The 142,500-nt window shown below is 39.8% G+C and overlaps 8 protein-coding genes across 9 annotated transcripts in view; 5 read left to right on the top strand and 3 right to left on the bottom strand.

The window, feature by feature from the left end:
- The window catches only part of LOC129102211 (A-kinase anchor protein 2), a 68,721-nt gene extending 44,806 nt beyond the window's left edge, over positions 1-23,915 (top strand). The window contains 8 exon segments of the mRNA XM_054612248.1: positions 14,261-14,482; positions 15,309-15,671; positions 16,693-16,791; positions 16,883-16,984; positions 17,125-18,580; positions 19,301-19,476; positions 20,132-20,158; positions 21,309-23,915. Coding sequence (XP_054468223.1) covers positions 14,261-14,482; positions 15,309-15,671; positions 16,693-16,791; positions 16,883-16,984; positions 17,125-18,580; positions 19,301-19,476; positions 20,132-20,158; positions 21,309-21,446 — 2,583 coding nt within the window. The 3' untranslated portion in view covers positions 21,447-23,915.
- A 1,813-nt stretch (positions 23,916-25,728) lies between these two features.
- Positions 25,729-35,581, top strand: LOC129102625 (thymic stromal cotransporter homolog). Its single transcript, XM_054612852.1, has 7 exons — positions 25,729-26,226; positions 27,333-27,503; positions 27,846-28,061; positions 28,337-28,508; positions 32,219-32,302; positions 33,592-33,748; positions 34,482-35,581. The coding sequence occupies exons 1-7, from the start codon at positions 25,780-25,782 to the stop codon at positions 34,531-34,533; spliced, it is 1,299 nt and encodes a 432-aa protein (XP_054468827.1). The 5' UTR covers positions 25,729-25,779; the 3' UTR covers positions 34,534-35,581.
- Positions 35,582-39,167: 3,586 nt separating this feature from the next.
- On the bottom strand, positions 39,168-53,258 carry snx30 (sorting nexin family member 30). Its single transcript, XM_054612873.1, has 9 exons — positions 53,003-53,258; positions 48,610-48,828; positions 47,202-47,312; positions 46,929-47,087; positions 46,066-46,255; positions 44,556-44,755; positions 43,429-43,518; positions 42,792-42,944; positions 39,168-40,466 (listed from the first exon to the last, which is right to left on the bottom strand). Exons 1-9 carry the CDS (start codon positions 53,123-53,125, stop codon positions 40,389-40,391), a joined length of 1,323 nt encoding a protein of 440 aa, XP_054468848.1. The 5' UTR covers positions 53,126-53,258; the 3' UTR covers positions 39,168-40,388.
- A 1,462-nt stretch (positions 53,259-54,720) lies between these two features.
- inip (ints3 and nabp interacting protein) lies at positions 54,721-57,379 on the top strand. The gene is made up of 4 exons (XM_054612916.1): positions 54,721-55,030; positions 55,360-55,441; positions 55,610-55,697; positions 56,284-57,379. The coding sequence occupies exons 1-4, from the start codon at positions 55,006-55,008 to the stop codon at positions 56,380-56,382; spliced, it is 294 nt and encodes a 97-aa protein (XP_054468891.1). The 5' UTR covers positions 54,721-55,005; the 3' UTR covers positions 56,383-57,379.
- Positions 57,380-65,388: 8,009 nt separating this feature from the next.
- LOC129102331 (sorting nexin-18-like) lies at positions 65,389-74,211 on the top strand. The gene is made up of 4 exons (XM_054612431.1): positions 65,389-66,614; positions 67,130-67,423; positions 68,332-68,714; positions 72,169-74,211. Exons 1-4 carry the CDS (start codon positions 65,845-65,847, stop codon positions 72,393-72,395), a joined length of 1,674 nt encoding a protein of 557 aa, XP_054468406.1. The 5' UTR covers positions 65,389-65,844; the 3' UTR covers positions 72,396-74,211.
- Positions 74,212-75,930: 1,719 nt separating this feature from the next.
- On the bottom strand, positions 75,931-104,954 carry LOC129102819 (chondroitin sulfate proteoglycan 4-like). Its single transcript, XM_054613090.1, is given in 23 exon segments — positions 75,931-77,004; positions 77,155-77,733; positions 78,109-78,261; positions 78,696-78,833; positions 78,948-79,089; positions 79,313-79,484; positions 79,590-79,785; positions 80,187-80,362; positions 81,057-81,188; positions 81,328-81,529; positions 81,917-82,093; positions 82,461-82,643; positions 82,773-82,976; positions 83,131-83,211; positions 83,494-83,985; positions 84,360-84,452; positions 84,861-86,186; positions 86,839-86,947; positions 87,363-87,484; positions 89,841-90,251; positions 90,407-91,525; positions 92,220-92,383; positions 104,759-104,954. Coding segments are annotated over 23 exon segments (7,641 nt in total).
- A 10,450-nt stretch (positions 104,955-115,404) lies between these two features.
- Positions 115,405-129,418, top strand: LOC129102226 (ras-GEF domain-containing family member 1B-B-like). 2 transcript variants are annotated; one of them, XM_054612271.1, is made up of 15 exons: positions 115,405-115,570; positions 118,535-118,594; positions 121,714-122,289; positions 122,428-122,550; positions 122,919-123,056; positions 123,754-123,969; positions 124,436-124,510; positions 125,844-125,936; positions 126,078-126,180; positions 126,453-126,532; positions 126,711-126,806; positions 126,906-127,001; positions 127,395-127,518; positions 127,636-127,708; positions 127,818-129,418. In XM_054612271.1, the coding sequence occupies exons 3-15, from the start codon at positions 121,720-121,722 to the stop codon at positions 127,849-127,851; spliced, it is 1,821 nt and encodes a 606-aa protein (XP_054468246.1). In that variant the 5' UTR covers positions 115,405-115,570; positions 118,535-118,594; positions 121,714-121,719; the 3' UTR covers positions 127,852-129,418. The 2 variants fall into 2 exon arrangements, with proteins under 2 accessions (XP_054468246.1, XP_054468245.1); XM_054612270.1 differs by lacking the exon at positions 118,535-118,594.
- Positions 129,419-129,504: 86 nt separating this feature from the next.
- On the bottom strand, positions 129,505-140,553 carry LOC129102068 (anthrax toxin receptor 2-like). The gene is made up of 17 exons (XM_054612009.1): positions 140,381-140,553; positions 139,743-139,814; positions 138,652-138,723; positions 138,379-138,460; positions 137,959-138,063; positions 137,431-137,499; positions 136,136-136,216; positions 135,967-136,027; positions 134,675-134,770; positions 133,804-133,873; positions 132,348-132,426; positions 131,964-132,059; positions 131,747-131,797; positions 131,064-131,159; positions 130,687-130,860; positions 130,349-130,429; positions 129,505-129,669 (listed from the first exon to the last, which is right to left on the bottom strand). Exons 1-17 carry the CDS (start codon positions 140,503-140,505, stop codon positions 129,631-129,633), a joined length of 1,449 nt encoding a protein of 482 aa, XP_054467984.1. The 5' UTR covers positions 140,506-140,553; the 3' UTR covers positions 129,505-129,630.
- Between the last annotated feature and the right edge of the window lie 1,947 nt (positions 140,554-142,500).

Below are 142,500 nucleotides of genomic sequence, written 5' to 3'. Positions count from 1 at the left end.
GGAGCGGTGGATGTTAGGCGAGTGAGGCTGGGAGGTGGAGGAGGGTGCTAGTAGGAAGTCTGTTCAGTGTAGCACAGCTCCAAGTGTTGACATTAACTGGCCGATGGCCGATCTGTTGTTGAGCCTGCACTGGCTGTCTTCCAGGAAACGGAGTGATACTCCGCCTTGTGTTATTGGATGAAGTCCCAAACATTTCAGTTAAATCAGCGCTGTTCAGATGGACACTAATGTCACGGATACCCAATTGTATTGGTTTCAGTTGTATTGCACTGTGGATACGCAGTAACCTCTCAGTTCACAGATGTGATGAGTGCATAACATGAATAGGAAAGAAAACTTGTGGCTTGGGGGTTTGTCGTTGGAAATCATGTGAGTGCCCCTCAGGCCAGCTATTTTTCACAAACAAAGCCTCCTCATGTGTTTGCATGTATGAAGTAGCTGATATTTATGAGAAGTTCTTTGGGCTGTGAATGACACATTGTTGTCTATTTTAGTTTTTTCTCGTGGGAATGGATGGCAGCTAATAAAGATAAAGGGACACAGCAGTGTCTGTGTGTGTGTCTGCCTTAGTTCTTCCGGTTTATTTCTGGTAACTTCTTTGATAATGCAGCAAAAAGACGTCACCCTGACACATCCAGGGAAGAGAAGAGCGCATTTGAAGAGATGAATAGGCACTTTTCAATAAGTTCCCAAAATGCCTTGATCACAATCTTAAACTGTTAAAAGTTTGGATTCTTGAAAATGAAACCAATCATCATGTCATAGGGAAAGGGAAAGCACAATAATGGATTTCACCAGAGTCTGTGGCACGAGTGCTGTGATTTGGTATCCAATTAGGAATGGTTGTGGTAATGTCTGATTGCCAAACTGAATTCTCGCTTCATTATTCAGTCTAATTTTGTGTACAGAAGTTACTGTAAAGCGGCTAATTCATCATTAGTTATGTCAGTCAAAGAAATATCAACGTATAGCTGCGTTGATATCCTCCATTTGTTAGGAATATATTCTGGTTCTGGCAAAGGAAGCTAACTTCCTCATTCATTCTGCTTACAACACCCTGATTTGCCCAAAAGGGAACATGTTTTTTTTTTTTTTATTCCTGCCATATTATTTTGAGACTTGAGTCACTTTGAAAGAAAATTAAAAAAAAATCCTGAATTAAGCGCCTAACAAGGTCACATTCCATCTTCTATCAAAGTATTTTGTCCAGTGTTTTGGTATTTGTGTTCCAGAGAGGAAGAGAACTGAAGGGATGCAGGAAACGCAACAATACGACCCGTCCATGTGATGGCCACCATTACACAACCCCCACCCATCCACCCACCCACCCACTATTGTCTGCAACATCCACCGGCTATTGTTGTTCTGTGCAACAGAAGTCATTCATTTAACACAGAGCAAAGCACAAACCACCTGCTAGCACGAATACTGTGTTTACAACAAAGACACACACACACACACACACTACAAAGTAAATGTCTGCAAAAACAGGACATCATTAAGAAAACTGCCTTTGAACGAAACATTCCTAACTGTTAAAACTAGAAAAATGTGATTATACTACGAGAGATTCGAATTGCTTTCATTTTTTTTTTTGATCAAACGCTGAAGCAGATACTTTATCTGTAGTTCCGGGAAGTCAGGAGGGAGGTTAACTTCTGTTAACTTCTGATGTGTTTTTTGGTGGTGAAAAGCTGCAGAAGTGTCTTTATCACATTCCAGCTTCACACTGGAATGTCAGAATGCTTCTTGGACTTTAGGTGTTACTGAGTGCGTGAGGGGGGCTCGGGGGGCCGACGCTTGTGTGGGTGTCGTCATTTCTTATTCCAATATTATCCTCGTGAGAGCCCAGCCGAGCCGTGGACCCTCAAAGTCCGGGGCATTTTTAGAAAGTGAGGTCACGTTGGCCAACTGTTACTGCAGCGAAGGTTCCAGATTTCAAGACTTGTGATTTGTGGTTGAAGTTCAGCCATCTATGGGAAATTATCCACAACATCTTTATCCACTTCTAGTTCCCTTATCCCTCAAGAAAAGTCTACATTTGGAATGCCGGCAGTAGAGCAGGATATAGAAGACAGTCCTGCAGACCTCTAGGGTGCAGCTCACATATATTTTTCAACCATAAAAATTCACTCTATGCAGTTTTGCCGCTGTCACAATTGCTATCCTGGCTTGCTGAAATCAATTCAATGATTTTCCCGCTCGTTGTTGGAAGCTTGTCCAATACAATAAATCAGAATAAGATTATGTAGCTGGAGTGAAAGAGGGGAAAACCAAGCAATAGATTGCAACACTTCATCACAAAATTATTCTTGGAATGTGCTCGATGTCACAGGCTGTGGCGGCTGTGGCGTAGTGGAGAGCAAGGTAGTTCTCCAATCAGAGGATCGGTGGTTCGATACCCGGCTTCGGCAGTCGATGTGTCCTTGGGCAAGACACTTAACCCCAAGTTGCTCCTGAAGGCTTGCCATCGGTGTGGACTGGATGATGAATGTTAGTTAGAGTCTGATGGTGGCACCTTGCATGGTAGCCTGTCATCAGTGTGTGAATGGGTGAATGATATGTAATATACTACTGACTGTAAGTCGCTTTGGATAAAAGCGTCTGCTAAATGACTGTAATGTAATGTAATGTAATGTAACAGAATCTGAGAGGAGTTTTCCTAAAAGGTTAAGCTGAAGGTTAGCACTAGGAGTCTGGTTAAAGATCATAACTAGGTCAATTGAGGTTAACTAGAGGTGAAGTGGTAAGGGTCAAGTGCTGGAGCTGAACCGAGTCAATGCATGTTTCTTCTCAAGCTTGGCAAGATTATTATTATTATTATTATCATGTTATTTGATTTGCAATCATTTTGATGATGTGCACTTTGGGAATTTACTGGGAGTTAATCAGGAAGGACATTCTGATTATACAGTTGTAACAAGCAGAGACAGGAATAAATTGAATTTAAAGCTCATCAGGAGGTCTTACTTCAGGTCATGTCGTCCTAACTCTCTCTGGTCACATGTTTGCTCTCTTAAGCAAACATGTGACCAGAGAGAGTTGTTCTCACTCAGAATGGTCAACATTCCACTGAATCCATGATATGTCTTTGAAACCACAGGAAGGAGCACTGATGGGAGCAGAGCATTATCCATATACATTGGTAGCACTGTAATTGGCAGGCTCAGACATGTTCACCAGGCTGTTTGTTTCTTTGTGTCGAAGCCTCCATCCGCCGGCTGTCTAATGAGCTAGTTTCCGTAAATAGACGGGTGATTAACCCACTGCTCCTCTCGGTGAGAGGCAGAGCAGTGAGCTAGTAAATGCTATACGCTAACACTGGGAGGAGGTTCAGCCTCTTTGGACAACAGTGTTAATATGCCTTCTAGTCTTTTACTGGCTGCTCAGGCTGGGTCAGCTATGACCATGCAGCATCAAAACATACAGCCGTGTGCAGTTATTTCTTGAGAAATTGCAACTGTTTTCTATTTAATTTCCATTTAGGTCTGTTGTTATAAAGCCTGTTAGGGTTGGCATGTAATCTAAATGTGCTGCGTTCGACAAATGATGTTGTCCAGTCAGCAGCATGTAGGGATAACAAGTCAGCTCATTACTGTAGCTGGCTTGCGCGGGTGTGTTTTGGGAGGTAGGTGCCTCAAGCTTTTCTAAACACAGCTAGCTGACATGAGTGTGATTGAGTATTATGAGCCGTAATGTAAGTCACCGATCTCATCTCTCGACACTCTCAAAACTGTGCATTTAAGGCCACGCTAACTTTAAACTGTTTTTAGGTAACTGTTGGCAGCATAATATCATCATTTATGGGTGCAGCGTGTGATTGGCTGATGGTGTTAATGATGCCGATTGACCACCGTGGTCAGCGAATTCTGTGCAAACAAAAGAGCCAGAATGCATTTGTGATATTTCTGTTCTTGGAAAGGAAATCCAGCAACCAGTCCAGCAACTTCTGTGTGAAAGTGCAACAAAAAAAAATCCACTTTGCATTTATTTACCATTTTCTAATTTTTGTGTGACACTAATGGCCTCTTTTCACTTCAGATAAAATCCAGATAAAATGCATGATTAATCTTCCCTGCCCTCGGATCTGAATCTTGTTCAGAACCTTTGGCCCATTGGCCGGTGAGCCTCACTGTGTGGTCCTGTGGGACAAAATACTAAAATGGGCCGCTTCATGCTGGGAAAGGATTACAATTATATGCTCTGTGGCGTTTTCTTCACTCACAGGCTCACATACACACAGAAACAGCCCAAGACCACATCCTCAAAAACCCTCAAAGTCAGCCGTCTACGTGTCCCCTCCTCCTCTGGAGAAGATTTGTTCCTTCAAGTCTGTCCTCAGCCTATTTCCTGCAGGTTCATCCTGTTATCTTCCATGATGATTGTCTGTCTGATTCCATAGAGGTTCATCTTTTTTCTTTTAACTTTCAGTTCTGAGATTTGCTTGTTAGAGACAGACTTCTTTAGGAGTTAAAGTGTATGAAGACTAGCAGTAGATGAACCACAGAAGGGCTGTTTTTTGCTGGAACCATCTGTCACTATAGGGTGCATTGAAATGGTTGTGGTCATTGAATTGTCATATTCACTTTGTCCATTCGTGTGTTTGTGTGTGTGACATGATATGAAACAAAAAAGGAATGTTAAGTACTGTGTCATGCTGAATTAACAGCAGGAGAGAGCTGTTGCGTAACAAAGGGAGGCTGAGGGAAGGAAGGAAAGGGAACAGTTTCGTTATTTGGTCATTATTTTTTTTTCTCTTCTACCATATGTGGACATCGCACTCAACTTTCTTTTTTTTTTTTAAATGCCATTTTAAATTGAATGCCTTTTGATTCTTAAAATAACAACATGATAAAAATGTACCCCTAGCCCCTTCTAATATACATACATACGGGCAAGTTGTCATACAAGAAACTGTATTATACAGTTTATACTCGGCTGTGTTTAATACAGAGTCACAGTTTCGCAGGCCTACTCCTCATTTATTATGTCCATTTAGTTGATTGGATGCTAATCAAATGAACTAATTCAATATCATGGCTTTATAGATGATTCTTGGTTCCTGCTGGCACAAGTCAGTAAAAACTTAAATATGACGTCTTTGACTCTCGGCAGTTAACTCTCCTCTCATCCACAGCCGCCACATTGGATGGATAAGCCGGCTAAGCTGCATTTGTTTTGACTGGGCCTGAACGCTCTGCCGTGTAGCTATAGCGCTAATCGGGACTCAGTTTACCATCCAGAGTCGGGCTGTACAGCTCTTTGGGCTGTTTAGCCACATTGGCAGAAATAACAACAATATACATCCACAGATTTCTGTCAAATAAGGTAACACATTGCCTTTACAGTACGATGATCATCATACTTTATGTTGTGCGTACTGCACATCCATTTTGAGCCAGAAATAACCATAAATATGACCTCTACATAGGGGTGTGCGTAAGGGTCTTTAACAGAACTTGATTTTGGAAACAATGGCTGGCTCACTGCACATTAACTGTCACATAATACACACACAGTGCACCTTTTCACCGGGCAACCAGCCCAGCAGAGTACAGTTTATTCTACTGTCACAGTATCACCGGGCAACCAGCCCAGCAGAGTACAGTTTATTCTACTGTCACAGTATGAAATATTGTTATACACACACACAGATCTGAGATCCGGTTAAAGAAAGCAATACAGTTTGTGCTTGGACTCAGTTCAGGACATAAGGAATAATGGATCGCTGTTCAGTGTCACTGCTAGACTGTGTTTGGTTCCTGTCAGACTGTTGATCTGGCTCTGCGTCCTGTACTTGGAGAGTGGTCACACTATAGACTATAGACCTTTCTTGTTAAGAAGAACCCTGTGTGTGTGTGTGTGTGTGTGTGTGTGTGTGTGTGTGTGTGTGTGTGTGTGTGTGTGTGTGTGTGTGTGTGTGTGTGTGTGTGTGTGTGTGTGTGTGGAGCGAAGCATTAGTATTCAGCCTCGAGAGTCTCACTGAAGCGCCTGTCCGGCCCTTTTGTTGTTGTTTGGTGAAGGGGTCTTAGGGGGTCTGTGAGTGATGTCATGAGAGGCTTGAAAAGGGACTTAAATAGCTTCCATGAGTCCAGACATGCAGTGCATTCCTCTGAAACACTCATTAGGCTTCTTAACATGATTTCGGTCCGGGTGTTGTTTTGAGCTCTTTTGTCATCAGGCAGGTGAAAGTCCATCGTTATTCGTGTTGCAGTGCTGCAACATGCCGTCATTGTGTGTGGGATCCTCGCTGCACCAGCCCTTCTTAAACATGGACGGACATTACTTTATTTATTTATTTGCTGTGCTGCTTGGCTGTGACCCATTTCCTCAGAAAACCCTTGCGTGGGTTTGCTAACAGCTAAACCATCTTTTATATTTCAGTTTAAAATGTATACAATTGTGAAATAAATTCGAAATCAAGCCAATTTTCCAAACACATTAAAGAGAAAATAGAGTGCCTCGTTGCTCTGTCTTTAATTAATACGCCTATTTTGTGTTGACTCGGCTGATCTGGGTGTTGTCTCCCAGACTGTTTATTTTGCCAAATGGTGACCCCAGTGAACTTTCAGTCCGTGATTGTGTGTGTGTGTGTGTGTTCTTCTGCAGGTGGCTTCAAGTTTTGGGTGTATTTCCTGTGTTGAGAGCCATTTCCATGGATACAAGTCAGCGCAGCTTCCTGGTTTCCTGTTTAGATAACCCGTGAGCTGTGATAGGCTTTTATCCAATCAGTCACTTCCTTTACTTTGCAGCATCATTTGTTTTAAAGTGTCCACCACCCTTCTCTAAATACACTGTGACTATCTTCACCATCCAGCAAGCCTTGGGTGTTTAAATAACTGTGAGGGACTGGAGGATCTGAGAGGGCATTACCCTTCACTGCAGTCACTGCTGGACTAAGTAACTGGCCGCTTTTAATGTGAAAAGGGTTCCATTTTTATAGGATATTACATTGTGGAAAAACCCTTACTATTTGTTTGTAGCTGAACTCGCTTGAGACAGACATTGTATCACTTAGGCTGTACAATAGATGATTGAACTCAGACATCATAATGAACCCTTTCCTCCTCTTCTAGAAATGTCTCTTAAATATTTACAAATATCAGTTTCTTAATAGTTGAGACATAATGCACCATGCTGTATTTTAAAACTCGCAACACTTGTAAATACTGCATTAAGAGATTCTATTTTATCACATTAGAAAAAGTCCAACGTTTCAAAACCACAATGCAACATCATTGTTCCAAAGTGTTCACCACCTTACTCTTTATCAGTTTTACAACACCTAGTTTTTAAGGCTTAAGAAGGCTAATAATAACTGGTTGTTTGCAGACTTAAAGGAATATTTAAAAAAAACTTTCATTTGAATATCAAACACTCTTCGTCTTTATGCTTTAAAGGGGAGGCTGACACTTGTATTGAAGGCAGTCATAATGTCTTCTCTTCTCTTTATGTGGAATTTGTGAAATTCAAGATCACACGCAAAACCTATTTTGAATAATTGAAGATTTAATAACCATCCACACCCATATGATGCTCAACTTAATGTCCTGTTTCAGTCCCAAATTTGGCACGTGGACATTTTATGTGTTTGTTCTGTACAGTGTGCATGAATGGACATTTGGTTCTTTCTGGCAGGCTGCGATGGTCATTTGTGTCATTCATTTTGTTCCCGATCAATCGTGATCAACTTCCATGATATAAGACTGCTCTGGGCACTACACTTTATTGACTAGTGTTGACCCAGATGCATGCAATCAAATGTGGACACACGCACATGAATAAACCGTCACATATACTCCTGCTGTCCTCCTCTGTCTCTTTTTCCTCTGTCTCTTTTTATTTTCAAACAATGTCTCTTTTCATCTTTCACAGCTTGTCTGTTACTGGACCTTATAGTCGTTAAATATAACCCTTTGTGACTCTCCAGCGCTGGCATAATGACCATCACGAGTCTCTGTGTGTTACAACCCATCCAGGAATTGAACTCCCCAGTTCATATACAATAATTGGGTTACTGTCCCAATTTCCTGCGACCTATTTGTCTTCATTGTAGGACTCGTACGAGTTATTTCTACCCTGGGAACTCAGGGAAAATCACTAGAAGTTATGATGTGTCATTTTAAACAGCGACACTTAAAAGGGACCTGGTTTTAGGAATTTGCTTCAGTGGCATAACTCACAATTAATGACAGGACGCACAGCTGTTAATGGGCACACGCTGGTTTTTGCTGGCCTTTCTTTGCAAATAAAGAGTAGGATAACCTCTGTGACCTCTGGACCACCCTGTTGTTTCCAACATGCTTCAGTTAAAAGACTTAAAAGTATCAAGAAAAGTCCTACAAAACTATTTTTTTATTTTTTTAACTTTTATTTCATTGCACAATTTTGGAAAAACCTGATATTTTAGCCCTAGTATTTCAATAAGACATTGATATATAGTGCTTGTGCTTTTTGGGTCCATAGTCTTGTCGTTGACAAAAGGTACATTTCTCACAGTAGTAACTAACTAGCTAATTACAACAAAAGAAAAGCCCAGGGAATAGGAAATATATCATTATGTCAAATAATTCAGTAAAACTGCATTGTCATTTGCTTATATGGCTTTTAAAAAATGAATATTTTCAGCACCAATTGCTGATATGCATTCTGCTGAAATCGGTACCTCTCTCACAGCAGCGTCCTCCATCATTTAGCAGCCACTAACACAATCGTGCCATTTGCTCTTGTAAATTCGAGGAAAGTGTTTCCAGTGCGTCTTTGATGTAGTGCTCGTGAGAAGAGAAAGTGAACCTGGACTTGGGTCAGCTCTAGTTTCCACTGGCCTGATCCTGTGACCCATCAGGTACACGCTCACACACAACACCAATACAGACGAGTAGCATCAGATTGAGCCTACGATGTCAGCATTTGTTTCTTTTAGTGGGTTTAATTCTCCATTTTGGCATTGAAGATACCAGTAATTATAGTTTCAGGCCAAATAATGACAAAGACTTGGTTTTCTTTTTAGAAAGTTTTATTTGTTACGATGGAGAAGCCTCTGAAACGGCATTAAGACCATTCTGTTACGTGTCAAGTCTCCACTAAAAGCACTAATAATAAAAAAACTTAACGAGGCAGCAGGTTTTATGTATTTCAATTTTTATTAAAAGGTGAATAAAACCTGTACGTGACTCTAACCCTCAGACTGAGTCAACAGTCCCATGCTGACAGAAGCAAACACCATTACCCCCCTTATCACCCCATCTCCTCCCCCCCTCAGTCATCATCTCTTCATCATCTCCTCCGTTCCTGCCTCTGTGACTCCGTCTCCTCAGAGCTTTGAAAGGAGCAGTAGGTTAAAGGGAAAGTGGACGAGCGACATACGTGTGGTGTGGGGAAAGAGAGGGCTCGGTCTTACACAGGAAAGGAGGAGCGGAGAGCCACAGGGTGGATGTTTTTGGTGTGTGTGTGTGTGCACAAGGGCCTGCACAGAAGGGGTCTTTGTGGGTGAGGGCATCTGGAGAAACCTACACACTCACACACATACACATACACACACGTTTAGCCCATGACATCACAGCTTACTGAGCAGCCGGCAGGAATGTTACTGAGAAAGGAGAGGCTTTGTGGACGAGAGGAAAGAGACGGGAGGGGAGGAAAAGGAGGAGAAGAAGAGGAGGAAAAGGCTTGGCCAGGGGAAAAAGTCCGGCACTCCCACTATCTGGAACCGGACTGACCAAGGCTGGACTGAAGTGAACAGAGCTAAATAGGAAAAAAGATAAAGCTTTTTGAGAGAAGTCACATACACGGATGATAGAAATTATTAATAGAAATATAAAGCGGAAGGAAGCTTGCCTTTTTAAAAATGACATCATGGATTTACAGATTTAACTGAAATATACTACTTGTAAGAGCAGCAGGTGAGTAATAAGCCTATTTAACTTTTTTTTTTTTCATTTTAAGAACACCAAATTTATTTTGCAAACTGACATCATAGGAAATGTGAGCTACAGACGGCAAACAGGAACTGAAATGCTCACAAGGAAAATAATAGGAAGTATAGGAATAGTAACGGCCAGTTTCCCCACTCTGTGACAATCTAGCCACGTTTAGTTTGTCAATGACATACCACCACTCTAGTTCAACACCTCCAAACTGTCTTAAGCGGAGAATGACATCATGAATAAGAAGTACATAGCACTGTTTGGCTTGAGTTCACAATCCAGGCTGTTTGAATCTGAGTACGCCATGCTAGACCAGCAGCAGGTTCCAGTTACCATACAAGATCATATTTAGCCAGGAAACAGAGCTGGGATCGGCACCCGGTTACACAGTAACCTCAGCTCAGTGTGTGTGTGTGTGCGCTTGTGTCTTTGAGGACGTACATCATAAGGCTTTCATTTTTTTATTGACTTTTTTTTTTTTACATTTGCCATGAGTTCTGGCTACAGTTTGTGCTAGAATAAGCCAATGGTGTTATATTAAAGAAATGGAAACAAATGTTTTGTGAGAGACGCCAAGGTTGTGTGTATCACAGGAATTCATAATCTGGTAAACCCCCCAGCCTCTCAGGCATGCAGCTGGATGTGTATGTTATAATGGTGTATCTTGGTGTGTGTGTGTGTGTGTTTTTTTGTGCATCCCAGTCAGAGGTCAAGAATTTCCAGATGTGATGGGAATGGCAACAGGCGGGGAATGAGACAGCATTTAGGCGGATAGACTCATGATTGTGTCATTTTACTTGTCATGACTTTCCACTGAATTCCTTAATTCCCACCCTTTATAATATTAAACCTCCAGACTCCCAGTTACATTAACCTAACTCCTGGTTTAATATATTTTAACAACCTGATCTTATTCTGAAGAATTTATCGAAGCCATAATACAATATCTTAATCTTAAACTGTGATCTAAAGCCAAAACCTAAAATCACCCTCAACATAACTAATCTGACCTTGGCTTGTCACCCAAACTTAGACCTACTTAATACTAATTCAAATCTCTCACCCTAAAATAGATCCGTTCATTAGGCGAGGTTGGTGAAAATGTCTTCCCTTTGTAGGATTTTCCTGAACTTTCCATCCTTTTTTGGAGTAAGCCGAAACAACAACACAGCTGACACTTCATGGCGGAAAAGGCTGTGGGACTATTTACACTATATTTCAAATTCATGCGACTGTAACATAGACATTTAGGTGTGCTGGAAACTCCTGGTCCAAGAGTAACTGGGGTTCTGGGGTTTTCAGACATTCAAACACACCACAGAGAATTTTAGCTTCTTGGCAAAAGTGATATTGATTTTTTCGCACACTCAAAAATGCAATCTTACACACACACACACACACACACTTTGCTCCTTGCAGGGTGTACAATGTCCCTCATCACAAGTATTTGAGTCGGAGCCTTGAGGACAGCTAGTTATGCCTGGAATGTCCACCTCAAGGAGAGTCAGAAACACACGCGAATACACACCTCTGATACAAAAAGACACACTTGAAAGACCACAATCACACTGTCATGCACTGCTGCACAACTACAGTCACACACACACACACACTTATTTTACTGTGTGTTGGTGTGTAGCAGAATAGCATTGCATATGAGACATTCCTGTACTATAGTACTGCTTTCCTGAGGCAGTAACGGGATATCCTCCCCCTCTGTACTGTCCTGCCTGCTAGACACACACTCCTAGACACATACACACACACACACACACACACACACACATTCCTGCTGTACACGCGCGCACATACACATGCAGTATGCAATGGGTCAAATGTAACAAGAATGAAGACCTCGTCTGTGTGAGTGTGTAAATAGAAGTGACATCTGGACCTCACATGGTCGCTAATATCATTAACTGGGTGAAAAATGTGAGTGAAGAAAACAAAGAAACTTGAGATGAAAGGGGAAAAGATTAGTGAAGTTTATGCGTGTAATATTGTTCAGTGTCAATCATAGTGTGGTTAAACAAAGAATTACTTTTGATCAAGTTAAAGTTGATGAAGTAGCTTGTGGCCAACAATACAGTTATCTGTTCAGTTCAAATCTCAACTGTCCATATATATATAAATATCTGCATCAATGGGTTTTTCCCTTCTTTTTTTATCTTACGATGCAAAAAGTAGTGGCACAATAGATTTTGATTTGCATTCAAAGTTCATCCATAGTATCATCGTTAGACTTGGAAATGTGTGAGGTGTTCCTTTAAGAGATTGTGTTTATTCTGTCTTATATATAATCACACACTTCATGAGACAGTATAAGCACGACTGAGCCAGGAGGGTCAACAAAATGCTGTCAGAGATATTTTTTTCCCTCGCAGTAGAAACAGGAGACATGCGGATAGGAGGGCGGGGGAGAGAGGACTGAAGAAAGAAAAGAGAGGAGAGGGTTCCTTCAGTTTAGACAAGACATGGCTTTTTTTTAATAATCCACCATGTGACTGTAAATGTGAATGTCATCATTCACTGTTTCTTCTTTTTCTCTTAACAATCCCAGAGAGGACCGAGAAGAGAAAGAGAATAAAAAGAGGGGTAGATAGAGAAAAGATAATGATCCAGCTTTAAGGCTGGGTCACCCTCTTTATATTGATACTAAGTCTGAAAAAAAATCTGCCTCTGATTTCTGCAGAGAGGCCTCACGTAGAGGGTTCACATCAGTAGAAATGTCAACAAATATCATTAAATGGCAGTCGGGTAGCATGTCTGAGTCTTTAGGTCTAAGAGTGGGTACAAAGCAAATACTTCCTCCTTATGGCTGAGTGTGCTTTAACTGAACAGTGGACCAGTTCACTGAAGTGGCCCTCATTAAACCCTAACACACACTCTCACATGTTACAAAGACGGGGGGGTCAACAACCCCTTGTGGAAGTAAACACACCTTCAGAATGGAGGTGTGCTTGGCACAAGGCAGTAAAACAGGAAGCCACTAGAGTATTTGTTACTGACCCCTCTGTAGAAACAGAGGAGTCAGTAAAGATAGGAGTGTGTAAATGTAGCTCCTCGTTAACTGTTGATGTGGAATGTGTCGGATGGATGGTTCACAAAAACAGAAGGTCACAGGTTTGATCCCAGAATGCCCATGTGTCCACCATCGTGTCCTTTAACCAGACAGTCGACCCCTGTTTTTACACGTCTTCCCTGGATAAATCGGTGACATATCTACCACAGTCGAAATGTAATTTTATTTGGCGGGAATTTGGATGAATGTACTTTATAAAATCTGAGTTTGTTTCTTAAAATGGAGGGGGAAAAGTAGATAAAAGTCCCCAAATTATTGCTTCATAAGGTTGTAACATACTTTTCAGTGATATAATAATTGTGTTGAGTATCTGTGTTAACTGTTATTCGGCAATATTATAATCACATCACTGGATAAAAGTGTTCCACTTGATATGAACTTACATGTTTGTTCATAATGTATGCATTTTATTATGGTAGGTTTAATTTCATTTGGAGGGACATTTTTCATCTAGCATTTATACAGCTGTGTGACCAATTACGCAGGGGGAATTTTGTTTTTTGGAAGATATATCCTTCCTCATAACAACTACAGATGATGTGGCCTTGAGTCAGGCACCTAACCTCAAAAACACACCAGTGACGCGGTCCTGTGAACAGCTGAGGTCTTGGAGATCCAGGGAGTGGATGTGTGTAATAGAGCAAATGTGACGCTGTTAAAATGGAAATATCTTTAAAGCTGCAGAACCTGGAGTATCTGACAACTCCCTTACCAGTGATACACCTCAGACAAACTTAAAGCAGAAGAAGTACAACTTTAAAGTGTCAAGTGATGGATTTAGATCCTTATATAACCAGAGATTAAAACTGTTTATAATGACACCTCCCATCCCTTTTTCTTCTTCTTCAAACATACATATGTCAGGTATTCAGCTCACTGGTTCAATCTCAGAACTTGGAAGTTATTTGAACAAAGATACAATAGTTTTCAGTACTATGGAAGATTGTGTTGTTTCTGTTGTGACCTGATGCAGCTGAATGGGAGTTGGTGCCCTCTAGTGGTGGGAACCAGTCAGAGCACACTCAAGCTGCTGCACAGGTTTTACTTAACACACTTATTATACTGCAATGCAGACAGAAAGGCTTATGGTTGTGTCATGTGCTTTTTGGGGTGGGGGGGAGATGAGGAAAGAGGAAATATTTTAATTCCTACTTCAAGCAAATATTGCTTTTATCAAAGTGATCGAACATTGTACTGCCTCTCCGAACAGTATCTCTGACCCTTGTGGCTTTGGTTTGTTTTGTCGACACAGAAATTGTGGCGGGCAGCCGAGGATGTCAGTGACCCAATACCAAGAGAGCGGGCCTTGAAGAGCGTCAGTTTCCAGGAATCGGTCAGCGTTATCACTGACAGGCCTGCAAACATGGAACTGGAGAGCCAGCAGATCCAGCATGGCTGTCTCAGCAGCCCCAGCAACCGAGCTCACAGTGCACTTGGTGTGAAGGCAGAGACTCCTGACAGCGAGGTGGTGCAGGTAAGCAGGTTTTCTGGGCAAGACCATGCTCAAATTCAGTTTCTTGTTTTATTTATTTTTTATTTATCAATACCAAAAACTTGGGACAGTGCCAGTTTATTTTGGGCTGAGTGGAAATTGTACTGGTTATGTCACAGTCTGAGGTGATAGTTTTAATTTTGTGATTTTTTTAAGTCCCTTTTTTTCTTTTTCTTTTCAGTAATATGAGGAATATTAGCCTAAAGAGCTCTCCAAGTTAATCAAATGAAATGGTGCTGCATGTGTGTGTTACAGTATACTGTAGCAATTTTAAAACATTTGCACACTGTTTATCCAATACATTTAAAAAAAAAAAAAAAAAAAAAGGTTTGTCTTGTGACATTACTTTTATTTATTGTCTTTATGAGACCAATGCCAAAAACTTAAAACCATAATTCCAGGTCAGCTATGCCTAGGTTTGTGCTGATATCAGAGTTTCACAGGATGATGGCTAAATTGACGTGATCTCTGTAATTATTTAAATAAGATGAACATTTAGGGTGGTTTTTAGATTATGTTTTAGTTTACAGAAGAAAAAAAATGTGAACACGGCTTTTGTTGTCTGGTTTTGTGCCATTAAAACATTAACCTCTCCACTTTCTGCCATTATAAATGTGCATTTAATGTAATGTCCAGTAATGTATGTTTATTCTCATTTGCTATGATAAAAGTATTATGATATGCTGTATAGTTTTTATAGCTAATCACCTCATCTGCATCGTTCCCCATAATCTGATAGCAGGAGGAGTTTGATGAACATCATTAACATTTACATTAACAGCAATTTCATCATCTGCTGTGTCTACAGGAGATCCGCTACTTGGACCAGGTTTTAGACGCCGCCTCAGAAACACCCACCAACGGAAACTCTTCTCCATCAGATCACACCAAACCAATCAGCATCGATGGGAACTCTCCTTTTGTCTGCGTGTCGGCCTCCTCTCCTGTCAATCACCAATCAATCGTTGTGGAGGGGCTGAGACAAACCACGTTCCTCCACCAGGAGGACTCCGCTGTGAGGACCAACGGCCACGGGCAGGGAGAGGAGATGGGGAGCGGCAGGGCCAAGTTTGAGCTGAGAGCATTTCAGGAGGAGAGGCGGCCCGCGAAACTCTTCACCCCTGGAGAGGAGCAGCAGGTCAGGGTGACGAGGAGACGACCCTCAGGGGAGGTAAACGGCTGTTAGATTATGTACCAGCTTTAACAGACACACAGTAGCTAAAACAACAGTTATGTTGTTGGGAATCAAAAGTGTAAGAAATTAGAGTTCTGAGGAAAGCTCCTAAATGCGTTACCATAAAGTATTCCTGAGTAATTCTTACCAAATTAACATAATGTGAGCAAGTGTAAATTAACGCTTACTTTTTAAATTAAAATTCAACATTTTAAGTCATATTTCCTTTCATAAACAAGTCTGAACTGCTTGCTTTGTTACATGAGACAGGATAAAATGGCAGCCAAATTATGAGTAAGTAAGCGTCAAATGAATGATTAATAGTATTAAGTCTCCATGCTTATCTACCATGAGTCCTCCTTTTTTATTAGAACAATTTTATCTTGGAAGAAAAAAAAACATATAGCTTAACTTTTTGTACATTTTTATCTTGGCAAGCAAAATAAGGCTTAAGAGTGTTAAAAAATGCACAAAAAAGTTATAGCATAAGATATATCTATGTATTTTCTTTATTGACAGTGTTATACAGGTGATGGCCAAAACGTTTAACATCAAATGAAAAAATCAAGAAATGGCAGCCCAAAAGGAAGGAATTTTGAAATACAGTTGTGTCGTAAATTAACACTGAGTAACGTAAGCACTTGTGAGCAATATCCAAAGGGGGTTAGTAGTAGTTTCTTTTTCAACAAAGAGGAAGAAAAGAGTGATGACCAGTGGAAACTGTTTTAAAATCATTTTCAGTCGAGTCACACTGAGCAATCGCTGTAATGGGGGGTTACATGGATTGCTCAAGGGGCAATACAACTGATTGGAGAGGCAATGGAGAACATGTATGACTGCTAGCAGGCCTCAAACAGGCCTCATTGGACTGTACTGACAGTCTAGACTCTAAATATACACGTTTTCTTCTATCTTTATCAGCATACGTGTAATTAAAAGCTTATGTTAATGCTAAATGATTCGTCTGCTCTTTGTAAATGTTCACACTCTCTTGTCCTCCTCTCTCCCCCTCTCTCAGGTTCAGGAGCTGGAGCGTGAGCGTATGGAGCTGATCAAAGACCAGGCAGTGAAGAAGAACCCTGGGATCGCCCAGCGCTGGTGGAACCCTCCTCAAGAGGTAGCCGCCCCTTTTTAATCTTTGGTTTGTATTTTGACTTCCTGACAACCTGACTGATTGTTTATTTGGTTGGTTTAATCATTCATTCAAGGTTCCTTTGGAAGAACAGCTGGATGCAGATCAGCTTGAGTCTCTAAAGAAATACCAGGAGAGGAAACAGCAGAAACAGGGTCACATCTATACATACACACAGGTAACACACGCACACACACACACACACACACATAGGACTGGTGATGTAGGAAATGTTGATGATTAATTAGATCGATTATGTCTGTCTCACCTTTCTTTATTTTTCTCCTTTGTTTTCTCGCCTCCCATCTCCATTTGCAGCCCCAGGTTTCAGGTCCTCCCACAATGGTTACCTTTGACCCCGAGCTAAACAGGAAGGACGACGTTTTGGAGGAGCAGATCAACTTCTCGTCTGCCAGAAAGCAGTTTCTGCAAGGGGGGGCCACCAAGAGGGACGTAGCTCCTCACATATATTCCGCCAAACCCTTTTCCAAATCCATAACCAGGGGCAGCCACGGGGGCGGTGACATTGTTGCAGAAACCGGGGAGGGTCACGTGACCTGGTCCGATGAAGGAATTGCATCAGAATTTACTTGCGCACGAGCTGTTATGACAATCCTGCCTGATGAGGAGGAGAGGAAGAGCAATTTCTATCCAAGTTTTCACCCAGAGGAGTCCGACTCGGGATTGGACGAGTTATCCGTCCGTTCTCAGGACACCACTGTCTTCAGCTTGGACAATATTTCTGACAGCGGGGCTTCGCTACCGCCAACCCCGTTGCCACTGACCCCGGTGTCACCGCCCACCCCTCAGCCCACCACGCCAGTCAACGGGCAGACCAATGGCAGTCCAACAGAAGACGACCTGGAGTACCACGCAGGGGTACTCGTCCAAAATGCCATCCAAAATGCCCTGGCAGCTCGGGATGGAGAGGAGTGGCAGCGCTCTGAGTTGAATTCTTCACAACTGAGCACCCCTGTATCTCCATCCTCCACTTCAACAAGTAGCCCGGTGCCAGTTTCTTCCTCCCCTGTGTCTTCTGGTGGAGCTCCCAGTCTCCAATCATCTGTGTGCTACAGTCCGGCTCCATCCAACATGTCCCCTCAGCCAGACAGAGGGCCAGAAGTAAGGGTCTTACTCCAAGAGGAGCCTTCAGAATCAGATCACGCTCCGCAGCAGCAGCCCTCCAGTCCAGTCCAGCAACCGCAGCTCCGGACGCCTTCCCCGCCTCCTTCTCAGCCCATCTCTCCACCACAGAGGCCCAAAGACGGAGGTCCCAGGATCAAAATCCAGTCCTCTTACGCCAGAGCACTCGCCTCCTCGGCCCCGTCTCCAGCTCAGGCGCCTGCCTCTTCCTCGGCAGCTCCAGTTCCCAGGCCGACCCCGGTCTACCGTCCCCCTTCTCCCCCAAGCCCGGAGAAAGCAGAGTTCAGCTACTTCAGTAAATACTCGGAGGCGGCTGAGCTGCGCAGCACAGCGACAGCGGCACGAGGGCCCGAGGCGGAGGCAGCCAGCGGCCCATTCCGCCTGCGCTCCAAGAAGCAGCGGACTTTGTCCATGATCGAAGAGGAGATCCGAGCAGCTCAGCAGAGGGAGGAGGAGCTGAAGAAACAGAGGGAGGAGAAGCCGGTTGTTGTCGTCCGCCCCAGCATCTCCTCCAGCAACAGCCTCGGTCCCGTGAGGTCGGGGATGCGCCAAACCAAGATTTCCCCAGCAGATAAGATGAAGAGCAACAGCCTGCCAGCCAGACTCACACTGACAGCGAGGACAGCACCAGGTTAGTCACTGCTCTGTTGCTTCACTACGGTGTTTGTCATTGGTCCCTGTATGAGACCGTGTATGAGGTTGTTGTTGTTGCACTAAAACAAAAAAAAATCTAAATTATTTTCTTGTGTAGATTGCTTAAGTACCACTCATGCTTGGTGTCTTTGTGTCTTTATGTGTTTGTTGCACTGGTGTGTACTTTGTTATACAGTATATTAAGTTTAAAGGTTATTTAAGAATATGAATTTTAGCCCTACTTCACCAGACAGTGCCTTTTGTTACTGAAAACAATAACCTTATTCATAGGTTTGCACTTTTAACCTAGGCATATATGATGTTGTATGATTTAAGACCAATGTAAAGACAAACACAAATTTAGATTTGCCTTTAATGCATTTCAATCATTTGTTTTTGAGCAAGTTTGAATAATTAATCTTTTAAATTACTGTAATACCTCAGTATCATCTACAAACCACACCAAAGAATGTCCTTTCCCTGTGTGGATTAATTCCCAACATGTGCCAATCTGTAATAATTGTAATCAATTATGTGTCATTGGTCCCTGTATGAAACAGTGTAGGAGGTTGTTGTTGTTGTTGCAGCAATAGAACAAACATAACTTAGTTTCTCATGTACAAACCAGTTAGATTGCTTCCCTACCACTCATGCTTGGCGTGATCATGTTTATTTAACAAACCTGTCTCAACTCCATGTGTTTTTCTGTGATGTGCAGGAAAGATTGAGAAGGTTCGACCTGTACCGCCTGTCTCACCCTCACCCTCAGAGGGAGCCCTGTCTGACGCCGGCAGCGAGGACTCTGGAGGACGACCCAAAAACTTCATGGAGACGCTTATGGAAGACTATGAAACACACAAAGTGAAGAGGAGGGAGAAAGTAGAGGACAACAGTGTGAGTATTTGAACCTGGAGAAACCACATTAGTTTGGTTATGTTTAAATGGTTGAAGGCTTCAATCCCTGCCATTTTGGCAAGAGCTAATACTGTAAACATCAAAGGGAATTTCCAAGCCTGAAACAGGAAATTAAATTGAAAGTAAGTCACAGACGCTAGGGGGGTTTCTGTTTTGTCTCCATCTTTTTTAATGTCTTAATACGTCCTTTTGTGCCAAACACATCTGCCAGTGTGTCATTAGAATTAATGATGTCTCTTTTGAGAAGAGGTATTGGATTTTGGCAGACTAAACTGTGAAAATGAAAGTCTTCAAAGAATCATTCTCTTACATTGTGGGGAAAAAAAATGAATAACCAGAAAATGTCACAGACAACAGTTCCACTTTCTTTTTTAAGCACCATACACTTCATTTTAAATTCACACACACAATAAAAAATACATCTCAAGGCTATAACATCACACTGCTTACAGATCATTTATTGAAAAAAGTATGACATTGCATGCATAGTCGTCATGCAGTTTTATCTTGGACATCTTGAACATACAGCAGGTTGGTTGTTGTTGATGTTGCTGATCTTCTTATTGTTTATCCATGATGACATCACATGTTTCTGACTATTTGTACTGTTGCTTCTCTCCTGCTGGTCGGTCAGTATGCCCATTTGTTGCTGGTTAACGAGGTAACCACTGAGGTACCTGTCTCACCTCTAACCTTTACTGACAGACCTGGGACAGACTAAATTGAAAGACTTTAGGAAGAAATAATACATTCCAGTGTGTATTTGGACTATTTCTGTACCGGCTGAAGATTGCTATGACTCCCGGATATGAAAGTGGTCCAGAAACATGAGATAGAGATGTATTATTTAAGTTTTAAACGCTAGACAGGAGGAATTCTGAGAACGAAACCAAAACAAGTTTTATATCTGATCCCAGGTCTGCTTGCGGTCTCACTGCATTTCTGTTCTGCTCTGTGGTGTTGGTGCTGCATGTGCTTGCCTCCCCCCATGCACATGTTCCCTCTGTGTACCTAGTAAATAGTGAACCTCAGATAATGATATAGTTCCACCAAATTGATGGAAAACAATTTAACATATCTAATATATTTTCTTCTAAATACACATCAAGCTTAATTTAAAGAAAAATACTACTGTTAAAAAAATGTGAGAATATGCTTTTCTGAGTTGTAATATGCGGTGGATGTCTTTGTTGTGGTCGTCATCAACTGTAGGTCATACATAAACAGCGCGCAACAACACTTCTACTTACTACTCAAGTAAAAGCTTAAGTTGGGCTCAGTGATTTCAAAAATCATTAAGCCATCATTTTCTACACACAATCTCCTTCACCTTCACCCTGGATTCCTGCTCACAGAGAAATGTGTCCTGTGTGTGAAGATGCGTTTATGTGTTTGTAACTGTGTGTGTGTGCATTTGTATCTTGGCATGAGTGTGTGAGAGGGACGATGAAGGGGGAGCACAACAAATGTAACAAATCTAGCGTTGAAGCTTGAAACTTTTCCCTGAAATGGACTTTTTTTTTTTTTTATTGTCAAATACTGCAGGTGCGCTTCATATTAGTGGTTTATTTTGATGGATACAACTCAAGGACTCCTTTACTGCCAGGATGGTTTAACCAAGCGCTCCCTCAGTTTTTGATACACAATGCATGCCACATTAAAGTCACTGTGACGTGTTTTCTTTTTGTGATTGTGTGGTTATTATATCCCTTTTGAGGCTGGTAATAAAGCATGTGTTTTATTAGTGAACAGTTGGCTCATGCAAACTATTTTGTTGCTCTGACGGCGTTGGATTGTTTTGTAATTGACAGGTTCTGGAGGCCACTCGCGTCACCAGGAGGAAAAGCGACATGGCTAGGAAGTGGGAAGCCGGTATCTACGCCAATGAGGACGGAGAGGAGGAGGAGGAAGAAGAAGAGGAGGAGGAAGAGGAGGAAGAGGAGGAGTAAACAGCTCCTCTCAGAGACATATAAGGGACTGAGTAGAAAGGTGGAGGAAGAAGAGGATGAGGAGACTGATGGAAAAAATGCAGCGAGGATAGGGAAAGGAAACAGTATTTATTTTACTAATAGTATTCAGATGATCACATGACCCCCTGGCTCGACCAATGGGACTAATCCAAGAGATGCATCAGGTTGTGTTTTTTGCACCTGAAGACTGAAGGCCAACAGTATGTTAAATGAACGAGTATGTGAGAGACATTTGAGGTGACTTTGGAGAAGAAAGGTCAGTGATGAGAGAGACACTTTGAAAGGGTTTTATGGTGGCTAAAGAGCGCTGTCCAGAGGTATATATGGTATTAAAGGTATTTACTAGTTGGTAGACGCTGAATGACTTAAATATTCATAGGATTTTCATTTGCCTGTAATTTTTTTTTTTTATTGAAATATGGACTGAGATCCAAAGATTTTCTTTTGTCTGGTTGCCCGAGACTTGTTGATAATGGTTTGAGCAACGGGTGCTTGATAATGACCCCAATTATCTTCAAAATGTGTGGAAAGACAAGCAGGTGTGTGTGTGCATTGTGACTTTCGAGAAGCGTCGGACGAAAGGAGAAAAAGCGAGGCCTGATTTCTGTAATTGCAGAATTATTTCTTAACCCGGATTTTTACGATGCTGCAGGAAGGCTGAGACGGTTTCCAGACACTGAACCAAATGGGACCCGAAGCATCGCTTTCAGAGCACGTAAAGTTTTATCTTCTGCGTCTTGCAGTGCCACAGAACACCACAGTACAGATTTAACAATCATATGACACGTTGGTGGGATCTTTCGCAATCCTTTTAAGCATCTATATTAAATCTTAAGTGCCGACTTGAGGGTCCTTGAACTGCAGAATGCTAGCGAGGAAATTAAAAAAAAACTAGCATCAAGGTTCAACTTTGCCTTAGACCGTCTGTTATTGTTTGATGCACGATATGTATGATGTATTTTATCTTTTTCATATTCTGTATTACTACAGTTTACAGTAGAAGAAAAAAAACACAATCACATTAGATAGAAAGTCTGTAAATGAAAAAAAGTGTCTTCAGTGACTTCTTATCTATTAAGTGACGGACAGACAGGGAGGAGGGAAGCTAACTGCGGGTCACGTTTGCGTCACTTCACAGTCAGTGTGAGTATTAATTAAAGGGCTCGGTCGGGGGTTTTATATTCTACAAATCACTTATTTTAAATTTGCTGGCTACGTCGCTTCGTTGACCTGTGATTTCTGATGTAAGCAGTTGTTTCATGTATTATACTGAGGTAGGACTGTGTATTTGATATAAGAACATGTATGTTAAGATTCGAGTCGGGCAATGGCCGTATATCTACTAAACATTGCGAGCTGAGGATAAAGTTTGATGAAAATAATTGAAAAAGCTTTTTTTATAAAATGTTGTTGTACCAAAACAGAATGTTTTTTATGTTACTTAGAGAACAGTCAGCTTATGCTTTTAAATCTATTTAACAAGTACTGATTGTGTGCATGAAATGACACTCCTTTCCTAACCTGAAACAAGCACACAACAAGAAGAAGAAGAAAATTGACCACCAGTAGAAAGGGTCATAAACAGGCCGCAAACTATATGCAGAACGTGTGTTCATTTTGTATGGTAATGACATAACAGCGAGATGTGCTGTGGTTGGCAATTTTTTTTTACTGAATATATGGTGAGCTTTGATTTTGCAGGACGATGTGACTTCCTGTTTTGTTGGATGAACAAAGAATAGCTGCAACACAGGCCTCTATGAGTGTGGTGATGCTGTGGATTGTGTAGAAAGCAATGTTCAGCTTTCGAAAGTTAAACGGTAGCCACATTGAAACAGGAACCTTCCCTGAAGCCTACAGAATTAATAGAAATGTGTCAACGTGGCTGTAGAATCAGTACTTTTAAACCACTTTAACTGAAAAGTAGCAAAATGTTTCAACTCTCCAGTCTCTGTTAGCTTGTTTATTGAAGCCTTTGAGATTTGTTCAGCATGTAGCTGGGGTATGGTGAGAAAGATTTCCCTGTGAACTGCTGGTCACAGTTTTTGATCACCGCATCTGTTCGCATGTCCTCTTCAAGTGTCCTTCACCAAGGAACTGACCTTTCGGTTTGCTTCACAAAACTCACTGAATAAAATCGATATAATTAAAACTGAGGTAAACTTGCACAAAAGATAAAGAAGTGTGGGACACATGCTAACCCCTTGGCAATAATGTTATATAATAATATTATATTTATGGTGACGGTCCCATCCTGAGTGCAACTTATCTGACTCTATTTAATTATCTATTTTAATATGTTCTCTGAGAAAAACGTAGTACCAGCAACCACCAACCAGAAGTGTGTGATGTGCCCATTTCCCCTTGAAACAAAAACCCACATTGGTTCCAGAGAATCGTCCTCGTTCTTGTTTTTCTACACGTACGATATTCTTGTATATAAAATGGGGGAAAAAAAAGTATTTAAAGGACTACTGTCCCATTTAATGAGATGGAGATGTTATTGTGGTGCAGCAGACGTTTGCAACGGAGGTAGGGCTGATGCTGATTGAGATTAATTTTATCACATGAGTTCAAGGACGAACAAAATGCTTTTTTGATGCATTACCATGTGACAGATATTAGATTTTAGAGAAGGTTGAACAGATTCTTTTTTTTTTAAGGATGAATGACAGACACAGATCCTTTGTGATGGATGATATTTTTACAGTGGTCTATTCTGGATTCCAGCTGAGCTCCTCCTGTATCTAAGCTTTATTTACAGCATGATTTGAGTTTTAAATGGCTTCATCCCTAGTTTACTGTAACTGCTGCAACACAATGTTAAACTGTATTATTGTACACACACACACACACACACACACACACACACACACACACACACACACACACTGTCCTTCAAAGGACACAATCAAACCCCTAACTCATTTTAATGAGTTTGCATTAGATACACTATAAGGCTTTGGAAATGGTTATGACATCATGCACATGCAGAGGAGTTCTAATTGTGTGATTTATTATTATTATGACTATGCTTTTGTTGTTTGAATGAGATGATTTATTTATCATTTTAAATGCTGGTAGCTTGTTTTGGCCTGCAGAAGCACCTGAGGTGTGTGTGTGTGTGTGTGTGTGTGTGTGTGTGTGTGTGTGTGTGTGTGTGTGTGTGTGTGTGTGTGTGTGTGTGTGTGTGTGTGTGTGTGTGTGTGTGTGTGTGTGTGTGTGTGTGTGTGTGTGTGTGTGTGTGTGTGTGTGTGTGTGTGTGTGTGTGTGATAAAGCAATCCTATTATACAGTATAACCTCTGTTCCTATGTTAACCACTTGTATGCTCATACTCTGCTTTGTTATTTTATAGCACATGTAAGGCTCACGGTTATACACCCACGATACATATTATGGATATTTTCTCATTAAAAACAAAACCTGTAAATGTTGGATTTCTGACTGGTTCATTCGTGTTTGTAAAGCCATAGTTGTGGGTTTGCATGTTCATCCAATTAACTAAAAACTTATATACACTGTCGAAACTATTAACACATTTTTCAAACATGCTGTAACTAAATGTACACTGTCATTTATTGACCAGTCTTTATATTGTCTGGTTCCAGCTTCTCCAACCTGATGATTTGCAGTTTGTTTCATGTTTTCATGTCATCATTGCAAACTGATTCTTTTTTTTTGGCTTTTTGGATTGTTGGATGGTCATAACAAGCAAGATGGGCTCCAGGAACATGTGATGGCCATTTATTTAAATTATTTTTTTACCATGTTTTCACCTTTTACACACCAAACAACCAATTGGTTAATTGAAAAAGTAACCAACAAGGACATTAATTGCTGACTAAGATAAATTACTGTAGCTATTTCCTGGTTTTCATTGTGTCCTGTCATGCATTTTCTGAATAACACAACCAGGGGGGCAGTATCATTTTACTTTCACTTTTATTTATTTATTTATTTATTTATTACAGTTCAGTAAGATATTAGTTCTAAACTAACACAGCAGAAACACATGGTTGTAGTTCTCTCACTGTTAAAACTAACACAGCAGAAACGCCTGGTTGTATGTATCGAGTTAAAAGAGTGAAGCACTAACACCATAGTGACTCAGAGGTGGAGGACAAGGGTGGTTTCCAAAATATCTCACCCTGTAGCAGACACACTTCCCCTTTCAGCACGCCTGTTTTGTGAGCACATTAAGAGGAGGAGGAAGGGGAGTGTTTTTAGATTCCTCAGTTTAAAACTCTTCACAATGGTTTAAGTTTAACAAAGGAAAGACTTCAGACAAGGCTGTCGTTCAAAGTCTTCATCATGGCCTTGCTGAACCTGTGTCAAAGGTTAGAGCCGACCATCGTGCTGGAGCAGCTGGGCAGCTCTCTGTTCTCCACCGCCCTGCAGATGGTGGTTAAAGACCGCTGTGCCAACACCACCCACCTGTCCGGGGAGGCCAGCCAGCAGAGAGCCATGACGGACTTCTACATGACCTATAACCTCACCACCCTGCTGGTTCCGATCTTACCTGCGCTGCTCCTGTCCAGGTTAGGCGACCGCGGCTGGAGGAGGCTCCCCATCGCGGTGCCCCTGGTCGGGTACCTGCTGCTGAGTCTCTCCCTGGTCCTGGTGGTCGTTCTCCGGCTCCCGGTGGAGGTGATGTTCGGCGCGGCGGCTGTGTACGGTCTGTGCGGCGGCTTCGGAGCCTACTGGCCCGGGGTGATGACTCTGGCCGCGGTCTCCTCCACGGCCACTGACCGGTCCAAGGTCAGTTTATACTCCCAGATTCATAACATAGTGCAGGAAGCAGGCCTACTTACAGAAAGCCTATGTTAAGGGTAGTGTTATGTGTATTATTATTCTTAGATTTCATTATTATTATTCTTAGATTTCATTATGATTAAATTCATTAATTAATGTACATTTTTATTTTATTTTTTGTTTTTAGTGTTTTATTATTATATTTGATTATTGTGATTGTTCTACCCTGTGCAGCACCTTGAGATTTCTTTGTATTTTAAAGTGTGCTATATAAATAAAATCCATTATTATTATTATTATTAAACAACAAAATTGCCGAGACATACAGTACAAGTCAAAAGTTTGGACACACTTTCTCATTCAACTACTTTGAAGAATGTAAAATATAAAACATATTCTGCATTTGTTTGTTTACCACATAATTCCATATGTGTTCCTTCATAGTTTGGATGTCTTCAATATTAATCTACAATCATTGAATGAGAAGGTGTGTCCAAAACTGTACTGTTCAAAATATATATATATATAAATAAAAAAATGCAGCAGATAAAAAAATATAAAATATATACATAAGTACCAGTCAAAAGTTTGGACACACCTTCTCATTCAACTACTTTTAAGAATCTAAAATATAAAACATATTCTGGTTTGTTGAGCATTTGTTTGTTTACCACATAATTCCATATGTGTTCCTTCATAGTTTGGATGTCTTCAATATTAATCTACAATGTAGAAAAAAAAAAATAAAAATAAAGAAAAACCATTGAATGAGAAGGTGTCCAAACTTTTGACTGGTAATGTATTTGTTCATTGCAAATCTGTATTTGACGTCACATATTAGAAAATGTGACCAAAATATACCCTCTTTCGACCTCTGTTATGTTAGAGACTCAACGCCTGATCATATCAGTCATAGCCCTTAATGCATAATAATGATTTGCATATGAATGCTTTAACCTAACCAGGAATGGCAGAAAAATAACCACAAATAACAAGCATTTATCTGCGTAGAACAAAAACAACAACCTTATCAAACAAATGGTCTTCAAGTTGTAGTCAGACCATGAGGTCGACTTTTTAAAAGGATTAACGTGTGTCCATGTCCCACGCAGGTGATGATGACAGTGGAGCTGGTGTATGGAACAGCAGGTCTGATTGGCAGCCTAGCTTCGGGTCATATGTTCTTGCTGTACAGCTCCAGTTTGGGAAATGGAACCATCCTGATCGCTGTGGGTGCACTGCTGCAACTGCTCAGCCTCATACATTCCTCTGTTCTGCTGCAGGTTTGTTTTGTCTGTCCTGTATGTTTAGAGTTTTGTGTCCCCGGAGCTTTTCATTTCTAGCTCGGCCCCTGCCTGGCACCTTTCCTTATATATCTCATGAGGAATGAAACCCTACAAGTTTTACGTGCCAAGATTGAAATTGTTTACGCATGAGCTGTTCACCTCCAGGGATCAAGCTAAAATCTACTACTCTCTAATTTAATAAAGTATGCAGACACTGGAATTAACTCACTCCAGTAAACACTGTGCATTTTAAGAAAAGATAAATAGTTAAATCATTTAGAGCAATATACAGCAGTATACAGCTCATGCAGATGTTAAATGTGTCGATCTTAATTTAAGGTGAAACCCGAATCCAACACAGAGCCAGAGGACAACACCCTCCTCCTTCCTCATTCCTCAGATGAAGTTCCTGTAGAGGCTCCTGCTGAGAGAAGCAGGGTGAATGTAGTTCTGCTGGTTGCAACAGCCGTCCTGTACGTGTCTGCAGTGGGTGGAGGAGTAGAAATAATGGAAGTCTTTGTGCTAAAGGAGCCACTCAACTGGGATGCCACTCAGGTAACATTATGCTCTTTTTGTATGTTTGAATTAAGTCTTGTATTTGGAATTTAAAAGTGATTTTCTTGATATGCTATTATATACTAGCTATATATTGATCTACAGTAGATTCATATATACATGGTGTTTTTTTGTGCCCAGTATAGTGTACATTGGTTTTTATCTTATCTCACTTTTAATTTGACTTTCTCCTCTTTTTCTCTTTCTGTTGCACTTTCTGGTTTGCTGTCCAATTACTTAATTTGCATCGTTTCATTTTGACTCTTTTCCTCCAGGTGGGTTATGGGCATGCAGCAGGCTCTATGATTTTCATCACTAGTTTCTTTGGCGTCATTGTGTTTCGTCGATGCGCCAGCGACGTAACGCTCATCCTGATCGGAATGCTGTCTTTCGCCTCGGGAATTTACTTCATGTCCTTCGTCACGACTACCTACATGTTCTACCTCGGTAAGCATCTTAGATTGCACATTTTAACTCTATCAAAATAAAAAGCAACGTTTTTCTTCCTGCAGTTTAATGTCTTACCCCCTGATGAAAGCCAAAACTTTCAGTTAACAATATAGTAATAAGTAGTATAGTAATAACTATGTTTAATATAAATTATTCTGCCAATATAAATAGAAAAAGCAACCTACCACACTTTCTCAGAGCTCGAGATGGTGTCTTTAGATTGGTTGTTTTTGTCTGACTAACAGTCCGAGAAAAAAAAAAAAGTTATATGACGAAAAATGAAGAATACTAAGGCATAAGAAGTATAATATGCCAAATAAGTCATGAATATTCATAGTATTGTATGCCCAAAAAAGTCATACTGCATTGTATTTTGAAAAAAGCCATAGTAAGTAATTGTAAAGTTATAGTATTAGTTTTAAAAAGTATATAATGTCGCAAGAATCATGAAAAGTCATAGTTTAGTATCTAAAATAGGACTTAAATGACTAAAGTCACAGTATAGTATGTTGTAAAAAGATGTTAGAAGTCATAATATTTTATATCGCAAAAAGTCATAGTATAGTTCATCTAAAAAAGAATCAAATGGCTTCATTGTAATTTCACATAAAAAGCAAATGTATAGTATGTCGAAAAAGTCATAAAAAAGTCATAGTATAGTATGTCGAATAAAAACATTAAAAAGTCACAGTAAAGTATGTTGAATAAAGTCATGATATAGTACGATGAAAAAAGGCATTAAAAAGTCATAGTTTAATACGTTGAAAAAAGTCATAAAATAGTCATCGTAAAGTATGTTGTTAAAAATCATAGTATTGTATGTCAAAAAGATCTTAAGATAGTGTGTCAAGAAAAAGTCCCAAAAAAGTCATAGTAGGTCTCAAAAGGTAATATAAAAGTAAAACTACAGTAAGTCAAAACATGTCATAGTATCTTTTGTCAAAAAACGTTTTAAAAAGTAATTGTATAGTATGTAGAAAAAAGTCTTAAAAAGTCAAGGTATTATGTCAAACAAAGTCTTTTAAGAGTGTAGTATGCTTTAAAAAAGTAATATAAAAGTCATAGTATGTATGTCGGAAGAAAAAGTCATAATATAGTATGTCAAAAATAGTTTCCATATTGTATGTAGAAAAAAAGTCATAGTATATTATGTCTAAAAAGGCATAAGAAAGTCATAGTTTATCGTAAAAAGTCATAACAGGTCATAGGATATTATGTTGAAAGAAGCCTTGAATAAATCATTTAAAAAATATGTCAAATAAAAAATAAAAAGTAATGAATAAGTCATAGTATAGTATGTAGAAATTATTCATATTATAATATTAAATCCTAATTCAACTTCTGCAACAAAAATTGGAGACCGATTCAAAGAATAACCATAACCAACCAACACACACATTGAAAGTCAGTAATCAGCAATATAAGGAAGTTTTCATGTGGTTAACTTTTACCAGCTTGAACTACATCCTGTTCAGTAGTGGCTCATCAGCTGACCAGAGTCCTGTAAGAGAAAGAGCAGCTCGGATTAGTAAAGTAAAACCCAAGTGTATATGAGTGGTCTTCCCGATGTTTAATGTTTGACATTAAAAAATCCTCATCATTTGATTGTATGATATGTTGAAAAATGTATTAATAAGTAATTGTATAGCATGTCAAAAAAAGTAAAAAAAATAAAAAAGACATAGTAAAGTATGTACAAAAAAAGCCTTTAAAAGTCATAGTAAAGTGAGTCAAAGATCGTCAAAAAAAGTCATAGTATAGTATGTCGCAAAAAGTCATAGCAAGGTATATTTATAAAAGTTACGAAAAATTCAGTGTATTAGATGTCGAAAAAAGCAAAATAAGTCACAGTGTAGTATTTAGAAAAAAAGTCACAAAAGTCATAGTCTAGTATGTCAAAAATGATCAGGAAAAAGTGATGGCATGGGATGTCGTAAAAAGTCATAAATTCATATTATAGTATGTCCTAAAACGTCTTTAAAAAGTTATAGTATAGTATGTTGAAAAGGAGTCATATCAATGTATGTCACAAAAAATCTTTAAAAAGTCAAAGTATAGTAACTCGAAAAAGCCTTAAAAAGTTGTAGTAAAGTTTGTCGAAAAAAGTCCTATAACAGTTATAGTTCAGTAAGTCGAAAATCGTCCAAAAAAAGCCATAGCACAGTATAGCGAAAAAAGTCACAGAATACCATGTATAGTAGAGTATGGCGAAAAAAGTCATATAAAAGTCATAGTACAGTATGTCGAAAAAAAGTCATGAAAAAGTAATAGTATAGTACGTACAAAAAGTAATGGTATATTCTGTCAAAACTAAAGCATAACAAAGGCATACTATTGTATGTCCAAAAAAGTCATAAAAAAAATAATAGTATAGTATGTTGTAAATTGTCATGGTAAAGTATGTAAAGTACTTTAGTATAAAGAATGCTGAAAAAAGTCACTGTAAAGTTTGTCAAAAAAAAGTCATAGTAAAATATCCCTTAAAAAGTCTTAAAAAAGTCATACTATAGTAAGATAGAGAAATTCATAAAAAAACTCACAGTATAGTATGTCGTCAAAAGGCAAAAAAAAATGTCAGAATATATTTTGGCGATACACTTTAAAGGATAGTATGTCACTTAACGTCATAAAACAGTCGCAGTATTGTAGGCCAAAATGAAGTCCAAATAAACTTATAATAAAATAAGTTGAAAAAAGTCATATTAAAGTCATAGTATAGTATGCCGAATACAGCCACTGTGTTGTTCAAAAAAAGTCATAAAAAAGTAATATTATAGTATGTCGTTTAAAGTTTAAAAAGTCATAGTATTGTATGGCCAAAAAAGTCTAAGTATAGCATGTCGATAAACGTACCATTATATATTATGTTGAAAATAGTGAAAAACTAGTATAGTATGGCAAAAAAAGTCAGTGTAGTATGTTGAAATAAATAATAAGAAAGCCATAGTGTAGTATGTCGAAAGAACTCATAAAAAAGTCACAGTATAGTAAGTCATAAAATAGTATGGTACATAAAAAATCGTATATCATGTCAAAAAAGTCATTAAAAAAGTCATAGCATAGTTTATTGTTAAAAGTCATGGTTTACTATGTCGAAAAAAAGTCATGAGAAAAAAAATAATATTGTCTGGTGAAATAAATTCATAAAAAAGTCATAGTAATGTATTTCGAACAAAGAAAAAAAAATGTCACAGTATTGTATGTTGAAAAAAGTAATAGTATATTGTGTCGAAAACAATTCATAAAAAAGTCATAATATTGTATGTTGAAAAAAGTCATAGTAATGTATGTAGAAAAACATTATAGTATAGTAGGTCGAAAAAGTCAAAAAAAGCAATTGTAAAATTTGTCAAACAAAACATTTAAATATACATAGTATGGTATGCCATAGAAAATGTTATGATTATATGTTATTTCATTAAAAATGCTATTAAGAGGAGTCCTAGTATAGTATGTCATGAAAAAGTCAATAAGTCTAGAAGTATAGAGTGCCATAAAAAAAAGTTGTGAGTAAAGAACTAGCAGGTACAAGCTCAAACAACAGCAAATGAAAATGGAAATGTTTCATGAAATTTGTAAGATGCTGAACCAGCAAGCAGTGGTAAACAGAAATGATGAAGATAATGCAAAGAGAGATGGATGGGTGCAAAAGGATATTGTGGAGGAATTGAGAGTAAAATAGCTAATCAATGTTCATTTTTCCGCAGCTCGCTCACTCAACTTGTTTGCTCTCATCCCGATGCCTACAATCAGATCTCTGATCTCACAGCAGGTTCCAGCTGTTTCATGTGGTGAGTATCAAAGCTGCCTGTGTAGGTTTTTAAAAGCACGACAGATGAGTAATAACATTAGAGATAATTGAACAGTGAAAACAAATAAATTCATAGCAGGGTTATGCCCATGCTATTGATGGCCTCATTAATATGACTATAAAAGAAATAATTATGGAGAGGATTGGGAACATCACGTGTACGGCTTAACAACTTAAAGATTCCATTAAAAGTTACAGCTTACAATTTAAGATCATTAAAGGGTCAGTCCTTAACTCTAAAAAAAGAGCGATCATTTTTTTTTTAATACCACTAGTGTTTTCATAGGGACTATTTCTTTGGTAGAAAGTAGTTCTGAAGAAAGATATTCCAAACAAGGTCAGTGGATTATCCAGAGTAACCAGGATGTTGTTTTTGGAAAGAGATGTTTCTGTTAAATTCAATGTAATGCTCTTCAATTCAATTGAATTTAGATTTCATCGCCTCCGTTGTAGTGGAGGCCATTAAAACCTGGGCATTTCAAACTTTATTTTTTTCTGTCAAAATTAAAATAATTAAAAACATTCTATCAGTCAGACTTTCCCCTCACAATGTTAATCAAAACTCTGCCAAAGCAGTAACAGCTGACTTCATTTTTCTTAAACGTGCCTTTTGTTTGAACTGTCCGTACATACTGCAGTGATATAATATGGACAGTGTCATGATAAGAGTATGTCACAGTGAGTACAGGAGGAAGTTGTTGAAAAATGTTAAAGTTGAGTTTGTGACCAAAAGTTCATGGACAGGTCAGAAAAAAAAAGCTACTTATCCCCTTAAATTTCTACCAACAATCTATGATATTTAGGGTATTTTAGGGGTTACTTTGTGATGACAGTTAAGTCATACATGTCACCTGTCTGATATATAACTATGACTCTGACTTGAGACGAACAATCTAGCTTCATTTTTGGGTCTTCAAGGGAAAAAAACAAGGCTTCTCTGAGGCAGTTATGGTTAGATTTTGATCAAGCTTTCTTCTTTTTGAAACAAACACACAAACAAACATTTGTCTTTCTATACCTGTGACGCTCGTTGACACAATCCATTTCCTAACCTGTAGGTTACATAAAATAAGTCTCAACCCTCAAACAGCCATTTGAAGGTCTGTCCCAAAGTGAGGAAGCAAATTGTCCTCACCTTACAAAATGTCCTTACTCCAAAGGTCTTAAACTCAAATTAGAAATAAGAAAAAATGTATATGTATGTACATGTTTCCTCTGGACATTTTTTAACTTCTCTTTCCTTTTCCCTACGTGTACTCATCCCATCAGGCACCACTCTCACATGTCTACAGTTGACTCTGACGTTTGCCGGTCTGGCGTACATCCCTGCCTTTACTAAGATCTATCAGAGAACCGTGGACGGGTTCCCAGGCTTTGTCTTCATGCTCTCCAGCATCATTACAGTACTGGGAATGATACCTCTCAGGTAGGATGTGGCTATTTTTATTTTGCTTTATATTGTCAGTTATAGGTATATTCCTACCAGGGCTCTCTATTTGCTTAGTGTTGTTTTTTAGTTCCCTCAAAAACCAGAAATGTATTTGGCCTTTTTTTTTAATTTATATTTTTAAATTGAATGAAAATTAAGTTAGTCTAATAGTCAATGTGGTGGAAATTAAATGCATTAATTTCCCTGTGAGAAATAACCAAAATCTGGTTAGGAACCATATTTACAATGAAAGCACTTTGTTGTTTAATCATGTTTTGTACTTTTACATTTTTTGGGGGGACAAAAAGTTAAATGAAAAGGTTGATACCATTCCCGTTTCTGTCGATCGAGTATAAAGTTGGACCAATGAGTCAATTAGCTTAGCATAAAGATTGGAAACAGGGGTAAACAGGTAGCACATTTCAATTCTTTTTTTATCTTACTAAACTACTTGTTTTTTTATACCTACTCGTACATTGTTTTTCTTTACTTCTCAGAGCACCCCATTTTATATTCACAATCAATTTTATCCATACCCTATTAAGATAAGATCTAATTAAAAGACATCAAGGGTATTTGATATATCTATTGTCTCTACATGGTCTATGCCTGGTGCTGGTAAGATTTGTATGATTCAAATTTGCATTAAAAACTGACTTTGAAGCACACACTCTGAACTTCTTATTTACGTATATATTTATGATATGTATTTCCTCTCTTCTCCCTCCAGTATTGTCGGCTACAGATCACGTCAGAAGAAGTCAAGGATTCCAGTAGACTGATGGCACTGACCTCAACGGCCGTAGTGGGCTCGTAAGAGGCAGACTGGAACCGAGACATGAAAATGGGCTGAAAGGAGAACAGTGCTTTAAACTCACTTCCTATTTTGCTTAAGCTTTAGACAATGCAGAAAGACGTTTACAATTGGCTTTGGCTGTTACAGGATGAACAGACAGCAGGTTCTGCCCAGTTTTTTTGACACAACATTTCGAAATGGGTGAACTTTGTTGGAATCGAGGTCATGGCCTCAACAACACACCCAAGGTGATTTCAACATAATGTGTCATCGAGTGTGTCAGACATGTTGCTTTGTAAGCATATCCTAACGGAGAGTAAGAATGGCTCACTGAAGCATTTAAACAAGTTTACTGTTGTGAACCGGCTCAAACTGAATCGCATTAAGCCGTGAATATAAAACATTTTCGATACCATTGTGACTCTGATACTTCATTTAAGACTAGGATGATGGAATATAATTTGACAGAAATTGGAATTTCTATTTCCAGTTATCAACATTGTTCAAATTTTGTGTACTTTGGTATTTTTTGTAATGTTTTGTTCTAAGATGTGTAAAGTGAGTCCACTTGTCTTTGTTGATTTTTTTATAGTAATGTTTGGCCAGGTGATTTTGTATTTGGTTGGAAAGCACTTTTCAACACTCCTTAGATATGTGTTTTTCAACTACTGTTGGATATAATCATGATAAATTAGATTATAATAATTTATGCATTTCAGACAATATGCTGGCAAGTGCAAGTTTCTGACCTTCGCTTTATGGAACTCCTGGTGTATCTGAAGGGAATAAAATGTAGCCTGTATTATTAATTTAGCATTATGCACGCATTGTACACTTTAAAAAGCACACACACAAAAGCGCTGCTGTAAATGGGTTTAAATAAATCTTATTACACCTAAGGTACTGTTTAAGCTGGTGTAATGGTTTGAAGGAAATGTTAAATATTTGCAGTGATGAACTGAACCCTTATGTTTTGTAAAAGTCTAGTTTTTTATGAGTTTCTTTTTTTTTTAAATAAACCATTCTGAGATATGTTTTGGGAGATTTATTTTGTTTCTATGAAACTAACTGGGCGTATTATGAAATTTACTCTTATTCTGATAATAAAAGGTATTAAGAACATTTAAAATGTTTTTGTCTTTATAATTACTATCGCATTTTAAGACTCACATCTAAACCAGTTCAATTAGTTTAAATATACACCGGATCAGTATTACTTTATGCATTTTCATCAAATAATGACTTGTTTTTTGTGCCCTCACAAAACATTTTAAGTGCTGAATACAAAGAAAATGTTAAAAAAAGAAAAAGAAAACAGACCTGAGCAGACAAGTATCAAACGCATTCTTTCTTTTTATTATTGGTCCAATATATCCAAAAAAATCATTTGAGGTAAAGATAAATTGCATCAAAACGACAACAATATACAAGCTTATTTATAATTACAACAAGATGTTATTAACATCCAAATGTACAATTAGGGCTGAACGTAAACAGTACACACTGGGGAGGAACAGAAATAGGAAAAGACTGAAACTAGATTCAAATGTTTTCGTTACTTTTAACCTTTCATACAGGTTTGATTGATCAGGTTTATCTCGCACTGCAAATCTGATTTTCTCATTATGTTTGAATCCAAGACGGGGAAAAAAAGACGGGGACGTTTTGGCTTTGACACATTTGACTTGTACATTAAAAGAAAAACAAAAACATTTGTCTGCTGCTACTCTCCCTTTTTTACAGGCTTGTACAGTGGCAGCATTGTCCCTGTTTGGGGCTTTAACCTGAATCAGCTTTGCAGACGATGTCTTTCTTAACATTACAGAATCAAGTAAATCCCCTTCACTATTAGTTGTCAGATTTGGCAACTGAAAGAAAGCTTTTTGAGAATTTATTTTAAGCAGACATATCTGCCAGGAGTTGGGGCTACATATATAGTGCAAAAGTAAATCAGCAGGCACACAGTTAAAAACGGGGATTTTACAATGGCTATGAGTAAGTAGAAGTAAATGTATCAGAGAACTATTGTTGGGGTCCCAATGAGTATACAAAATAAAAATAAATAAATGTTTAATTCCTCATATTTCGTTTATGCAGATGCATCTTCAAAATCCCTTCTAAAGTCGATGTGTAATTGTAATCCTCACATACTCATTAGAAACCTAACAATGATCACCTGCTTCTTTTATACAAAAATAGACTCAGCTGTACCATATAATTCAGCTGTACATTTGGCTATATTGAATATACAGTATATTTTCATTAGAGCAAAAATACATTTCAAATCCATTCTGAATGCTCCCAAAACTTGCTCATGCTCAGGTCAGGTCACCTCAGCAGGAAAGTCTACAGATTCCCCAATGCCACAATTCACATTGCTCAGCTGTAAACAGATCTGATCCAGAAAACAAAAACACAACTAAAAAGAAAGAGTGACCTTAGTCACTTTTTATGTTCTATTAGAGCATTTTTAAATGTTGTTGGGATTGCTACATTTACTTTTCCTTCGCTCTTTATCAAGTTAATATATTTAAATGTATCTGGGTTACAGTGAAATTAGTTGCTGGTTGAAATGAAAGGAAAATTATGTGGAAAAGTGGAAATTAAACCTTTTGCTGTCTTATGGGGTTCTTGAGTGCAGTATGCTTATACTGTATGAACCTTTTTTTTAAAAAAGGTTATACTGACAAGTCTCATAAAACAATCTGTTTTTAAAGCTGCCAAGTGGAGTTTTCTTGTAAACAAATGTATGTTCACATTCAGTCTTAGTCTTTGTTCTTACCAAAACACTTTTGTGTTTCCTTGGTATACAAACAGAAACACTGCTCTATAGTGCCTCTAGTGGTCAAAAACTATACAGGGTGCCTATAACTTTGCCTGATGGTGATGAATTATTGTTCAAATACCTGCTGTTGCTAATTTAATAACAGATTTGAATAAACTGTTTTACGTGGCGTTTATATAAGCTGTGACAATGAAGATAAAGAGGATGGAAAATGTCAAAAATAAGAATACAAACAGCTCTTGAAGCAGTAGTTTGGGGATAAAAATGTATGTTTTCCTGAAGCTTTGTTTTGGTGCAGTGGATTTTAACATGTGGAAAAAAAAAAACTTAATTTAGCATTAGTGCATGGCTGCGTCGAAACAGGACCACAGCTTCTCAGAAAGCTTCTCTAAATCTAACTGCTGCATTCAAAATGCCGAAATAAAAAAAATCCTTCATGTGTCACGTCACGGACTTCTGGTAGTAAAAAGAAACAGTTTTAACGCTCTAAAGGGTTAATCTGACAAACCGACAACTTAATAAATCCAGTTTAATAGCAGCCAACGTTACTTCTCATCGCTGTCTGACAGCACTTGCATTTGGCCACGCAGAGGGCAGGCTCAGTTACTGGACATTGGCTTATAAAAAACAGGGCTAGAACCATTCAAAGATAACATGACTGAAGGAAATTGAAAAGAAACACAGGGGCCTCTAAGAGCACGGACCCAAAAACTCAAATCAGCGCCTTATATCTGAAAGAAATCAAATTACGCTAAATAAACTCTTCATCAAACAGAAATACTTATTGTAGAAGTGTTGGAGAAATTAAGTTTTAGTAGTGCAATAAAATGAACAAAAGCTAAAATCAGTCTTTGTAAATATGGTTCTGCCCTGGTCGTCATTGTTTAGGCTTTCAATACTTCAGGCTGAGTGTAATGAGCTAGCAGTACTACTGAGGACAGAGAAAATAAGGAAACTCAAATGAATCATGGATAATAGGAATAGCGATAAATTATAGGCATGCTGCATCTACCCGCGATGGTTGAAAGGTCAGAAATCACTTAATAAAGCAGATTTTCGAAAAGTTTGCACATTGACGTATTGACCTATTGACCTGTGTCCAGAGGGGCTTTTTGGTCATTTTTATTAAAGTGTTGGTCTGACATATAAGGCTCAGGATAGACAGACACAGTCAAAACAAGCTTCTCCTCTAATAGGTTTACTGATACTGACATCACCAACGCTTTTCTAAAAAGTTGCACAAAAAACGTACAGCGCTCAGAAAAAAAAAAGACGCCGGTTGCAGCGCTTTTTTTCTAGGCGGCCACATATGCTCTCTCTTCATTGGGAACAATTGAAAAAAAGATGCTGGGGCTCAGAAAAAGACCCTATGTGCACAGAGGCAACATTTTGAGACAAAACAAGTGAGACACAAAAATGATGTGGTTGTACGCGTTTCAAATTGCACAGAAGTTCTAAACTCTGTACTCTTTTCTTAAGGTGTTTTTTAGACCATATCCAGCCTCCAAGACATACTCTTCTTAAAATAAGACACAGATTGTGTTAATGGGATGCAAACATGCCACATGTTCCCACTGCAGTGTTTCTTTTAGAAATGTTCTCTGAATGATTACTGCAAGAAAATGACATTTGAATAAAAAAAAAAAAAAGTTTACAGCCGATTGTTTTCATTTATTTAAAGAGAATAAATTACACTCTCAACTCCCTCTGAGTACATTTCATTGGTTAAATCTGCTTGTGTGCCATTTAGCATCCTTAACTAAGTTAAAGTGTTTGCTTGAAGAAGAGAGTCGAAATCCAGGTATAAAGCAGGTATAAATGGCCATGGCAAAAAAAAAAAAAAAAAAAAAAAAAAAAAAAAGTGATATCATGAGAAACCAAACAGAAGGAGCACACTGTTAAGCCACCGGTTTCAAAAGTATGAAAACTATTATCATGTTGACCACCAGGTGGTGCTGCTACACGGAGCTCAAAACACAAATGTATAACCAAATCTGTGCTAAAAAGCACACAATGACCCCTAACAGAGTCACTTCCCTGATTAGGCTAAACAATCGAAGGCACCACACTTCGCTTTTGGCTTTGCTTCGTGTCCATTTATCTGTTAAGATGTGGATCAAAAATACATCCTGAAATTTCCCTTTGAGGATCGATCAGTGTGTTTTTTGTTTTGACATTTCTCGCTACTCCTGCTTTTTCTACGCTCATTGCGCTTCTTGTGGTTGAACACAAGTTCAAAGCTCTGATGACACAGAGTCACAGAGTTCCAAGTCACTGCAAGATAATTTTCATTATAACAGTGGTTGCAAGGAAAATCAAAAAAATATAACATTCATTAACTCGTGAAAAAAAGGTCAACAGGAATGGCAAGTATAAGAGTTTATGGGCTGAAACTTGCAAAAACTTAAATTAGGTATAAGATACCAGATTCAAATTTATGGTCAATATGGTGCCTTTAAGAGATGAGAGTATTGCATGAGTATTGTTTCAGTGTTACATTTTAAAAAGGGTTGTACATCCTGACAGGGAAAAGAAAATTGGGGGGCTTTGAATACTACTTCATTCTTCACACTCGTGCAACATTTCGTGATCTTATCCGTTTTCTTCAGCGCTGAAGAGTTATTCTTCACATTTGGCTCAATTTGGACTTGGAAAGAACAGATGGAAAACATGCCTCTCTGAGACGGCGGTTAAATAAAACACCAGTGGCATTGGCAACCGACTGTTAATTGGAAATATGAAGTAGAAAAAGTCATTAAGAAGGAACAAAAACAAAAAAGGGAAAATGTCTGTACAGAGTAGTTCTCTCTTATTTCCCAAATGTCCTAGAATGCACCATTTGTTACCTCCTTTGCAGCTGAAATCTCTGAGAGAGACGACTCCCCTCCGTACAATCAGCCCACTGGAGAACAGGGGCAAAGTCCAGCAGTTCAAATCTGCTGCCTGGTTGGTCCTTTTCCTTGGCATGAGAGAGTTTGTTATACAGAGAGAGAGAGAGACAGAGAGAGAGAAAGAGAGAGAGAAAGAGAGGGGGGCCAAGGGCATGAGGAGATGTTTCAGTTCGTCTCGCTCGTTTTGTCTTCAGTCTGTTTGTCCTGGAGGACAGTTATGAGTGACTCCCACCCTGCTTGGCACTGCAGAGGGTGGAGATGGATGGAAGACAGTCGATGGAGTGAAAAAATGAGGTGGAAGGGAAAGAGGGGGAGACAGAGGTAGAAAGTAAATTAATAAAATGTATTTATACAGCGCTTTTCACAGACATAAGTCACAAAGACAACAAGAAAACATAATTAAAACAATGTGGCCGTACCAGAGCCATCAATTTACAAGATCAGTTTTTAGAACATAAAACATATTAAGTAAGGCACAATAGACAGTAAAATACACACTAAAACGATCAATTAAAAAGGTGATTAAAAGCAGACTTGGAGCATGAATTTTCCCCAAACGCCTGTCTTAACAGGTATGTCTTAAGCAGATTTTTAAACAAATTCAGAGAATCAGAAAACCGTAGGTGTGCAGGCAGAGCATTCCAGAGCTATGGTGCTAATGCCTCACAAGATCGGTCACTAAGGGTCTTAAGGCGAGTGCGTGGGACAGAAAGAAAGTTTAAAATGTTTGACCTAAGAGCACATGCTGGTGCATAGGGTAAATGCAGTGATATAAGATACATATTTAACCTGTTGCAGCTTCATGTAAATACAGTATTTATACATTTTATTTAAAGGTGTTTCAAGGTCGCAAGTTTGGTCTCGTTTGGGTTGATGAGATAAACGTAGGTGCCCTTGAGAAATGAATTGAACTGTTTATTGACAGACCGATGTTGTACTGGGCACGCCCAGGTGTGAATGTGTGTAAATGTGTCAGTGAGAGCAGGACGGTTTTTTTTTACTAAAGAGCCTTCATGTTCAGTGAATCTCCAGCGAATAAATAAAAAGGTCAACAACAGACAGCTCTTCTCAGCTCAGATAGTGCTCTGTTGGATCTGGTCCCAACGCTCGGCTTACTACACACATTACACCGGGGGTCTCCAACTCTCATTACTCTGAGAGCTAATTTAGACAAAATTAAAGTAGCCGAGAGCTACTCATAGAGCCAAGTCACACATGGTCAATAACAGAGTAATTTCAGTTTTTTCTAATTTTATGGTCCATTTCTAACACTTTCCTGACTCGTTCTTGGACAAAGAGGACTCAGGATTAGTCAGGATGTATGTATATGTCAATAAAAGAGATGAATGTTCTTAAAGCACTTTAACATTATGTGTCTAATTGAGAGAACTAAGTGATTAGTGTTACATTAACATAAGTGATTTGCACCAAATCAATCTTAACAAAGCTGGCAATGCTAGCTTAACAAAGCCAGCTAGCGACTGGCAAGCAATACAACATCCATTGATGCAAATGATTTAGTACTTTTCTGACATTGCCTACATAAAATAACAATTGACCAGTGTCATTACAAATAAACAAAGCTCATCTTGGTATGTTGTCTGCTGTCATTTTTTTTGTCTTTACGATGAGGAACCTGAGTTTATGGACTCAAACACTAGTTGAAAGTCTTCTTCTATACAGGCATGTCAATTTTTGTAAATTATAGTCCTTTTAAAAGTAAAATAGACCATAAAGCAGGATATACTTTAGGGCTACCTCATGATTGACAGAGTTGTATAGGGCATCTCTACACCGGACACTCCTCCGCAATCCAAATATGGTCACTTTCTGACACTGGTTACAAAAGATCAAGATGGCGATTGCTAAAATGCCAGACTGTAGGCTTCAAAACCACAGTCCCCTAACCAATGGACGACATCCCCACGGCTACATCTGCTTCTTATATACATTCTATGGCCCCTTCGCCTTACTTTCTGCTGGCAGACTACTCCCGTCTGCGCTCCAAAGTAGTCTGCCGGCGCCGGGGAGTAAACGGTAAGGTTATAATTAATGTTACCAAGTACCAACTGAATTGTTCCGTAGCGCTGAGCACTTAAAACGTTCTCCTTGAGCAGATATTTCTTGATGTGAATAATAAGAATGTGTCCAAGTATCTAAAATGTTTTGTATTGAAACATGTTATAAAAGTATTGTATTGGCACCGGAATCACTATATTAACATTATACTTAGTCATACAAATCACGATGTTCACTACTGACACTTTCTCTGTTTTTTGTGTTATTGTGGGAAACATACAAACCAGCATCTCTTTTGTCATTATTCACTGGCTCGGAAAAAAACAGCTTTTAATACTCTGTTCTGTGGCCCAACGCCGATGTGAAAACGTCCACAACAGACCCTTGAAGCACTCGCCATTGATAAAATCATCTGTTTCTGTTCTAACAACAGTATAAAAGTGTTTTGATCAATGCTTACAAGACAATTACATCTTCCCACAGAGATTTAGAGTCCATGCGGTTGCAGTGTTTTGAAGTCATAACAGTGCTTTACAGCAGCATGCGTACCTTTTCATAGTGGTTGATGTTTTTGTCGGCCATGCCGGTGAGAAGCTGTTTGAAGTCTTGTCTCTTGTTGCTCTGCCAGCGTTCCCAGTCGGCCTTCAGGTCAGCGTTGAAACACTCCACTTTGTCCTGGCATTTCTCTACCTCAACTGGCATCTACGGCGAAACAGAGACAACTACAGCTACATGGGCGTTCAGGGAACAGAAAACAGAACTACGGGTTGCTAAAACCGGATGGTCTAGGTGGTGCAGGAGTTTTGGAGGGGAGGGTTTTGTTAGAAATGTGTGAAATTTGACAAAGTGGCATAAGACTTTGACCAGTTCTCCCTCTAAAAAACAGAATCTTTCTTTGTGCTTTTAGAATGGCATATGGACAAAAGATATCCATATTAGATATTCTATGAGCACTAAAACCGTTTATTTTTAAAAGATTATTAACCATCTTTTATTAGTAATTTTTAAAATTTTCCAGTTTAATACTATACGCATTGTCCTTAGAAGCATAACAGAACGTAATATTGTGAAGTGAAATTTGTGAGCAACAGTTCCTTCCGAAAATGATGACAGCACAGCAAATATTTAGGCGTCCATGTGTGAGTTAGGAGCTTCAGTTTCAGAGGAGAGGAAGGGGGCGGCTTACTGGCGTTCTGTCCTCCTGTTTGCGTAATACGGCTGCTTCTAGTCGGCCCTCGTACTCCGCCTGGCTCTGGTCTCGCTTCCTCAAAACGTTCTGTAGTCAACCACAAAACATCAACTGTTTAATTTTTCAATATTAGTGTACAATTACCGTTACTGTAATATTCAAGAGTGAGACAAAGCGGAAAATATTAAACATCAGAGTCATGCTGATTCAACAGCTTGGTGAAAGCAGGATATGAACAGACTCTCAGGCGCCACTTCCTCCATTCAGGGTCAAACATGACCCCCATTAAAGATAGCAAGTCTGTAGCTGTGTCCCAAACCCATAATACACACAAATTCAAAATCGGCTTTTTGGTATGCACACACTGCCGAATTAAGTCTACTCAAATCAGAAGTGTGGATACTAAATTTGTGCGATAGAGGAGAAGAAATAGAGGAGCTGCATATAGTTGGAAAAATTAAAAAACAAAAGCAAATCAAAGATCTTTTGAAGAAAAAACAAAACAAGTATTTTATCGTAGGTAAAACATAATGCTGTCTATCTGTCCATTACTTTCCAAAGTCACAGTTTGAGTGACGTTCGCTGTTGGTTAGTATTAAATGAAAAAATGCATTGGGTTTTCTAGTACACCCAAATAAATTGGTACTCTGTGTAAAACATAAAAAAAACCAGCATGGGATAATTTGCTAATGCTTTCTGACAAATATTCGCTTCAGGTGCATGTTTACCACTGTGTCACATCGCCTTTTCTTTTAACAACACTTAATAACCATTTGGGAACTGGGGACATCTCTTTTTGGAGTTTTGAGTTTCTTGCCTGTACCAACTTTTTTGAAACGTGTTGGTTGCATCAAATTTTGAATAACCGCATATTAACAAAAGTCAAGGAAGTTGTTAAGGTTAATGTTTTCAATTGAATAAATGTAAAGGAGGTTTTAAAAATGACCCCATTCTGATTAATTTACATTTTACACAGCGTCTCAACTTTTTTTGTAATCTGGGTTGTACACCAACTGATGGCCACTAGGGCTACTTGACAACAAGGTTGATTCGCTGTCCTGCTTCCAGCTCTTTAGAACATCAACAAAACAAACAAAAAAAAACCCAACCCTTGTCCCTCTCACCTTCATGGACTCTATGTAGAGGACGTACTCTCTGAGTACAGGCAGGAAGTCCTGGCTCATGCTGTCACCCAGGTCCTCCAGTGCCCCGCAGCACGTCGTCACGCTGCCGGCCACGCCCTCCAGAGGTCGCCGCAGCTCTTCCTCTGATCCCACCCAGCTGGAGTACACGGTGCCGTACTCACGAAGCTCTGTCAGGTACTCTAGTGGGGTTTAACAGAAGAAGAACAAAGAGGCAGTTAGAAAGTCAAACAGGAAATAAAGAAGAGTTATGCTCTTATTTCCTTACAGTTACATTTCCTCTTAATGAACTGCAGTTAATACATTATTACACTGCTGGACTGGAAAACAAATGAAAGCAAAACTTTCTCAGCCTTTCCTCACAGGCGATATGGAGAGATTGGCATGTTCAATTGAAAAATCTGTAATGCTAAATTACACGAGAGAGGGTGATGGCTACAGGCCGGCCTGCTAAGTGAAGCAGGCATGATATCTGCTCTCTTTACACACTGCGTCTGCTCAAAGGTTCCCTGAGTTTCCATCTTATCTCCTCCAATATGGAAACAGCGGATCGTTCGTTTGCGCTGCAGATTTTTTTTAGGCTACAGACTGCAACACATCTAAACCCCCGAACAGATGGTGACATCGAGCATTTCACACGGCAGATGTCAGGTATTTACAGGATCACATGTCATGCATGAGTTAGGCCTGCACTTATCAACCAGGCACCCACAATGCCAAAGGTCTGTGGGTTTTTCTCTAACCAAACACAACAGCACTGAATCAATACTGCAGATAAACTCACACAAGCTAGTTTTAGCCATCCGGGTAAAGACCAAACGACTGCATGACATAAGCTAACCACAAACACAATGGAATTTAGAAGATAAACAAATAGCTGCCAGTACTAGGTCAACTGAGAGAAGTAGTAGAGTATAAGGAGTACTACTTGAGGTCATTTGCAAACAGCACACGCAACAGTTTAAAAACGTCGCTTCCTGCTGCCTTTAATACATGACTTGAAGAGGTAATTATGAAGAAGTAGCTTCAGCTCTCTAGCCAGAAAGTGCTTGCTACAACCCAGGGATTATACAGTATGTAAAGCTCTCTGTAAATGATCAAATTAATTAAATGTAGTTTTAATTTATCCATTTATTGACTGCTTTATGTTGCTCATTTATTCCCCATTTTGAGTACCATTTTGATGGAATCATTTTCTCATTTTGGAAGTTATTATAAATTCCTCTCATTATTGCAAAATTACAATCAATCAATTAACTGGATTATAACAATTTGCAAGCCTGCTGGGCCCTTCATAATATTTAAAGGATGACTCAGTTTTAGTGGAACTTGGAAAGGGACCTTTGTTGCATATCATACCCCCATGCTAACAAATGTCCAATAAAGCAAAAAAGGCCCAAATCTAATTATTTAAAAAAAAAAAAAAAAAAAAGGAGGTAGAATCAACAAGCTCCAGGTGATTCAGGTAATTTCATTATTATTGTTCTGATACCCGACTGCTCTTTGAGGATCCTCTGAGCAATGCGGTCGATGGTTCCCAGTTTCTGGTTGAAGGTGTCCAGGTATTCTCCCATGGCGCAGAACTCGGCCGGCCGCGCCCGCAGCTTGTAGCCTCCGGCCACGTGCTTCACCGATTCGCCCACCTTGGTCAGCAGGGCCAGACCCTGACGCTTGTTCAGGTCCTGCAGACACACAGTGACAACAGGCCACATGATGTCAATAATCAAATGACATGGGTGTGAAGTGAAAAATGTGTAAACATAGCAATAACACTTGTTTTGTGAATAATTGTTTTTTGGATGTACCTTGTGCAACTTAAAAACACAGAAATGGCCTAATATATATTCATATTTTGTGATACACGGTTAAATATTAACAATCTTAAATAATAATCTAATCCATAGATGTTGATATCCCATTTTCTTCCTAAAATTAATGGCCTAAAATTTGCACATGCATATTTAAAATAACCCCAGCGCTGCGTTTGCTGTTTTATTATCTTTAGTATTTTATTATCACCCATTTTACATTTTATTTGTTTGCTTATGCTCCACTTTCTTTTTCCAAGTCCAATTATCGTACTGCTGCAACAACATTATTTCCCCACTGGGATCAATAAAGTCTTGTCTTTTGTCCCAGCTACTTAAAGACAAAATGTGTGACTGATAGCAGATCCAGAGAAAACACACACACAAAAGGAAGCAGAGGGTCTGTATTTTCTGGTAATGCATTTTACTGAAAGATCGCTGCTGAGATTGACCTAAATCTGTCTGTGTGTTGATCATAGTGAGAAATCATAAGTTTTCTTGTCCCTAAAAATCAAATAGTGAACTTCCCACCCTTGTGTTGTCTCACCTTGGCAGTTAGGAAAGTGTTTAAATATGGGTTGAAGGAGAGTACGGGGTGGTCGGCAACTCGCTTCAGGAACTTGTCCAGAGCTTTCATCCTCGTCTCCACAAACTCCTCTGAAAAACGATCCACCACGCCCTTCATCACAAACTTCTCCGGCAACGGCTGGAGACGAATAGAGATTGGAGGATGAGGAGTGGGGAGAACCAGAGACTGTAAATGAAGAGTTTCTCAACAGAAAGCAGGACAGTCGGGTGCAATGTGACTCATTTAACCTACAGGGATGAGGTGGGTTGGCTGGCTGTCCTCCAACTTGATCCTCAGCCAGTCAAAGTCCTGGTAGCGCCGTCGCACAGAGTACTCAGGCAGGTCAAACTCTACCCGTGATGTCTAAAGGAAAAACACACACACACACACACACACACACATTTGCTGTGTTAGCTGGGGGGATACTGTATATAAATTACCTCCCAAAAAAAAGAGACAGTACTTTAGCACACAATTAATAAGAACACATTAGTATGGAGGATGGGCATGTCTCTGTACATCGCGAGCCAATTTAGCATAAGTGTACATGCTTACTGACCTTGAAATATAGCTGACACACACACAAACACACATTCTCTCTCTCTGACAATACCGTGTTAAAAGTCAGCCCCCACATGCTCTCAATTAACACTTTGTGTTCATAGTGGGCTGTGATATTTGTCCACGGACTCTGAGCTGAAGCACATAGCAACGGTCGTCATGATGCAACCCGGCAGCTCCTGGCAGTGTCTCCCCCTGAATCCGTTTATTTTATTACACGGTGGAAAGGCCTCCAAAGCTACGAGTCCCTGCTGAAGGTCAGAGCAAATTAAGTCCTGTCAGGCCAAGTGGTGCCTCTGAGAGCTGAAGAGTGCTGAATACATCTACCCTCTGGTATATAAATCCTTTATGGGAAGACCGAGGGACGTAATTTCCTAACTAGAGTCCCGTCTGTTCCATCACCCCTGGGTTACAATCTGGGCCTGACAATGTTGAGATCTGCATGTCTCTAGTTTAAAACTGCTGCCTCTGCTAGAACGTTCCAATCCTGATGTTGGCATTGTGTAGAAGTTGGCGGACCATGACGGACCAGCTTCTCCCTTGAGGAGAATCTGGAGGTGGGCTAACACATGGTAAACAACCACTATGAATCTGCAGCCTGCTTAATGTGAGTGAGTTACAAACTAACACCATGAGGTGGTTTACCTCTACCATATTGGTTGTTTTGCATGTTTGATCCCATTAAATACTCATTGTTTGTATGAGGTTTACAGCATTTCACAACTGCCTGGATTTAAGAGAGTACAAGTAGATGTTGAGGAACATATCAAATGAAAACTGAAGTTTCTTGCATAAAAAATAACTTTCTTTCATCAGCACTTTGGTATAAAACTCAAGGAGTTTTTAAAAAACACAACAAAACATGACAAATAAGAGGAAATAAGAATAAGAAGATGTTCACTATGATTGATTACCTACTCCAAATGGTGAGGAGATAGTGTTGTATGCTTTGAGTAAAATGGTTGGCATTAATTGCTGATTGATAGGTTGGCTAAAACATGGTAAACAAACACTATGACCCTATTAGACAGAAGTTGAATAGAGCCCCTGCTGTCCTCAGAAGTGGGCAGTGTTACCGTGACACCAGCCTATAGCAGACCTTGGTGGAGACTCTGTAGGTGATGTAGGTCTCCATGGTGGACACGTGCTTCTTTGGGTCGTCGACTGTGACGAAAAGGTCTCGGGTCTCTGAGGATTCTGCGTAGGGGTCCCGCACATCCGCTTCCAGATCGTCGTCCAGCTGCAGCCTGTTGAACAGCGACGACGTGGAGGCGGGACTCGACGTCTCTACCGGCGTGCCGTTGGTCATCCCCGATTCCTGCGTGGACAGAGACAATGGTGACATCAAACTCGGATGCTGCACTGGGAAAACAAAGAGCTGATAGATTGATGCTGATGGTGATGCAGTTGTTTCTCTCTGTCAATGGGGCTCTTGTTGAGGATGCTGCTGCGTACACAACCTACATGGTCTGACACTTCTCCTGTCTCTCTAATTGAATGATGGACGAGAGGAGAGAAATGGAGAATTTGTGGACTTGGGATATTTTGCCACAGCCCTAATACAAAAAATTCCAACTGTGGGAAAACAATGGCTTGTTATACCATCTCTAGGTTGATGAACCGAAAAAAAATGATGCAATTTTGTTTTATAACACTTTTACTTCATAAAGACGGATACGTTTTCCTGTTCAGTGCAGTATCTGTATCAGCATCTGGTTATAAAAAGACAGATCCAATCAATATCCCTATCAAACTGATGCAAAACTAAAGACTATTCCAAGATGACACAGGGCCTTGCTGTCATACTTGTTCTAACAATTTCAACAATGCTTTTTCAGTGCTTTCTATAACAACAAGAAGAAAGCAAACAACTAATTTCCCTCCGCAGGCTTCATCCAAACACAGCAAGAGCACTCAAAAGAGCTATAAAAAGCAATTAACTGGACAAAAGTGGAGGATGTGGAAAATGTTCCTTCTATAATGAAGGGACAACTGGGGAATACAAAGCCTATAAAAAGCACTTCTCTACAATAGATTGATATAGGCTATTGCTGCACATTTATAGGGGACTCTGAAGATCTAGTTTAGCAAACAGCCAGGACTGCAGGCAACAGAATGTTAAAGGTAAACAAAGATTAAAATGTAAACACTGCAACAGGAAGGTAGGGCTGCATCATTAAAACTGGATCTGAAAAGAAGAACTAACCAAAATCTCTCGCGGCACCAATCTGTGTAGCCACATTTGATTTCGTTAACACTTCTCACCAGTGCTCTGCAGGCATATCTTGCCTCACATGAGGAAGGAACTGCTTTCTTCCAGGGTTAAGGTGCAAGTGGGAAAAGCAGCTAATGTTCAACTATTTTCTGACACACACACACACACACACACTTTTGCCTCGAGTGGACATTTGTGCAACTTCCCGATTCAATCAGTGAAAAAAGTGCTGCCCCTCTGTTTCTCACTCTTACATATACACTCTGAAACTCCACACACTGACCTCACACACACTTTATTCAAACCTCTTTCTCTCTCTCCCTCTCTCTGCTACTGTATAGACTCTGAAACACACAAACAGAGTGTGACAAGCTGCTGACGTTGTACATGCACTTTTTACACTGTGGTGCTGACCTGCACTGGTAATCACAGTTCAGATAATTGCATTGCATCGCATCATTACACCACTGTGAATGAACAACCAGGCCACCGCAACACAGCCAAGCTCGGACAGACAGTAATAAAAATAAAAAAAACAGAAAATATTATACTTGGGTGGGGCAAATATGTTTCATGCTAGTAAGGATATGTATGAATGTAATAATAATCATTATTGTGATAAGGGAATGGACACAATGTGGAGTTCTGCTTATCATTGTTATACTGTGATAGAGCTTAAATGTTGCATTTCAGAGCCTAAAGGTTATTTCAAAACATATTGGACAGTTTTAGCTATAAGAAAGCTGAAAAACATGAACGTGGTTGGTCATCATATCCACATTACTATGTTCATAGGTCGTTTTCTAAGCAGACATGTCAGGTGTTACTAATAACATTAATGATGGCTCTGTTGTATTCAAAGGTCCGGGTGTGACAGTGAGCCGGCATGCCCAGGACCCTGAAACCAAAGCAGCTAAATGGAACCCAGCCATTATTCATTTTACTATTTATAAACGTGCTTTTCCTGCTGTGATATGTCAAAATATCACCGGCCAAATGGGACTTCTAAATGTGACCTGATTCGGTTATGTTCACTTAGGTACTGCAATTGTATTCCCCATGGAGTTATACAATGGTATGGAGAAAAAAAGAAAAAAAAAGAAACAATGAGACAGCTAGGTTTTTGTTATACACAATACATTATTCTTTATATGGAAGGTGCAAAAAATATAATATACGAGTCACGCAAAATCCCAAAATTAAAGACAACCATGGGATATATGTGCAAGATTGTGTCTAGTAGGTCTACAAGTTCTTTAGACATTAGTAAAAAGGGGTAAAAAAAAATATATGTAAAGAATGCATTGTTAAGAAATCCTTGGAAAAAAGTCTGTTCCTCACCAAAAAGAAATCACTTGTTCCCAAGTCCATAATCTAACTTTCCATCCACTTTTATTGAAGTGTGTTGACAGACTATTTGAATCTTGCTAATCGTGCTAACAGACCACAACCATCACCTCCTTGGCAGTGGGCGTCACATGGTCTCTGGCATAAACAGAGAAACTCTTACAGGTTTTTCCATTTTCAATTAATGTGAAAGTTATTTTTTTTCCCCTTTGGTTGTCTCTGGATAGTCGTGAATGAAAAAACAAGTAACCTTGTTGGAAGAATGTATCACAGCATATCTTATTGATAAGTAACTACAAAACCTTAGTGTGTCACTCTGAAGTAAAACCAAAGCATAAAGAATCAAAGCTTCGTGATTTGTTTGCTGGTATATATCCTTGTTTCCACAGCACACTGATAAAGATGTCAGGTCCCTTTTTTACTAAGAAATGAGAGAAATCTGTGTTCTAATCAATGCAACACGTGTAAACACACACTTGTGAGCATTACCAAGAATGAAAACGAAACAGAAAACTCACGCAGCAAAGCTTTCAAGCAAACAGAACCAATAAACATTATCCAGAAAGGCAATGTGTAATGTGTGTCCTGTTTTCTCCGTTAAACTTATCACCAACAACTTATCACCTCTTCAAGAAGTACCACCCTGAGCCTTCCTCGTAGCACTTATTGCACTCGTATTAGTTGTTGCACTTATTGAATTTGTATTTGTTTACTGCACTTATCCTATTCGTAGTAGTTTGTAGCACTTACTATATTCGGATTAGTCTGTTGCAATTATTGTTTTCGTAGTAATTTGCCTCTGCACTGTACTTTTGCTCTGGTTTATGCTTTGAGATGCTTGTTTAAGAAAGGAGATGCACTTATGACTTCTGGTGACTAGTAGTTCTCTTGAATACCTATGTTGAATACACTTATTGTAAGTCACTTTGGATAAAAGCGTCTGCTAAAGATAAGATAAGATAAGATAAGATAAGATAAGATAATCCTTTATTAAGCGGGGAAATTTGCAGACTTACAACAGCGTATTAGTGCACACAAGAGACATAGTAGAAGAAGACAAGCTAAAAAAAAAAAATAAAAAATAAAATAAAACAAGTATTATAAATAAGCAATAAAAAAATAAAAAAAACAGTAGAAAAAACAACAATAACTGAAATATTATATTTACAGACAGAGAAAAAAACAACAACTATTTTAACTATTTTTTTTTAACTATTATTGCACAGTGTAATGTGTAATGTAAAGTTTTTATTGTCATGAAATTATTACATGTGGTCATAAGAGACATAGTAGAAGAAGACAAGATAAAAATTATAAAAAATAAAAATTAAAATAAAACAAGTATTATAAATAAGCAATGGATAAAAGCGTCTGCTAAATGACTGTAATGTAAAAAAAAAAAAAAAAAAAACAGTAGAAAAAACAACAATAACTGAAATATTATATTTACAGACAGAGAAAAAAACAACAACTATTTTAACTATTTTTAACTATTATTGCACAGTGTAATGTGTAATGTATTGCACAGGTTTTTATTGTCATGAAATTATTATTGTCATGTGGTCATAAATGACTGTAATGTAATGTAATGTATATGGAGTAAATGATTGGACTTAACATTTTAACATTTTAACATTTTAACTGACTGTACTTTTGCTCTGGTTTATGCTTTTAGATTTATGACTTCTGGTGACTAGTAGTTCTCTTGAATACCTATGTTGAATACACTTATTGTAAGTCACTTTGGATAAAAGCGTCTGCTAAATGACTGTAATGTAATGTAATGTAATGTAAACTTATATCACTTTGCTGCTACTTATTTAATTGATGTCCTGGGGCCAGACTTAAACACAGTAGTGTGTGGTTTGGTCGACCGTCCTCTTCTCTCCATCACCGGGTTTAGCCTCCACCAGACCTGGGATCTACCTACCTTGTCCCCTCCGACGGTGACGGAGACGGAGAGCTGCTCCTCGGCGGCGGACAGTGGGTGGAGGATCTCCGCGATGGGCTTCTGCCCCGAGCTGGCCAGGCCTCTCGGAGCACCGACACTCATCCTGCGGAAGACGGGAGGACGTGGCCGGGTGTCTTCTCCGCTGCTGATACGTAAAGTATAGAGAGAGGATAATTGTTTTATCTTTTTCCTCCGTTCGGTGTCTCTTCACTTGATGTTACACCCGCTGGTTGGCTGCTACTGTCAGCTGACTCCTACTGCGCAGCTCCGGAAGTTAAACTACACGAAACCGGATGTAAACACGTGATCACGTGATAACTCGCTGCGAATGGAAATGTAAAGATCGTCTATGGAGGAGGATCACCCTGCTCGTTTCTTAACCAATTTGTTTTCATGCTTGTGTCATTACATTACATTACATTACATTACAGTCATTTAGCAGACATTTGTGTGTATTCAACATAGGTATTCAAGAGAACTACTAGTCACCAGAAGTCATAAGTGCATCTCCTTTCTTAAACAAGCATCTAAAAGCATAAACCAGAGCAAAAGTACAGTCAGTTAAAATGTTAAAATGTTAAGTCCAATCATTTACTCCATATAAAAAGTAAAAACTAAGTTGAAATATATTTCAAAAGAAATGCATTAACCTTTAATGGAGTAAGTCAATAGTTGTATTCAAAGGTTTTATTCAAGTAAAAAGGTTTACATTACATTACACTACATTACAGTCATTTAGCAGACGCTTTTATCCAAAGCGACTTACAGGAAGTGTATTCAACATAGGTATTCAAGAGAACTACTAGTCACCAGAAGTCATAAGTGCATCTCCTTTCTTAAACAAGCATCTTAAAGCATAAACCAGAGCAAAAGTATAGTGCAGAGGCAAATTACTACGAAAACAATAATTGCAACAGACTAATACGAATATAATAAGTGCTACAAACTACTACGAATAGGATAAGTGCAGTAAACAAATACAAATTCAATAAGTGCAGCGAACTGATACAAATACAGTAAGTGCAACAACTAATACGAGTGCAATAAGTGCTAGTGTCATCACACAGGACAACATAAAGTGCAATGAAAGATAGGAAACAGCATGTAAAAAGTAGACAGTGTGGATTAAATACAAATAAAATGTATACATCAATTTTAACAAAATAATCTCAAGTCTTCTTATCAGCTGTTTTCCCAGAGATTTCAGCTCTATCTCATGCTTTTCTTTTTTCATTTAGAGATGGCACACTCATTGTCACAAAATCATCTCCAAATCAACTGAGCAAACTCACTCACTGCCAGCAACTGGACCTTAATTTAAGATTTTTATCTTTTTATTTATCAAACTATTGTTCCCAAACGCAAGATCGCACACACCTGCCCAAATGTGTAATCGTTTAAAGCAGGTAATTGTCAGGTGGAAGGAAAATTGTGGATCATTTGTGCTATTAGTTATTTGTGCTGTAATTTGGGGATTTATACTTGAATTCCAATGTGCATATATTGGACTCAAATACAACTTAAAATTATGTATGGGTTAATTAAAGTTATTTTTAGCTTTACATACTTTAATCATGCATGTTTACTAGCCTTTTGTGCAGTTTTCTTGGTTCTTATTGATCACCTTTTTGACAACCGGAAATAGAACATAGTGACACCTCTTCGTTTTTTCTCCTATCTAACCTATCCATCTGAGAAACCGGTACTTGGTTTCAAGAAGTGAAATGCGCCTCATCATCCGTACATAAGCAAGAGTTTTATCGTTATTTTAAACTTCCAGTTAACGTTACTGTTACAACAACAAGTACTGTGTAGTTTATCCAGCTCCAGTCTATCTCACAGGGGGACTTTTATCGTTGTCCGTTGTCCACCAGTGCAACATTAGCTGGGTGGAAGGAAACACAAATAAAACGTAAACCATTAGCTAATACTCCTTTCTGTAGGTCGTTATTTCGACCTACGTCTTACTACCCTGCACAGACATGGCTACTAATCCTCCAGGACAAGGTAATTTCGTTTTGGGACACACGTTATTAATATTGAGGTCTTTGTCTTTATGGCGCTGTAACACCAGGGGCGTAGCTACAAAATCTGCCCCCGGAAACATTTCTCCTCTCTGGTTCCCCTTGAGAAGATATAGCTAGTTTTAATAGTCTTTTAGCTTCTGCTCATTAGTTCCCCTCCAACATATCAGCTGAAAGAAAGTCTTAAAATTATCTCTATTCTAATTATCTTTACAGTCAAATGGAAATTAATATATATGCATATGGTTTCATCCCTCTCTGTTCCCTTACAGTCTTTGACTTGTTCTCTTACTTTTCTTTTTCTCCATCTAGCCTTCCCAAACAAGACACGGGTGGCGATCCTGGCCGAGCTGGAGAAGGAGAGGAGACGGCTTTTGAGCACTCCTGGAGCCAGGTAGGGATAATATCCAGCCATGAAGGGCGACAGGTCTCTCAGTCACACCCTTGGAGAACCCTTTTTTATGGTGGAGTCAAGCATTGGGATAGTGTATCCATATCCATTTCAATATTCAAATCTACTTTTTTTTTTTAATATTCCTCTCTCCTCCATCTCGTCCTGTAGCATCTCGCTGTCCAGACCGAGTCTGAAAGAGTTCAGGGACAACGCAGAACAGCAGCACATCGCTGCCCAACAGAAAGCTGCCCTGCAGGTGGGGCAGTCAAACCCAAATCACATCTTTATGTCATTTTACACATGTTTTACATACAGCAACAAGTAGCACAGCAAAGAACTATACATTTAAAAAAAATATATCATTACTTTATTCAGTGTCGGTGACTTCCTGTGTTCAGCTTCCAGATATTAAGCCTGACTTTGAGAGTTAATTCTGCAGTTTCTGACTGCGAATCACAATTCCAAGGACACCTGTACCGAGTCATATTTGAGCTCAATACCCCTCACTGGCTTGAATAGAGGTCTGAAAATCATTATTCAAAAGAGAGAGAGAGGCTTGATAGTCACTGTGTGGTTGTTGGTGCAAAAAAACTCAAACACTGTGATGTGCTTTAATGTGGCATAAAAGTCTTGAAAATAATTTTGCCAAACACAGACACTACAGGTTGGTTAGCTTAGCTTAGCATAAATACTGGAAATGGGGGAAATAGCTAGCCTAGCTCTGTTCAAATGTGACAAAATCAAGCTAGTTGGTGAAATATTGTTTAATTAATAGCATTATAAAATTGTGAATTTGTTCAGTATTAACACAAACCTTTGCCTAATGCTGTCTTCTCTTGCAGCATGCGCACACACACTCATCGGGCTTCTTCATCACTCAGGACTCCTCATTCGGGAACCTCATCCTCCCCGTCATTCCCCGCCTGGAGCCTGAGTCTTGACCTTTTTACCTTTTTTTGTCCTCCTCCTGCTGCCTGGTGTGACACAAAGCATTCAAACAACACACATGCACACCAGACCCACGTGTCTCCCACTTTCCCCTCTTTTAAGTATTTGATTAATGGACAGTTGTTCGACATGTCGTAAACAATCTCAGGGGAGCGTAAATCTGTCATTTTTACATTTTCCAGAACGAACAAGCCTGCTGCTGAATTTATGGGACACTTTCAAAACAGTCGGAAGAAGGTTCCAGATAGCTGGGAAACTTCCTGTGAAATTGTTCAGGGGATAAAAACAACCTCTACAGAAATACTGTAAATGCTATTCTGCTCTGTTGCCTTTCACTTCACTTATCTATAAAATGCACATTTGGTCAGGGTTTTTACATAAATGGATTTGTGTCAATATTTGGATAATAAATTGTTACATTCTTGTAGATATATTTTGAATTTCAGTTTTTTATTTGTGCAATTATAAAAACAGGGTTTAAAAAGCATATGCATGGCCCATGGCTATGTTCACATTATGGGATTTAACAGTGCTCCTGATTTTTTTCCTCACTTCTGATCTTTGTGTTCACGCCCATGTTTTAAAGTAACCATTTTCAAAAAGAACAAAACATTTCTTCATCAGTGGGTACCAAGTGTTACATGAGAAAGGCAACTCTGCCAATAAGTGTTGTTGTCTTTATATCATTTACCATCCACTTGAGTGCCTAAAATTTGTTTTTTTTAATGCCACACTGTGCCCATGGACTAACGTTTCTTTTTTTCTTTCCAAATGAAAAAAAAAAGACTACCTTGACTTTATTGTAAAACTGTTAGGCAGACCACAAAACAGCCCATGCAACATGCATAAAAAACTTTTTGGAGTCACTGAACCGTGAATACTTAAAAGTCTCCTTATTGATCAGACTACTTACTAGAACATCACGCATCAAAAGTCGAGTCATTAAAAAATAAAGGTGCTTTGAGTGACAGAATAAACCAGTTTCTCATTGTATATATCGTTTACACCTTTTGAGTCCATCTGCGTGTCATCAAGGCAAAATGGGCTCCTGTAGACACCGGCTGTAGTGGAAACTACCACAGCAGTAGCTTTGAGTGTCGGTCTGTGTACAGATTATTCACCTCAATAGGAATGCAACTGTGCAAGATGCAGTCATGATACTTTACAGGTGTGTAGTTGGGATCCAAGTGAAGGCCAAGTTTGATGATGGGTGTGATCCGAGCAAGTGGTCGTAAGTGGGGGGGTAGGAAGTGGGGAAGGGGCCATTGACCCCCCCATACACACACACACAAAACTTTGCGCCCCTGTTAAAATTGCTAATAATGCATTCTGAGCTGCAATGATGGCAATTATAGGTGACTGTCCCAGAGAATCTGAGAACAAGAGCTTATTTTTTTCTTTCTTTCAACCATCCAAGGAAAAATCCATTGGACAGGAGGAAGAAAGCAGGCACCCACAGTAGCAACATGTAGCCAGATTGTAATGCAGTAACACATGATGCTTAGAATTATTCAATATTGTGAAAAAGAAAATTAAAACTAATAAGTTGATGCCACAGACTCAGGTGTTGCAGTGTCTAACAGTTGATTCAAAGCTTCCGAGGGTGGTCTTTCTTTTCGTACGTAGGCTTACAAGAAGTATGCGTTGTGTTCCTCTGATCGAGTCATGAAGGTTTGTCACTTTGACACTATGGGCAGTAGGTCGCCTTTCGCCTTCATTGTTTTGATCTTGGCCTTAATGTTGTCATCCATGGCCTGTCGGCAGCGGTGGGCATAATGTGCCAGCGTTTCCTCTTTCTCATCCCAGGGTGCCAGTGCATGAAACACCTCGGGAGCCGCCAGACTGAGCTCAGCTATGGCCGCCGTACGGGAAATTGTGTTGCGGTCCACACCAACTCGGTCAAAGGCCACCTTCATTGAAACGCTGCGGCGAAACTCCTGGAGGGCTGCCATGTAGCGTGCTATTACACCCACCACGTTTTTCACTGGAGAGGAGAATAAAAAGCAAATGAATGCCATATTTAGTATCAACAATACATTCTCTATGGGGGCTTATAACAACACTATGACAGTGGAGGTCTATTAGTGGTTATTCCTCCTTCTTGTGACATGTCCTTACTCCTAACGCGGGTGTTTTCTCCGTCCCGGCTCCTCTTGCTCTTCAGGGTCCGGTGGTGGTCTAGAGGGTGAAGGTCCATTTCCTCAAACGAGTCAAACAGTGCCGGTGAATCGGCCCCTGCCACATCGTCAGAAGAGGGCATGAGTGAACTTCCCGGTTCCATTTGATTAGAGCAACAGGGCCACCTTTTCTCTAGTATCCAAAATAGAAAAATAACAACTCTGAATTTGGCTCAGATAACAATAAATAGTGCAAAAAAACCCACAATTTTGGCTACAGTAATATAGTTTTGAGTACATGGAGAAACATTTTTTAATGGCATTTTCAGTTTTATTTGGTTTTCACTTTGATTTAATTGTAGATGTTAAAATATAATATTTTACTGATAATTTAATTTACTTATTTTCCTACTGCAGTTATCATTAACAATTTTTTTCTTACGGTTTGTATTTATTGTATTACAATTTTTATCACTATTATGTGAGGCACTTTTAATTGCAATTTTGCATGCCAGACACTAAACGAAATAGAAGTTATTTTATTTAAAAGTGCCAACAAATTGTTAAAACTGCCATTAAATTCATCAACAGATAGATTTTCAAACCAAACTCTACCTGGCTGCAGTTTGTCTTGCAGGAAGTCACAGATGAGTTCTGCTTTCTTAGTGAGTTCATGCTGCAGCAGCTCTTTGTCCTGCTTCAGACCGGAGATGATCTCCGTCATCTGCTGGTTACGGCTGCGTTCTGCACAAAGTAACACCTGCAGCTTCTGCAGCTCATTCTGCTCCTCTTAAGATTTACACAAATAGAAACAAACAGTCAGAAACAGGAAGTCAGACAGTTGGATTCAATCACACATAAACATTTGGTAAGAAAATCTTTTATATATTGTTTTGTACCATTAAACAATACAGTGTTTTAACAATAATAATATATTCTTGTGTCTTAACTTATTTCCAATTAAAGCTGGGGTAGGCAGTTTATTTTTGCGTAACTGGGCAAGAAAACTTATTGTGTTCCATTTTCTCTCCATCCCGAAAACATTTTGATATTTGTTAGACTCCGTCTTCCTGTTTTGGGTTGCTTTGCAGTGTAGGAAGTCGTTACCGATGAGCGATAGCAATTTCCTGCAGGTTATGCTTTCACCGAAGGGTCATACCCTTGCATCTGTTTGTGCAGCCAATAGGAACACCCTCTCTCTAAAATGACCTGTGATTGGCCAAAGTCTCCCAACACAGGCTAGATTTTCTGAGCCAAGGGGAGGTGCAGAATTTTAGTTTTACCCCTGACCACCTGAATTAAGGTTATTATGGAATTTTATTGCCCAATGAGGGTAAAAATAAACTGCCTAGCCCAGCTTTTTTTTGTGCAGTCAAATGCTGCATTTTAACATTTGCTTATCCTTTTGATACGGAGAAACATTCACATCATTTTCACTACTTTTTGAAAAAGATCAATTTAAGTCCGACTGACACACAAAAGGAATCCAATCAAAACGTGCAGGCTCTGTCACTGCAGGTCTTTTGGTGCTTCACAACAAAGCTGTACCTGCAGTCTTCTCTGTAGTCTCTGTAGCGGAGCTGCATCTCTCTGACTGCTCCGTGGTCCCTGTCTTGAAGCTGCCTCCTCCCAGCAGCTCCATCTCTGGGTCCTCTAACCTCTCACACCTCAGATCCTGTCCATGCTGTGGTTGAGGGAAGGGTGGAAGGGGATTTTTGGGCAACAGTGTGTGTGTGATTTGAGAGTGTATGTTCGGTGCCCGACAAGCCTGGGACACGTAGACAGCGTCTGTCACTGCTAGTCCCATGCTAGCTGTGTTAGCAGTGGTGTCATGATCCTCGGCCGATGTTGCTTCTTGCTTGACCTTCTTCCTGGTTACTGCTCTTCCTGGTGCCGCGCCTCTTTTCCTGGATGGGCGGGGCTCGTAGTCACCGCCTTCGTCTGTTGCCGACGAGTCACACCCAGCGATGTCAAACAGCCGGCTGCTGAACTCCTCCCCCACTGATGCTGCTTCGCTATAGCCGAGGTCACGTGACGCCCTCGCTGTCACCTGGAAGGTAAAAAAAGAGAGAATAGATGAGAAATTAAAGTTAAAGGCCGAATCTCTATGTAACGCTAACAGGGTTTAACTAACGTAACCTGCTCAGTGCAAAAAAAAAGTACAGACCTCAAAAAGGAGCACTCCACCAAGAACAGCTGTATGATGTCATCTGTGACTTGGGATGAGCTTTCTAAAGCAAAGAAAGAAAGTAACCCTGATGATGTCATCAGGGTTACTTTCTAGACTACACGTTTTTGACAGTAAGTCTGCATTAAAAAACGGATCATGGCAGACGTGCGCATGAACTAGGCATGGGACGTTAAACAAACGATGCAGTTGATTTGCAATATAGGAATTGTAGGAACCAGTTTTTTCTGTACCTAACCGGAGTGAAGTAGGGATATCTGGGCATGCATCAATTTTAACCATTCTTTAAAAAAACAGACACTTGGCTAGATGGCAAATTCAAATTGAATTAGCATATTATTTCTGCACTGAATGGTCAGTTTTTTAACACAAATGTATTCAGAAACTGATTTTTGGTGGACAATGTAGAAACTAGAAGCAAAGATCAATCACTGCTTCATTTAGATGTTACAAACTGTGTACCTTTAAATAGTCAGTATATATTAAACATGTGTGGCTGCAAGGTTATGAGCGTCATCCCTGTTATTAACATTGTATGAATGTGGATTTCCATATAGAAATCTTTACAGTCGAACATGTGGATTGCACCATTGAAACTGCATTTCAATATCTTGAAGTATTAAAGTTGTACTGAATATCTCAAATAAAAACAAGAACACAGACAAAGTACCTAAAATCTCTGCTTTACCTTATTGGACAGACGCCCTCCAACAAACCTTTCCTGGCCTTGGCTGGTATTTGTTGAGCCTTTACAGCCGTTGCTATGGTCACTGAGGGGCCAGTGGTAGAAGTGTCCAGCACCACAACCCCACACAGCGACAGGGACACCGCTACCATGAAAACCGGTTTCCAGTGTCAGCACATCACCGTGGGAACCACAGGTGATGTGCTGCAGGCTGGGGATGAGGTTGCAGATGGTTCCGTGGCTGTGAGCCCAGCGGACTAGTTTACAAAGACTGTCAGATGTTGTCTGAACCGGGTCGGACATGATTTAAACCTGGAGAAGAAGAGAGAGGAAAGTGTCAGCCGTTGATGGATTAGTGTGTAGAAGTTGTTAAAACTGACAAAGGTTAAATAATTTAATCAAGGTTGATGCCAACGAAAGCTTATTCATATCTGTGTCCTATTAGAGAATAAAGATTTGGGATTCAACTGACTCACTTTTTCTATTATACCAGAAATGCTTTCAACTATGTTTTTCTTCAGTTGGTTCACCATCTTTTGCTTGCAGCGCTGCTAAAATGTGAAGGATTGTCTGTTTAGTGTGCAGCCTCAGATCACATCAGATCTTCCGGGAGGAACTCCAAACAGCTGGCTCTGATTAATTGACCTCCATTTAGGTAAAGATTTTCTCAATAATATTTTCAAGATTGAGAAAGATTGAGATTATATAATAAATCAAGTATGTGCATTGCTTTGTCCAACCAAGAGATAAACAAACAAAATACAAACAGATTGAGTTAAATACCATGTCACGATAAAGAAAAGCATCATACTCTTATATTTTGGAGGCTGAAATTTGGAGGCTGAAAATTGGCAAAACAATTAAACTGATTATTCCACTATGAAAAAAAGTTAATATTGGTGGTAAATCTTCTGAAAATATTACCTAATCGATTTATCAGTGAATCATTGCAGCTTTATAATAAATCAGCAACGTTTAATGTGGCTTTATTGAAAAGTAAAAAGAAATGATGCAAAAATAATTAAAATACAAGAGAGAAAACCTCTCTATAAGATACAGTTCGCACTCAAAATCAAACAAGCATCTTGTGATCATCAGACTGCCTTTATGTCTGCAGGTAAATAAACCACAATCCATCAGGCACCAGAACAAAGCGACAGTTCATCAACATGTTTATATTTACCTTTTTTAATATTATAAATTAAAACATTCCAGCTCATCACAACGTCCTCATTTATTGCAAACGTGTCGGCCGCTTCAGTGAGGGTCAATTATGTTATGAGGCAAATAATGTTGGATAAATGATCATGAATATCACATCATATGTACAGCGTTTGTTTAATTATGACATTCGTTGTCTGGAAGCAAAGACAGTATCACCAGATTTCAACGTAAAAGTCGCATTACTGCCACCTGCTGGTCAGGAGGAGGAACTGTCCTAACCTGTCTGTTAACACTGACCTCTAGTGGCCCGGGTGGGTCAATGCACAATACCGATATACGTATATTATATTATATTATATTATATTATATTATATTATATTATATTATATTATATTATATTATATTATATTATATTATATTATATTATATTATATTATATTATATTATATTATATTATATTATATTATATTATATTATATTATATTATATTATATTATATTATATTATATTATATTATATTATATTAAATTATATTTATTGTATTGTATTGTATTATATTATATTATATTATATTATATTATGTTATATTATATTATATTATATTAAATTATATGAAATTAAATTATATTGTATTGTATTGTATTATATTATATTATATTATATTATATTATATTATATTATGTTGTGTTGTGTTGTGTTGTGTTGTGTTGTGTTGTGTTATGTTATGTTATGTTAAATGAAATGAAATTGTATTGTATTGTATTGTATTGTATTATATTATATTATATTATATTATATTATATTATATTATATTGTATTGTATTGTATTGTATTGTATTGTATTGTATTATATTATATATATTATATTATATTATATTATATTATATTATATTATACTAAATTGTATTGTATTAAATTATTATATTATATTATATTATATTATATTATATTATATTATATTATATTATATTATATTATATTATATTTATCTCCTCTACAAATGTTCAGTTTCCACACAGCTTGGCATATACCCTGTGTGTATTTTGGAGCAAAAGAGAATTCAATGCAATAGTAATAATATAAAATAAAATAAATTAGCATCATATGCCGAAACAAATGCATGAATTGCACATATTTAAGCTTAGTATTTTTTGTAATTCGTAGCTGCATTAGGATCTTTTTGAAGTTCCTTCTCACTCCAAAATGTGTTTTCCATATTGATGATTAATTGGATGGTTTGTCTTCACTGTGCAGAAAGAGTTTGACGCTTATAGACATATTAGACAAAATTAAGCAAAGTAAACCTGAGGATTTTCGCTTTACTGAGGAGAAGTCACACAGAAATAAAATAATGTTTAAATGAAACATTGTCCAATTTGCACATTGACTGTGCAGCTTACTATTAGTTAAATAAAAGTTTTTTTGTTGTTGTTTTAATCACATTCTGCAGTTTAATGGCAAGCCAATGCAAAACGTGACATGTGCACTATCCCATTCTGTGTTGTGTAAAATTAATTCGACAAAGAGGGGGGATTTATAATAATTATTACTCCATAGAACCGGTGTAAAAATGACCTCCAGATGTTTTTGGACATTCAAAATCTGTGCTTGATTAATCATTTGTTGGAAATTTGTTTTCTACAAAAAAAAAAAGTGTTCAATTACCTTGTCACTACTTCTCACTCATTGAAAAACTCCCATATCTATGAATATACAATTGTATTTTAAGTTGAACTGTTGGAAAAACGATGTTTCTTACTGAACAGTCCATCACACTTTAAAGTTGTTGACAATACATGCTAATGGTCTTTTAATGCAGAATATAAAAGTATATATGTGTGTGTATATATACACTATTTATACATATACAGTACCAGTCAAAAGTTTGGACACACCTTCTCATTCAATGGTTTTTCTTTTTTATTATTTTTTTTCTACATTGTAGATTAATATTGAAGACATCCAAACTATGAAGGAACACATATGGAATTATGTGGTAAACAAACAAATGCTCAACAAACCAGAATATGTTTTATAGTTTAGATTCTTTAAAGTAGTTGAATGAGAAGGTGTGTCCAAACTTTTGACTGGTACTGTATATATATATATTTATTTATTTATATATATATATATATATTTATTTATATATATATTATTTATTTTATTTTTATTATTATTTATTTTATTTTATTTATATATATATATATATATATATATATACATTACCAGTCAAATGTTTGGACACACCTTCTGTATATATATATATTTATTTATTTATTTATATATATATATATATTTATTTATTTATTTATATATATATATATATATATTATTTTTTTTTTATTTATATATATATATATGTTTCATTCAATGCTTTTTCTTTATTTTTATTTTTTTCTACATTGTAGATTAATATTGAAGACATCCAAACTATGAAGGAACACATATGGAATTATGTGGTAAACAAACAAATGCTCAACAAACCAGAATATGTTTTTATATTTTAGATTCTTCAAAGTAGTTGAATGAGAAGGTGTGTCCAAACTTTTGACTGGTACTGTATATTTGTATTTGTGTGAACTTGCCAAAGGATTGTTTAATAAGCTAATAATAAAATATTGAATAAGAGCCTATAATTGGTATATGATTAATTGCCTATTTAAAAAGCCTTATCAGTGCAGAGGATGACGTGTTAACAGGACGGTACATTCATAAGATGAGGTTATGTGGGTTTTTGCTTGCTTCCATGTATGAATTCAGTGACTTGACTGAACTTGCTGCTGGCTCCACCCTCTGTTAGTCATCCAGTCTAATACGTGTAAGGACTGCTGCCTTTAACTGACAAGCATCTCGGGGAGAAGAGGGGAGAAAAAGACTTTTCCCCGGCTCTCATCTGGAGGAATAAAGCAGCTCCGCAACTCCGTCAACTTTAAACTCCAAAATATATATCCTGTAAAGACAACTTTCTTCTGTTTTCTTCTCCGCCGTGGATTAAGTTCTGCATGGAAACAAATGATATCTGAGAGGATCGGAGAGAGAGGAGGTGGGTGTCGGGTACAAGCCAGTGTGTTTTCTCTTCTTGTTCTTTTACGCACGGTTCTCTCATAAAAAGCCTTGTTTGATTTTGACAAAAGTGGAAAAGAAATAGTCCCAATTGTTATTGAGTGATCTAAATCTCCAAATATCTGGGATTTTTTTTTTTTAAAAGGCTTAATCCCCTGTGTTTATAAAAAAATAAAATAAAGTTGTTGATACAAGTACACAAAAACAGGAAGTATAGAATAATTATAGCACTAGAATAATGGCGTTAAAAGCCAAAGTGTTGTACGACTTCCACTCTGAGAACCCAGGGGAGATCAACATAACAGAGAATGAGCTGGTGACTCTGTTCAGCGAGGAGGAGCTGGAGGGCTGGTTGGAGGGGGAGAACAGTAGGGGGGAGGCTGGCCTCTTCCCTGCCTCCTATGTGGAGATCGTCAGAGACCAGATTCCCTCAAACACCAACAATAACGGCCTGTCCTCGCCCAAAATCAAAGCCCTGACGCCCACCCACACCTCCTATGCGCCCCCGGAACCCCAGTCCCAGAGAGGCCTCGGCGCTGGCAGCGGTGGTAGTGGTGGAGGCAGCTTCCACACCAGCCAGGGCAGCGATGACGACTGGGACGATGACTGGGAAGACAGCTCCCCTGCGGCCGATGCGCCTCAGGGTCTCGGCAGATCGCCACCCTTGTACCCGGTGACCACCTCCTTGCCCGGGCGGCGGGAGAGCAGCCAGCAGCAGCACCAGCAGGCCAAGAGCTCTGCAACAGTGGGGAGGAACCTCAACAGGTTCTCCACCTTTGTCAAGTCCGGCGGGGAGGCCTTCCTGCTCGGGGAGGCCTCTGCTTTCGTGAAGGACGGGGACAGGATCTGCGTGGTGATGGGGAAGAGTGGACCGGAATGGCAGGAGGACCCGTATCCGTTCACGTGCACCATCGACGACCCCACGAAGCAGACCAAGTTCAAAGGCATGAAGAGCTACATGTCCTACGGCCTGACCCCGACACACACCAATGTACAAGTCAACCGCAGGTACAGGCCGGCATCCTGCTTCAGTTACTCCTCCTCTCCCCTCTCTGGGGTTTCCAAACTTATTTCTTCACCGGATCCCCCGGCCCCCACACACTTTAAAATAATTGTTTCTGTGGCTTGTCCTTTGGCCGCAATTGTTGCCACAAAATTGCAAAAAAACCAGCTTTGACTGTGACCTCTTGCCCTCTGGAGTCCTCAGGAATCTCCTCGTTCCTTTCTGAGATTCCCTCTGCACCTTTTACATTGTTCCCCTGTCAGTAGGTCTGTCATTACATGTGCTTACTCCCTTACATTTCAGTTTCCACATGGTCATGACTCCTGCTGGTCCTTACAGTTGCCCCCCTTGCATCCTTCCTTCTTTTTCACTCCTTCTAACTTCATTTTCCTGCCGTTGACCTAACTTCCGTAACAACCCTCGCTCCGATTTACCAAACCTTCTTCCTCCCTTCTCATCCACTGAAAATATACCCATACATCAATCCTCCCAACTGTCTCCTCTTCCGTCATCCCTGCAGGTATAAGCACTTTGACTGGCTTTACGGTCGGCTCGTTGAGCGCTTCCCGGTCATCTCAGTCCCCCACCTGCCGGAGAAGCAGGCCACGGGCCGCTTCGAGGAGGACTTCATCTCCAAGCGGAGGAAGGGACTGATCTGGTGGATGAACCACATGACCAGCCACCCTGTGCTGGCACGCTGTGACGTTTTCCAACATTTCCTAACGTGCGGGGCGGATGAGAAGGCCTGGAAACAGGGCAAGAGGAAGGCAGAGAGGGACGAGCTGGTCGGGCCAAATTTCTTCCTCACAATCAGGTAGGAGGCTGGGTTCTGCACTGCTCTTTAGTTTTTATTACAAGTTTGTAAAAAGCATTGAGCACTCAAATGAAAAGCCTGTGATTTGTTTGACATTTAAATAAACTGATGATGTCATGGCATTTGCAGTCTGAGAACAAGGGCGTGTTTCTAGAGTCACCATTTTCCAACAAGCATTTAACAATCAAACAAAGAAAAATCCACTGTTGAGGAGGCGTAGAGACCCAACATCTACACCAATAAGAGCAGGAAATAGACCACAATGCAATGCTGATACAGCACAGATCTGGTTTTCAAGGCCCATGGAGCTGACCTTCTTTACTTGTTAACCTCTTACCGTCACTCTTGTTGCTCTATTGTGATCACCTTTACACCCTCGTTCTAAATCTATAACCAGCCACTGAATGTATCAAGTTACAGCCCAGTCCCTGGAGATTGTAAAAGGAATTCTGGGAAATGTAGGCAATCAGTAGCTGAAGTGCAAGGTATTTTAGGTTGAGGGAAAGAAGGTAGACCAAAACCATAAATTACAGAACTTGGGGAAGTTTATAACTTTATATTTTGGTTCATAGTGTGTCAAAGAGATATGAATCAATTTTGAGGTGTTGGGTACAACACATTTTGTGTCAGCTGTTCCTGTTATTTTGTCCACCCACTCTTAATGATACAAGTTGAAAGATATTTGCCCTTGAGCAAGACGCTGTTATCAGTTCTCCTTTTTTAACTCTGCTGTAAGGGTAAGCTTTTATCATTAGGGAGGGCTTGATAGTGAGGATGAGATAAGTAGAACACAGGAATAATAAATAAAGATGATTTAACGCTTTAAAAATGTTTTATAATAATAAAGGCCTTTCAGAATGAAGCCACAAGGTCTAAAAATGTCCGTGACCTGTCATTCTCGTCTACAGCACGCCTGCTGTCCCGCTGGACCTCCAGGAAGTCGAGAGCAAGATCGAAGGCTTCAAGACCTTCACCAAGAGGATGGATGAGAACATCATTGTCGTGAACACCACCATCAACGAGTTCGCTCGCAAGCAGATGACAGGATTTAAGAAGGAGTACCAGAAAGTCGGACAGTCCTTCGCGCTCCTGGGCCAGGCGTTCGAGCTGGACCAGCAGGCCTACTCGGGGGGCCTGAACAGAGCCATCGCCTACACCGGCGAGGCCTACGAGGCGGTTGGAGAGTACTTTGCTGAGCAGCCGCGTCACGACCTGGCTCCCATTTCGGACCTGCTGGACCTCTACAGAGGACACCTGGCCAATTTCCCTGACATCGTCCATGTACAGAAAGGTGAGAAAGTGTTTGTGTGTGTTCATGTGGACACGGTGAGCTCATTTGCATACACATCATTTATATTGTAAATGTTATAAATTAGCTTTTTTCTAGATTATAGTCTGAACTCTTTAACACATCTACGTCGTCACTCAGTCTATTGATGTGGTATGTAAATGCGAAACATGTCATAGCCTCGGGAAAAAAGGAATTTGTGCGAAAGAATGTTTAAGGGGTTACTGCCAAAAGATGCATTTAACCTCCTAACCTACTTGCAAAACACTTAACAGATGTAGGCGTAGCATACTTCTCTTTACAGGGAGGTCAGAGGTCAAGGCTCAGCTTCACATGGAGCTGGTGGGGACTGAGTGGTAAGGACTCTTGCTCATGGATGCCTCTGCAGGGTGGATAGTTTCAATCCTGGGAGGATTCATTACAACATTAGGCCTCATGTCTCAGCTTCTATGCAACAGGCTTTATAATCTCTTCTGAAACAAAATACTCAGAGATTTATTTACTTTTACTTGGACTGCAAAATAATTTATTACGCTTAGAAAAGCAATCCAGCCTGCTTATGTATCAATCATGTCAATATAAAGGCAGATAACACACAGAGACCTAGATTCTGACTGTTTCAACATCTGTTTTCATTTACTGAAATGTCTACCCGGGTTGAAAACTGAAACCTGTAGCCAGTCTATTGTAACACTCTGGTACTGTGAGAGCCTGTACTCGCTCACAGGAAAACACAGAAACACACACACACACACACACACACACACACACATACACACTCACACAGACGTGTACAAAGGACTTGCAGAGGAGTTAGCTTGTTAGTTCCCTGCCGATTGGGAGGAGGGAGTTGCTCCTGGCACGCAAAGTCCTGACGTTTGCCAAACCTAGAGGCACCATTTCTATAGTCCGCTGAGCTCTGTTCTCTAGACACAATCACAGCTCCGAACTATGGAAACAGTCTGAATCCCAATAGTCCCTGTGGGTGACAGGAGTTCACCCACTTTCTGATTGACAAGTAACACATTGTTTTATGTCCCACAAAGAGCGTCTAACTTCTAAGAACTTTGAACATCTCCCTCACTTCTGCTGGACTGCAACATACCCTTCCTATTAGGAATTTAGAGTTTAAATTGACTTCTTAGCTTAATCAATATGAAATAAATGTTACTATGTGTCTCTGTGGAGCATGATTTGCTGACTTGGCAACTTTCTCACTAGATTTTGTGACTAAGAGTTGGCAACACTGGGTTGGATGATTTTTGAAAATCTTGTGTACTTATGCTTGTTTCTCAAACGTTCCCTACCCAAGCTTGACAACATTCATATCAAGGGGAACTCATGGTAATTTCACAGGATATTATATCATTGTTCCTGCTTTCGTAGAACCTCATAAAAAGTACTGTCATCATTCTTGGGTACTAGCGTGGTTTTCACTTCTGGAAACTTTAACTAGCAGTGCTGTAGGTAAAACAAATTATATTTATTGAAAAAGAGGAACAGAAGTCTTTCTTTAAATACAAGGTTATAAGTTATACACAGGGAGTCAATGACTAAGAGTCTGTGCTTTTATCTCTCATGAACATTGAGTAATCCACCACTGCTGTCTTAGGAAACCTTTTTGTCTGGCCAGCAACACTCATGAACACATTGCAAAGTCTGAACTTCTGCTATAGTTGTGAAATAACTACCTTTAACAAGAGATGGCTGGTTTGGTCTCAGTTTCCATAACAGTCAATTTCATGAATGATCCTCATTGAGAGGGAAATGTTTGCACTAGCATAAATATTTAGCTTTTCTCTAACCAAATAAAACCTTGGATTATATTCTTTTGATTTACAAAAAAAACAAAGAAAACCTGAATGCTGAACTTTCATTCCTCCCTCCGCAGGTCTACATTCCACAAATATCTATAGATGTCATATAACACACATTTCTGCAATAACAACCACATAACGAAAGCATGGCAACATCGCAGCACAAAAACAGCTGCTGGGTTCTTAAGGCTAACAGCTTAGTTGACCTAAATGGCCTCATACAGTATCGTCCGACTTCTTTGACTGTCTTTGAGGTGCAAAGGCTTCATCTGATTTGAATGAGCAGTTAGATTCTTGGGCCTCTTGTTCTGTGTTGCCCTGGGACTGCAGGAATGCAAAATGGAGCAGTCTCAGGATTAGTTTCCCCTCCTCCTCTTTTCTTCTCCCTCTTTTCCTCCTTCCTCCCAGTGATGCAGCGAGTTAACGAGGAGGAGGAAGAAGAAGAAGAAGAGGGGAGGGGTGTGTGTATGCGAGTGTGTCTGTGTGTGTGTGTGTGTGTGTGTGTGTGTGTGTGTGTGTGTGTGTGTGTGAGAGGGCTGCAGAGAGTTACAGAGCTGAACAGGTTTCCCACCAGCCAACAGTACAAGAGTTTAGATTACAGCTCCGTAATCACCTTGTTAGCGAGGAGAGCAAAGTCTAAGTTTATTTCAGTTCATTAGCGCCTGAAGGTATTTTGTGTGTTTTTGTCGTACTCATTTCCTCCACATGCATGCCTTACTATTGAGTTCCTCTTCATCCATTTTTTCGTGGACCCAGACTCTGTTCCTTCCCCTCTGACGGTTTAGTCACACTATACATTGTGAGTCACGAGGATCCTGGAAAAATTGTGCAATAACCAGCTTGTTTCTGTCGTAGCTTCTGCTAAATGACTGTAATGTAATGTAATGTAATGTAATGTTGTGGTCAGCTCAGAGACTTTGCCTTCCTTTCTGACTTGTAGTCTTTTTAACTATAGTTTGTGCTCGCTCGTCCAGATGTTACATCCTGGCTAGCTCCCATCCAATTAGCTTCTTTAACTTAATGTAATAGAGGGTTAGAAGGTGAAACATGTTACCGACTTTTACTGAATATATTCTAAGATACATGTATACTGATAACAGGACTTGTTATTAGAATGTTATCCCTTATGACCTCAATAAAGTTAAACAATGGCATTATTTGCCTAATTAAAAACGTTTTTCAACTTATTAGCTATATGATCTCTGCTGTCAGAAAAAAATCACTCTTTAGGCCCTTGTTTATTTTTTTTGCAGGTTTTTGTTGCGAAGCATTCACTGAATCACCTGTCCTTTCAATTCATCCGATTGGACAATGCGGAAAAAACGCATATGTACCGGGTGCTTTCTGCTTTGAGCTGAGTTTCTTCGACTCGAGTGGTCCAACGCTAATTCTGCTAACGCAATGCTAAAAAGCGCGCAGTCTGATCAGGTCAACTTGTCTTGGGCTTACATCAAATTAAGTAAACTGTATGCCTATGACACTGCTGCATGATCATCTGTCAAAGGCTACGTTTTTTGCATTTTACTATGAGCACGGATTCACTTTTAGGTCCAGTTTTTAGTTTGGCTCTATATTTTGTCTACCCGCCACACTTTCTCAGTCTTCTCCCTCTCTTTAACCTCCACCACCTTTTTTTCCAGGTGCACTGACAAAGGTCAAAGACTGTCCAAAGCAGGAAGGCGAGCTCCACGACCGCTGCAACATCATTTCCTGCGCCACGCTCGCCGAGATCCAGCACTTCCACCGCACGCGCGTACGGGACTTCCGCTCCCAGATGCAGCACCACCTCCGTGAGCAGATCGGCTTCTTCCAGAAGATCACTGCCAAGCTGGAGGACACGCTTCAGAGATATGACGATGACCAGTAGGAAGAGATGGAGAGAGAACAGAGAGGTTGGACTTCAAAGGGGGAGAGGGATGGGGGAAGGGGGACTAAGCTTGAAGAGAAGACCGGACAGGGATGATTGATGTGTTCGTTCTACATTAATGGAGAACATCTTAAGGTCCTTTAAGAGAGATATGTTTCTGATGTGGTGAATCCTGGGCTTGGTACAAGCATTGGAAGAAATAAACCACTCTTTTTGAAAAGAAATGTAGGCCACTGGACTGTGGAATGACAACTCCTTGGATTATCTTGACGGCCTTAATGAACGTACCAGTAACAGGGATTTTTTTTTTTTCCGAGGCTCCAGGCACATCTTGCAACTCGGCGGGACTGCAACGTATATTAAAAACAGCTGCTCTCAATGTGACGGGGCTGCCTCTAAATTCCCGGTTTCAGGCTCACGTGATCTCTCCATGCCTCCATCCTGCCTCATGGAAACCTTCTGTTCTGGAACACGGTAACTCAACAGCAACATCTGCACGAAACTCCCCAAATCACTTCAACAGGATGTTTTAATGATTGAAAGACAGGACTTCATGAATTTAAAAATTTCTGTTATATCTATAGGCGTCTGTTTTTACTTGAATGACCTGTTCAGTATTGTTTTGATGGGCCATGACATTATGTACGTGTTTGTGAATATGGCAAGAGGAGAATGGGTATGTCCCCTCTGTTGAATGAGTTTAGAAGTTGGATTTCATTCCAGTTTGAAATTTGACCTACTTCTGATGTCTAACATCGGTCACAACTCGGATGCTGTCACATCTTTGCTATATCATAATTTGAATATCTGTGTTGTTCTGCATTTTAGTTTATGTCTTGCCAGACTTAAAATAATAACTGATCTCCGACTGATTTTAAATTTCTTGACAGACTGTCTTCTTGTTTTGGGAAGTAGCTCCACGGTTCTATTTCTTTGGGTCACTGCAGTCCTTTAGTTAATAAAACCCCAAGTCCACATCTGTCTTTCTGCTTTCCCTCAATCAGGGTAGCTCAGAGGTCAGGCTCAGGGTACAGAAACTTCAATATGATTGATGTTCCTGGCATTAAATCTCTGAATCGAGATCTTCTAGTTTTTCTGCAATTATAGCATATTTGAAATTATTCTGAGGGAATTTACTTTTTTATTGTTAAAAAAAGTTTTAAGACAATCTTGTTGCAAATCTATGTTTCTTGTCCTCGTTTCTGTGTTTTGTGGTTCTACACGAGGGCGCCAAAGTTGGACATTATCAGATTCTACAGATTACCTTTAATAAGGGTTGCTCTTCTAAGAATGCTAACCTGCAACTCTAAAATGTTATTGTTAAACCTATAAAAAACCAAAATAAGCACACAGTACCGTTTGTTGTAGGTCCCCAATCGATCACAGTACAGTCTTTTGACATTGAGAGGGAAGCTTAGGATCTGGTGAAGATAATCAATATACATTGACCATACTAAGATCAGTCAAATGAATGCATGACAATGGTTTACAGTGTGGAGTGCTGTCGATTACACGCTCACATAGAGTATTTCTTGTAAAGGTTGTACTTCACAGTCCTCTCCTTGGATTTTACTTCACATGGTTTATAAAAGGATGCACCACCAGCTAGGTTGTTAACAGTGTTCTTCACAATCACGTAATTCTCTACGATGAAATTGTTCCTTAACACTGTTAATTTAACACGTCTGAACAATATTTCAGTAAATAAATGAAAGTAGAATGTATGTCAATCATATATTTATAGTTTCACTTGACCCATTCTTTGTCATTCAAGTACTGTTTTCATGAATATGAATGTTTTACTTAAGGATATTTATATGAGTGCTCACAGGCAATCACTATTTACCAAAATCAGAGAAGAGCCTATGTTCTGAATATCACACTTCCTTTTTTCCCTAAACAAGACACCTGCTCCATCTTTTTAGATTAGATTTTTTAAATGGGGTTAGTTTGTCTAGTATGAAACAAATCTTCATTTTGTGTGTTTTAAGTGCAAAGTTTTCCCAAAGAGAAGCGTGTTATCACTATTTTTTCCTGTGGCGGCAGCAGCAGTGCCGGCAATGATATATGACACCAGAGTTCACAGACTGCAGGTCAGGTTACTGCAGTTGCAGGCTCTTCATTATTTAGATCTGCCTCTTTCTCCCTGTTTTCTCTTTGTTATTCACTGGTTTCACTCATCATTTAATATTCTTGGTTATTCTGATCCAATACTTTCAATTCATAAAAACATTCAAGAGATTACATACACAAAACAAAGCTCTCCTACTCTCAAAATGCTGCACCTAATCCATTAAGGTTTAAAAGTAACACGACATGAGTACCTGTCAGAATGCTCATGTTTCAAGTACTGACTTAAAATAACAAAGAATGTATCTATAGTACCTGTAGGCTAATGCCTGGAAATCCTTGATTATTGACTAGCTCTGCTGACTGAGGCCTAAAGGGGGTTTATGTAAATGTCACACAATTGTCAAGTGAGTTTTGTATGTGTTCAAGTACTCAGCTTTCAACATGTGCATCCCCATAGCCAGCAGAAATGGAGAGTTGCTGTGAGTCATTAACATAGGGGGAAGATCTTAAAACTCAAAGACTCAAACTTTTGTTCTCCATTGACTGTTGAATCATGTATGTGTTTGAGATTAACACACAGAAGTCCTTAAGAAATATTTTTTATTAAAAATAAAACTTTAACATTGCTATCAAACACAGGCTGGCATAAAAGGGGTCACGGGTTACAAAAATGTTGAAGTCAATCAAGAACTGAGGAAGCTACATCTCACATCTCACTATGTATTGTTAATACTGTATGGATTATCAGAAAAGGTTACATGACAATTTACTGCCTTGAGCTGTATAAACATCAGACAAGGGAAACAAAAAAGGGTGCAGAGCAGGTAAAGAGGGGTGAATGTTAGATAAAATAGTTTGCATGCATAGACTTGGAAGCTTACAGTATCTTTAGTCACTCCTAGAGACAGGCAGTATGATCTACCAACTGACATACAAGGTTTTGGACATTTCAACTCTGTACAGTTACAATATTGTAGGCGAGTGGTGTGTCTAACCACTTACACTACTAACTCTTTTGAGATTATTGGTTTTTTTGTTGCTACATTTCACTTCCTTGTTCAGCCACACTTCAAAAATGAGGCTTTATTTGTCACAGCTATAGAAGTTACAATCAGTGTGATGATAATCAGTCAGACCGATTGCTACAAAATTATATTTCACACCTACTAGCTAGCTGGGTGATGTTTTACAGATTAAATAACAGTTCTCAGTACATTTCAGTACATTTCTACTACAACAAAGATGTGTTCAGTGTAAGTTGAGCTTGTGAAATTACTTAAATATGGTGGCTATTATACATTTCTTTCAAAAAAAGGAACAGTCCTCAGCAATATATCTTCAACAAATGTGCATATTTTTGTCCTGCCTTAGATGACTACAGACGTCCCCTGGATAGTACACATGTGCTATTTATACACCAGAATACATCTCTAAGGCACAGTTTTTCTTTGGAGTTCTTCCATCAAACCCAGTACTGGTTGTCTCTAAGAGTGGGAGTAGGGGACCTAGATCTCAGAGCTGTTTGGACTCCTGCAGTTACTTGATCTTTTCCAACACAGTTACCACCTCTAATATTCTTATCACCACCTGCTCTATCAGCTTCAAATGGCCCCCAGAAGGTCATCCCAGGGGCCAGACTCTTCCTTCTGGGACTTAAAGGTACCCTTAAAGGGGAGGAAGGGCAGCTTGCAGGGCCCAGCTGGGTGACCACCACGGAGGGCATAGCCACGCTCCGCTCCGCCCGGCCCATGTAAGGGCTGTCCTCAGTGGGTAACGTCACTGCAGCGAGCTGCTGGAGGAGCCGCAGCCGGGCCTTTTTCTCCTTGATGCGGCGGAACACCAGTATCAAAACTACGAGGATTACAATGAGGAACAAACAGGCCAGCAGCGGAAGGATAATGAGGAGAGGGTCGGAGGCGGGGCGAGGGAGGAGCTCAACGTGGACCGGGTGAACGACAGGAGGGATGGAAACGGAAGGAGTGTGGGGCTGCGGTACGTGACTGTGACCCCCTCCCTCTGCACGACTCCCTGATCTTCCTCCATGACTGCCGCTGCGTGTATGGTTCCCCAAGCGGTTGTTAGACCTCAACTTGTGCTGTGTCCTGCTATGGTTCTTATGTGTCAAAATGTGGGGGGGCAAACCCACCTCATCCCCTCTGAGCGTCGTGGAACCCCCTCTCCCGCCTCCTCTACCAGTAGTAGTCTTATTATGGGTCGGAAGTCTGTTTGTCGTTTGTTCAGGACTTGCACCGTCTGTATTTGAACTGCTTGGACCATAATGCATCTGGTGGTGGGGAAAGATGGTGAAGTGAAGCTCGCCCTTCGCCGGTTGGACGTTTCCAGCCTTCAGCAGGAAGATGAAGGAATCGTTGAGAGGTGTGGCGGGGGCGTGGCCTCGAGCTGTTGCGAATGCTGATTTGTTGTCATGCTGCTGGCTGTCACTGAGAGTCTCCTCGATGGCCACCCGGCCCTGCACCACGTCTCTGAACGTAAACGACTTCAGCACCTCTGATGCTCGGTTCGGGTCATAGGTCATCTAAATGTATGCACACAAAGAAAGAGTGGAAGAAAAAGTGAAATGAAATTAGATGATGAGACTGAAAGTGACACAAGCATTGATTGCATCCCTACTCAGTATGGCATGTTCCTCTAAACTCTATCAGAAGATCACAATGAACAGCTTTACCTTGACTAGTTTTCCATGTTTTGGTGGCGAGAGAACCTGAAAAACTGGGTCTGCTCGGCTGATTCTCGCCAGCTCGGAGGCATCAATCATGGCTTTCCCCAGCTTCACAGCGATACCACTGGGCACTCTCACTTGTTCCCTCAGGTAGATCAGAGGCTTCACAGTTACATTCACCTGTGCTGTTACATTTCCATAGTGAACACCGGGTGACGAGGCCGACACTGAGACTCGGAAGCTGTCCTCTGATTCGCTGAGATCAGTCATGTGATAGACAACGCGTCCAAACTGCACGTCCTCGTGGCGGAAGGTTGTGACTTCCTGGTCGTTAATCGCAATGCGTCCGTGGCGAGGGTGTGTGGTGACTGTGTAGGTGATGTTGACCTGCATGCGACTGTTGGTCTGAGCTGCAAACTGGTTGGTTGTCAGGATCACAGCGGCCCTTCCTTGAAGCAATGACAGGCCAGTGTTGTTCACCATGGAGACAGAGGGCTTTATCACCTCCAAACTAAACAGTTTGTAGAGTGGACGATGATGACCGTCGGTTACGTTGAAGTAGAAAACACCTATCGAGGGCTCTCCCTGACAGAGAGAAGACAGGAAGGAAGGATGTAGAAAAAAGAAAAAAAGATGGTAAAGCACACCTAAACACATCAGCACAAAGACTGGAAATCAATGGTATCTGAAAGTCAAGAAACATTTATTAAACAAAAAGACCTATAATTTAGGTTTATGTTAACCAAATACTGATTTATAGGATTTGTACATTTCTGTTTTTGGTTACCCCTAGTGGCAGTATCAAAACACACTGGTAGACAGCATTGCATGCATATTTTCCACAAGCAAAAAATGCTGCCATCATGTACAATTCTAATCACATACAAATTACACACATATGGGCTTCAATGGATAACCCTAACACACACTTCAGTCTCCCTCAGCGGACTGACTCTTCACCTGCTGTATTAAGTGCAGCCGGCCGTGGTTGACATCATACTGGGTGAAAGAGGTCACCGGCTCCGGTCTCTCCCCCAGCGTCAGGTAGCCATTGTTGGGCTTTTTGATCACAAGGTAGTGCAGCTCCTCTGGAGGGGTGTCATGGTCCTCAACCTGGACATGTAGATTGACAGGATTGTATTTTATAAGACTCTAAAAGGAACAAAGCCCAAATAAACATTCATCTTCAAGTATTGTTGCTGCTTGTCTAATAGATCTCAAAAGGCGTGCATAGAAAACCAATACTTTGTCCCGAAAATGATAATTTCCCGTTGAAGAAATAAACTTCATATCAGTATCCCTGTTATTACTGTGACTAACCCTTTTGGAGGAACGCTGTGGATATGTTATATTATAAAAAAACAAAAAGGTTTTTACAAATAAGATACATTGGTGGGAGATTGGCACTCTGCTTTTTAAATGTTGTTTCCAATGATCAATAAATAACTGTGAAAATCAGAATCTTAATCGTGATAAAATTAAATATATTTAACCATAAATATGCAGCTCTAACCACAGCCAACCCTGCTCTCTTAATACTGGCTCACCTGCAGATTGTCTGGTCCCAGTACGACTCTCTCTCCGACAACGACCTTAATACTCGGGGCTCTGCTCCTGATCAGTGGCGGCTGGTCGTTGACCGGTGTCACTGTGATGTTGAACGTCTCCGTCACCGCCAGGCTGTCCTTGGCACGGCGATGAGAAACCACATCTAATGACGAAAGGGAGGACGATGAGGCTGAATAGAGTGGGGAAAAAGAAGAGGGGGAGGAAGAGGACGAGGAGGAGGAGGAAAAGGCAGATGAGGAAGAAGAGGAGAAGGGATCCAAAGGAGCCACCCAGGCCCGGAAAGTGAAGTTGTCGCTCGTCGTTTCTGAGTCATCATGGACATATGTGATGCCAAATTTGTTTAGGGTGACTTGAGAGAAATCAGGTTGGTTCCTGGGAAAAGACAAACATAAAAAGAGCTTAACTCAGTTTTTACTCTACATTTGCAAGGTTGCCGAGTAGTGTTTGGTAAAGGTTTTTGCTGAAGTAAGCAGTGGATTTTCAACACATGAAAATACAACATATCTTTTTTATTATGTATTTGTGCCTTGGATTTGGTGTGACTCATTTTAATATTGTACAGTGCCATTGAGGAAGGAAGAATGCAGCAAAGCACCTGGTGAGGTTATGTCCTCGTATAGACAGAGCCCCATGGCGTGGCAGGGATATCAGGCGGTACAGGATGTGGTGGTCTTTCCGGTGCGGCTCTGGGACTTTCCCAAGGAGATTGGAGGCATCGAGTTTAGAACTGTCAATTGTCACCCTGCCTCCCTCTGCCACCACAGCACCTGAATGACACATAAAAACACCTCACTTGTTTCACTTATATTCTTCATGGAACAAATAAATATCAAATAAAAATATTTTTTTGCACACACTCATTCGCACAGTACCTGCGTTGCTCAATAGTCTGGTCTTGTGCTGAGGGCTGTCATGATGTTCGTTGGCCTGATAGGAGATTAAGATGGTGAAGGTGTGTGGAGGAAGCAAAGCAGGAGGGGAGGACACAGTGAAAGAGAAAGCGTCCGCAGCCGACCATCCCACTGACTGCGGCTTGTTCTGATCGTACAAAATAACCCCATCTGTCACCTGAGAGACGAAGACATGACGAAGCACAAAGGGCATCATTTTATTTGAGAAGTAAACAAAAGCTTTCCTTTTGTTGCAAAGACAGACACATTACATTATTACATTACAGTCATTTAGCAGACGCTTTTATCCAAAGCGACTTACAGTCAGTAGTATATTACATATCATTCACCCATTCACACACTGATGACAGGCTACCATGCAAGGTGCCACCATCAGACTCTAACTAACATTCATGCAACATCCAGTCCACACCGATGGCAAGCCTTCGGGAGCAACTTGGGGTTAAGTGTCTTGCCCAAGGACACATCGACTGCCGAAGCCGGGTATCGAACCACCAACCCTCTGATTGGAGAACTACCTTGCTCTCCACTACGCCACAGCCGCCCACACACCCCTACCATGCTTTGTGTGAACGTTGAAATGTTTCTTGTAGAGTTGTCGGGCATACGGTGGACCAGGCGGCCAAGTTTAGGAGGATCAGTTATTGCAAACACCACCGAATGGTTTCTTCTGATGGCGTTTACATCATTGGTTACGGCCAGAAGCTCTTGCTCAGAGATTGGTGTCACAGAGCCTTTAAAGGTTGGAAAAGATAGAGAGAGTGAGGAGAAGCTCACATCAGCAGAGAAGAGGCAATGAATGATCCGGTAGATGACCAGTAGACACCACCGTGCTTAAAAATGTAAAAAGCCACAGAAGCGAAGGAGTGAGGTAAGTTTGTTCTTTCTTAAAAACATTAAATAAAAAACATGGATATTGTAAAAAATAAATCAACTACAGTATCAAATGTACCGTACTATCAGAATAACAGCTTTTCTTATGTAACCTTGACCAGAGACTACTGATAAGGGAGTATGTTTTGGTTGGAACCATTATCAGCCTGGCTCTGACTTGGCACAGGGGTATTGTTATCTGTTTGTGTAGGCAGAAACATAATGCAGCAACATAATGTTTGGACTAGTGATGAATCACAGTGACATTGTTATATAATTACACTGGAATGAGGCTATTTTCATCGGAAAATGTAACAAATACATTAATGATGATACATTTCTAGCTAATAATTCTTCTCATGAACCTGAAGAGTGGTCCGAATACCCAGAGTGATAGATCGACAAGTTTACCAGTTTATATGTCAAAACCACATTTACTGTACTTGAGCAGAGAAAAGCCTTCATAAAAATGTCTCCTACCACCAGTCACTATACTTTAGCGGACTTAATACAAATCCAGATTGTTTAACCAGGTTTTGTATTGTAAGCCCATACCTTGGTAGACCTCCATGGGATGATTTCTCTGCAGAGTGAGAACCAGAGAGTGGGCAGTTGTGCTGAAGATCTGTCGAGGGGCGAAGTTCAGGCCGTCGTTCACCTGGAACTGAAAGCCACCCGATAAAGCACCTACACAAGAACAAAGTCAACATCAAGAAAAAAAGATGAGTTATTCCTTGGTTTATTCCATTCTCATCTGTTCTCATCTTTGAATATTTTTGTTTCTTTGTCTGAAAATCCATAAATATCGTCTCAAGATGTGACTCACCACTGTGCACGAACATCAACTGTCCAGTTTGTATGTGATTTTGGGTGAAGTTCAGGATGTGTCTGGAGGGGGTGCTCTTAAGGGCCAGGTGGCCGTTGCTCGGTGGTGTGACGATAAACTCCAGTCCCTCCGGCTCAGGAGTGTCTGAGTCCTCTGCACTGAGATCATCTGTGGTGATTTCTGTCATTGAACCCACCCACACCTGAGGAAAAGAGGGGGAAGATGGAAGGAAAGGATAGGAGGGCTATACATTTAAGCTATCAAAATCACCTGTTGGGTAATGAACTTATTCACTTTGGTGCAGAGAGTTAGATGACCCTTTTTCACTGCAATTTCATTTTCCTATTAGGCCAACATATACAGCATATCAATACCCATTCATTTGCAGTAAGTTAATGTAAGCAAATGTATCTGTCTAATTGGACAATTTCCCCAATTAAAGGTTTTGTCATTTTCTTATGATGTATATTTCCTTTATTTGATCAAAAACATATAAGTTATCCTATAAATAAAGGTGATGCAGTCAGACTCCCTCATTTGAGATGAAAACAATCACCATGTCCTATAGGTGTAAATCGTCACTCCTCACCTTCAGACCCTTGTTGGTTGTGACAACAGGAGTCTCATCATTGACAGGCATGACATTGATGTGAGCAGCGCAGGGCAGACTGTGCTTCCTGATTTCCGTCTGATTGGCCACAATGGTAAAGTTGTCTCTCAGTGTTTCGCTGCCATCGTGGATATAGGAGATGTATTCACGTTCCACCTGGAAAGAGAAGCCATTGTTGGAACTCCCAATGCGTGTGTGTGGCTTTTGACAAAGCTGGCTGTGTTCAAAATATTTGCATCTTTAGAAGCGACAAGATGTAATTTCATGGAGCTCAAGGATAACTTTTGTTGTTGATTTTTTATTTTAATATCCAAAACCTACTATATACCTAACAGGGTTACTGTCCCACTAAAGTGCTGCTTTGCTAAATTTGTATTGCTAGTGAACAAACCTTGGATCATCACCATTGGATCTCTCACTAAACATTGAAGTACAGCAAAAAAAAGTACAGTTTTTATTACCCTTCAATTTCCAAACCAAACCAAAGTTTAAAAAAATATCCTCTGTGTGTGCTTATTCAAACCTCTGTGTGAGTGAAAGCAGTGATTGGCATCCCCGGGATCCGGCTGTGCTCCAAGTGTCCATGTTGTGGTGGGACGATGACCTGGTACAGGAAGTTCATCCCTGAGAAGTGATGATTGGCCATCTTGATAATGTCAGTGGTCAGCGGCAGGGACGACCCCTCATCAAGGGTCAAGTCAGACACCTGCAGAACAGATGATACTACTGACTAAATGGTTGTTCCTCCTTTTTGTCAAAGTTTTTTTTCCTCTCCCTTTTCATGCAATTCTTTTCTTTTTCAAGGTCATCTAACATGCCGACACACATTCTGTACCTGTAGAGGGAGCAGGATGGGGATAATGTCAATCTCTAGCCTGATAGGTCCAACACTTGTGACCCCGTTGGTTGCACCCAGCAGGACAGAGTCGTTGGTGTGTCCTGCAGCCTGCTGATGGTAGATAATCAATCCGTGATTGAGGTCTTCCTGGGTGAAGGAATTTGTTGGCTGCTCTCTGATGCCCTACATGGAGGTACGGAGCAGACAAACTCATTAAGTGCTGTTTCCCTGCAAAATCTTTGAAACTTTAAAGCTGCAGTGTGCAACCGTTTGTCAGCTTTAAACCTACAGTTGGCTGTATTTGATGAAGGTGCAGCCATTCTCTTTTTTTGTCCTGTTGCTTGTTGTTGGGGGGAAACCGCTGTAGGAAGCCCAGGGAGGGCGGACTTTGGACAATAAAAACAATCTCTGAGGGCCTGCTGTCCTCATGAACCACCTGTTCAAACAGAAGGGAACAGTGCACTTTTGATATAAGCAAACCATTATTTATCTGTTTAGATATGAAAGTTAGGGAAGGTTATTGTGAAAGGTATGAAAATAAATGACTAAGATAGCATCTGTCAATATGAACACAGGTACAGACAATAAACCTTGATATGCTGAAAAGTCCTAGATGTAATTAATGTATCTTGCAATAAATAAAACACAAAAAGGCTGGAAAGTGACCACATGGTAACCAAGTAAAGGATAAGTAATATGCTTATGGTTACTAGCTTACCTCTAAGTGTTCCTTGCTTATGGAGACATACTGTCCCTCCGCCACCACCACTGGACGGTTACATATGACCGTTGGCGGCCTCTGGTGGCTCTCCAGGTAGATTTTTACCATCACTCCAATGTCCAGTTGTATCTCCCTCCTCTCTCTGTCCATCTTCCTCACTGTGCTCTTCTCCCTTGTCCTTGTGGTCACATTGAACCCATCTGAAAACTCATGGCTGCCGTCATGGTGATATACCAGGCGACCCTCCACTAAATCTCGCTGGGTGAATATTGAAATTGCATCTGCTGCTGTTACACGATCTCCATCAATAAAGCAGAGCACGCCGTGTTTAGGTGGAAGGAAGACCTCAAATGTCACTTCCTGCGGGTCTCGGATGTCAAGGTTGCTGATGATGCTGAGGTTGGCGGAGGTCAAGGTTGTGATCCCACCTTGCTGGACCATGAGGCCCGTGTTGTTTTCGACCTGAAGGTAAGGATCCTGCGCCATCACCTGCATCAGCCAGTTAAACAACAGAAAGATAAATGAATGATTAACAGCAGTGAACATCAGCAGGCTTACTTATGGTCTTCATAAGTCATCACTGGGGTTCATCATATTTAATAAGCAGCAAATCATTTGTAAATGCTATAAAAGCCTGTTAAAGGAAACCATAATACAAACATTTTAGCTATTAAAAAAATTACACGAAAATATAAATGTAAAAGAACCTTAATGCTGATCACTTATATTATATATACCTACCACAAATACTGCTTGACTATTATTATTTAAATGGCTAAACAACAGTGTAATAGACCAACATCACTGTAAAATCTGAATAAATAAAAGCATTAATACATCATGCATGAGGACATTATAATCACCTCCATCAGTGTTGAAACGTAATGTTTCCCATCTGATACGAAAAGCACAAAACGCCCAAAACTCACTCCTCTGTGGACAAACAACACTTTTTTCTGCGAGGAGAGAAAAGAAAAGATGATTATGACAGAAAAGTAAAAAGCATTAGCTGGGTTTAAAAAAAAAATGTAACTGAAGAAACACAAGTATTACAAGTTAAGTACAAGTTAAGTGCTTAGTATTTAGCAGTCAAAGGCAGCTGGATTTGCTGTTTTGGGATCTTCAAATAACATCTTAAAACCCCTCTCTCTATGTATCATTACATTTGTGCAACTTTCCAAAAATGATAATCCAAGAGCATTCATGCAGCAGCTAGTGTGTTGAGAAGAGGTGAGAATCTATGAAAGATTTTTTTTGTGTGTACAACAAAGTGCAACACATGAATACATTTGAGGACAGACTCTCCTTAAGTATGCGACCCTATCCCAGTTCACATGAATTTAAATGGACGACATTTAACTAACCTGCTCGAGGTCCCGTTGTGTGAATTCGTACAGCTTGTGACTGGTATCACTGGACAGCACCAGCTCTCCCATGGGAATCCCCCTTCGCGTGTACACCAACCAATTGTCCTCAAAGTCTGAATCGCCGTCCCGGTAACGAAGGTCATTCAACGTCACCAACCTCTGCCTATTGCGGGCTACATGGAAAACTTTATCGACAACCCTGACAGGTCTCTCATCATTGACAAGCTGCACAGAGATATTAAAGGTGTGTTCAGCTGTGTTTCTATCCTCCTTGCTTGTGTGTTTGTTGGGTTTGTAAACCATAATTTGAAACATAAAGGAATCCTGCTTGGTCTCGCTGTCATCGTGAACGTACATGATCCTCTCCTCAATGATATCCTGATTTGTGAATGTCACAATGTTATCGTTAATGGAAGTTGAGTTGGAAAGGTTGATTCTCCTCAACTGCCCGTGCCTGGGGCTCACCGTAATGCTGTAGTGGACCTCCCGGTTACTTGACGTGTGAGTGAACAGGATGTCTTTGTTGATGACCTTACTTCCTCCTTCCAGGGTTGAAAGACCTTTGTTTACAAGGGTGATGGCAGTCGACTGGGCTTTGATGTTGATTCTGAAGTCGTAAGCTGTTGAGTTAGCATGTGTTGAGAACACCTGAAAGCTGAACGTGTCTCTTGTGTCATCCTGAAGCATGTTGAGCAGCTCGTACCTCATCAAGCCATCTGTGATATTCTTTTGGCTAAAGGTTGAGTTCCTTTGTAGAGTTTTGTTGTCGAGGAATAGCTGCCCTTTCTTTGGAACTGTTAGAAGTCTTAAGTAGAGGTCGCTCTCATTGATTTTAACACCCTTGGAGATCACATGAAGGTCCTTGTGAGTGACAGCAGTAGACTGGACACCGTTGAGCTCCATCTTGCTTCGTGTGACCTTAAAGTGGATCCAGCGTACCATGATGGGGAAAACAACCTCCTCAGTGGCCCGGGAATCAATGCTGATTCTACATTTAAAGTGATCAGTGATGTTGCTCTGAGTCTGAACACCATGGTAAGTGCTGAGGTATCGGATCCGTTCTTTTTGTAGAAGCTTCTGAGAGAAGGAACTTGTCGGTTTCCAGTCGCCACTTGAGTGCAACCGCTGGAGCACACCATATTGTGGCAACTCTGTAACGTCATAGCGGATCTCCACTGCCTGATCATTCACATTAACTTGTACTGCGAGGTGAGTGGCTGTGATGATGGAAGCTCCACCTTGGTTCACCTCCAGGCCGGTGTTGTTCACCAGTTTGTGTTCGAGTGGCATGGCAATGATCCTCAAAACTACTGTATTGCTCAACTGTGCAAAGGAGAGGGAACAGGGAAACAGAAGATGTTATGATAACAAAGAGGATGAGATACGGGAGGAGGAAACAAGGGAGGAGATAAAGCAACAGGAGATTAGTAGAATAAACAGATTAGATAAACAGGAGCAGAAGTTTAATCAGTAGTACACTGTTTTGACAACCAATGTCAACTTATATAATGTGTGTGTGTGCAATAAAACAATTAACAACAGCTGTGCTTTGAGCCACATGCTAATGTCAGCATGCTAACATGCTCACAATGAAATATATGCCAATATATTGATGTTCATCATTTTAGTTAGCTAGCTAATATCCGTGAAGTAGCACTAAACACAAAGCATAACAAAAGGTCATGGGAATGTTGTTAGTTTTGCAGGCAAGTATTGGACAAAACATAGTGACCTGATGATGGCAGTATACGTGAGGAAAGGAATTGATCAATTAACTTGAGGGTGTGTGAATGTTCCAAATGTCATGGGAATCCATCCAATAGTGGGCAAGACATTTAACTTTACTTGTTTCTAGTTAGGGCCATTCACATTTTCGCTGCAGCCACTGTAAAAATGCCGGAACTCTATATATCACAACCTTTATGTTACAGCTTATAGGTTTATTGCTTCTTGGGCAAGATTATACATTATTTACCTTCTGCCCGTCGCTGACCCTGAGTGCCAGCCGGGAGGTGGGGACCCCAGTGTGGACAAAGCAGATCTTACCCTCCTCCAGATCATTCAGTGAGAACAAGTTAATGGCCCTGGAAGATAGATGCAATCCTGTTAACTTCCATGACCAGTTTTCCTAACTCTAAAGCTTGATTTGAAACATTAGCACATCTAGTAGCTGCTACCATGACTTTTGGATGGGTAGCCAGTTGCAACATCTAACAGTGGCTTAGACTGAATGCGGATTTTGACAAGCCCATATCAAAATATAGCAACCACAGATGTGCAGGGTCAGTAAACTTTTAGATATGTACCAGCAGATTCAACAAGCAGTGGCCACATCTTACAATTAGCTTTTGTTCCAACAGCAGGCATTTCACGGTTCATTTATTTTTGCATGGAATGTTTTGTTCCATCTAGTTATTTTAACTTTTATTAACCTCAGCCACTTATCCAATAGACCTCCACGGTTGGTTGTATGATTATTTGCAAAGCCATAGTACAAACCTGCCGAGGTATTCCTGGTGCTCAAGGTGGCCAACCTCAGTGTTGAGGTTTCCCAGGGAGCTGAACACCAGATCTGCAGGACTGCTGTCAGGGTCCCACACCTTCAGCAAATCCGTTGTCAGCTGGGGACATAGTGGCTGTTTACATTTTATTTTATACTTATGTAGCAAACATCCACGGAAAGATGATAAACTGAAATGTAATTAATACAACAATGACAAATTCTTAACTAATAAACTTCTTTCAGGAACTGCTCTTAAGACCCATAGGGCGCTAAATTGTTAGACTCTCAATTTACCATGTGCCTGGATTAACTCAAGATAAGACTTGGGGTCAATCTTGACACTCAAACCAATTTGTGAACTATAAGACCTTTGGAGAGGCTGAGTTTACAAGGTTTAATACCCCACCTTTTTTTTTTTACAATTGTCTACATTCCTAAGTAGCAGAAAGGCACAGAGACACATCCAATTGTGCTTAAACGACTTAAAGAAACTGAGTTTTGATGCAACATGTACCTTAGTAAGTAATAGGAAGAGTTCCCTCACGTGTGGATTTTGGACCTCCTGTTGACCTCTCTCTATTTCATGAATCCTGTTGATATAATCCTCATCTGTGAGTAAATTTGTTTCTATTTTGGTCAATTATTTTTGATATAGCGCATATTATTACTCATATATACTCAAACTAATAAAAAGGCCATTCATTTAATCATTTGGTAAGATCCTGCCTCATAAGTATTTTCATATGTGCATATATTCAACTTTTATTTCAGACACATGGGTCCATACAAAACAGATAAAACAACAACAAATAAATACAATACAATATGAGAACACGAAGACAGGTATAGTCATTGCAGTACAAAAGTCACCAATGGTTAAAAGACATAGAGACATTAGTACCAATGTTTCCGCAAACAAGAGGAATACCTTGTGTCACTTTGTGTTGGCTCAGTTAATACATTTATGATTGAGTTTTTTGAGTCAATCATTCGACATATAAATTTGTAAATCAAATTCCTCAAAACAGCGTAAAAAGTGGTTACCTTTCTAGTCACAAACATTTGACTAGCACTTGTCCATCTTGGGAGCTTGAGCAAGATTCCAAAAGCATCATTAAAAGCCACCTGAAGCTTTTTCATTTTTGCCTTACTGTAACTGCACCACAAGTGGGCTGTATAAAGTGTAGAGTACAGTAGGCTTTAAAGAGAGCTATTTTAACATTATCAGTGCACATGTGAAATTTACGTGCCAGCATATTGGCCTGTGCATACAATTTGCAACACTGGCGCTGCACATCATCATTATCAATTAGGTCATCCCTGATGATGTGACCCAAATATCTTACTTTATGTACCACATTTAGCTCTTGGCCGGCCAGAAAAAACGATGGAAAACGTAACTTCTGATCCTCCTTGGTTTTAGCGATTATAATAACGCTCTTTTTAGAGTTGAATAAAATGTCATTCTTGAGACCATAACATGAGCAGACTCTTAGCAGTTGCTGTAAACCGGCGCTAAAGGAGACAGGACCACTAAGTAATCAGCATACAACAGATGGTTAATAAGACTTTCCCCTATCATACATCCTGTCTTACACTCTTTTAACTTTTTAGAAAGATCATCCATATACAGATTGAAAAGGACAGGTGACAATATTCCACCATATGTTATGTTCCCAGGTTCAATCCTTGTATTTCATATATATTGTTTATCTACCTCAGCGTATCAAATTTACTTAATTTGTAAACCATTTACAAATTGACTCTGAACTGTTTTGTTTGCACTTGTTCTGATCTTGTTCTGTAGTCATACAAAACTCTCACCCAGGAAACTGATTTGTGCTGCTGAAATGTTAAATTGAATAATATTCATTAATTTATTATGACTATAGGTACACATGTATATCTACATAGGTCTGTCTGTGTCATGATAACAAAGTGTACCTATGTTGTGTAATTGTTTCATTCATTCAATCTTTAATTGATTATTATTTATTGAGTGATTTATATCAAACTATTTGGTATTGTTCTGCAGCTGAGATAGCTCAGCTTGCAAATACGAAATAAATCAAATAGACTGCTTAAGTAACGAATAATAATTCAGTAAAATAAGGATGAGTCAAATAATCAAGACAGTTAGAATGGGAGTGGTTTTCTGTTCCCACCATACACTGCACCCCCTTTCTCAAGAAGATAAAGCAAGAAGTCAGTCGTCTTTTCTTCTTCTACACCACACTACGACTCTAGACTGCCATGCTGAAGGTGATCTCTGAACCTTACCCACTCAGTTCGCCTGCAGCCTTCCTTCACATGGTTTCTAAAATAACGCAAATATGATTGATAACTTTGAATACGGCACGCCAGATCCCTCCCTCGTGGCTCTTAATTCATTATTATTCATTACATCTGCTACAAGCAACCACGCTACACTGAACACACTCACACTAAGCATCCGAATGTTCTGCTGTACCTACCTGTCGTTTGGACTTCTCCAACAGTGTGAAAAGGTTTCCCTCCGGCAGGCTGAGCACAGGTGCATCATTAACAGGACTGATGCTGATATCGAACTGATGCAGGCGGTTACCCTTCAGAAATACAGGAGGTGCCTTCTTATTTCTGGTGAATACTGAAAACATGAAGAAGTCATGCTGGTCCTCTGAACCACTGTGGACGTATATCACACGGCCCTGCCACAAGTCCAGCATACTGAAAGTGCGGTCGACCTCTCCTGCTCCTGTTGTTATAGTCCTCTCCTGCCGCTCGCCCAGGATCCCATCAGGGTCAGGAGTGAGGTCCAGCCGGAGCTGGCCGTGAACAGGCTGCCCCTCAATGCGGAACATCAGTTGGGACTGATGAAAGCCCAACTTCCGAAAATCCAGATTCACCTAAAAGGCAATGCAAAAAGGAACTGACTTGATGCTGTTATGTGAAAACAACATTACTCCATGTTATTTTTAGTGACAATGATGTATAAGAAACCTGTCAAAAAACTTTCTAGTGACAACTAAAATACAGATCAGCAGAAGTCAACCAGTCCTACCCTTATATGTTTGGGCTCCAGTGGCGCCCGGCCTCCCTCCAGAACTTCTAGCTTACTCAACAACAGAAAGTTAGTGTTCTTCTTATTGTTGGTAATTGGTTGTGTGGTTGTAACATCAAACTCGGGATGATCTGTTGGGCTAGTGGTGGTCAACGCATTTGGAACCTGCCTGGTCTTACAGCCTACAGTGATGTCCTTGGTGATGGCAGCATGAGGTAGGCCTGTTCTTTGAGTGTTCACCCTAATTTCCCGGAGGCAGCCTTTAAAGGAGCCTCCTTGCACAGCAGGTTTACCCCCAGGCACAGTGGACAACAACCCAGCTTGCCTTGCCTCTCCCCGGGCTTCTTTGTTCAGCCCTCCCAGGAAGAGAGGCCCTTGAAGCTGGATGACCTGGAGCTCCAGACTTAGGGTGGCCTTAACCAACTCCTCACCCACCTTCAGTTGGATGCTGTTAGGCAGCAGGTGCAGCTGGATGGGGTACCATGTGTGGTTGCTGTGAACATACGTTAGAGAACGCAGCTCAGTCTTACTCCCCTCTCCATTTCCTACCGTGGCCACCATGTTACCATCTCTGATCTCTATGGCAACAAACCCTCCCTGGTTCCCAGAGCTATACAGAACCATGCCATCTTCTCCTCTTGCAGGGGGAAACAATTCACATTCAAACACCCCCTCCTGGGGCCCCTCCCAGGGCGGGAGAGTGATGAAAGCTTTAGAGCTGAAAAAGCTGACAGAATCTTCTTCCGTTGCAGAAAACTGCGGACTACAGCCCAGAGATACCTCGTGGACACTCTTGTACCCAGAATAAGGCCTTAGGCTGGACAACAGGTTATGTTCATTGAACACAACTTCATCTACACAGCCTCGAAACCCAGCGGAGATGTTGAGAAGGAATGGGTGGTTCAGTCCGGCTGTCCCGCCAACAAAAAGCCCGTCCTCAACACTGAGCTCCAGATCTGGTCCTGGCATACGGAGGCTGGTGTGAGAGTTTCGGTCCACGGTCATGTTGACATTATGGTGGTCATGGGTCAGCTCCATGGAGTGCCACGCCAGGTCGTTAAGATGAATGCCCTTTTCTGAGCGTAGTGAGCGCTCACCTGAGCCAAGGTCCAGACGGACCTGAGGGATGGGGGGGGGAGTAGAGAAAAGGGTGAGGAAAGGAGAAATAAAAGGTGATAACCAAGACAAATTAAATTCAATGTCTTTCTTTTTTTTTTCTTTGCCAAAATTGAATTAGTAGGAAAGAGCAAGACTTATAAAAGCACAACATGGTGATAAGATCTTGAATGTGCACAATTCAAAACAGAATCAAGTGACTTGTTTACTGTGGTGGACGATTATTTAACACAATAGCAACCAAACTCTTTGGTGGCTCCCTTGCAATGTACTTTGAGTTTTCATTCAAATATTTTGGTCTTCTCTCTTAAAGTTGTTCATGAAGGAACTTGTTCTGAAAGTGCCGGGGGGATATTTGTTTCTCTCTGCCAGCAATCCGACACCGAGCTGTGTTTGTTCAGACTTCTCTCTGTCTCTCTTGAGGATAGTTAATGGCAATTTATTAGCTAGAATGGCCCAAGGGACACATATTTTCTCTCTTGTTTTAAAGGTTTGAGGTATCTTAAAGTGAGAGCCACTGAACAGCTTTTATTTGAACTGATTTGTATTTATATTACTAATATCCTAATGGTTTTCCCCTAACACAAAAAAACTGTCAACCCATTTTTGTTCTTTAAAGGAACAATAAACACCAATAAGATCCCTGTCAGTTGCTTTAGACAGGTGTGCTACTATCCTAATATGTGCTCTAGCCTACCTGCAGGCGCCCAGAGATGAGCTCCAGCACCAAGAAGTCTCTGCGTCCAGCTGCCAAAAACAGGATGCCTGCCTGACTCGAGGTTCGAAAACGCACATGGAGCAAAGTCTGAATGGACGCCTCCACTGTCCGCAGGTGGATGTAGCCATCTCCGTAGAATGACACTACAACAATGAACAAGAAGACAGGTAAGAAGATGAGGTTTTGGCTGTTGCCATAGTAGTTTTCCATCAAGGTAACAATTTGCTGAACTTCTAGTTTTTACACAGATAACAATTTTTAGTATTCTATAATGGCATCTATTATACTCTATTATTTTTTATTCAATCACATTATCATTTATATCTGTATATTAAAACCCCCAAATAATGAAATGAACATTTGGGGACCAAAGGCATTATCCCAGCAAAGGCTATTCCATTAATCTGTATTGACCAGCTTTCCAATGTGGTGTCTACTCTGCACTTTATACCTGCAATTTAAATCAATTAATGACAACTAATGCATTCTGGAGTGGGTCATTCCGAAATTAGGTTTCCCTGTTGACCCAGATGACGCAGATTGGACATTTAGGACACATTTGTCAGACAGAGCTGCTCTGAAAGCACAATCACACAGCACACATGTCTGTCACAGCATGTAGCTAACTCAGATTGGTAACCCATGATCCAAATGTAATTAAAAATATGTAATGACTATTGATATTCCACTAATATTGCATCCTCATGCCAGATATCAGCTAGTTTGAATTTGTAACATTTAGCCAAAAGTCTATGGCCATGCCAGATGAGTGCAATGCAAATATCAGTATGCTAACATGCTCACAATTACAATGCCTACTACTGAAGTTTATCAGGTATAATGTATATCATGGTCGCCATCTTAAAAAAAACAAAAACAGCTGAGGCTGATGGGAATGTCACTAGTGGTATCTTAAGGGATGCCTGTAGTGAAAACAACACAAAGGTCCACCTCATGGTGGTGATTGAGGAAAAGTAAGGGGGTCTCCAAAATCATCATGATACATTATCTGGGAGCCGTGAGTGTTTGCACAAATTTGTATGCAATCTATCTAATAGTGGTTGAGATAACAAAGTCGTGGACCAACCAACCAACCAACCAACCAACCAACCAACCAACCAACCAACCAACTGTCTATCCATTGTCCATAGAGTCTGAAGCCCCAGTAAAAATAAGATACAACACTTTTCCATTCTAGGGTTTTATAATTGTGTCTATATGTAATTACACTGGACTTGTACTTAATAGTGAAGCCAGTGTACCCGGGACTCACATCTGTGAATGAAAAAAATATAAAGCAGTCTTCATTTCAATCAATTTGACCAATAAAGCAGCTGTTGCAGCTATTGGAACACTTTGTTAAAATGACTGTCAGAGAAAGAGAGAAAGAGAGAGAGAGTGTGTGTGTGTGTGTGTGTGTGTGTGTGTGTGTGTGTGTGTGTGTGTGTGTGTGTGTGTGTGTGTGTGTGTGTGTGGTTGGGGGTGGCTGACACTCTTAAAACTCGATAAAGCTCTTCAAACAGTACAGCAGTATGGAATGGTTGTGAGACTGAACACCGGATACGAAAGAAATGAAAGAAGTATTTCAATGATTCAAATGAAACACAGAGATTCAGACTCAGATAAAAGAGTTAATTGGCCAGAGGGGGAGAAAAACCGAAACCGCAACATTTTATGAACAAATTACTCTCAAAAGCTGCTGTGTGCAGCTCAACAACACTACAGTGAAATTACATTGCAGCCAATAATTTACTTTACCACATCACACACAAACAAAACTCACAAAAAGACAGCAACAGATGATAGACTTTTACCTGTAGGGGAATTACAACCATTTAACATTTAACAGTGTTCAGTCTCTTAATATTGGTTTTCTTGCATGCATGTGTTTAAAGCATCTGCCAAGTTGGCTAACACTGCTTATTCATTTGTTAAATTACAGATTTTGTTGACTGAAACAAATTTTTGTAAACTTTTTGGCTTAAATTAGGAAATGTAATTGTGGTTTACATTGAATAATTGATTTTCTTTTTGGAGTACAAATACTTTTTTTTAAATGGATATAAAAAACCGGAGGAAATGATCATCTTTTACATCCGTTCTTCTGCGCTCCACGCTGTCATTCATTAAATGCATTGGTATCGTTTATCATAATGGCTTATTATTTTATTTCTTTTAAATCCCTTCTGATTTGGAAATGCACTGCTTGCAAAATAAATGTAAAAAATTTGGTACCAGACTGATGCCAGTGAGAAGCACTCAGTCAGCAGTCCGGCCCAGCATGCCGCTCTGCATAAAGCCCATAAGCCTGCTGTCAGTATAACCCATGCCTGTCCATTTATCTCTAATCTGCCTCTATGATACCAGTGAACATTGGATTATTAGTAATCTTCCTACAGTGACGGACACACCTCCAATGTGAGCGCAGGTCCTTAATGCTCTGTCATGAGCAGGTGAATGGACAGAGAAGTGTAAGATTGCGGCCATGAAATGTTACCCCTGCATATGCAGCCACTTGTGTTGGGGAAGGGTCGACATTTTAAGGAAAATTATTAAAATGTTATCAGAAGTGTTGACTAGGAAGTTGTCCACTCACAGTGCTGTTCCAGCTCTGAGATGGCTTGTCAAAACTAATTGAAACACTAATTGAACTCTTAGAAACGTAGTTTAGATGCACATTTTTTTTCCCATTAGCAATAAAATGCATTTTAAGGGAATACAGGAAGAAACTTGTGAACGATGACACTGTTTTGTTGCACTTGTTTTAAGCAAGTTATACCACTAGTGGAAAACTATCTTATAAACCAGGTGGTTGAGCAGCGTGACATTAGATCAGGTACCTGTGCCCCTGTCTTTATATTATCATTATTCAGCAGCATATTGCCATATGTATTAGACTTATTAGACTGGATTAAACATTAAGCTGCCAACTGTTACAGACACATTTTAACTCAATCAATTGCTGTAAACTCCATTTGCAACATTATTCCCATCATTTCCAGTGCCAATTCATCCAAGGTGGATTGGAATCCACTTCAGGACCGAAGGAATGCTAAAAGTTGACTTTAATAAATATGCACTAAGAACCATTAAAAACTATAGTTGCATGCAGTTTGCATGCTTCTAGAATGGAAACATTTTCACAACACTTTCAGTTATATTATATCAATGTTACCCATAATTCACCTGTTGAATAATAATTGTTCTCAGTTAACTTTTGCATCTCAGTCAAGAGAAAAGCTGAATATGTCTGCAGTGCCTTACCTCCATGAACGTGTCCTGCAGAAATCAGCAGGAGCAGAAACAGATCAGCAACAAGCCTCCCCATTGTTAGTTAGGCCTTTAAAATCTAACTTGCATTTAGTTAAGAGCAACATCTGGCTGCTTGATTTTGCCGTCCATTGTTGTTACTGCACAGCACTGGCCCTCATTTCAACCACTGGCAGCTTCTACACAGCCTCTTCTTGATTTGCTGGCTTTGGCTTACAGTCTTACCTGTGCCTGCTGGCAAATCACAGCGAGGTGGAGCTCCACCCTTGGATCCTCCCCTTGGCTGATGTGCTGCTTAGTATCGAAAATGAACACAAGGGGGAGGTGTCACAACACAAACAAAGTCAGAGAGGAAGAGAAAAAATGAAAAAAGAAAATAATGTTCGAAGGGGCTTTATAGAAAGTGCAGGAGATTGTTTGTGTATTTCATTTCATGAGAGACTGATGATGAATCACCCTTATAGTTAGACTATTGAAGACAAAGATGAGACTCATTTAGAAAAATTAAGAATGGTAGTATATTCTGATTGAGCACCCATCGCAATCTGTCTTACTCTGTCTTATGATGAGAGGAATTCAGCATCAGCTGCTGTCAAAGGTTAACACCAAAATGAACAGCACTGAACGAGGACAATTATTCAGTTATTTGTCATTTTCCTCGATGATTTATTTTTAACATGGGATGTTGCGAATACAAGCGTTCTTGGGATGTCTGTTGCTAATAGTTTTGTACGTCAAAGGGCTACTGTGGCATCCTGGCCGCAACTGAATAACAAGTTCTCTGCTCCAAAATTATAAATAACTTTTTTATAATCAGAAAGATTGATCACGACCAAACCATTATGAGAGACAAGAGACTCAAAGCAAATATATAGATAATCCTCCTGATTAGGCCATAACGAGGGAACTGTCAGCCTCTGTAATCATCGTTCCTCTAAAATGAGTTGAGTATACTACTCAAAGTGTAACATAACACTAGGTCCACTTTTAGTTCATAGATTTAAGCTTTAATGTAGTTCATCACTTTATTATAATGTTGGTCCTCTGCCACAGCAGTTCTTTAGCTTTTTTCAGAAGAATATTGATTGCAATTTCCCTCTGGATCAATCAATAAATAATAAACGATCAAATAATCTGACATAGCCCTGTGACATCCTACACACCGGGTGTACCCACGCTCTCCGCAACAATAGATATGTTCATAATGAATAGAAATCTGTAATGTTGCATTGTACTCCACACCCCCAATGTACAAGGCAACATCACGTTCACTCTGAATCGCCAGCCTATCAGGACATATAAACAAAGAGTAAACCCTCTGCAGTGCACAGACTTTGGAGTTATATGCCATTTGCCAAGAGATTTAAAGCATGCGAAGGAGAGTAGTAGTGGTATTATTATTCAACAATAAGACAACAGAAGCTGTGATTTACAGTGACATTAAAATAGCTAAAGGGGGTTTTTCATGCTTGACAACATAGCTACTATCAGTTTCCTCTAGCTGTTGTCACTTGCCAGCAATATCATTTTTGTTGCAGTGCAGCCCATTAGTTGCCGTGTAACCAAGCTACACTTTAACAAAAAATATATTGCTAGCAATTGACAACATAGCGAGAGAAAGTGAGCATTAAAAGGCTATAAATAAAAACATTGCGTCGTGGTAGTTTGTCCGCTTTGGATTGAAATAAAAGGTATTTCTCCATCAAAGCAACATAAAAAAGGTTCCCTGGCTGCTTTTACATAAATCGCTGTAGGCTTCTTGCGCAGGCATCTTTGTGTTTTCTTGGTGCATTTATTGAATGACTCTTGACTGTTCTCATCCAGGCTGATGATCAGGTCTGAAGAAAGGATAACATAGTTGGTTTAACAGTTCAGGCTTTGTTTATTGACTTTTCCAGTGTTTATTTTTATTTTTATCTTCCTCCTCTATCCTGACCATCTCTTCCAACCACTTGTCCACATTTAGCCCACCCAGTAAACCAAAATATGCCACAATTAAACATTCAATCCGACATTTGTAATCTCGCCAAAAAACAAATGCTGCAGTTATGCTATTGCAATACTGTCAGAACTGTGTGTTATTTTAAGGTGTTCGGATGTGGCTCAGCCAATCGTATAAAGAACCGGAACTTTCCATTTTACAAACTGTATTTTCCAATACAGGAGAAAATAAGGGAGATACAAAGAAAGAAAGAAAACATTGATGCGAAGAGTGGGACTGTGCAAGGTTTGCTAAAACATAAACGAGAGAAAGAGAGAAAGAGAGAGAGAGAGAGAGAGAGAGAGAGAGAGAGAGAGAGAGGGGAAGTAAAAGGGAACAAGAGGTTAAAAGAGGGAAATGCCCTGTGGCCGATCGAGGTAAAGTGGAAGTTTGGGTGTGATTGCTAAAATGCAGGACACACTCCCTAGTCCGTATCCTGAACCCCTCCCACCCTTTAACCTACTACCTCTACACACACAAATACACACACACATTGAAATGGGCCGTGAGGCTGCAGCTTGAGAGAGTTTGGTCCATTAAAATGTTGAAAGAACACACATAAGGGCTTTTATTCAGCTGCTGATTCAAACTCTGCTTGGCTCGCTCATGAGAGGAGTGATGGGTTTAGGTTTAGTTCCCAGGGTGTTGAATAATAGACTCTGCAGCCTGGTTTCTTAGACGGAGGGGTCACACCCAAAAATGGGTCACAGTTCAGTGGTGGCGGGTCCCCTCATGACGAGAGAGGTGGTGTGTTTTAATGAGCCTGGATCCCACGCTGAGAGGATTAGCGTCTTGTCTTTTGGGCTGGAAAAGTATTTTAAGTGCTTTAAAAAATAAAATATTTAAGCTAAACTAGCAGACAACTGAATGTTTATGTTGAGCTTTAATTTCTACATTTCACAGGAATTATCTTTTCTGGGCTGTTCACAGGGGAATTTCTGATGTTAAATGCAATTTATTTCACAAATGAATCACATATACATACAAGGTTGTCAGTAAAGTGGTTTTGCCTAAGTCCCTAAAAAACTCCAGCAGATATTTTGTTAGCAATTGGTGCTATTGGGTAAGAAATGTAATATCCAATATTTTAAAAATAGATTTTAATCATCAAATTAAAGAGAAATCAATCAATTAATCATAAAATTTACACCTGTAGGATTATTTGCTGTGTGTACATGTTTTTCTATACACAAATACACTTGCGATGCTCAGCATTCTCATCCAATTGAATAAAACTGTTTGCTGTTTGAGACGTTTGTTGCCCTTTGAATTTCTCCCTCTACAAAACACAAACTAAAGCTATGAAACTGGTATAATGCAAGGTAGAGAACAGGAACCACCTGGCTGAGGACAAGGCAAACAGCGTAGACCAGGAAGAGATGGTGGATTGGGACCGATTTAACCCCAGCAGCAGCTAAAAAAACAAAAACACACCACACAGCTGGATGGGCCAACCTAAAAGGTCACTGCTTCTTACACATATCACCAACAATTTGCTGTGTGCACAACTGAACATAGTTAAGAAGCGAAAAGAGAAGAAAACAGAAAGCAAAACCTGCTTTCCTCCTAGAAAAGTAATGAACATAATCCTCCTTCCTTTCTCACCTCGGTGTGTTTGAACATTTGTTCATGCTTAAACAAGTGTCAGCTCCAGTTTTCACAAAGGAATTTGATACAAATCTATTGATTTTTGGGTTGCAAAAAAAGCACTAAAAAAAGACAGCACATTATCCACCTGTGCAGCCAAATATGAATGAGTCACAGTGTTTTTGATATGGGAGTAAAAATAAAGTTAATGGAAGAAAGCTTAAAACCCTGTGTGTGGGCTCCGGTATAAAACCTTGGCCTCCGCCTGTAGTCCACTTCCAGTATAAATACAGTAATTGAGTGACACATCCATCTTCTATTTATGAGCTGGTTGCATAAGAGAGAGAAAGAGGAGGAAGGCAGAAACGAGCTGTGGAGAAAGGCCAGAGTCTCAGAGCGAGAGAAAGATCTGCAGATGATATTCAGAAAGAGGCTGTCAGAGAGGTTTAGAGGGTCAAGGTCCAGAGATAGACGATAAAACCATAAAGAACACAGATAATTAACAAGCTGCATTTTTTTTCCTTGTGCTCTGGGCATTTTTAGCATTTTGCTTAAATATCATGACATTTTTAACAAAAGTCAACAAATAAGGCTCAGGACAGTTAATCCTGTCTAGTGAGGGGAGTCCATGTTTGTGTATTTGTGAGGGAGGCCAAGTGTGCTCTCTCCATCCCTAGCAACAAGTTGTAACACACACCATGCTATTCACAGTCAGTGTGTTGATCTCTGCGTGTGTGTGTGTGTGTGTGTGTGTGTGTGTGTGTGTGTGTGTGTGTGTGTGTGTGTGTGTGTGTGTGTGTGTGTGTGTGTGTGTGTGTGTGTGTGTGTGTGTGTGTGTGTGTGTGTTTGTGTATACCATCTCCAGAGGCACTTCTTCAAATGTTTCAGGGAGCCTTTTAGATATTTGATATTTCTCTCCTAAAAACATGCAACGCGATGCTGGGACCAGCTGCTACCTTTGCTTGGGGACACATAGAGTCTTTGTGTGTCTGTGTGTGTGTGTGTGTGTGTGTGTGTGTGTGTGTGTGTGTGTGTGTGGGTGTGTGTGTGTGTGTGTGTGTGCCCATGTGTGAAAGTGATTGAGGTATGAGTCATTTTGAGTCATAGCTTCTCTATTTAGCTCACTTGTTGAAAGAGAAGAGAAGACATAATAAGACGCAAGAAGAGAAGAGGTGATAATAATCACACAGACGGGACATATAGCATAAGACGAGAAGTAGTTAAAATTTAATTATTAGCCAAAGAAAAAAAGAAAAAGACAAATAGAAGTAGTGCTTTAGCTAGGTATCTTTAGCAAACAGCTGTCCATCAGACCAACTCCTCATCCTCTCCTACCTCAGATTAAGTTTTGTTTTGGATCTCATCTTGGCTAGGTATATGGTTTTACTAAGATCTGTGTTAGCATTCTAATATTTGGTTATTAGCACTAAACACAAACAGCTGAGGCTGACGATATTGTCATTAGTTCTGCAAGTTTTGGTCCTAAACTTGTTTGTTTTAACCTGATAATGATGTGAGATAAAAAGTTGAGGGATCACCACAATTATTGCAGATCCTTCTGAGTGGAACCAATAGACCAACACGCCAACCTTGCTGTCCCTGGAGCCATGTCATATAAAATCCATTGACTCAAATCACTACCGTCGTCTTAAAATCACTTTCATTTTCCTCTCAGCCTTACCAGCTTGTAAAACATATTTTGTTCTGTTAAAAAACAAAGTCAGCGAACATCTGCAAGATCAGCAATCCCAGTGATGAGTGACGGGAAGGGAAAGTGCAGAGAAGGAAGGATGGGAAGGGATAAGAGGAAATGACCTGTTGTCTCACAATGTTAAAATGGAAAAAAGGAAAAGAAATGGAAGAAGCCTGATTTCTTTATGCAATGTTAAGCTCGATAAACACATCTAAGAGTTATGATGTTTTGTAAATCCTGTTTGAAACAAATGTACAAGGAAATCACATCTTGGTCTTCAGAAATATATTTTTTTTAGTTCTTAACACTTTCAACACACACACACACACACACACACACACACACACACACACACACACACACACACACACACACACACACACACACACACACACACACACACTTTAACAAGCTTACAAGCGTACTGACATACTTACAAATACAAATATTTTCAAGTATTCACATGACTCCCTCAAGTTGCACGTACCATTTTGCTATCTCTTACACACACAATCACACACTGCTTCCCTGACACAATATCATGCTTCCAGCTGAGGATTGTTTTGCTCTCATTTCAAATCTTCCTTCTCCATCACTGTGACAAAAGTCAGCCCCAAACACAATGGCTGCCAGCAGCTGGTGGCCTGACTCACTGCCAAACCATTTGACCCTGCAGCTTATCAGACGTTTAACATCATTAAAGACTTTTAAGCAAAATAATATGAGTCACTGCTTCTGTTTTTCCTACCAACAAGTGCTGGAACGATTAAAAAATATATGAAAGCCACAGTTGATTGTGTCACTCACAAAGCTAGACTTCTAAGTGCTTGTTGCACGCATTTACGGTTGAACAGACCATTCATACATGCGATCAATAACGCGCAGAGGACACAGTAGTTTAACTGTGCAACCTACTGCCACAACTTAGAGGGGTTAGTTGGTTTTCAAACATCTCAAACCTTCCTGTGTTCTCGCAAGTGGGCCGGAAATGCGTTTCACATCATGTGCTGTACCCGAAGCTAATATCTGGTCTGTATAGTGAACTTTTCCCATGCAAAGTGTAACTGGATTTTCTATGGTGATTCAATTTCTGACTATACGATTCCCTCACCGAAAGATTTCTGCTGGAGGGTTGGGCATTTTTTAATACCAAGAACAAGAATCAAAAACAGCAAGCTGAAAATATGATCATGATCATGGAGCGAAATTCAAAGGTCACTTACAAATAAAGTATTCATTTCATAAACACACCAAACTGTTGACAGCAAATAGAAAATAAGTGTTTCACTTTCTGTAGCACAAAAAAGGTTAAACTGTTCTGTCTATATACTGCTGTGTTATTATTTATGTCTTTTTACACCTACAACTAGATGGACAAAGTGCTTGAGACAAGCTCCACCACCCATATAGTTTTCAAACCGGAATTTCAGAGATTCCTTCGACCCCAGTTAAACTAGAACAACCAGTACAAAAACTCCAGACCGTCTTGTCTTTTAAAAAACAACAGTGAGCCTGGGAAGACAGGCTGGTTGAGGTATATATGAAAGAGCCAATTGTAAAGTTGAACTAATTAGGAGACGAACGAATGAGACTCACTGACAAAAACTGGGGTCAGGGGGTCAAACTGCAACTTGCTCATTAAGTGATTTAGATATCAACTATTGTTGTCTTCCAAACTGTCAAATTTTTGGGGGAGACTTCTAATTTAGTTTTATTCTAATACAGAGATCATTCACTACTTGAACTTATTGACAAAAAGCAAGCGACGCTAAGCATGAAACAGAAGTTATACTGTGAACGACTGTTAACTGAAAGTTGCTGCACGCTGTGATGAGGCCTGATCATAGATTTTGTTGCGAAGCCAGAAGCCTATAACAGCATTACTGACCGTTGATATGGACAACAGTCATCATTTTGTATGATAAAATCTTGTGTGTTGCAATCAAGACATGTGCAAATACTTTTTCTTCTATCACAGAAGGAATATTAAACAAAATCAGCTCAAGTCTCCAAAGCGTGGGTTTTGGCTTTGGTTTGGTCAGATAAATTGTGAGAAAAATATCTGGTGTTTGCTGTTGTTTCTGGGTATTGGACGAAAGATGTTTAACTTCCTGAAGCCACTCAATTATTGTGTGTGTTCCCATGGGCAGTGTACATTTAGCTTAGATCATATCTAAGAGCTATTGGGACTCAACCATACAGAGTGGCTGACCAAAGCTATGAGCAAAAATCAATCCAAAGACACAAGGCGCCGCAGACTGTAGAGTTGATTATCAGTGGAATCTGTAGAACCAGCATCTTTGTCACATTCCACCATTCTTGCTGGGGATTGAACTTTCCCTAATTTCCCCTTTAAACTGATGTTTAACCTTAAACTAGGCTACTAGTTTAAAAGTAAGACAGCACTTAAAAGTGAACACAGTTAAATCTCTACGTTTTATATTTGTGTATATTGTAAGAGCCATTTGAAATTGTTAATCACATTTTTCAAGGATCAAATTGTATTTTAAATTCTGCAGCAATCAACATATCCCCAGTGTTTGATCTGTTTGCCGGGTAAACAATGCTCCACCCCAACCAAGTGTGTGGTGTAATATTTGATGAAACACCAGCGGGGACTGTGGTCTGGAAAAAGTCATGGTTTGACCTTGCTTATACCATTAGTATTTTAGTGGGCAATTTTGATTAATTGAGCCTTCAGGTGTTAGGCCTGCTTCATTGATTTATAGCATGCTAGGTTGCTATCTTATAGTTGGACAACTAGCTGGCTAGCAGGCTTGGGTCTTACAGTGTCCTCATTTCTTGCATCTTAAAACATCTAATCTGCAAAATCACAAAATAAAAATAAAAATATATTCTTACTGTATTAACTGCCATGGAATACTATAGCCAGTAATAATAACTGTTCTTTTGTAATGTGGTTTTGCTTCACTTTGAAACACTTTTTTTAAAGAGCAAAAAAAAACACTTGGATGACCACATAAAAAAATCTAAGTCACCTGTGAGGTTTACAGCCACCCAAACACAGACTCGAGATCGCTCGGTGGCCAGAGGTTTAGAAATGTTAAGCCCCTCCCCCTAGACCAACCAACCCTTGATTGAATCATTTATCTTCCGTTAATACGGAAATGTACTATCAGTTCCTAGATTAAAAAAATACAACAAATGAAATGATCACCATTTCACAGTAAAATAGCTTTAATAAACCCCAAAACTTTGACACACTTTCCTCAATAAGGTCAAATAACCTATAATCCAATTAAACACGGTATCTTCCGCCATCAGCACACATGCGCAGGACTGCTGTGGCTTCTATAAAAACAGCACTACGAATTGGCTCTGTTTCAGACCCAGGGACTGTGGACGAGAGGAACATTAGTTACATGTCATGTTTTTGTGAAAATCATGAATGCAACTGAAGGATTACATGCTCATCTAAGAACTAAGGCCATCTTCGTTCTTATGAAACAACTCTCAAATCAAGTTGGATGAACTGAGAAACAATTGGCAGTCTGAATGGAATTTTTCTGTTTTGTTTTTGTTCCTGAAAACTTGACATTTCAGAGCTGCAATGTCTCCACAAGATATGGACAATATAATGTAGAAACTTTTATAAAAGAACCACTTCTTAAACTTTGTTGCAGTCAACTGCAGTATTGCTGATCCTAGAAACTGTCGAACAATTCATCTAGTGTCAGTTACTTAAGAGAATTATCCAACTCATCTTTCAAGCCAAACTGATTTCAGGGGTCTAAATAGTTTTGGGGGGGGAAAAAAGGAGCTAACCACAGACACAATCCCATAACAAACCTTCTGTCCCAAAACACACACACACGCCTCTCAAGTCTGGGACGAAGTGGCCGGAATAAGTAGACAACATGCAAACGCAGACAGGCAGGAATGTTTTGCTGTGACTCGTTAGTGACGCACTATTTGTTGTTGAGCCACGCTGCAGTGCACTTATTGTTGAGGAGGGACCCTTCGCACTTGTTGGAGGAGGGGGAGAGTGGGGAGGGGGAGGGTTTCTGTTGACGAGGGTGTTCTCCTTTCGTTTCCTCCTTTCCCTGAAAGGCCCCGGACCCCCTCCCTCAGTCTGTCTCCCTCCCACTCCCCCAGATCTCATGTTGTTCCTAATATCTTTCCTGTACAGGGTTGGGACCTGTTCCCACACCATGTAAGACATCCCTCGGGACACACACACACACGCACACACACACACACACACACACACACACACACACACACACACACACACACACACACACACACACACACACACACACACACACAAGGAAAACACACCCTGCTCCCTGTACGTACAGTCCTACTAGCAGTCTGTCCAGATAATTAATGTAGAAAATAAACCTGGAGGTTTGAAAGGTGGTACAGTATATTCTAAACATTCTAGGACAAGCTCTACTATCATTAAAAATTAAATATAGATTATGTAATTATTTAGTTTGGCAATAACATAAAAAAAAAGTAAGTTTGTGCCAATATAAGAAATAAACCTAACATGAGTTTTGTTTGGTTCTTTTACAGGGGAGTTTTAAGCTGTTTTTGAAGCTTTGTAGATCTGTGGATGGTTTTAAGTTCTTGCCCTTTGCTGGAAAGCTTTTTTATTTACTGTTATCAGCTAGTTTACATTGGCTGTCGTTTCTGTGCTCCTGCTTGTGACCGCGGTGGTAACAGTTTTGTTTTTCTTCAGGTTCAGTATTTGCTTGTTTTGCTTAAAAATACATGTCTGGTCTATTGCCAACAGTGGGAGGAAGAGGACAGTTGTATGACCAGAAAAAAATGTGAACATGCTAAAAGGGACTTTCTTTCCATCACTCCACTTCATTTCAAGAGGCATTTCCTGAACTTCTACTGGCATTTTTCCCCAGACCTCCCATTAAATACACTCAGTGTGAAGATAAAAATATGATCAATAAGAGATTCTTTCAACAGTGTCTGTTATGTAAGCCTCTGGTAGAGCATATTGCGTTAGATAAGCCAACTAGGAAGATTGTACAAGGGCAAAGTTTTGGAATAAACCTTTTGTGTGCACAACTGAGCAGGAGGGAACACAGAGCTTGTTTCCTGTTTGTGTCACATTCAAACCCCTCCCCCCCTATTTCCTTCCCCTTGGGTACGATTGTGCACCTGCACCTAAAAGCCAGCATAAACACTATTAGCTGCTGGCCGCTGCACTGGGCGATGAATTCATCATCCGCACAACAACACAACACATGTGGAGAAACAATACAGCTCCTGTGTGAAAACAAGTTTGTTGTTCAGTGGTCCTTGACCGAGTGAATAGAAAGTCCAGGAAGGCCCTCAGATTCCTTTGCATTCTTCTCGTTTGGGGTTGACTGTTCACATTTGGTCACTGGGATGAATATAGATGTAACGTCCATCTTATTATGTAGAGGAATGAAAGGAATGTGACCAGCTGCTCTATTCTTTGTTAAAAACATAAGGATTCTAGGTCACAGGTGCAGTCTGCACTTCAGTTATTGGACAAGCTTCTTTGAAAAGTATCTTCAACTTTATTGTTCTGTCTGTTTTAAATGAGATTCTAAAATGGCACATACTGATTAATATTACAATATCTATCCACTGTATGACAATGTGTTTTATGCATTACAAGGTTTTGCAATACATAGTAGATTAAAAGATTAAAGATAGATTAAATAAATGACAACTGACATTTGTCTTCCTGACGAATAAAAGGATCAGGTGCGGGCAAAGAATTTCACTTTGCTCGCTGCTGATTCAATTATATGAAATAATCCGCAACAAGTTATGAGGTTATAGAAAAATGATTTAAGAACAGCAAGGAAACAGAACAGAGTCAGAGGTAAAATTCACAATTTTTGGAAAATAATGAGGTCATGGAGTGGTGATGTATACATACAGTTCATTTATGATGACACAAGCACTGAGCAGTCATTACAAATGTTGACCATGTTTGAAATGTAGTCTGGATGAGCAATTATCATGAACACAGCACAAGCCAATAATATCTTCCATGGCCATGGTACAACAAAATATTATTATAATTATATCATTTTACGTGACGTCACTGTATTTTGGTTGGAAATGCAACGATACTTTTACAGATGGACTCTCTGTATGGCAAAATGACCCTTGTGAAATTGAGGGGTTAGTATTTGAAGCAAAGTTTTTATATTTTACTGTTCCTGAAATTCAAGTTTGTACAATGAGGTTAGTTTTGAAAGAAATTCAATTTCATTTATGAAATGTTGTTAATATGCTTTTCTCTTACTTCTTTATCAGCAAAGACATTTTTTTTTCTCTTGCATTTGAAATCATGAGCTGAGTGTGCAGCCTGATTTCACCAAATGGTGTATGAATGATACACTCATTTCCTAAGTAATTTTGCGTGCTATCACAATGCCGTTTTTGCTTTTCATACCATTTAGTCTGTACTGATTGCAATGTTGACCTATCCGCGTGAATATGCTATGCTCAGAGCTAAAGACGAGGAGTAACGAGCGACACTCAGACCAAGTGAGGAACAGCAAGTGACGTAATATAAAAACTGAAAATGAAGGGGAAGTGGACAGATATAGACTTTCACCCAGGACACCGGTGTTCATGTCCCATGTGAAACAAAAATAGTTGTTGGCTTATTTTGGAGTGACAGTAGTGACACATTTTCCAATGTTAATGAAGAGCGAACTTGCACAACATGCAAGTGTAATGACAAAAAAAGCTTTAAATGCCTATAAAGACAAACGGAATGTCCTTAAAAGTGGCATGCTATTTATGCGCCGTCCCACATGATCAAGTTGGAGTGGGAGTTCCTTATGTAGGTAAGAGCCTAGACTCGTATAGCCAGAACTATCGCCACAGGGAATCGCAAAATAGATAGGAGAAAGGGGAAGGGGAGGTGAATGCCAGCTGAAATAGGCCACCAATGGAAAATATTATTACCAAGGTCTATATCCCTAAAGTCCGTCAAGTAGGAGCCTAATGCACTGCTGCTAATTATTAAAAGACTGAAAACATGTCTTTCTTCTGTTACTTACATCAGGCCTTATTTCACTCTGAGGTTTCTCTAGACCAACCGGATTGATCAGTCATACTATGTCTGAGGATATCTGAGGATGATAATGTTCAAACCACTAATGAGGGCAGAATTCAAGCCGTTGTGAAGGAGTGAAATGAAAAACTAGTTTTGCTGCATTTTGAACTGAGAAAAAAAATGTCACTTTGCTTTGAAAATACCAACAGAATTTCTTAGAAATAATCCAATTTGATTTGGACATGTAGCACAACACACACAAACCCACACACACACGGTACACATAAATTCCCTCCCACTAAATCCAGTGCCACATCTGCAGACAGTGTAGGAGTGGTTTACAGTAAAACCACCGGAGCTACAGAAGTAAATCAAAACACTCACAGACTGTGCTCGCTCCCAGATGTATCTTTACTTTTGTTTTTAGTAAGAGCGTAGGCAGCTCACATCCCACCTCAGACATCTTTTGGGTTTAACGCTTTATTGGGTGGATTTAGAAGCAGCAATGTGGGCACTTCATACATTTTTAGACCTGAAAGAAAGGAAAGGGTGCCTATGGTGTGTGTTTTTGAAAGAAAAAGAAAAACAGCTACATAAATATGTGTTGCACTGATTCGTTTTAAATATTTACTTTTCATGGGTTGTCAGCTTTAATTAGACAGTAAATAGTGTAATGAGAGGAGGGATAATTGAGACCAAGAGAAGCAGGGAGACAAAGGAGAGAGGAGAGATGTGAGCTGGTCCAGAGTCAGTATGAAACAGAACTTAAGATTACAAATGAACAATAAAGCCACATCTATGGATATGGATATGGATACCAATATCTTTAAAAACAAAAAATGAGTATTTCTGTTATAACATAATTCTGTCCATATGTGGATTTTCTTTTGCAATTTTCACCCACACATCATTGTGCAAGTTTCAAAAGAAGTTCATAGCTGTAATGGGAACAATTTAATAGTCGCCATGTGTTACTTATTGGCTGTGTTCTTAGTCACCCAAAAACCAAAATGTAAATTCCCAAAAGGAAAGAAAAAATTATTTTTAGCACAAGAAAATTGGTATTTTAAAGAAGGAGCTTCTACAAAACAAAAATAAAATTTGAAAAAAAACCAAATGGAACAAATTGTCTTCCCTCTAGATAAACAAAACACAAAGTAAGAGCAGAACATTTACCCTGAGGGTTGGGTGAGAGGGTTCACCTGCTTGACGTCTTTTCACAGGTACTTATCATATTTTATATGCTGACTATACTGAAATATGACAAATGGACGTCTCTGACATAGAAAAAATGGGCTTCAGATGTAAAAGCTATGTCAGCTATGGCTCTATCTGTTATATAAAGCAGATGTAGGTCAGTGTAAGGCATTTAAGGTTAAGAGAATGTAAGGTGTAGTGTGTGTGTGTGTGTGTGTGTGTGTGTGTGTGTGTGTGTGTGTGTGTGTGTGTGTGTGTGTGTGTGTGTGTGTGTGTGTGTGTGTGTGTGTGTGTGAATGCGTGTGCATGTGTGTGTCTGTGCATGTGTGCATGTCTACCTCCCATCCTCAGAGGATATCTGTGTGAGTGACATGGAAGTTCAGGGCACATCCAGGAAACAGGCCCTCTGTCCGACTATCATCCATCAACCGCAACTATCACAAGAGTCCCACATTAGGAGGCGGAGGGGTCAAAACTGGAGATAGAGGAGGAAGAAGAGGATGAGGAGTTGGTGTGTTTAGCTTCACTCAGAGAGCAGGCAAAAGCCACTTTGTTTATTTGTAGTCTTGTTTAACAGTTGTATTCTTTGTTCAAGTAACTGTAGCCAATTGGAAAGTTGATTATCACTAAAGGTTTCAATTGCACCAATTTAGGGAGTATATCCAGGTGAACTATGGTGCAGTTTTCTAGGATACAAAACCCAAACCATGTACAGAAAACACCAGAACACAAAGGATTATGGGGCATAAGACTGTTTACATCTGATAGTCAACAGTTCCTCTGTCATGATTTGATGCCTCTTCATGTGTTCATAGCTGTTCTCAACAGCAGGAGAAAGCAAACCCAGATGACGACTGACATTCAAATCTGAATCATCAATTATGTAATCAAACACCTGCATTTTTCCCTGTTTTTTTGCTTCATAAAATGCAACACAAACAGCAAAAAGATTAACATTTTAAGTGCTGTAAAGGTTGGCCTACATCCATAGCTGTCAGCCAACCTTATTCATAATGGAGCATGTGACAAGCAGTTCCTGTCGTTACATGACTACTGTTGCTGTGGGTGAAAGCGATCCCCTATATCTCATCTTAATGTCACTATAGCAACACAAATCACAGGTCACGAGGTTTAGAAGAAAGAAGGATCATTTCAAAGGAACAGCAGAGCAGTATGAGTGGCTGAATGATACAATGCACACACCAATGAATGGGGAATGGTGTGCATGTGTTTTTCTTCTCTCGCATTCTAAGGCAAAGTAGCTTTAAAACTGATCTGAGGCCTTATGACTTGGCTGACGAAAGTGTAAAATCTTTCTGAGGATCTTTTTCTTGTTGTCTCTCCATTGACAAGAAATTATGTCAAATGTAACACATAAGACACATATACTGTGCATCTCTGCAGTTTATAAACACATTTTCACCACAAGCACAATAAAAAGCTAAAGTAGTGAGAGCTGTATAGCATATATATTACATTTCTTATTTTCCATAATATGACCTTTAGGGTCTCTCTTTTCTCCAGAAAAGTAAAAAAAACAGGGGGCTTCCAGTAGCTGAGTCAGATCTCTTACTGGAAGCCTGTGAGTCATCCCTCTTCCTCTCCCCCTTTATCCACCCCTCTTCTCCCCTCACCCACCCCTTCTGATATATCCCACGTATCAACTACCCCACTCAACCTGAACCATCCTCATGCATGTGTCTCGCTTCACGTCCTCCAGGCACGTAAACATAAATGCAAAAGAACAGCTGGAGCATTTTGGGTTTAGAAGCAGGTCGGTATTATTGAGCAGCTGGATTATTTCTTCTCTTAAATTTTGTAATATACATGCATGTATTCTTCAGAGTAAAGAATGTCACCACAAAAGCCTCCCACCACTCTACCCCAACACCATTATACGCCAGACCCTCCCCTCCCCCGGTTCTCGGGTTCTCCCCCTCTTTTTATCTCCCCCTTCCCCGTACCATAATGATCTCACCCAGCTGTCACTGTGTAATCCCACCCACGCTCACTACAGCATTTACGTCTGTCGCTGCTGCTGGTGGCCGCTGACATCATTTGTTTTGTGTCGCTGTTTCCTGGAAATCCAAAACATGCTGCCAGTCAGAAGCTTTTGAACAATGATTTTGGCCATTTTGGTTTAACTATTAGGTATGTACTCATTGTAAATGCTCTAAAATGTAGGTGAAAGAATTGGTTTATAAAATATATATAGTATAAAAGAATATATATTAAAAAATATATATTCTACACATTGGAGGTGGTTATGAACAGGTTTGTGAAACTGGTGTTCAGATTAGAAAGTGGAAATCCTGTCGATCCAACAGACAAACTGAACTGAATTGGACCAAATGTCACAGACACCATTCAATATAATGCTGTATAAGACAACATCAATACATTGCAATGATCCTCTCTGACACCATCGCAGCCAATAGTTAAACCTGCAATAATTGATTTCTTGGCCATTTATGGACAGCAGAAAGTAACACTACAATATTAAATTGATATGTCAACCTTCTCAGCAATGATGCTTATTTTAACATCAACATTAGGATGATGTGGAGTCATGTTTCTTGCTACCTGATACATTTAAGTCCAATATTCCATCTCCTTTTAGCTCTTCCTTTGGTCTCCACCAACTCCTGAGGGGTATATCTGGCTCTTTTGCTGCTAAACGCTCCTCTAGCTAGTATATACTTGTATCTGTATGAGTAGGTAGTGTTAGAGCTTAGCATTTATAGTTCTTTTCTGCTACAAACAGCTGCTTACTGCACCACAAAATTGACACTACTAGAGCGGCGAGAGTGAACCAAAGCAGTAAAGTAAGTAAGTAAACCAAAACAATTCCATTGCTATGCATTGTTAATACAAAAACATTATTTATATTCAATTTAATATGAAAAAAATCTTGATAAGGTATGCTAATACTAGTGTATTGCAGGTTGTATTGGATTGTAAAGGTGTAGCTTATAAACTGGTAACCCCAAACACAAATACACAAATGGTGCTTTTTGCTCAGTGTCTTCTATGCGTCTGTTTGGTGTCATACTGAATTTACTAACGTTGACTGAATTTATTGTCAGATGATGATGTTTAATGTCAGACCTGCACCCTGAAAAAGAGGCACAGGTACATCTCAAATATAGTAACGGAAAACCTAACAAACCTTTCCCATTTAAAGCATGCCTGTTCCTTACTTATTCCCTAATGGTATGGTATTCACAGTGAGTATACAATTGCATGGCATACGATTTCACAAGGAAACCTTTGCCTGATAGTGTATGTTGGCATGGCGACTAAGAATCAAGGACAAGTCTCCTACTTTCATTGTTTCTCCTCATGAAGCTTTCAGTAGCTTTAGCTTTGAAAAACAATGGGAAAAATCAGAATCATCTGTTGCATTATCTTGTCTGAATCTTTGTGAGACACAGGCAGGATGATGAGTGGTTCTCTGGCGCAGATTTCTGTAAATATCAAACAACTGAAACAAAGTGGCCTTTATACTAAACGCCTGTGCTTCAGCTCTGCATTTACACAGGAATACAGATTAGTGTTCCGTGACTATCTTCTCTTCACTTACGGTCTTCTAGCTGGACAATGTGGGCGGAAAAGAAGAAAGAACAACCTTAACTCAATTAAACCCCCTTTTCATTTAAGCCTGTGTTTGAATAATGCCGGATGTTCCTCTCCTGTGTCTCAAAATCTAATGTTTTGGAAACATTTTAAGACTGAGAAAATTAGAAGCGACTCATACAATGATAAATGCTTTCTAAAGGTCTTAAGTAACTGCCAAGCACATCCATAGAGCAAATATTTGGGTAATGGTGGTGGTGTTCACCTCCAATCGAGGTTAATGTTATTTAAATTGACATCCTTGATCTGCCACTCTGACTGTAAGTCTTCCTCAACAGCTCTCTGGCAGTCGTGGGCGTCAAGCGACCAATCGAAAGGCCAAATCTCATGGGGTCCCTCACCGAGCGTCGCCGAGGTCAAACATCACCGGAAGTTAATGCGTGCATGGGCGTACTACGCGGCCGGAAGCTGTGCGCTCGGGTGCCCGGTGTAGGTGTTGGGTTATTAAAATGAGAAAACCCTGCAGCCTGTAAGACTCAGAGATCAGTTATTCTTGCCTCAACAGTGATGTGTCATAATGTAAGAGGCGTCAGTGGTGAGCGCCGCCCACAACGTCAGGGCCCCGGCCGCGCTGTAAATCTAACGCTGTGTTTATGTAATTTTATGTTTATGCAATGAAAAGGATTGGACTCTGTTTAGGTGGATGGCAGCGATGCAGTGGCAGTTGAGCGGGTGGGTATGCTGTGCACCCACCTTGCTTTAATTACCATATTTCAGAGGAAAATTAGACTGTTGAAGGGAGCATAGTATATATATTTAGAGTATATTCTAAACATTTAGAGAAAGAGATGAGGTGTGTTTTTAAACTCTGACAAAGTTCAAATTAATGTGAACCTGTTTAAAAAGATCCAGAAGTGCCTGAGTGTACGCAAGTAGGACAGGACTGTACACATATTCCTGTTATTACATGAAAACCTAGATAATCTTCTTGTTTTCACTGCAATTTAAGGATAACTTTGTGTTATGGGTGGAGTAACTTCTCCAACCTTGTGGGGTTATTAAATCCTTTGCAATCCCCATCAGGTATCAAGATAATTACTGTCATCAAGGCTGTTTTTCTTAATTCTTGAAAAAAAAAAATTAATGCAACATGCATTTCTTGTAAATATAGAAACATCCTGTAAATTAAGACTTTGCCCTCGCTACCTGCTGTGTTGAATAGTATACACACTACAGCTTGGAGTCAAAAACTGTGATTATAGATTTACTCAAAGGTACAATTTAATGGTTTACCAATAAACAGTGACCGATCCAGGTCTTTCGAGAACGGCCATGACCAGGTGTAATTATCTGTGAGCCACAGTCTGGTATGAATGACCCAATGCTGTTTGAGAGTGTGTTCATTACCCTTCACACACAAAACAATTGCATGTAAAAGTGGGACAGTATGTGGCACGGTGTGTTATGTGATATGTGAACTGATTTTGGATGACTAACAAAACTTGATTACTGCATAACCACATCAGTATAACAAAACAAAAAAGATTAAAGCTGCACCAACCATTTTTTATTACCAATCATTTAAACGACTGCGTCACAGGAAAAGAGCTACGATCCCACATGGAATTATCATCCAGCTCTGCAGTGCTCCTAACTTTTGAGGAGCTATATATTGATTTTTAGCTCATTGTTTTGGCTGTCCGCAAACTCTACTTTCACCAATATCCTTTTCTATGACAACAACTGACAGCAGTTTTGTTCCAAAAATCTCTGATAAGCCAAATGATGCTACTTGCCTAGAATCAGATAACAGACAAACAGACAGACAGTGAAGCATTTATCAGCTAAAAAGATTGATATTTTTCTCAGGAGTTGGAAACCAAAAGAGCCAAAAAACAAGTACCATGTACACATATTTGTCAGGTGACAAATAAGTACTCATATTGAGTAAAAATATGTTTCTCTTTGTCTGCTGGATGTGTAACCATGTTTGTGGTTACAACGTAATGAGACAATAGTATGTCATTAATTAATGAATTAATGAATGAATGCAGCTTTAAGCCAACATAATGTCCACTGTAATGAGGTACCTATATTGGAGCTGATTTCAAGATGCCATCCGCCCACTGCCATCTGCTGAAATGTATGGCAACCTAAGAAAAAAGCAAAAATACTCCAATATTTAGCAGCACTGTTTTGTAGAAAAGTATCTTAATATACAAAAGCAATGCTAGAATATATATGCTTCAATAATATTCATGCTCACTGTTTAATTAATGGATGTAATCTGTCTTACAATATAATAGCAAAAAGTCATTTTCTTCTTAGATGGATGTTATACAAATGTGTGTTGTATTCATGAAGCAACTCTCAATGACATTATTTAACAAGATAAATGCTATAAACACAAAATAAAACAGCTAAGAAGCTTATACTTTTACAACCTCTTGATTTTCAAGTTACTGAGACCAACTCACACACACACACACACACACACACACACACACACACACACACACACACACACACACACACACACACACATTCCGGGAGGAAACCTTACACCTTCCATATTTCAGTTCTCCAACAAAAACATTCGCTGCGGTTGAAAAAGAAAAGAATTCGACGGACGGCGAGCCAGCCAATCAGATCCTCCGAAGATTTCGATTTTCCAGTCTCCTCCACTGTGATTGGTCCGCGTTGCCCCCTAGAGGGACCCGCCCCCGCACAGCGATTGGCTGGTTTTCGCGGCTCAATGGAAGTCATTTGAATACGCCTCATTACTGCGCTGCTAGTTCGAATTGGCTCAAATATCAAGAGACACAATGGAGGGCAGCACCGTGCAGACGCACTACTGAAAGGCTGAGCACATTTGCAGCTTTAAGGACAAACAGTGGAGATTTGTGACAGTTTTGGATAGTTTTTTTTTTGCTATTCTCTTTTCTGCCAATGAAAGACATTGCAGTCGGACACTGAGCTGCATCACATCAGCGGTGAGTTGTGGGTGTGGATGATGAGGTTATTCATGGGGACAGATCAACTTTAATCAGAGTCAGAAATGCTAGATTCAATGCTGGTATGCATCACATGTTGATGATAAGACAATTTAAGTGTATAGAAATAACTTTTAGAATCGCAATCTGCTTTATTGTATTCAAGCATTTAGAATCACTAAGTTTCCCAGATGCCTAATTATTATTTTTATTTTTTTCTCATGGCTACAACAAACATGTTAACTCAAAAGCCTTTTATTCAGCCTTGTTGTGTTTTGAAAATCCAATGTTATATCCTCCCTCAGTTCTATTCTCTTCCTCCCTGGCTACATTTGTTGTTGTTGTTATTGTTTACCGCCCATGTGAGTTTATAATTAGGCTGTGCTGTCAGACTCTCACACACACACCTTACTCACCAGCACCTGTGATGGGACTGTGGTTACACAGCATGGCATTTTCACAGTCAGCTTTTACTTTTACTGTGTTATGACTCAGTCAGAAACCCACAATGTAGACCAGGCATGGTGGTGGTGTGTGTGTGTGTGTGTGTGTGTGTGTGTGTGTGTGTGTGTGTGTGTGTGTGTGTTTGAAAGAGAGTCTAACAGATTGTGTATGTGTCTGTAGGGAAAAGAAAAAAAAAAAGAGAGAAAGCGTGTGTTCTTCTGGCCAAACAGACTTTAAACAGCCTTATTCCCTCTGCACATTTATATATAAACCAATGGTGCCTTAACTTGCTGAGATGAGCGTGACAAGCTGCTTAAATTTACCTCAAATTAAAAGGTTTAACTTATTTAATGATTAACACAAAGGCAGTCGGAGGAACACCAGCAACATTTTGGGCTTCAACTAGCTGTTTTTAACCTTTTCCCACTTTGATCTTAATATAAAATACATGTGTTGTGTTGTGAGGCAGTTGTGTATGAGCTCTGTAGGTTTATAGGCAATATGAAATGTGTATGTGTGTGAAAGAGATCCCCTCTAGGTTTATTATATCCCATCAGCAGAGGAGATAATGGGTCTTTATCCTTTCTGACACTAGGTTAATACTGTACTAGCCTACCAGATCATGCAAGGGACAGGTGCGCGTGTTTGCTTGTGTGCCTCTATGCACTTCTAGCCCCGTGGGGGTGTGTGTGCGTGGAGCCTACACACAAAGGGAATGGGTGCTTGAATGCTTTGTGTGTGTGTGTGTGTGTGTGTGGGGGAATAAAAGATAAAAACAGGACCAGCAGTGGGTGAATTGTATTATACTTATCTCTGAAGCCAATCTGAGCATGGTGTCTGTATCCGGTTCTGTTTGCTGGTCTATCAGATGGAGTTGCAGGTGCAGGTTTTAAAGTGGTCAGCAGGGTCCCAGCGTCTAGTGTCCTCACAGAGGCTGGAGGCCTCACCTGACCCGTAAGAGTACTCTAGCGTGAGTGCGTGAAGCGTTTGTTTTTTTTCCCAGCTCGGTGCTTTTTCCTCCTACTCCCTACTTTACTTTTGGCTTGCTTGGTTGGTGGTGATGATGATGCTTAAAGTCAGGTGGAGTCTGAGACCTCAAACTGTGGTGCAGATTTTTTAAATTGCATTCATACTTCTTACAAAGTGAAGGAAAAACAACCCCAAAACACAAATGATTATGGGTAGAGAAAGACAGATGCAGGTTTTTATGCTTGGACAGCCAACAAGCAGAAAATGACATCTTGAATGATGCCTGTATTAAGGAGTTAAATCCTATGTTCTTACATACAGAAGAAGAGACAGACAAACGCATCAAGTAGTAACAATAATTAACCGACTTTCAAAACAGTAAGATATTTATTTTGTGTCCATCCACCTATTGTTTCAGCACTGCAATTAAGTCATGTTTATTGGCTTGTTGTAAGCTGCTTCCCCAAAACTTAAAACATGTGTTCAAATGAGACTCATGGCAAGTAAAAAAAAATGATATGACTAATTTCTTTTTAAACCACTTTTATGATCTTGACTTTTGTAGAGAAACATATTCAGGGGTTTTCCTGCATTGAATTGAACAGAGTCTGTGCCACCTTCACTAAAAACCTGACCATTTTCACAATACTACAAAAAGGTTTCGATTAAATGAACCACTACCAGCTGTATTTCAACAGTAGAATCAGTGGGAGGTGGTGCTAGGTAAAAGGTAACGTAACTGGATTGATTCACTAGCTAATTACAACCATTATATCTATTCGTATAACTAGTCAGACTTGTTTTTAAAAGTTTCAGTAGGCCAGTCTTAAGGTACATCCTCACATAATTAAGATAAGAATGCTAATTGCTAATTGAGGCATCATGGATTCATCTTATGTGGCCTAAACAGCATTCCCAAGTCAAGTATAGTCACTTCTCCTCCTACATAAAGTAACAAATTAAAGTTTGACAGTGAAATCCTCTAAACAGCAGTGGGAAAGCCCCCTTTCTAATAAAAGATGGACTTGCTTTGCTTTTCTTTGGTATAACTGCTCCTGATCAGGTTACTGGCCTCATCTTACTGTAAAGGGTTTCTGTGTTGTGCTGTTTAAAGGGTTAACTATAGTATGTATAAAACTTGCCCAGTGTGCAGCTTTAACAAAACCACGAGTAAGTGATATGAGCAAGGCCTGGACTTTAACCTCATTTATTGTTAAGAATAAGGCTGACTGTGAAGGGTTTCCCTCAGACGTAGACGCTTGTCTTGCTCACGCGCCCATCCTGCTGCAACTTATTAGTGTCAAAGTACATACGGTACAAAGTGGAACAAAGATAGCAATGCATCGGCCTTTTACCACTCTGATAAATAGTTTTACAGGTCTGCTTATCAGGTGCTTTTCTCTCACGCCATGTGTCCACATCACGTTAGCCTACGTGCTGAACTTTTGTTGAATGTGTTTTCTAGCTTCAGGCCCCGGTTAGAGACCTCAAATTTGATTAGACGTCACAAAAAGAGTCTTTGCAAACAAATCTTCTGTTGTTCCTTTGCAGGTCCTGTTGTGGTTTAAGCATCGGGGGGTTTCAGCCGGTTCCAGCACGGACTATTATTAGGTCAGTTGCACTCTGGGGTCAGTTGGCATTGAATAAGCACAATTGAGAGTGACTAAGATAGCCGCAGGATGCTTACACACTATGACGCATGATTAAACTGTTATGTTTCATAGTCTATTTATTATGTATTTCCTCATTAAACTAAATTAGAGCTGCTTGAAGTCCTTCAGCCACGCGAAGTTATATCTGCTTATGTCAATACGTGAGTTTCGATAGGCTCCTTTAACAAAGTGGCCAAGATAGCTTCCCCTACTTTTTATTGCACTTGGCAAATAAAAGTGCAGAAATATATTGCATGACCTCACAGGAGATGATGTCTGTAAATGTGTGATAAGAGTTCACACCTTACAGAAGAATGAGGAAGTGTGCTTCATATTGGTGATGCGAAGATGATCCCGGCCTCGATTCCAAGCAGAGACGGGCGTCACACGTCCTGACGGTGGCCAGCCGAGTGTGTGTGAAAGCTGCTGTGTGTGTGTCTGATGTGCTGTGATCTCTTCCTGGGGGTCTTTGTGTGGTTGTTAATGCCATGACAGGATAGATAATACCTCTATTGTTGAAGAGGCCCCCCCCCTCCCTGGTTCTCCCCTCCTGTTATAACTGGTCTCAGCATTGCTGGCTGTACCTTTTTTTTTTTTTTTTTTTTTTTTTTTTTTAACCACATTGTGTGATTTAGAAGGAAAGAAATCTGCCTAAGGTTGAAAGATTTAGGTGGTTTTCTGGAACCAACTGGCGGGAAGTTAGTCTTAGGCCATCAATGCTTCCGTGTAGCTGCAGGGATCCAAGAAGGAAGCTGGTCCAGCTGCAAAACAAATGCACTTAAATGATTCATTCCTTTCATGGTAAAAAAAAAAAAAAAAAAAAATGCTATTAAAAGCCAGCTTAAGGCAACATTCACATATTTGACAACTGTCAAATTTATTGAAAACTCCAAATGATGTTGTGTCTTTGAAGCAGCTTGGACAAATTCCCCTGGTTTTAAATCCATTAGGAGATGATATTTGCGTGCAGCTCCATCAAACGTTCAATTACTTTTAACCTTTTGATTAACCGTGTTATGGCATTTCAGGTACCAGACACGACAGCCAGTGCCATTTGTCAAACAGCAGATATTGTTTGTTGTCACATTACGAAACGGAAAATGAACTTTAAAGCCTACAATGCTTATTAAATATTTTAAGAACTGTATTACAGGAGCATGAAACTGGATACTTGCGGTTTTGTCTGTATAATGTTCGAACAAAAAGTTAACATTTCTTTCCTTTCCTGTATTTTTATTGCCACATCCAATCCCTTTTGTAAGGCTGCACTTTTTCAAAGTTTACAAATGAGAGAATTTAAACAATGCTTTCAATATGCAATTATGCTCCCAACTCCATCATTAAGGCGTCCACGGAGAGCCCAACCTATGATTTAGAGAGGGTAAAATTTTGGTGCTGCAACATGGAAGCCGCAAACTATCCAAAGGGTCAACTTTTCAGGAAGTCAGTCTGGAAAAACAGTTTTTTAGACATTTTTCCATTTTTTGCGCAAGGTCACTTTTCAATGCAAAACAGAGGCTTGGAGACTGAAGCATTGGCATCAAAACTGGTGTAAATATTACTCAGTCGATTCCTTATCTCAACTTGACGACCAGAGCTTTTCCAGATTATACTTTATTGTAACTTTAGGAAGGTAAGGCCAGTGTAATCTTTTAACCGAGTTAGAAGGAAAACAGCAGGCAGAGATCACAGAGTTCAGAAGACGGGCTGGCACTGGACTGGCTGACACTGGCACGACGCCAGGCGCTGTGGTACACAGGAGTGTGTGGGTGTGTGTGTGTGTGTGTGTCGCTCAAGCCATCATTCGTTTATGTGTGACATGTGTGTGTGTGTTTGGATTATACCGGCATGGGGCTTGGCGCCATGGTCGACGTGGGTGTGTGTCTGTGTGTGTGTGTGTGTGTAAGATGTTGGCTCGGACAGACACTCCTCTGTCGGCGCGGCGATGGACAAACAAAAGTCGGCTGGATTCCTGCAGGGTTTTGTTTTCTGGCACAGTGTGTGTACATGTGTGTGAGGCTCGATTTACGCTGGCATGTGGTTCCTAGACAGACAACAGTAGCAGGATAAAGATGGCTCCAGAGTTAAAGCACGCCCTGGTAGTGATCTGGGATCAGCTTACCAACCTCAAATCCAATTATCTACACCATTAACGCAAAAAAAAAAAAATCATTGTTGTCTTGAGATCATCCATCTGTTGGCCTATTTATTTTCCCTTCTGCCGCCCTGATGGCAAAATATGTGAAATAGGACATATGATAATAATGCAGGAGAAAAAAAAATGCTTTAAAAACGTAATTGTACAAAAAACTTTCCCTACAAATAACTTTTAGGGAAAGTGAATTTCACCAGGAGGTATCTTTCAAAATTCCAAAGCAATAACGGTAAACAGAGGAGGGGTAAAATTATGTGATTAAGTGTAATTACTTTCACAGACGCTTCTATGTCTTTGCTTTGCGTGATCAGGTTGCTCAAACAGATATTTTCACAACATGTGGACGCAGCTAAAACATCAACCGCATTCCACGGGAGCGGGGGAGGCTGTGCCGTGGTGTAATGGCAGCGAAACTACAAGAGACATTTGTGGGCATGATTCAAATAAAGTAGAGTGACTTCTAATGTTGACTGAAAGATAGTCAGTACAACAGCAGTCAATACTTGTGTTTGATGACATAATGAAGAGAGAAAGTATCCTTTATAACCATAAAGTATCCTTACTGTTTGACACATTTGTAACTATGTAGTACCATAATTAATGCTACTGCTGAAACTATTTGTAGATGATTGCTTAAAACAAAAATAATTTGTTATTATGCGCCGTGTTATGAATTAAATGCATTTGGGTTTTGCTCATTTAAAAAAACAATATGATGGATGAAAAACTAATTCATTAAGGGAACAGTTGTCATACTTTCACACCTTGGAGGTGGTACTATGAGACAATGTGATTGTCTGCACTTTTTGTCGCTACCTCTTTAATTCATCTGTGTGTATGTGGTCAGTGGTTCCCATTATATGATATACTCCATGATTTTTATCTATGTTGCCTCTAACCTCCACATTGTCTCTCTTCTACAGGTCAACATGCCTCCCACAACCCCGTATGCTGGAAAGTTCAGCTCTTGCCCTGCTTATGGCAACAACAACAACAACCACCCTCAGCCTCACAGCCCGTACCGCAACGGCACCGGCACTGCCCCGAAGCCCGCGAAGGAAAACGTCTACAACGGCGCCTACTCCTCCTCCTCGGAGAACCCCTACGACATACCGCAGCCTCACAGTTCGTACCGCAGCTCCTCCGTCTCCTCGGTGACCGCCAGGGAGCACCATTACAACAGCAGCTGTGCGGTTTCAGAGAACCCCTACTCCTCGCCGCAGCCTCACAGCCCCCGACAGCACAGCACTTCCTGTCCTGGACGCGCCTACCGCCACACAACCACAGCCACCACCACCAACACTACCAGCAGCAGCAGCGGCTGCAGCAGCAGCGAGCAGTCTTCACGTAACAACTCCGTCGCAGCAAAAGGCCGACGGCATGGACACGGCGTCACCGCCAGCTACGGGGAGATGTGTTACCATGACAACAGTTTGGTTTCAGCATCCCTCGAGGCCCTGATCCAGCACCTGGTTCCCACAGTCGACTACTACCCTGATGTAAGTGCAGATAAAGAGCTGTAAAAGTTGTGAAAATGCATTTTTATTTAGTGATTGTAAACAGACGGAAAGATGTCAGCTGTCCTGTGTGTGCCGCCTGTTCTTGTCCTGAGAGCTCTGTTGTTTCCTCATCATCAGAGGTCGTATGTTTTCACCTTCCTGCTGAGTTCACGCCTCTTCCTGCACCCGTACGAGCTCATGACGAGGGTTTGTCACCTGTGTGTGGAGCAGCAGCGGTCCGGAGACGCCCTGCTGGACAAGGTGGGCGGATTACACGCGCACACACTTGCGTAGATAAACACAGCTATAATTTGTCTTCATTTCACCCTCTCTCCCCCACACAAACTCATTACCAAAATAACATCGCCACAAACTCTCACCCACAAACACAAACCTCAATATTTCCTTTGTGGGAGAAAGTATTTATCGACTATTTCATAAGCAAAGAAAAAAAAAGGCGGACAGAAATGACTCAAATTGACACAAGGGAAATAAAAGTAAAAGGGAACACATTTAATGGGAACAAGTAAGCAAGCAAATAAACAACTGTCAGAAGGACAGATTATGTTCATAAATGCCATTTCATAATCACTTCCGTGACACTGAACATGCCATTGTGTGATTTTTAGATTCGTTTCCGTGAGGTGGCCCCAAAGCTGGTGCAGCTGCTGACCGAGTGGACGGAGACGTTCCCATACGACTTCAGGGACGAGAGGATGATGCGCTGCCTCAAGGACATGACGCACCATGTGGCCCGAGGAGATGAGGTTGGTTGTATAGGTTACACTTTACACGGTGGCTGACAATATTCCAAAACCCTAAGTGATTATTATACACAATGACATCATCAGATCTTCCAAATTCCTTTTACTACGATGGCTGAGGCATGACACATCCAACCCATGTACGATGGAGAGAGGTCTTCAGAAATTTGTTTCAATTTGGGAAAGTCTAAAATTGTTCTTTTATGTCAACTAGTATTGGCCATGTTTCATGTTGTCTGGAGACAAAGACAAATTAATGCAAAGATTTTAACGCACGAGCAAGGATCGCTGGCAGCGGAAGTAACTAATCCGTCCTGTGAGTTAAATGTTTGCTTCATCAGAGCAAATCAACTCTTTTACTGCGAAGGCAAAAAGCCGTCTAGTGAGCTTGACTTTTTTTGTTTTTTTGTGCAATTGAGGACGTTTTGCAGTCTCAATAAATCTTTTCTAATGTGTTACCTTAAAATGCGCATTCACATACATGACTTCTGTTGACCTCTCGGCCCAACAGCGGCCTTAATCCAGCACGCCTGGTTTCCAATCTAGTGAAATAATCCGCACTCTTTACATCCGCAACTCTTTACATTTGTCATGTAGCACTGATTCCTGTGTACAATTTCTTCCACGACATGTCGTATGAAATGTGCTGTATAAATAAACCTGATTGATTGATATCTAATGATCTGTGTTATCCTTCCAGTACTCTTGGCGAGCCATGCAGCAGATGACCCAGCGGCTCATCAAACGGCTGTCTGCCCTCGGCCAATACGAGGAGGCCGTGTCGGCGCTCAACGCCGCGGCGATGGAGCGGCCAGCTTCCCTCAAAAGCAAACAGGCCTCGGGTCAGCGAAGCGACGTCATGAGCGTGTGTGACGACCCTTTCATCCTCGCCCAGCAGCTCACACACATTGAACTGGTAAGAAGAGATTCAGGACTCGTTTTTGGAATGATGTCTTCTGTTTAACCATCTGTTGTGAGATTTGGAGGCAAATCTACATTCGTGGCTCTGTGAAGTTCTCACAGTCTTTTATGTCTTGACATGTGGTTATTACTTTACAGGCCTTTTTTACTCTAAACTTAGTGAATTTATTATGTTGGTGGTGTAAATCGCGTTCAAGAAAAAACATTTATAGACTTAATGAAAACATTTAACTGCTAAGTTGCCTTCTTTTATTTCTGTGTCATGCTCATGTGTTGACTTATTACGTTTTAGTTTTACGATTGTTATTTCTTGGTTTTGTTGTTTTCCCATAAAACACTTTGTGTGGTCTTTTTAAAAACTTTTTCAGTTATTCATCTCCCTTTCTTCTTGATCATCTTCCTATTACGTATTACTGTTATTATTGTCCTGATTGTTTCCTGTCCCTGTTCTCTGCCTCCAGGACAGACTGAGTTTTATCGGTCCCGAGGAGTTCATCCAAACATTCGCCATGAAGGATCCTTTGGAGAACCATAAGGTAAAATTAAATTTCAGTTTTGCATCATCCCAAACACAAGCCTATGAGACAATTAGACATTAAACATAACTGACCTCTCTACCAGAAAACATATTTAACATGTACCTCATTTGTTTACTTTTTCCTTCTTGTATTAAATGTTGCTGATTTAAAATGATTTCGAAATTAATAAAGTTGTCTTTCTGCTACAAGATTTAATGGGTGATATCAGTCAGAATTAATAAATAGATCAATCTGACAGCTACGACTTGCTGCATTTAGATTTCTCTGCATAAAGACAGCCAAAGAGTACAGCAACATGACCCGCTTTATTATTATTATTTTCAGCATCAAAGAAATGATAAAGAAAAGTCACAGATTGTCATTTTTTATTTCAAGCGTCTCAGTTTTAGGTCTGCTTTGATGATGTCATTTGTGGTCTGCTTCAGTTCAAGTTGATTTGGAAGCCACATGAAAGATCCTGCTGGCAGATTTGGGGAATTATTATTATTATTATTTTTTTAAATAGCTTTTGAAAATGCATCAAACACAGTTTGAAAGTGTTATTATTCGTAAGTCTAAGTGTATCTGAAGGGCTCTTTCCCCTCCTAAGTGGCCCTGTGAGTCAGCTAAAGGGTCGCTTTCAAGCAGAGCAGCTGAGTACAAGCTTTCAGCCACCGCTTGCGAGCGACCAAGCCGCTTTTCAGTCCTCAACGGTGCTGTGGCAGTTATATAAGACCCACTTTGTATAAAAGAGCGGTTGAGTCAGCGTTAGGGGTCCTGAAGTGTAAAGGGGAAGTTTGGAGTAGAGTGGGCTGCTGGTGTTGTGTAAGCAGTTAATAATGCCATGAATTCTGCGGAATTACATCATCACAGCCAAGTCGAGTTTATTTATACAGCGCTTTTTCTAATCTTTATTTATATTAATGTGCCCCTGGCAAACAGGTTCACCATGGAGTTTCGCACAGAAAACCAAAAGACCCATAAGCAGATGAAAATGAGATGTAAATAACAACAGACACGTCACAGTGCTGGTTTCACAGGCTGTGTGGGTGTCAGGTGGATAGATTTGAGTATTATAAACACTGAATATGAAAATATGAATTTGTTTTGTGTGCCTAAATTAGGTTGGGTTCAAATATTGGCGTTGCATCGATATTTTTCTACCCATTATTCTTTTCGTGGTTCACTTTATCTTCTTACTCCTAACAAACAAGGCCACAGTTCTCTTGTTCCAAAAATAATGAAATACTAACAGAAATGTGATATAAAACTACAAAACACACAAACAAACGGATTATTTGTTTATTTTGTATTTTTACCATGTCCTCTCTCTCCAACTTTTGTTTTTTAGGGTTTCTTCCGGAAGCGTAAAACCAGTAACCTGGAGGCCTACGTCAACTGGTTCAACAGACTGAGTTTCCTGGTGGCCACTGAGATCTGTATGGTACGTTATTCTTAGATAGGGACACTTAAGAAATCTTGATGTCTCTTGTACGGGGACACATTTATTGGCTTCTTTTACACCCACACAAAAGTTGTTGTTCATTGGCCTTCATTCTGAAACTCATGTGTTCTGTCATTACAGCCAGTGAAGAAGAAACACAGAGCGCGTATCATAGAGTTCTTCATTGATGTGGCTCAGGAGTGTTTCAACATCGGCAACTTCAACTCCCTCATGGCGATTATCAGTGAGTATTTGACAGAAAACCCACTTTTCAAATGCCGAAAAATTGAAAGCATCCAACAAAGCTCTGCCCCTCCATACTGTTTTCATGACAGGTGGTTTCTGGGCAATGAAGTGCATTGTGGTTTCCACCATTTCTTTGTTGAATAGACAAACATTAAATTAAGTTCCAGCTGGAGTTTAGGCTAACAGTTCAAGAAAGTAAACTTTTAGTTAGTGGAGGCCTGTAGCAGTTCACTCTGCATCATATACTTACGTAGGTTCTCTGTCTTTCAGCCGGAATGAACATGAGTCCTGTTGCCAGACTGAGGAAAACTTGGAGTAAAGTCAATACTGACAAGTTCGAAATCCTGGAGGTAAGAAAACTTGCATACATCATCTGCACACATCAGTGATTCCCTGGTTCAATTATTATATTGTATTTTTCAATAGATTTTTATTTATTAAAAGCTGACTCCCAGCTTTTGGTGTGCTCAAACTTTGTGCATGCATGTATGTGTTTTATCAACATCTGCTCTGTCTGACCTCACTCAGCACCAAATGGACCCATCCAGTAACTTCACCAACTACCGCACTGCGCTCCGTGGCGCCACCCAGAGGTCTGAGACGGCACACAGCAGCCAGGAGAAGGTAAGGGGGCACACGGGGGTCTTCTGGACAGGAAAAAAAAAAATATATATCCCGAGTGTAAAATGTAAATTTAAACCTTCTGTTCTCGCTTTCTTCCAGATTGTGATCCCTTTCTTCAGTCTCCTCATTAAAGACATCTACTTCCTGAATGAAGGCTGTGCCAGCAGGCTGACCAACGGGCACATAAACTTTGAGGTCAGTCCACAATTTAAGAGATCGGTTGGTGAATCAGATTGAGGTCTTTGCCTTCTATGTGGTTGTTTTATATGAACAAACATTGTGAAAAGCTTGTTTAAACAGAGTAACATTTGATTATTTACTGTGAAATTGTGTAGCTGCTCCACAGTCATAGTAATGGCTTTGAGAAAAGGCTTTAAAGCCGTGTGTACTGGCACCCCCTTGTGGCTTAAATTGAGCACTACAGTTCCCCCTATTTTCTTTGAGATGACATTCAGAAAGTATGACAACTGTTGTTTTTTTTCTTTAAATCCTCTCCTTACAGTGCATTTTTGACAATGTTACAGAATGTTTTTTTTAAATTGTGTTAATAAAGTGTTAATAAAGTCTGTTGTCATTATGTTTAAACAGAAACTTTGGGAGCTTGCAAAGCAGGTGAGCGAATTCCTGGTTTGGCGTCAGGTGATTTGTCCGTTCGACAGAGACCGCCGGATCCTCCAGTACCTCGTCACCACGCCTGTCTTCACTGAAGACGGTCAGTATGCGATCTTCTCAGTATCAGTGTAATCCCATTAATTGCATGACTGCCATGTCTAGTCACAAAGTTGGAGAACAAATCAAACTCAGGCCTCATCTTGTTTTATTGCTGCAGAGCTGCACCTGGCCTCGTATGAGAGTGAAGGACCTGAGAACAACATGGAGAAAGACAGTCGGAGGTCTCTTAGGTGGGTGTACAAACACATGTGCACACACTCGAAACCATCAAGCCACCTCAATAACAACATATTAAATCTGTTAACATAATAACGCGATAATCTGTGTTCTGTTTTACAGATCTTCTCTCCTGCATCGAGAGAATCGGTCCTAAGAGAGCAACAATCTCCTCTGCTCTGCAAACTGTAAATGAAGAAGTATTTTAAAGCCACAGGTTCCTCCATATTATCTCATGGACACGTTTTTTGAATTCCCTTGGAGAACAGCTGGGCCCATATTCTCACAAATCAACAGAAGAATATACTGCAGCTTGTGGTCTTCGAGCTCACAAGAAGAAACAAGGATTTTTAAATCAAACCCTTTAACAAATCTTGATGATATTCATTAGGTGCCAAAGGACTTCAATGCTGCAGTTTTGAACCTCGTGATTCCCAAGAAGAGCTCGGAGTACTGATTTGCATCGTTAGCTGATCTTCTTCTTCAACATCAGCTCTGTCCAAGGCACTTAGAGGATTTCAGTCGACTGCAGAAGAAGTCAGACGTGTGGATTTTGTTTATATTACCAACGGACCTCTATCATGGGGACAACATATTATGGAGGGACCCATACTATGGAAGCGTAAAGGGCCAATTCTGTCTCTGAATGAGACGGATGTGGACCCCGATTTGGTTACATTGCAACATTAGTACTGCTTCTCTGCGTACATCCTGGCTGAGTTCAGTCTGGACCCACAGAGAGAGGAGAGATGCACTCTGAAAGGGAGATCATCGATTTGTATCATAAGTAACAGGCTGACTACTGCTTTCAGAAGCGGTGTTGTCTGCAGTGTTGTATTGTTGAGTGCTTGATTGTAATGGTAACACCGTGAGAAGCAACTGCACCACATCCTTTCCATTATTGTCTCAGTTTGCACACAACAACAATTACCGTCTGTTTTCGGGTCATTCGAGCCTTTGATATAATTTAAAAAACATAATGCAAGTCTATACATCGGCTGCACATTCCCAGACACATATTACAGACGCTGCAGTCATCCATCATGCTATTGGGCTCTACCATTTTGTGATGTGTGCACTTTGACTCAGTATTGGTGGTGCAAACTTTGCATCATAAACATCATGCTAATCATGCAAGTTAAATCAAATGCACTTCAGCGGGTTCTTGTGTATTGTACTATAGGATGTGGTGACTCCTATTTTAGGGCGTCTTTCTATACAGTATTAAGTTGTATTTTGTATCAGAAGGTAAAATAAATGTGTTTTTTCTTTATGTACTTTTTCTGAAATGTCACCGTGAGCTTGTTGCTGGTTGGCTTGCTCTGTGTTGGTAAGCTAGTTTTGGTAATACAACACCAGTATCATGTATGACAAGGAAGTGTTTTGGGTCTGAATGAAACAGAAACTGACTGTGTGTGTGTGTGTGTGTGTGTGTGTGTGTGTGTGCAGATTGGATACAAACAGGACCAGGATCCTCCTCTTCATCTCATTTGTGATGATGTAAGCTTGATGTGATTCTTAAAAATCTGCCTATGAGTGAACGTGATGCTATTTTTATGGTTTTTTCTTTGTTTTCAAAAAAGCTCATTTTACAAGTGTTTTCTCATGTATTCTTTTTTTTTTGTGTGTATCATTTGTGTTACCGGTCAGGGTACTTGTACTGAAGGTCTTTGTGAAAAGAGAATTATATTTTTTCTTTCAAATAAACAGAATATACTAAATAATGTGTTCTTTGGTTTGGCTTTTACTAATGCACAATAAATACGAAAAAACAGGTATAACATCACTAAATTCAATAACAACACTAGAATATAAGTAAAGACATTTATTTACAAAGCATGTTGAATCCGAACAATCATCTCTTGAGAGTACATGTCAGTTATCTTTAGCCAAAATCTGAAAAAAAGTGAAAAGTGTTGATCCTCATGGTTAAACATCAGTGACTCTGAACTCTGGTGAAGTTAATACAGCGGCCCTGGAGACAAACAATAAGACATTACAGTCAGAGGAGTTTATTACATAAAGAGGCAAATTCTGAGCTTGTTAACAGCATATGATATAAAACAACACAGGCAAACCAGAGGGGACGTGCATCATGTGTTAACTGATCTGACTCGTGCTTGAAATTGAAAAATCACATTTTGAGTTAATGTTGGCATCGAATTAGAGCACTTTCATCAGTTCAATCAGTAGACAACATCACACAAGGGGGAAAAAATATAAGGAAAAATCAAAATATCATCAGTAAATACTGTGTAATGGAAGACAATCCGAGAACACTGGTGTGCCTGTCGCCTGTTCAAGCTGTGTTTGAAGTGCTGACATTTACACTGTTATTTATAATGACTGAGTTGATGCAGTAAGCTGTTATTTGTCTGTTGGGTAGATAATTAGAGGGGGGAAATCGGGCTGTATTATTTTCTGTTATTATCTAATCAAATCACTTTTGGGTCAAGAGGGCAGATCCTTTTTATAATCAAATTAACTGGTGACACTTTATAGCAAACAAAGACTTGATTATTCCTTGGTGACACTGCAGACAGTCCGACAGGAACGAATGATGATCAAAGTATTCTGAATTGATAATCAGCAGTGTTTTCTTTCATCCAACAGGTTGAATTGTATAGGAGTTAAATACTGCAGATGTTTCTTACCTTGTCCTGAGGTGTCGGCCTCATGATTGCCACTCTGTCATACTGTCTTCTAAGTAATGCCCGCAATGCATCAAAACGCCCCTGAAAGTCAAGTCAAATCAGGTTAATTCAATAAAAAATGCAAGATAAAAAAGCAGATAAAGATTGGTATATAACATCTATTTGTATGTCTGTGAGAACAGCAGTGAAAGGGTCAGAATCAGATAAATATATAAGCCTTAAAGTGGTAAATATCTACCAATATACAAAGTTGCACAGTGCAGCAACAGACATTAAAGACTAACTATTGCAAAGAGCCTTTAATGTGAACAGTAATTAATTCACTATTAATGTCTCACCTTGATGGGAGTGTACCATTTGGACTGTGATGCGGGGTTGTAGACTGGAGGAGGTCGTGGTGGGGGTCGAAGCATGATGGGCTCCTCCACTCCCTCCGGCATTGTGACCACTGCATTTTTGGCTTTCTCTAGTCTTGATCCCTCCTCTGTGGACCCCATCTGCCCCCAACGTACCTACAGACCACGGGTACAAAACACAAACACCACAGACCGGTCAGTTAGTGGCAGCTAGAGACACTGAACACACACAGACTCCACAAGAACCAGTGTTTGTGTTCATCGACACAATTGTTTAGGTTAAGGATAAAAGTTTGTTTAACAGTAATACAAAAGTAGAAGGGCACAATTATATAATCATTCTTTCTTTATTCTATTACCTCCATGCGTTTGATTCCTCCAGGACCTCTGCCTCCGTAGTATGAAGCATCCACTGTAGGCCACCTGTGTGTGGGTGAAAGATCTTCTTCTGGCTCCTTGAAAAGAACAACATTAAAATGAAATAACTATACAGTGAGATCCAGTACCAATTTTGATTTGATCCAAAATTGAATTGATTCATTTAAGTGGCAAGTCAGTTTTGTGACATTTTCAAACAGGTCAACACAGAACAGAAACCACCCTGGCTGAGAACTGAAGCCGATGCTCGAGTGATGCAGTGCCACCAACAGTCAGTAGACACTTCCTTCACAGAGTCTCAAGCACTGTAGAGATCAACTCAGCTTCATCTGTCTTTAAATGATCTCCCTTTCTCTGCATTATAGAAAAATATCTCTACTTTTTTTAAGTCCACAAATCAAACATGCCACGTGGTGTCACTATAAAGTTGCTCTTTATACCTCAAGAGTTTTGACCTCTTAAAAGTTTGTTGTTTGTTTCCCTTCTTGGTGTATCTTGGAAATAGGTAAGGTTTTGCCAGAAACCCCTACTATGCTGTATATTCGAGCCAATTACAAGATGGCAACATGTGCTAGAACCCAATCTTCAGGCTCAGAGTTTCCATTCAGAACCTTGCTAGTGATGTAAGAGAAACATGTGTTTCAGCATTCTGTGTTCTACTCACAATAACAGGAGGGGGCGGTGGAGGTCGAGACGGGGGTGGGTCTCTTATCACCTGTAGGAAATCACATAAAAAAGTAATAAACTTAACACAGAAATAAAGAAGTGTTTTGCAACACGTGGGCTACTTCTATAAATAACAATAGCACTGAGTTATGGCCAGTGCTTTCACAAGGCCTGAACTGGAGATATACAGGCATACATCTGGGCTGACAACTCACCACAGTGCAGCAGAGAGGCCAGAACCACCAGAACAAAGCCAGAGCCAGCAACAGCAACAGAGCCAACAGCAACCAGAGCACCCAGGTCCCATCTGACTGCAAGAAACACACACTAATCAGCTACACATCCTGTGTTCATCATTACACTGGCACCAATGACACTGAGCCATGTGCATGTCCTCACTCAGGGATGGTTATTTTCACATTTTAAATCGCATGCTTCTCTCATCAGTTATAATGGGAAGCATGAGGGTTAAAAGTTTACAGTTTTGCTCTACAAGGCATACTGCAGCCTTTCGGTGCTGTAGTGATACAACTGTTATTACTGGCAACCTATCATGGAAGGTGTTTGTCTTTTTTTGGTACTATATGTTTGATACTCACACACGATGTAGCATAGATAGTAATGGGACTGGAGATGTAGGATTTTCCATTGTTGAGGCTGACCAGCACTTCGATTGATCTGCAATTATTAAACAGAATCAAAAAATCAGTGAGGACCATGATGAGACGGTGCATATGTGTATTTTTGGTGGAAAAATATCACGGTGTATTGTTTCTTGAGTTTTGTTTCTTGGTAACCTTGTCAGTTTCCCTGTTGACCTTCCATCAGTGCCAAACACTGACTCACTGAAAAAGGGAAGTATTTATGATTCATATTCTTATCGCTTTTTTTTTTCCAGATTTCCTTGTTTGCCATTATAGTTTGCAGTTAGATATTGTTTTTGTTCCAACATTCGAGGGTTGGACTCAACAGGGATTGTTTCAGCTTCGTCCCTGAGAAATTCAGTAGCGTGCATGAGTGTTTCAGTAATGGGGGGGTGTTACAGAGTGGGTGATACATGATGGAAAGTGAGAGGCGACTGGGGACAGATGGAGGGGGAGCGAGGGCGCTGTTTGAAGTGGGTGAAAATCGGCTTTGGCTCGCTCTCTAAATGCCACAGAGATATTCTGGTCGGACTGGCTTCAGTTCATACAACACTTTCAGCTGCTGAAAGATCTTCTGTAAACATTGTTCTCATTTCACTCTCCAGTAGAGACACACAACAGATTTCTAGTTTCTAATTTCAACCTGCTGCATCTGCTGCATTTGCACATGTTCTGATTAGACATAGGAAGAAATGTTGATGGATGGAAAGTTATAAATTGGGGCATGGGGATCTTCAAATGTAATTTTATAGATTTTATAGAGCAATTTTGAATTTACTTGAAGAAAAGACATTCAACGGCAAATGGAATACATTCTCTATAAGCCTGTTGTCAGACAAATGCCATGGTAGTGAGGTTATAAAATGAATTCATGCCAAACTATTTTCCAAAACAGGATTTTTCTTTCAAAAAAATTCACGTCTTTTTCTATTTAAGGGCAAATACAGGCTCAGTATTGGCTTGACGGTGGGATAGCAGGCTGGTGGGGCATGGAGATGCTCACGACTTTAATATCTAAAAGTATTTTCAGCAAACTCACAGCCTTTGGGGATAAATCAATTTAATCACAAGGGTTTTGCTGTGCAAAAATAAAGTAGGCCAGAAAACAAGCCCAGAAAGGACAGAAACTGACCATGAATAATGAATACTTCATTCACTATTTTCTGTGTTTTCTCAGGTGTAGATTAAGAAATTCCACGACCACTGGTTATTAACTGCAACTACATACCATTAACTTTAGATATAAATGACCAGGATTTGATATTGTCACTATATAATACTGTAATTGTAATTTAATTTGTAGTTACAATTTGAGGTTTTTTTGTCTTTATGGCTTCAGTTTTTTGTACTTTTACTTACAACTTATAAATAGTTTGACACAGTTACCAAAACTGTGTATAACTTGACTTACTGTCCGACCTCATGCAGAACAGGAGCTGGACACAGCAGATAGCCGTCTCTAACGACTTTTGGTTTCTGGTCTGAAAAGAGGCAGACACAAAAACTGTGAGAATTACTGCCTATGTCCAAAAAATATAAAATACACAACGTTTAGTTGTAAATGGAACCAAAGACCGATCACTTATGGCCTGCAAAACAAATTCATGCTGGTGATTATGACATTTTACCTGAAAGACAATAGAGACAATATATTTATTTTGTGTGCTTTTAGCAGAATACTTCTTAAATTTGTTTGACAATTTGCAATGCAATGATGCCTTCAGTAGCTAACTATTTTAGTCAGTAACTATTTTGAATGAATATATATTCAGATTCCCAGCCAGAATAAAACTTCAGAGCAACACAGCAATTGCAGAACAGATAAAAACAAGGTGGTTAGAAGTCAAAAAGGAATGTAATACACATTCACATGTTATCCCTCCTTGATGTCCTCTCAGTGACATTACGAGAACATTAATCTGTTAATAGACTAATGAGGCAGAGAACATGATCTCCCTCCCTCTGGCCTCAGTCTCATAATGTCTCCTCTGTTCTCTGGCTGAAGTCAATAAAAAGAAGCCACTGTTTGTTTCTGGACGACGTGACTCTGTCTTTCCACTGCAGCACAGACATCTGCACATTGTATCGCATTTCACTTCGTAGATGATGATATCCCAAAGTGCATTATAGTATATGAGCACGTTTTAGCATCAATGGTAAATAAACTTAAACCAGGGTTACAATAAGTGCATCCTTAGCATTAGCATCGAAATGCCTCCTGTATTTGAGCTGACCTATGAAGCACAAGATATAAGTGTGTTGAGTGTGTGGCATTTACTGACTGTAAGTCTCGTGGTTGACTGTGATGGAGCAGAGCATGTTGTCTGTCCTCCTGGATCCGCTGAAGCCACTGCCCCTCAGCACCACACTGAAAGACTCTGAGAAACATCAGACACATTACACAGCTGTGATAGTACTTTAAAATGCAGCAAACAGAAACAGCATTTATTAAACAGCAAATATGGCGATCGAGCAAATTAAAGTCTAAAGACTTACAGCCAGGCCAGCAGCTGTGTGAGGCTTCTTAGGCACAGGGGGCCAGTATGTTAAAACTAATACTAACATAATTCTAACGTGAAAATGTTAAGCAGGTGTATTGTTTACCAAGTTACCCATCTTAGTTTAGCTTGTTAATATGCTAACATTCACAAATTAGCATTAAGCCCAAAGTACTGCTGAGGCTGTCCTTAGTTTCACAGGTATTTAGACATAAACCACATTTCACTAAAGGATGCCTACATGGTTTTATGGAAAGTTAAGGGATCACCAAAGTTATAAAAATGCACCCTGAAAGCAACATTAATGTCAAATGTTAAAAACCAGTAGGTGATTTGAAGGTGGATGAGCAAAATCACCTAAATGCATCTCCCTTGTTAACCTGCCCTCCCCCCTCTCCATCCACTTGTAGCAGAGAAAGTTCAAGGGCGCGTTGTTTAGTTGAATATGTAAGTCTTGTCTGAATGACTTATTGATCCTTTATCTGACTGAGGTTTGTTATTTGTCTGCTATTGATAAATCCATGGCTCTGTCTGTGGTGCTGAAGTAGCAGATGGATTTGTAATTGCACTTTTTTTTCTCTCAGTCCTGCTCTTCCATCAGTTTGGTCTTGCATCTGTAATATTCTCTAAACTATGTACTATAAAAACTAAATTCTTTGCTGTATTTGAACCTATATACTAGTTAGAGGTTCATAGAGTCCCACTGCTGCCTGTAGTAATCCTATCATTTTCCTATGATCATTCAGTAGCGTATGTGGTGCTGAAAAAATAGACCCCAAGACCGAGCAACCTCTGTAACAAAATATTTTAGCGTAGACAAAACCACAGTTATGGTTAAGCTATCCTGTAAAAATAATTTGGTTTACATGGGTGTGCATGTGGTTTGAAAGCAGGGGGGTTGCTCCCATTTGGACATGACCCCTGTTAAAAATCAACAAATCTCGGACGCTAAAATGAAGTTAGGCAGGCACCAAAGTCATTAGGTGTCATCCTCTGGGGACCATGGCTGTCCGTACAACTTTTTTCCTGCATAATTATATTAAAATATTGGAACAAACTCTTCACCACTAACTTACCGTTCACACAAACACTCGACGGCTCTATTGTGAAGACGTCTGCACACGTCTGCTTCAGGATCTGTGTGTAGATACGGATATAACAGCTCAGGATGTAAGCATGATGTCAATCTCACTCAGAGTGCCGATAAATGTTTTTTGTGCATTGTTGTATTTGACTTGACCTCACCGAGTTGACGATGTCTTTGAGGGCATGAAACCCGGACAGCACTGGGTAGACTTGTTCTTTGCCGTCTGCTATGTCAGCAAGCTGAGAGAAAAATGAAATGGTTAAGCCGCATTAAAATTAATTTAGTTTAAAGACAACTGTACATTTCAGTGTTGCATTTCTTGTCGCCTCTTTGGGAGGTCTTCTGCCCGTTTGGGTTCAGTGCTTCAGCAGCGTTTAGGGAGGAAAAGGCTGTTTCTGGGAGATGAAAGCTCTGGACAGCTGGATGGAGCTTTTATCTCCTGCTTTAATGATAGCAGAACAGGAAGCTTGCCTGGCATTATTTAATTAGAGAGTGATGTAATTACTTCCTCCTCGGACTACAAAGTGATCAGTAACCGGGCAGAAGAACGCTTGAACCCGTCGACTGCTGAAGATTTTTCTGGTCATGGGTTATTAAAGTTTGAAGGCAATCCGATGTGCTTATTAATACTTATTTTACAGATCAATACCGTCACTAAAATGTGATTATAGTATGGTTCAGGGTGGAGGTTGTGCGACTATTGATGCCACTTTAAATGATTGATATTGTAGTATCATATTTCTCAATAAATGTAATTACAGTTTTTTTCTTTGCCCTGCAAATTTCATTACAGATAACATATGACCTGATGTTGACTATTGAAAAGATTACATATCACGACATTTCTTCAAACACGACAAATCAATCATTGTCAACCATTTAGATGTTGTATTGGATACTGCTTTATTCTTTTTTTTATCCCCCTATGAATTTCTTGCAGTCAACACAGTCAGCAGAACACAATTGGGCTCGTTCTTATTCTGTATTTAAAACCTTTAAGGACACATTCAGTTTAATGTCCGTTCTTTGCTGCTCCCATTCAATAACTGATACCTGCACAGGAAGAAATCAAATCCAATCCCTCCAAGGATATGATAACTCAAAAAATGCCACCATACAAAAATGATTCAATATTTTTCATAAACCAAATGCTGCATAAACCACTAACTGTAAATACCCTCCAGCTGCTTGCTGTTCTGTCCTCAGAAGGTTCCAGTTGAACTCAAACAGAATACGCAACAAGGTCAAGATGTGTTAATAATTCAGGGCCAAATAAAACTTGTCTATTGAAGATCTGACCACAACCAAACCTGGCACAGGCCAACACACACACAGAAAGACAAATACAACCTCAGTGTTTACACAACCAACAGAGTCAGTAACAGAGAGAAGTGTTCTTTCTCACAGTGCTGCTTAGCAGTCAGAGGCTGAAAGAGCATGAAAGTCCTCCTACCTGTTTGTGGTCAAAGTCCATGACCCCTACACAGTACACTCTGGCTCCATATCCTCTGGCTTTGTCAGCCTGGGAAGCATAACACAGAAAGTTCTGAGTCAAATTCTGCTTCTACTAACATATACTAAACCCATGTTTATGATCAGTTCTCAGAAAATAAATAAATGATAAACAATCACACAGGGGTTATATCTTATCGGCTTGAAAATGAGCCGGTTGCTACTTGGGAGATGCATAATTTACCACTCTAAAAGCATATAGTGATAAATGATGCCTCTTCCAAGTAGCAACTGGCTCATTTCAATGCAACGTGATATACACATGCTTGAAACTGTTATTAGAGTGTCGTTAATCAGTAAAACAATAGAGTTTATTTGAGGAGTGTGTGTATGTGTCAGTGTGTCTCCTCAAACAACATTTATTCTGATTTCCAACACAAGATTTAAAAAGCAGAAAAAACACAAAGCACATGAATGAGAAAAATAACCTTTTAAATTATCTTCAGTAAAGTGTGAAGGTGTTTAATACCTCCTGTACGGTCAGTTCATAGGGGAAGACCTCCAGCTTGCCATCAGTCAGAGCGATGATGATGCTGGATGACGGTGAAGTTTGTGTCTTCATCTGCTCCGACACCTGAAGAGTGAAAGTTGACACAATCTCAGTGCAGCTCACACACATACTATATCTGATACCCATCTACTTTATTTTTCTTTATGTATTAGAATATTACAGTGTACAGTGAGACCGAATGGACCAAAATATACACACATAGCCAACAGCTGTGTTTTAGAGTAGATTTGACCAACTCTAACTAAGCACATTTAGTACGTTGATTGTGTTAAATTCCCTCTTTAGGTGTCAGTTTGTGTTGAAAATAGTAAAGTGGCCATGTGTGTTATTAGGAATATGGTTCCCAGTATACATGGGCAATCAGATGAGCGTACCTACCGCTTTCATGCCTTCATGCATGTACGTTTCACCTGCAGGTTTGATTTGGCTCAGCTTCTCCAAACCCTCGTCTATCTTCGACCTGCCCAGCCAGACCACAAACACAGTTTAAATAAAGACCGATAAGAGCTCAGTTTCTGTGTGATCTGGTTATCTGTGTTATGTTGTTTTTCAGTGAGGAGGAGGACGAGGAGGTAGAATAAGTTAGGTTAGGTAGTGAGGCAGAGAAGGAGAGAAAGAGAAAAAGGAAGTTTTAAAAAATGAATCTGGTACCTGTCTCCAGTTAGTGGCAGTATGACAACTGCTCTAGCTGAAAAGACTATGTAGGAAACCCTCATCCTGGGACTGAAACACACATATATATACATGATATATAATGTACTGAAACAAAACATGACATACAATTACATTACATAAGTACATAACTCTCTGGCAAGGTTTCACAACACAAGACCATTCTCCCTAGGTTTTGAAGTTTTATTTACATATCCCCATTTGCTTTAATCTGTATTTTGTTGTTCCGGTACTGACTTTGTGAAATGGCAATAAAGTTGAATTTAATCCAATAACATTATACGACATGACAAATCCAAGCACGCCACAATAATTAGTGACACAACATAGCAATGAACTATAATTTATATTAACAACACTGTAACAGAACTTGACATCAAATTATGTGGCTTTTAAATGTCATATAATGAAGTGTTTTGTGACAGCATGACATATGACATGACTTAATATAATATTTCTACATAACATTACAAAGCATATAATACCATGTCTCAAAAAATGACATGACATAAATAAATAAATCATGAAACTAATATTACAATTCATCAAGCAGAAGTTTTTTTCTACTTGGTAGGGATTCAAACCCTTCACCTCGTCACTGTTACTTCCTTTCTCTGCCCTTCAGGCTGTGAAGGGATACAGGACTGTCTGTTGTGGTCTGCACCAACTTCCACATCTGGCTGGATGTTTTTATTTTATATTTAGCCTAAAGATATCCCACACACCCTGCCAGCAGTTGGTGGCATGGTATGATGTATGCTAACCAAAATAGACATGGCCTACTTTCTACTCTTTACTACTGTTTGTACTATAATTTTAAAACCTTTAACCACTCACCAATGTCTGAAATAGTCTTTTTTTCATTAGTTTAAATATGACTAAAGTAAATTTTATATGCCCGCTTGCCTGCAAAGCCCTTTTTCACATGGTTTTGAACTGTGATATATAAAGTTTTATCATATTTTCTGCTGCTATTTATAGCATAGATACCCATAAAATCTGAGGAGGGGATGAGAGGAGTAGAGGGGCAGGAGAGAGAAGAAAAGGGGTACAACAGGCACTTTACTTACCTGACAAACCTGTTGGTGAGCTGCTCCACAAATCCATAGATATCATCCCAATGTCCGAAAACACTGCCTGACCTGCAAAACAGGCAGCAACATGGTAATAAATCACACTCACCCAAACATGAAGTTTCAAATATTTCCAACTCAAGATTTAACACCAAACATGCTGAACCCTGAAGGCAGCACAGGTGTGTAACAACACATTTGTATAGCTTATTTTTTTCTGTATAAACTGCATAAAGTTAGTTTTGATACTGCAAAATGGGTCTTGGTCAATTTATTCTGTTGTTGCATATGCCATAAAGACACAACTGATCTTTTATTCTGTTTTTGTTGGGAAGTCTGTTATGGACTTTTGTTCATACTTAACAACAACAAACACTGAGAGGAACTCTGAAGGCAATAAAAGTGAACTTTCTCAAAATATACACATCAAACACTGATGGTCACAACATAAAATACACTCTGTTCAACTTTGCAGTGAAGCAGCAGAGGAACTAAACTAAACACAGCCATACATGGAGAGGACTGAGTCAAGACTGTCTTTGCACTTTAGTAACAACTATTACATTACTATATTGGTCTGTCCCGATTCCCAGCACACCCATGCACGCAGGCAAATACAATCTGCATTAACTCACCTGTCCAAAACAAAATAAATATCAAACGCTCCATCACATGAAGCGTCGTCGACGTCATGCAACGACGAATTGGCGCACACACTTAGATAAAGTAGGATTTGGCACCATATCCATATCAGATCCATAATCCATGCGTTTCATATCAGCAGTGTGTTTGTTTCAATAAAAATCAGCGTCTTACATCCTCTTCTCAGCATCATCACATGTTCACATGTTGAATGTCAATGCACAGTGATAATGATAATGACATAAACAGGGCAGGGCACACATCTGCTGCATAACATTATCAACCGAGCAGCAGGAGAACAGAACTTCCCTCAGGATTCTTCAAATTAAACTGTAAATGAAAAAGCTTTATTAATCTATCCCTGGACATATGTTATTTAAGTCTACCTACATATAAAAAAAAAAATGATAATAGATATTATAAAACAGCTATTCAAATTGTTTTTAAAAAAAGCATGCAGAGGGATGGCGAAAAATATGTATTAATAATGTTAGTAAAGATATCATACAATGTTGTGCAAAATACAAAACAGTAAGAAGAATGTGTTGAAAAAGTCTTCATCACTTTAATTTATTTCTAATTTAATTCCTTTCTGCTTTCACCTTCTCCAATGTGCTTTTATTTTGAAGGCAAAAAAAACATGTTCAGGTGTTTTAGTTGGACTTGACTTTTGGTTGACATAGCAGCTTGCGTACCTAGTGACTGACTGAGATATATAAAAAGAATAGCAGACAGGATGACTTCACTACTAATTATATCACCCGTAAATGTTCTTGGTTTTCTTTTTTTCTTTTTATCCCCTCCTATAAAATATGTTATCCCTAGTCTTGTTAGAATTTGAAAAGTGTTTTTTACCAGGGTGCCATGTTTCAAGATTTTATCAAAATTCAACCAATGATCAGTTGAGCAGTGGTTCATTACAGTTCTCACTGACTCATATACCAATTATAATATATAATATAATTATCTCTGTATGCCTGATGTCTTTTCTTCTTCTCAGAACAAACAAGTCAAGGCATCATGGTCCAATAAATCTGTTGCAGATGGAAAAAGGAATTGAATGGGCTAACATAACGCCATTGGTATGTCAGATTGATTTGCTGCCATGCATGAGTATGATTCAAAATGTGACTCTGCAAAAGGAATGAAACCTTCTCCTTTGTCTCACGAGAAAAAGAAAAAAAGACTGGACTCTTTAAAGCATATCTCGTCAACACCAAAACATGACCATGTCCTCAAAGTCTTCATTTGAAGACATTAGTATTGAATAATGACAACATACATCATAAGTCTAAGATGTCTTTTGTGGGTAAGCCCTGTAATTATAGATGTCATTGCGTTTGTAGGGATCTAATGCATGTTGCAGCTTCCCAGTGTTTAATTTCAACTTTGGGGAGGATGAAGTCATAATATTTATCAACTCAATAACAACATACCCAAGTCATTGTGTCAGCAATTACGTCGACTCTGTTTAATATTTCCCTAGACAGGGATCCACCTTCAATATTTCATGGATGGCTTTCAGTTATGTGATCTGTGCTTTGTTTTTGGGTGTAGCAGTTGGATTATAGACAGAGACTCTTGTTGCATGTTGCCTCCAATCATTCTATTCTCTCTTCTCCATTCAAATAAACAGCAACTATAAAGTTTAAAACAACAAAGAAGTGACAAAATAGGAAAGCGAGATCACCAAGTAATCGTAAAATTAGTTATGAGGAAGATATTAACTGAACTGTGTGCAAAATGACTTAAATGTAGGTGAATGATGCAGTATAATAGAGTTAGTGTGTCAACCAGAAATATTCAACCTTCTCTTGTCTTGCCATCAGCCTTGGAACAAGTTGATTGAGAATGAACATGATACTGTCAGACAATGTGCAGTAAAATTGCTTTCCCAAACTTAACTCAAAGTGGAAATTAAAGAATTCTGGGATGTTAACACCTAAATTTAAAATAGGAAAAGTTATCTGCAGGTGGATGGATAGATGTATGCCAGAAGGAAAACTTGTCTTGTGTTTTCCAGGCTATAAGGACTGATGCCAGAAAGGAGGGATCATTACCATAGCAGCCATGCTCTCTTTTGACCTCAGTTAAAAAAAAAACATAGCAGAGA

The sequence above is a fragment of the Anoplopoma fimbria genome, chromosome 14 (genome assembly GCF_027596085.1).
Source record: "Anoplopoma fimbria isolate UVic2021 breed Golden Eagle Sablefish chromosome 14, Afim_UVic_2022, whole genome shotgun sequence".
Taxonomy (NCBI): domain Eukaryota; kingdom Metazoa; phylum Chordata; class Actinopteri; order Perciformes; family Anoplopomatidae; genus Anoplopoma; species Anoplopoma fimbria.
The sequence above is the reverse complement of the archived record's forward strand: the minus strand, read 5'-3'. Positions and strand labels throughout refer to the sequence as shown.

What these genes read in the sequence shown, in the direction of transcription:
- LOC129102625 (XM_054612852.1), top strand. Translation starts at nt 25,780, where the DNA reads ATGGCCTTGCTGAACCTGTGTCAAAGGTTAGAGCCGACCATCGTGCTG. An exon ending in CGGCCACTGACCGGTCCAAG is followed by an intron (nt 26,227 to 27,332) that starts GTCAGTTTATAC and finishes TGTCCCACGCAG; the next exon opens with GTGATGATGACAGTGGAGCT. An exon ending in TCAACTGGGATGCCACTCAG is followed by an intron (nt 28,062 to 28,336) that starts GTAACATTATGC and finishes CTTTTCCTCCAG; the next exon opens with GTGGGTTATGGGCATGCAGC.
- snx30 (XM_054612873.1), bottom strand. Translation starts at nt 53,125, where the DNA reads ATGAGTGTCGGTGCTCCGAGAGGCCTGGCCAGCTCGGGGCAGAAGCCC. An exon ending in AGCCAACCCACCTCATCCCT is followed by an intron (nt 47,088 to 47,201) that starts GTAGGTTAAATG and finishes ATTCGTCTCCAG; the next exon opens with CCGTTGCCGGAGAAGTTTGT. An exon ending in AACAGGAGGACAGAACGCCA is followed by an intron (nt 42,945 to 43,428) that starts GTAAGCCGCCCC and finishes GTTTCGCCGTAG; the next exon opens with ATGCCAGTTGAGGTAGAGAA.
- inip (XM_054612916.1), top strand. Translation starts at nt 55,006, where the DNA reads ATGGCTACTAATCCTCCAGGACAAG. An exon ending in TTGAGCACTCCTGGAGCCAG is followed by an intron (nt 55,442 to 55,609) that starts GTAGGGATAATA and finishes CTCGTCCTGTAG; the next exon opens with CATCTCGCTGTCCAGACCGA. An exon ending in AACAGAAAGCTGCCCTGCAG is followed by an intron (nt 55,698 to 56,283) that starts GTGGGGCAGTCA and finishes CTTCTCTTGCAG; the next exon opens with CATGCGCACACACACTCATC.
- LOC129102331 (XM_054612431.1), top strand. Translation starts at nt 65,845, where the DNA reads ATGGCGTTAAAAGCCAAAGTGTTGTACGACTTCCACTCTGAGAACCCA. An exon ending in AATGTACAAGTCAACCGCAG is followed by an intron (nt 66,615 to 67,129) that starts GTACAGGCCGGC and finishes TCATCCCTGCAG; the next exon opens with GTATAAGCACTTTGACTGGC. An exon ending in AATTTCTTCCTCACAATCAG is followed by an intron (nt 67,424 to 68,331) that starts GTAGGAGGCTGG and finishes TCTCGTCTACAG; the next exon opens with CACGCCTGCTGTCCCGCTGG.
- LOC129102226 (XM_054612270.1), top strand. Translation starts at nt 121,720, where the DNA reads ATGCCTCCCACAACCCCGTATGCTGGAAAGTTCAGCTCTTGCCCTGCT. An exon ending in CACACAGCAGCCAGGAGAAG is followed by an intron (nt 126,807 to 126,905) that starts GTAAGGGGGCAC and finishes GCTTTCTTCCAG; the next exon opens with ATTGTGATCCCTTTCTTCAG. An exon ending in GACAGTCGGAGGTCTCTTAG is followed by an intron (nt 127,709 to 127,817) that starts GTGGGTGTACAA and finishes TCTGTTTTACAG; the next exon opens with ATCTTCTCTCCTGCATCGAG.
- LOC129102068 (XM_054612009.1), bottom strand. Translation starts at nt 140,505, where the DNA reads ATGGATCTGATATGGATATGGTGCCAAATCCTACTTTATCTAAGTGTG. An exon ending in AGTCAACCACGAGACTTACA is followed by an intron (nt 133,874 to 134,674) that starts GTCAGTAAATGC and finishes GCCTCTTTTCAG; the next exon opens with ACCAGAAACCAAAAGTCGTT. An exon ending in GTTCTGCATGAGGTCGGACA is followed by an intron (nt 132,427 to 133,803) that starts GTAAGTCAAGTT and finishes TAATAATTGCAG; the next exon opens with ATCAATCGAAGTGCTGGTCA.